The sequence below is a fragment of the Gavia stellata genome, chromosome 2, assembly GCF_030936135.1.
Source record: "Gavia stellata isolate bGavSte3 chromosome 2, bGavSte3.hap2, whole genome shotgun sequence".
Taxonomy (NCBI): domain Eukaryota; kingdom Metazoa; phylum Chordata; class Aves; order Gaviiformes; family Gaviidae; genus Gavia; species Gavia stellata.
The window spans coordinates 63928899-64073077 of NC_082595.1; the positions used below are offsets into that span (position 1 = coordinate 63928899).

At 40.3% G+C, this 144179-nt stretch overlaps 1 protein-coding gene across 1 annotated transcript; it reads left to right on the forward strand.

The window, feature by feature from the left end:
• The first annotated feature begins 430 nt into the window (after positions 1-430).
• Positions 431-111286, forward strand: PREP (prolyl endopeptidase). The gene is made up of 15 exons (XM_059830225.1): positions 431-491; positions 1822-1896; positions 9353-9486; positions 13168-13298; positions 16052-16261; positions 17525-17646; positions 29562-29667; positions 56337-56528; positions 66821-67018; positions 70585-70688; positions 94125-94261; positions 100358-100452; positions 103410-103541; positions 108224-108380; positions 110749-111286. Exons 1-15 carry the CDS (start codon positions 447-449, stop codon positions 111041-111043), a joined length of 2133 nt encoding a protein of 710 aa, XP_059686208.1. The 5' UTR covers positions 431-446; the 3' UTR covers positions 111044-111286.
• The last annotated feature ends 32893 nt before the right edge of the window (positions 111287-144179 follow it).

Below are 144179 nucleotides of genomic sequence, written 5' to 3' on the forward strand. Positions count from 1 at the left end.
TTTTAACGCGTTTACTATGAGGAGGGTGAAACCCGTTGGCCGGGCGGTGAGCGGGAGACAACGCCGCCACCGGCGCAGGGTGCGCCAGGGAAGGCGAGCTGAGAGCAAGGGCGGCACCGCCGCGCGCGGCCTGACCGCACCGCGCCCCGGCCCAGCCCGGCGCCGCCTGCGCGGCTCTCTGCGGCCAGCCGCTGCCTGTGCGGCGGCTCCCTGTAGGGGGCGCGGTACGAGTCTGCTCGCCGCCGGCGGCCCTCTCTTGGCTGGGGTGGACGACGGCTCGTCGGTAGGGGGCGGGCCGTATGGCGGCGCCGCTCCGCCTGGGCCGCGCTGCACGCCTGCTGCCGGCTGCCGCCGCCGCTACGGCCCGAGTATCAGTCCCGTGGCTGTCTCCGCGCCTCGCTTCATCCTCCTTCTCTTCTTCCCGCCTCTCTCCGCCGCCGCCCGCCATGCAGGCCTTCCAGTATCCCGAGGTGTACCGCGACGAGACCGCCGTGAGTACGGCCCTCGCCGGGGCAGCACGCCGGCGCGTGGCGGCCGTCAGGCCCGGCCGCGGGGACAGCCTCTCTCGCCAGCCGCCTCGGTGCTGCAGGGGGCCGCGGGCCGCCTTGAGGGGGTTAGCGGCTTCTCGGCTTTCAGGGCTTTGTTCGGCTTCGGCCGTTGAAAGTCCAACGCGCTCCGTTTAAAGGCTCTCGGGTTTTAACGTCTGTGGGCCGTGGCGGCTGCTGGGGGCTTGTTACAAGCAGGATTTGTGGCCTTTGTGCCGGTGCCTGCGGGCACGTCCCGCGTGTGTGGGGCCAACGCCGCCGCCCGGGGCGGGCTGCTGCCCGGCTGAGGCGGGGGGTGGCTGGCGGGGGCTGCTCTCATGGCCGTGCCGAGTCGGGAGTGCAGATCCCGGAGCTTCTAGTACCGCTGCGTGTTCCTGGGAAATCCAGGCCTCCACCTGGGCTGGAGCAGCATGCAGAGGACCGAGTAGTCTATTTTTATATGATGGCACATCTGCAAGATAGTCCCCTTGTGTTCCAACCGTAACTTGATACACAAGGTTTGCTGTGTAAGTTTGGCTAAAATGGGTTCAGTTTTCATCTCTTTTTGCAAAGGACTGTGCTTTAGGTGCCAGCCCAGGAATTATTTACAAAACTAACATCACTTTTAAAACGAAATGTTTGCCGACATGAGCCAACACTGGACAAACTTAAGTATTTACATTCATAGTTGAGTGAAAGGCTGAACTGTGCAACTCCTAACAGCAGGTATCTAGTCTTATTTTGTATACTGGCAGAAGGAAGCAGATGAATTCAACCACCTGGGTTAGCATTTTGTGGGGTTCTTTTTTTAATTAAATTGTGTGTATACTTTACTCATATGTTAGTGAGCAGCAGTAGTAGGGAGGGCTAAACCAGAGACAGTTAGTTGCATAACCAGAACTACATTTTGGGTGCATCCAGTAATTGGGTTTTATGATTTGATTTGAACATCTGGATTTGGAGGAGGTTTGGGGTTGTCTGGTTGGGTCTTTTTTTGGGGGGGGGTGTTTGTGTTTTTTTGTTTTGGGTTTTTTTTTAATTACTTTCCTTCCACAAGATAGATTAGTAATTTATGTTCATGTTCTGCATTTCTGTGGTGCTCTGTGTTTTTTTCTGAGGACAACTCTGCTACCTTGGAGCCATCACCAAAGAATGGTAATATTAGCAACTCACTTGGGAGCAAGGTGTTGCTTTTCAGCACTGTATGCTTTTGTGAAATTCCAAATACCCTTCATCTTGATGGAAAGAGTTTGCTTGTGTCCATGTCTTTTTAAAGTATTGTATTTTATAAATTCAGGTGTTGGATTACCATGGGTGTAAAATAAGCGACCCATACTGCTGGCTTGAAGATCCCGATAGTGAACAGACAAAGGTAAACTTTCTTTGTACAGGAATGGCTGTTTTGACATGGTTCTCTTCTATAGACTAGGTGCATGGGTACTCTGTCTTTGAAGGACCTGCAATACTTTTTGAAAACTTACATAGTGAATGTAGGTGTAGTTCATGTGATATCTTATGGCGCCAACACCAATGTCATTATTTTGTACCTTTGTGTTAATGGGGGAAAGACTGGAACACTTGGTATAACCTAGATCACAGAATTTGGAAAACTAAGGCCCTGTTTCTCTTGCACCCGTTTTTCTTAAACAATTTGAATGCTCAGGGTGCTGTTGTCACACTGAAGCCAAACACTCTGATTTTAGAGTGCTTTATCCACTGTCCTAAGTACATCTAAAATTGCCATAGTAAAGTAGTTAAGGAAGGGTAGAAAGAAAACTCCTTTGGCTTGCTTTCTTTGTACAGTGACAAAGTGTGTGAATCTTTTTTTTTTTTTTTTACTTTTGGACCCTGTTATTTTTTTACAAAAAAACCTGAAATGTTTTCCTCATGCAATTAGGCTTTGTAGTGGCTTCTATTACAGATTTCAGATGTTAGTGTTTTCAGCGTGCAGTCTGGTATAGCTAGACTGTGCTGCTGGAACTGGCCTTTCGCTGAGAAAGAATCCTGAAAAATAATAAATTATGACTGTAAGCCAGTTCTTCTGATACTCATATCATAAGGAGTTGCAGGGGTGATGGCCAGAAAGTGGTAGGTGGCAGTGTGGAGGGGGTTTCTTCTGTAATGGCTAACAACTTTGTGATAACTGTAGTTCGAGAGCTAAAACACTGGCGTCTATCACGTATGCATGATTGTATCGGAAAGATGATGGAGGGCAGCATCTCCATTTAAAAATATCCTGCCGTGCGATTCCATTAGTGAGATTCCTTCTAGGTTCTCTCATGTATGTGCTTACATAATACATCTTGATGAAGATGGTCGAATAGAACTTGTTGTAACTGTCAAGAGCAAGACAAAATGTGTACAGTTAGGATCCTATTCCCTACTTACAAATCTATCAGCATATATAAAGACTCATAAAGGTTCATTTGGCGTCAGTTTTTACTGAAAAACTCTGCCATGGACATTAACACTGAAAATTAGATATTTAGTAAGTTGGGAGTATTTGATTTTTTGATTCTGGCATCCTTAAGATGTTACGTTTTTCTTTTATAGAGGCCTTACAAATACCTATTAAAGTGGTTTTCAGGATCCTGTGGAAGAGTTGGGATTGAGAAAGTGCCAAGACCTGACTTTTTGTGTCCCTGTGTTCAATATTGTTGCCATACAGTGTGAACAGGTTGCATGAGACCAGTTGGAGGATGGTGAATCTCGTAAACCACAACCTCTGGAGAATATAGGAAGCAAAATAAGGAATGGGGGATTATAACATCCTCAAAAATGCAGCAGCCCAAACACAAGATGTCACACTGGTGAATGAAAATATTGTTAAATCTTACTTGCTTACAGTCTAAAAAACACATGCCTTGGCAGAATTTTGCAGTGCAGTAGTAGTATGATGCAAAGAGTGGAGAGAGTTCCCGTGTGTCTAAGTATATATGTCATCTTTTTCCGAAGTTCCAGGAGTTACTGAATAAAGGGAATTAAAGTATTTTGCTGTTCTACCTCTTTCATAGAAGAGGTCAGAAAAAAATAATCTTGAAGTGCTAAACTCCTTTCATCTGCTTTATCACTTGCTTCTTTGTGCTCTGCAGCAGAGGTTGCTGATGGCCACTCTTTCTTGCTAGCTTTTCTTAATAGTTTTATCTCCAACTTCTTAAGATAGTTTGCAGGACTCCTGCAGAATAGCCATTCTGCACCTGCCAGATCAAAGAATATCCAGGCACTGGTATAGAGGCAATTGAATGACTGTGCGGGCTTCAGAGAGAATTTGGAGCGTGCTTTGTAGACTTTTCAAGGCTTCAGGTCACTGACCTTGAGACCTGTGTCCTTCCCATTCTTCCTCCAAGTCACTTGCTGTCTTTATGCACCCCTGAATATCCCAAACCTCTATTTGCTTTGGGGAGGAGTAAAAATATCCTGTGTACACCTCCAACAATAGGCTACCTTTAATTTTCTACATATTAAATACAGAACTAGAGGAAGAATTCCTTGGGCATCCATGCTCATCTGTAGTGAAAGAGCCCCTATTTGGTTCCTGTTTACAACATGCTTGCTTGATTTGAGTATGTGTAACAGTGAAAATTTTGGTTTGTGCCAAGAGTGACGATTGAACATCATTCAATTATTAAGTTAGGAATCTTTTCTTACATGCAAGCGGTCAAAATTATTTGGTGTGTGCTGTCAAATAGATACACAAATATGTTGGAATTGTACTTTTCTAGACTTAGCAAAAATAGTCACGTCAAGCATTGGTGTGGTCATAGAAAATAAATGGGTAGGCCTTACTTTGTTTCTGTGTTGATGTGAGTCAGTGAAACATCAAATTTATTATTTCTTGAAGCATGGAGCAAGAAGCACAGGCAAGTGAGATTGGTCTTAACTCTGGAATTTTCATGGTAGTTTCACCTGATGTCCACCGTAGGGTTAACAGGACAGGGACTGAAAGAAATTATCCACAACAGCTATGCATATAAAGTATCATACTCATTTTTCCTGTGGCTAGTCCAAATGATCTTGTGGGGTCTGCTAGTTAGCAGCTTACAAACGAGTGAACATAGAAGGGTTGGATTTTTTTTATAACTGCTTTAATCAGGCATTTTTGCAGTGAGAGTAGAGTGCAGATGGTACTGTAACTGATCCGCTGTAGTTTGCAGGTTTCGATTAAGTCAGGTGGTTCTGTAGTTTCTCTCTGCCCTCCCTCCTCCTTCTTGCACTGACCTGAATGTTTCTGTCCCTCCCTTGCATGGGTATAGCCATCACAAGGTGATGTTCTGGAGGGGAAGCCTTTGGTGGATTAGTTTTCTGTTGGCACACATGCTTAATCTAGGTCACCCCAAGACCACATGACAGTTGGATCTAAGATGGTTCAAGTATGGGATCTTTCCTTTTCTAGCAGCCCACAGCCTACTTTTAATTAGGTGAAAGTCAAATAGGTCTAGAAACTTTTCAGCCAGGTTGCCGAGATGATATTATTCCATATGCAGTGTATATATCGGCTGTAAAAAGGAGGTTATTGAAATCTGCAGGTGGCTAAGCAGGACTGTTTCCTGTCAGATGCACAGTCTTAGAGCTGAGTAAGCCAATCATCAAGGCACATCCTCAGTCTCCTGTGGAAAAGCTGTCGTCCAAGAAGTATGTGCTTCCACGTTCATGATCTATGTGCTTTACTATATCACTTTTTTCCCTGCGTGTGCTTGGTTGGAGTAGTCATGTGCAGCTATAAGCAAACAAAACTCCCTCCTCCAGATACGTAAATAAAAACTGAGCCCCTGGTGAGATAGGGAAGTTCCTACCTCACTTTGGAGAGAGGAAGTGTGGAAGTTGGGTTCATGCTCTGCTACTGTTTGGCCATTGACCTTTAAGACAGAGTGAGAAAGCATCCCTGGCATACCTGAAACGTTATGCTATGCTGGCAAAACACTTCTGGTGATGACATAGGCCACAACTGCAAAACCACACTTTTACTGTTGTCTTGGGTTTGGCTTTGTTAGACTTTTCAACTTCTTGGTTTGTTTTTACACTTTGTGGGAAATAAGCTCTTTTTTAGACTGCAGCAAAGTCTTTTGCTACTGTAAGTATGTCAGTCATATACAGTACCTTAACTCACTGACAGTGTAGGCAGTAATGCATAGCTTGTTCCAGACATGAGGGATGGACAAGGGATGAAAGAGCAGGCATCATGTAGCATACACAGCTGAGTTGCGGTATTATGAACAGGTGTATGTTTGGATTAAGACTAGAATTGAAACTCTCAAAACTACAATTAAATGGATTTGTAGTTATAATTGACCAGTGTTTCATTCACATGTTTTGATAAATTTCCAGTTGCACTTTGAATTTTTCTTTGCTAAATACTAAAGTAAATACTAAGAAGCAAGCCACCAGAAATCTGCTTAGTTTTATTTTATAATACTTAAAAAAAGGTATGTATCTTCTTGTAGGAGTTGCACTGAAGTACCTTTTACTGAGAAGATATATATGAAGATTTTGGGGGTAAATATTAAACAAACTGTAAATACTTTACAGATTAATAACAAAGACTGGTAATGTTAAAAAAATTTCTATCCTAAGACTTCTTGGAAAGTATACTGTAAGTGGAAATCATTATCTTGTCAAGAGAATAGCTTAGTGGCATGTAGAAAGCTGATAGGTTGTAACAAAGCATGGTTAAAAAATTTTGTAGCGTGTATTTCTTAGGTGAAATTTAGTTACACTTTTTAAAAAAAAAAAAACAATTGGCCTGCTCAAGTAATGGCCAAACACTTCAGCCTCAAGTAGAATATCTCTACTGTTAGTGCAACACTTTAGAAGTTCTTTTGCTTTTCAAATTACCTTATTTTCTGAGACACCCATAAGCATATGCCTTACTTGGACCCTTATTCTGTCCTTTCTTCTAGCAAATTCTGTCCTGGTTCAAGGCTTGTGATAGATTGTCAGATGCAGATTTCTGCAGGTAAAATAGGAATCTTTCTCTATAGGCTCATGAAGATGTACAGAGAGTTACTGTTAGCGCTGTAGCCTGGGTGGCATCTGTTTAGCCCATTGTGGTGGATGAAGTCGTTTACTGTGAGAGTTTCTGCTGACATCTGTTCCTGTACTTTACCTAGAGCAGTATTTCAATTATGTATTGCTTTTTGAACATGAGTGCAACCTCATGCTCAAAAGTGTAAGAACAAAGAGTTTCCAAACTGGACTGGCTTCTCCTTGGTGGAACTCTTTGAAAAACCTGTAATTCCTACTCCTTTTTTAGATAGCAATGGCATTCCATTTCACAAATAGTCTTGGAATCTTTGGTGCATACTAAGAGGAAATGGGGAAAAATAAATATATTAAGTCCCTGTAAAAGCAAAATTACTAGTGACTCAGTTGTGAGTGCAATAGTATGTAAGCAAGCTCTTGTGCAATGAATGCTTGTAAAGAAAAGTTTGTGTCTCCTCTTTGAATACCAGTAATGAAAGCAGATGTGGTAATATGTGACTGCAGTTAAAAGTGAGTAACACACAGTATACCCTTGCAGCAATGTTACCATTTTGGTCGCATTATTGATAGATGAAACAAAGGTATGTGCCAGTTTCCGTCCACTAAATGCAACTGAAAAATGCTTTTGCCTATCCAGTACAATGGATGGTTTTATACATGTTTTTGTAAGACATCTTTTCTCTGAAAATGTCACAGCACTTTGAGTAGTTAGTTTATTTGTGTAGCATGCGCTGTCTAGATTTTTGTGTATGTGGTCTTTGAAATTCATGTGTTTCCATTTAGAGAAAGCACATAGTTCTTGGGTAGATTTGATTGAGTTCTTTCATCTGATGGGGTGGGGGGGAAACTGTTATAGTGGTGCAATGTGGAGGCTACCACTGGGATGTGCTGTGCTGCTGTGCTGGGTGTTAAAGCTGTCTTTGCCAGTAAGATCCTCAAAGGAAGAATAGAAGCAAAAATTGGCCTTCTCTTGGCAATGCATTCACCTCTTTCCTTCCTTTTTCTCAGGGAATCATTTCCTGACTCGATCCTTGCTGATGCATAGAGTCTAATTTTGAGTAAAGGTCCGGAAGTCATCATTGTTAGCCTTCTGTATCTGTTCCTTTTCGGTGCTGTAGTGCTCACTTTCTTGTGTCATCTTTGAGTGGTGACTTGTGTGTAACCAGCTCGCATGTTCTTAAACTAATATGTTTCAGCACTTAGCAATGCCCTAAGAGCACTTGGCTAATTCTGCACTCACATGTTTAAAGCTTATCAGTTTCTGTATGCTTTGTTAGGCACGAACAAATACCTCTCAAGTGAAGACTGACCGTAATTAATGCACTTTCTCCTTTACCTTTTGGCCTGACAAATCTCTGAAAACACAGCTTGGCATTAATGCAGCTCTTGACTGTGCACTGCTGTGGCAACGAGGCAAATAGGAGGGAGAATGTCTCTACTTGCCCTATGTGCTTACTTCTCACCATGTGAAATGTCTGTAAAATGCTACTGAAAGAGTTTTATGTTCTATTCTTTCCTCTTTTTCACCTGAAGAATTAATACATGAGTAAACATTGATAGCAACTGGTAAATGTGTGCCAGGTACTCTGTACAGCAGCTGGCTTTTCTGAAGAACTATGAAACACAAGTTGTAGAATATGGATTGTAGCCCAGCTGCTCCGGTGGGTCATGCCCAGTGGTGAAGAGTAGCTCAGATGGTATCATGCGTTGATCTGCTTGCTGTGTGACAGATTCAGGACAAGTAGATACAATAGCCTCTTTCAAAGAACTGAGGAAGAGGCCGGTGTAAGCAAGAGATGAGCGGACATCTAGAGGCTCACTTTGGAGATGAGAGGCTGGGGTCCAAGAGTGATACTGCAGCCATCATTGCGACATCTGGCTGTGAATTATAGGCAAACACACTGAGTCCTGTCCTTCCCACTCTGTGTTAGAGACAGAAAAGCCTGCATGTCTGCTTCTTAGCAGCTGTGGTTCACCTTAAGATGCTTAGGTATTAATTTTATGTTAATGTATTGTGCTATATATAGGGATGGTGAAACACCAACAGAGCACCAGTTTTTCCATGTGTGCCATGGGAGTGGAAGCCTCTAAAAATCAGCTGGAGTGGTAATGGTTTTGGCCACTGTCATTAAGTGTTTGTGACTGGGAGGTGCAGTGTTTTGAAGAAACCAGACTCCTCAAAGTTATCTTCTCAGAGATTAGGTATTCTTGCCTTTTGTAACTAAGAACTGATCTGTGGACAGTACTTTAGCCTTTCCAAGAAGTAGTGGCTGGGACTAATCCTGAGTGTTACGTTAACAAAATGTCATGTGCACCATCTGTTGTTCATCCTGTATCATCTTCCAGCCCTTCACAGCTCCTGAAATGATAGTGCTGTCTGTGGGCAAAAGGGTCTCTGTTGTTTATCTGTTTCCTAATTTATTTATCCTAGAGTACTGGAGTAGCATATATTTGTGGTGACGTAAGGGAAGATGGTATTTCCTAGGTATATACTGTAAGTTAGCTTTTCTATGCCATTTAGGCAAATATAAGGAGGGTTTTTAAAAGCAGGAGGTTTGGGGTTTTTTTTTTAAAGGGGAATGGCAGGAATCTGGCTTGTCTTTGGCCAAACCACTGGTTGCTCCAGCATGTGCCCTGGAGAGACGTTATTCAAGATATGAGATCAGTCTTGTTATAGTATTGTGGCATAATGCAAATAAGTATGTAAGACTCTTCAGGTGTGACTCTACACAGCCTATATGAGGGGAAAGATGTCTGTGTTGCATTGCTTCAGAAAATAGTGTTTTCTGTAGGAAATATGCATTTCTGCTTGAGTTCATGTATTTTTTGGGTGGATTGGTTTTTTTCAGGCATTTGTGGAGGCTCAGAACAAGCTTACCGTACCCTTCCTCGAGCAGTGTCCTGTCAGAGGACTGTTCAAAGAACGAATGACTGAACTCTACGATTATCCTAAGTACAGTTGCCACTTCAAGAAAGGAAAAAGGTATGTGAGGAATGTCTTTGTAGGTGGTGATGAACGTGAAGCAAGTCAAAAGCAACTACTAGTTAGGAAAACAAATTATAAATTGTAAGCTCAACATTATAAATTACTAAGCTCAACATAGCCTGGCAATGTGCACTTGCAGCCCAGAAAGCCAGCCATATCCTGGGCTGCATCAAAAGAAGCATGACCAGCAGGTTGAGGGAGGTGATTCACCCCCTCTACTCCGCTCTTGTGAGACCCTACCTGGAGTACTGCGTCCAGCTCTGGGGCCCCCAACATAAGGACATGGACCTGTTGGAGCGAGTCCAGAGGAGGGCCATGAAGATGATCAGAGGGCTGGAGCACCTCTCCTCTGAAGACAGGCTGAGAGAATTGGGGTTGTTCAGCCTGGAGAAGAGAAGGCTCCAGGGAGACCTTCTAGCAGCCTTCCAGTACCTGAAGGGGGCCTACAAGAAAGCTGGAGAGGGACTTTTTACAAGGGCATGTAGTGATGGGACAGGGGGTAATGGGTTTAAGCTGAAAGAGGGTAGATTTAGATTAGATATTAGGAAGAAATTCTTCACCATGAGGGTGGTGAGGCACTGGAACAGGTTGCCCAGAGAAGCTGTGGATGCCCCATCCCTGGAAGTGTTCAAAGCCGGGTTGGATGGGGCTTTGAGCAACCTGGTCTAGTGGAAGGTGTCCCTGCCCATGGCAGGGGGGTTGGAACTAGATGATCTTTCAGGTCCCTTCCAATCCAAACCATTCTATGATTCTAGAGTTATATTTGTATTTATTCCTTTATAGTTGGGAAATAGGAAAAGTAAGCCAATATTAATACATACGGTTGTATGATGCAGAACACAAGATGCCTGACTGTCTCCAATTCCCAGTCATATTATCTTCTTGTGCTTTTGCCCTCTTTTCTTTTTATAGGAAGAACTGTGAGTTTATCAAAACTCGGAAAACTTTGTAGAATAACTGTTGTAAAGTAAAACTTTGAGGAGTTCCTTTCAGGGTTGCTCACTGTCAGTATAGTTAAAAGCCCTTCATCCTGAAAACAGCACAAGTCTGTCATGAACACATTGTTCTAAATATTTACTAAAATACTGCTTTTATGTTGGACATGCTTTGAGCAGCTGGTAGGATTTTTGTTTAGTCATAGCCAGTGAAAAGCAGTGGGAATTCCCTTGTGAAAAACAGTTCCTGTATCTGCAGGGGTTAGGGGAAAAAAAATTTGGAGGACTTAGGGCAACTGATGCAAAAAGATCTGTCTTCTAAGAAATAAAGTAGTCCTGCTATATTCCACTACCTAGTCTACTTGTATCCCTGTTTTAATTCTGTGACTAGGTAAAGAGATGGTGCTTATGTGGCTTACCTAAGGTCTGGAGACTGCAGCTGCTACTCAATTTTATGTGACCTTTTTCAGAAACACTACCAGTCTCCTAGAGAAAGGGAGTAAAGTGGTGAAACTGCTGACTAACTTAGTAATATCTAAAGATTGTTTTAGCAGTTGAAAAAGAGGTAGTGCGAACAACCAGCCGTTCTTAATCATGGGAAACACAAATATACTTTTTCAGTATTTTCAATTTGTTTGATCTGTGGTGAGTGAGCACCCAGATATGCCGGGTATGTTTTCGCTGTCATCCACAGGAAAGAGCAGAAGATGTGTCATTGCCTTAAGATTTCTGCACAGATATTGAGGGAGATCTGCTACTCTTTAGTTACCTGTCCTATGCTGTGAGGAGGGTGTGTATAGGGAAAAGAGGGAAAGTCTGTACTATGTGTTTTTTTAAAAAGTATATTGCGGGGAGTGAACCCAAGCTGATGTTGATTTAAGTTGTCACTGATGTGGCACAGCACGCCAATGTATAGAGGCGCGAGGTTTAAGCCCAGAAGTTTAGGGCAGTGCTGCATCCAGAGAAGTAAGCCTCGTTGAGCGAGTTAGGCAAAGGTTATTAGTTTGTATATGATGCTCATGCAGATGTAGCTATGCTGAATCTGATTCTGGAGCAGACTTGGTCAGCAACTGTTCTGGATTCTCTGACCCATTCTTCCTGTGCGGTGCAAACATGTCTGGGTGTGGTTACCTTCAGTGCTGATAAGGCTTGATGGTGTGGAAGTGCTCATGGCAGTGATGAATATAGTCTCTGCTAGAGATAAAAAGTCTTAATTTGATGCAGCTGACTATCCTCCAGAAAGAACATTTATGCCAGGAGCTTCATGTGCTTTAATTTATGACACTTTACTTTGATTTTAATAGAGGTCTTTTTTTCTGAGTGTTACTCTATTTCTTGGCACGTGCTGAACTGAAATCACAGTGGTTTAAAAATCATACCAAAAACATATATTATGGTGTTTGAGGAGATCAAGAGGGCTCTACCAAGTTAAGTAACACTTAGTAAAGGGCGGGGGGAGGAACCATTCTATTTGAAGAACTATCTGAACTTCCCATGACACTTAGAAATTCTTAAATTTAATTACTCCAGTTTTCTGCCAAAGAACAGCTGCTTAAGGACAGTGTCTGAAGAGCTGTTCTGTAGAATCTGCAGAAATGAAGAGTGTCCAGGGAGGTGCTGTGCCTGTCACATTGTTTGACCTTTGCTTTCCAGCTTATTACCTAGCATTGCAGAGGTGAAATTGGCTAGAAAATGCATGGTCAAATGGAAGATGACATATTTTTTTCTTCTGTTCCTTTGAACCTTTCAATTTTGTCACTCACTGAACATTATTGTTAGTATTTGAACATATTACTTGTTCAGATTGTTAGCCGTGCCTTTGAGTATAGTTCCCCCTTCTGGGTTTACCAGGTTCCCGTGCTTGTATCCAAGTACTGGACAGTTTTAGGGAATGTGTGAACTTTATGTTTAGGTTTGAACATTACCCCATAAATTCCCCCGTGCCCCCAGGTGAAGCTGCTATTTGATTTGTATTAATCACAGGTTTGTCTAGTAAAACTCAGAAGTCTTATGAAGGAAGAAAAGTGTAGTACCTATGAATTGCATAGAATACAGTTATTAATTTCTTTGTGCTCTGTAGTGTCTTCTGATGTGAAGAGTATCCCTCACTAAAGAGAATTCTGTAATTCTCTGTTCCTACAACTTTTTCAAAACTCAGAGTTTTATGGACATTGGGAAATACAGTTGAAAGAATTTCAGTTCTGTTTCATTTGAACATCTGTCTGCCACCCGATACAGATTGAAAGCAGCTATATGAATGACAAAGCTTAGAACATAGGGGATGGAAACCTGCGCCAATACTTTCAACAGGGAAACACTAAGGCTGCCAGAGCTGTTTAATGTAGACAGTTACGTAGCGTTTATAGTATACTTACCTTTGTTTGAAACGCATTGTGACAAATGCAGCTTTTATTTTTACAAGATGTTTTGGATGCATCCTCTAGTCTCCTCTATACAATCTATATCATGATGGGATGAGATTCCTCTCATTTTTAGAGGCGTAGAAATTGGTGTCTGGGCTTCTTCTGTACTAAGGGGGAGGGAAGGGCACCTACAGAGGGTGGTTAAATCCCTGATGGCCACAGGGGAAGCCATGATTCCTACTTTACTGTGAACCTTGTGTTTCCCTTATATATTTATCTTTCTTTTATTCACTTCATGACAATCTCACACAAGTTCTTCTTGCTTGCCTAACTGAAAATCTGAGTTCTTCCTACTTATTTTTACCTCTTGTGTTCTTTAGGTATTTTCACTTCTACAATACAGGACTGCAGAACCAGCGAGTTTTATATGTACAAGACTCTTTGGATGCCGATGCCAAAGTTTTTCTTGATCCAAATAAGCTTTCTGATGATGGCACTGTGGCTTTACGAGGTTAGTGAGACAGCAGTTCCTGCTGAGTAAGTCTTCAGCAGAAGCTGGAAATGGTTCCCAGCTCTTCATCTATACAGGCTAGAATGGCTTGTTTTAATCAAAGTAGTCACAATAGTCATATCTGGATTTGTATAGTGTTTCAGAATAACACTGCTAAATCTACTTTGTATTCATAATTAATTTGGTTCAGTTTCTCAATGTCTTTTTTCACAACTCTGTAACAGGTTTCCGCTGGAATATGAACAGATCTTGAGGCTGTCCATAGCAAGGAAAAAAGTTTATGTATTTATATTGACTAATTCTCTTAAAATTGTATTTTGTATCTTTAACACAAGCCAGCAAGTTGAAGTAAGAGATTGTGAAGGAATGTAATGTTAACTTTTATGAGAATCATAACATTACTTGTGTTCACTAGGGCTTTAACTTGTGTTAGCTGTTCATTTTCCCACTCCCTATTGGCTTATTGGAGAAGCAAGACTCTTGGACCTAGAAGTCCTTTAAGTCTGTTCAAGGCCAGTTAATAAAAACAGGAAAGAATTAGCGGATGAAGTGTGACCTAGTTGAAAAGAACCAATATGGCTTTTTTTAGTGAAAAGTCCTGCCTTAAACTGTGCATGTAAGGAGCTGGGTTCATACAGTCTTTTTGTATTTCTAAAAAGCTTATGACAAAGTCTTTTCTAAATGCACTTAGAGAAATAACAGCCGTGGAACAAGAGGGGAAACTCCTGGTGTTGATAAATAATTGATTTAAAGGCAGGGACAGGAATAACTGATTGGTTCTCAAAGAGGAGATCACTGGTAAAGTTCTGTCAGGGATTATGCTCGGACTTGCACTGTTCAGTATGTTCATATATATTAGAAAAAGGAGTGAGTGGTGAGGTGGCAGAGTTTGGCAACAATTCCAGGTAAAGGCTGAAGAATGAGCGTGAAGAGCTGCAGGAAGATAGTGAGTGGGCAATAAATCAACAGGTAGAAGTCTCTGTGCAGGTAAATTAAGTGACGCATAGGGGACAAACAGTCCTAATGTCATTTGTAGAGGAATGGATGGAATGGACTCTGAGCTGACCATAACTGGGAACAATTCTTAGGCTGTAATACATAGTTCCATGAAAATGTCAGCCTGGTTCTCAGTAGCAGCCAAACCAGTACATCAAATGTCAGAAATAATTAAGAAGGAAATGGGTAACAAAACAGAAAATGCCATTATGTTAGCAACCCGGGGGTTTATACAGTAGCGTTGAATATTAAATATAGTTCCCATCCCCTCAGCTCAAAGGGGGCTCTGAAATACAGTTTAGAGGAGGGCAATAGGAACAATCAAGGGTATGGAGCAAAGGTCAGGAACAATTGAGTGTGCCTAGATCAGTCAGCTTGGCAAAGGGACAATTTAGCAGGGATATAATAGAGGTCTACAGAATCATTTGTGGCATGCAGTAGCATGGACAGAGCGAATAGGGGACAGCTAGTTGACATTTTTGCTATTACAAGTATGAGGGGATATCAAATGAAGGCAGTGGGAGTTGAGTCCAAAGCAAACAAAAGAGGGTGGTGGTTCATACCGTAAGAAGTAGATTTGTAGAACCCCTTACCAACAGATGTTGGTGGTGCAAAAAACTTACTGTGGATTTAAAGGGAAGCTGGACAAGGTCAAGGAAGAGGGAAGCATTGAGGACTACTGATGAACTACTTTATGGAAAAGAAGTCTCCTAAGCTAAAAATGGTCAGAGGTTGTAATAATATTTGAAGGAAATATTACGTGTGCTTGTATTGTTCTTACTGTTGTAGGCATCTCCTTGTGACTACTCCTGAGGACAGCTAGGTAGAATCTTGTTCTGAATCAGAATGGCCACTCATGTTCTTCTGGGGGAGAATATGTTAGGGTGGCACAGTGGTGTCTCTCAAACCTGTGATTTCTATGAAATGCAACATTTTTGTGTGGGGTTTTTTCAGTAGTTACTTTAAAGTCTGTACAGGCCTATGATAATTCAATCTCTACACTTGAGTTGATTTGCAAGAGTGAATTTGATCCTTATCAACTATGATGGAAGCTCTTCTGAATTTTTTTCAGAAACATGTTTTCCTCACAGTTTGGATAGAGCGACATATATATCGGAGGTCTTAGCTGAGAATACTGGTGATTAATCCATTTGCGTGCTAGTGGCAATTTTTTCCAGTTACTTCAGTTTTCATGGCTTTGCAGGGTCTAGTTTTCATTGACTCCTATAGTGAAGCAGTATTTGCTTTATTTCAGGTTGCATTGCTTGCATCTCAATTTCTGTTGACTTCTTTGGTACTGTTTCTCTCTTAAAATCTCACTTTAAGTTCTCTAGCTGTGTGCATTTTCAGTCTCCACCTCTTCCCCTCAAAATCAGGGAAGTAGAAGAATTATTACTCAAATCATAATTCAGATGTTGGGCATAAGTGATGTTACTGAACATACTTACTGAGTATGCATGCCTGAACTCAGATCTGTGAACTACTTGAGAAGTCCACAGAGACTGGAAAAGTGCTGTGAATCCTGAATGATAGCAGATGTAGCTGCTTGCACTGTCTTTTAGCAAATAAGCCCTCTTTTCTTTGTGTTCAGTGAACTCAGTCCTTTTAACTACTTTCCTAATTTCACGTCTCTTTCGTTGGGATTTGGCTAGCGTGTAGTAAATAATAAAAAGCTGTGTGGCAAAATAACACTTTTTTGAAAATATTGATTCCTTGTACTGGTTCTTACTTCATCTTGTTTGGTTCCAATTTCTTAGGTTATGCATTCAGTGAAGACGGTGAATACTTTGCGTATGGCTTGAGTTCTAGCGGCTCTGATTGGGTTACTATCAAGTTTATGAAAGTAGAAGGTCCTGAGGATCTTCCAGATACATTGGAGAGAGTTAAGTTCAGTTGCATGGCATGGACCCATGATGGAAAAGGCATGTTCTATAACTGCTATCCAAAACAAGATGGGAAAAGTGATGGTAAGTATGGCTGTACTAATTGCATGCTATATGGAAGCAAAATTACCTTTTCAGTAAACTGGTGCAACAAATAATTAGCTCTACTAGTTATACTGAAATAACTAGCTATACTAGTTATACTGAAATAACTAGCTATACTAGTTTATACAATTAGATATCAGATTATATCTTGTATGACCAAAGCCTGTACTCAGTTAGTCTGAGTATCCTTTTGACTGCCTGTCCCTGTCTTTCTCTTAAAAGTCTACTCCTTTTTCTCTGCAATGATTTACTTAGCTTTCATACAGGGTGTTACTGGCTGGAATTTGATGCCTGGTGACAGCTTGCTTAGATCTCTTCCCCTTATGCATTTGTGTGGGCATAGGTGAACTGCCTTGGGAGGTTGACCTGATGAATAACAATCTGGGGCACAAGGGTTTTGTTATTCAACCAGATTAATTCATCTGTGGTTCACAGCACAGCAACACAAAATGTTTATGCTAGCAAAACTCAAGGAGCAGCACACAAAGTGGAATAAATTGCTGAGGAGCATCAATAGGGAAGGAATTTAGCAGCTCTTATAATAAGGCAGTGCTACTGAAAAGTTTCTTCTGGAGCTGTGCTCTTTGTTAAACCTTGGAGAGAGCCCGAATTTTGCCTCTGTATTTGCTTTTGCAGCGTATCATTTTGCCAGACTCGCAAATTAGATACCCACCTTGTGTTTTTTACTTTTAAACATGTTTGTAGTTCAGAAGCTGAAGTGTTGGAAAATGTTGCAAGAACAAAATTTAAAAAAATAAATAATCAAGTAACGCCTCATGCAGTGCTTCAAAATACTTTCATTTGCTGAAAATAAAAGTAGTATGAAGGTTTCTCGGAATGTTAACTAGCAATAAATCTCCCTTTAGTTGCCCACGGTGAAATGGGAGCAAAAACATCATTAGAGGGTGGCAGGGATTGTTGTTTTTCTTTGCTTACTTAGTATTTCTAGAAAGCAAAGCTTGAAATGATAAATCTTCACATCTGAAGAATGTATTATCAGCAATAAAAGAAAAGGGTAACTGTTTGAACAGGTTTGCCGTGTGGTTTGAAATTTTATTTTGTTTTGGAGGGGGGTGTTTGTTTGGAGGGGAATGGTTGTAGATTGGAACCATTCCTAGTTCTCTCTGCTGAATTACTATTCTCTTTTATATGCAAAGGGATACAGAAGTTTCTAAGGGTTTTATTTGGTTGTTGTTGGATTTCTTTGAGAATTAATTCGTTTAAATATCTGCAATTCACTAGGCACTGAGACCTCCACTAATCTGCACCAAAAGCTGCATTATCATGTATTAGGAACTAACCAGTCAGAAGATATCCTGTGTGCTGAATTTCCTGATGAACCAAAATGGATGGGTGGAGCTGAGGTATGATAAACACCCTGAAGCTTGTCCTCATTATGTTCAGTTTTTCACATTTTAACAATTGGTAGTAGGTATAAAGTGGAAAACATTCTGTTAATAGAATGCTTTTTATTAGTGTTGCAGAGTTGACCATTGAACTAAGAATCCTTGATTAAGAATTGCTGAAATTAAGACTGTCTAGTTTGCTTTAAATCAGTCCTCAAGCCTGTAATGACACAATCACATACCCTTTTTTCTTCACTGAGGACATTCTATCTGATGTACATTCCAGGACAGAGAAGGATCCTTTGATGGACAATGTGTCACTGTTCTTGTTTCTTCTTAGTCATTGTTGAGCCGCAGCCTTCTCTTTCTGCGCAAAAAGCTTATTCAGTAATTGGCATGTCTGGATATTCCCTACCATCTATTTGTTTTGTTTATATTTATTTTTGTGATGTCTTTCCTGAAAATGAATTAAGTCTATTCTACTTACTTGAAGAATGGAGACATACAGGTTAAAATCTGTTAATACTGTGTGCAGAGTTGGAGACTTAAGTTTCTCTACAACAAGTTTTATCAGCACAAGTATGGTATGGACTGTGATATTGGAGTTGGAACAAGTGGCTGCTGGAATTGATTTCTTAATCTTACTATGTTGAACTACTATTGTGCAAAGTCCCAGTAAACCAAAGGGATAGGTGACCATGTTCTGTTCTTCCATACCTGAATGATTCAAAAGACCCTAAGTTTTGTAATGAATGTGTGTTTTATTCTTCAGATTAGATTTAACAGTTCTTGATTGAGTGCACTGTTCTAAGTGCTGTTGGAATGTAGTGGTGGTTATTCTGTTTATCGTGGAACTGACATTTTTCCGGTGGGTAAAAACCTGTTGTAATTCTTTGCACTCTCCTAGCTACTATGTTTAATCAGTACGTTTTGTTTCTATACAGGGTCTCTTTTGGTCTGACACTTTTGATAAATATGAAATCTTTTATCCCTGATTTGAGGTATTCAGTTCCTAGAACTACTTTTCCCTGAGAGTACCTCTTTTTAAAAATTTGATCGTCAGTCTGTGCTCACTTTTCAACACATCAACCCATGAAAATGTTGGGGGTTTCTTTTCTCTGGCCTGCCAGAAAAGAAAGGTTCTTTCAAAGAATTTGAACAGTGGGATTCAAAATGAGATAGTGAGTGAGAATGGGAAGGGCTCCCCAACAAAGTGACCACACTGAGCTTTCTCTATACAAATCAGACTTATCTGTAGGTTCTGTGAATAAACAGAACCTTTTTTACATAATCTCTTCTATTCATGAAACATACCTTTTAACAACTGACCTGAATATCAGTGTAAATTTGCAAATGGAGCTTTGGAATTTTTTTTACTGTTCAAAAACTAGTCAGTTCTGTTGAGTTTAACTGGCAATAAAATGGAATTTGGAAATCATTATCCTTATTTTTCCCTAGTTCCATAAATAAATGGGCTTTCTGTTGGTGACAGATGTCCTGTAGTGATATATCCACTGATTCACATCAGTGATGCATAGTATTATTATCACTTTGCAGTGTCGTGAGCTAAACTACACATGTTTTTGTGAAGACAAATTCATTTTCGTGGGTGGGGGGGAAGGAAGCTGTTGCAGTCTGATTCATTAGACTATACAGCTTTTTAGGGTAGTGAAAGTTTGCAGTCTCAGATGGTATTAAGTCCCATGGAAATGATATCTTCTATATTAGGTGTAGAGGTACATTTGTCTTATAGGCAGCAAAACCTTCTCTGAGATAATAGCACACTAACAGAGCCTTTTATTATCTAAGTTGAAGAAGCAGGGCTGTAGCATTTTGAGACCAGAAATACAAAACCAAATATGAGGGCGATCATGAAAGAGAATTCATAGTACAGCACTGGTAGTGAGTAGCACAGAGTTTGCCTGGCCACGTGGCAGAGAAGCAGCCAGCCTGCATCTGCTGGCTCTTCTATTATGAAAGAAAAGCTTGATGCAGCCTTAAATGTAAAAGTAGTACCTTTTTTTTCTGATACCAAATGTCACAGGTAATTTTTGTGATTAATGAGAATATATCACCCTTATATTAAATGATCAAAAGGTCTTTGGGGTGAGAAGGAGGGACTGGTAGTAATAACTCTTGCTGTAGAATAGGAACATAATAGAATGTAGTGCAAGTACTAGTTCTGAAGCCACTGGAATTGAAACAGCCCCATAAATATTGGGAAAGTGGGGAGGGTGGTGAATAGAGAAACACCTCAGTACTGTGGGTTCTTGTTTAATAAATCTGTGTGGCTGCTTATGACTGTTTTCTTGACCTCTAGGAGGCATAAACTTCCAGAGATGTTGGTATGTAAGAAAAAATGCTATTTTAAGGAGGACTGGTAAAGCAGAGATCCACCTTGGTAAATAATCATAAGGTTATCTAAGTGAAAGTGCTCCAAAACAGCACAAAACAACTGGGGTTGTGCTGTGAGCTCCAGCTGTAAAATGTGGCTCTATCACGCTGATACTAATAAAAAATGGTCTTTAATGGTCAGGAAAAAACATATTCTGCAATTAAAAAAAAGCCAACAAAACAATGCAATTGCAAAATGTGGTTTAATCCTTGTGCAATAGGTCAAAAATCTTCTTTTCAGGCCTTTCAAACAAGTTTTCTGGTCAATTTTTTTGAAGTATGTGTTTGAGAAAGTGGAAGACCACAAAGTAATGGGGGGGAATTAAAATATCTTTAGTAAAAATCAAATTATGTGGTTTATTGGCACTGTCCTGAATATTCTTACTTGGTGCTTACTCATATGCTGCCAGAGATTTTAAAATACAGCTTTGCACAGCTCAATGTTTTATGAAAGTCTGCTTTCATGCATTCCTGTCAGATTAATAAGCAAATGTTTTTATTTTACAGGGCTTTGCTCGACCAGATAGGTAGAGACATTTGGGTTCTCTTATGTTCTACACAAGCTCCAGTAAAGACAGTTGGATTATGGTGTAGGTGGTCTAGTCTCAACTACCAAACCTTTCTCTATAGCGAGGGCAGAACCTGAACTTCCATACTCAGGTTTACAGCAGAATTTGCAGGTCTCGCAACCGTTGGGTTGAGGGAGAGAAATAACTTACTTGCAAGTGAAAAGCACCTGATAAGGAGATCCTTCGGAGACTGCCAAAGTAATAATGTTGCCATGATGCTTCAAAAAAATTATTAATCTCAGGTGCACTGTAGGGAGTCAGTGTGGTGTGTATTTTCAATGGAGAGAAGAAACTAGGTCACTGATTAGGGCAAAAGAGGGTTGTGTAAAATTTCATCAGCTTAATACATCTATGAGACACCATGCAAGAAAATAGCTTCAGGTTTTTTTCCTCATTACATGTTCAACACCAGCCTCAAGTATGCTTGATATAAACAAAATCTGTGATGCTGAAAATGGTGTTGGCATAGAAATACAGATGCATTTCCAACTCCTCACTTGAATGGATTGCTTGTGAGGGGAAAAAAAATCTGTTCATTGTTAGTCAGATATATAAGTTTTGAAAAAGAGACTATAAAATCTTTTCATTAGTCTAGAAAAAGCATATGTATTTCTGGTACATATTCTAGGGTGGTGGGGGAGTTAGGAAGAGCAGGGGTGGGATTTATTTGAATAACATCCCAGTAGAGGGCAGTCTGGTATGAAGATTTTTAAAACCTTGGCAATGTCTTGGAAAAGAGGAGCTTCACATGCTTCTCTGTTTAAGTGGCATATTCTTGCTTCCTCTCCAGACTCATAAAGCGTATCTCTCACAGCCAAACTGTTATTCTCAAAGTTAAACGATGAGTTATGTAAGAGCCTTTCACAGTTGGTAGTGTTAAAAGTCCCTATGGTACTGGCAGGAAAGTAAACAGGAGAGAAAGGAGGGGGTGGGGGGAACCCTCCTGTCCCAATTCTGCCAGCAGTAAAACAAGTACAATTTTTTGTGTTGTCTAACAAACACATTGTGCAGTCCCTGAATTGACAGTAAAATTTTTTTTTTAATGTTTAGAGCTGTCGGTTAACATTAGTGGTTCTCAACCAGGGAGGTGATCTTGCAAATGAAATTCAGAGCACAGAGGAGTAAGCTGTGTGCCAGATGTGTGCTGGCTGTGTGTTTTCACTGCAGGAACATGGAAGTGCAGCATCCACAGAGGAAGAGTGAGCAGCATGAAGGGGAAGGGCTCAAAACATAGTCAGTTTGCTCAACTGAGACTTGCTGCTGGACTAAACAGGGCTGTGGGAATTTTTCTAAAGCCTTACACTACTATCTTTGTCAAGGCTGAATCTGGAATAGAAGCCTACTATGAGTATCTTTTTTCAGCCCTGACAATAAGTCTTCAGAATTTTACCATTAAGAAACAGGCAGGCAATCTTTCTGGCTGCACATGGGGCTAAGGTAGATGGTAATCTCTTACATAGCCAAGTTCCTGATGCTATGGTGCTTTCATTGCACTCAAAAAGCAAGCTGAAAGCCACAGGAAAAATCATGTGTGATGTTTGTCTGTCACCTCAGAAGGCTACTGATTTTACTCTGTGCTAGATTTAAGAAAGAGAATGCATGTAAACATGCATGTACATATAGCTATGTTCTTCTGAACAAGGCTGTCTCCTGTCCTGTTATAATTGAAACAGTTGTAAACACGATGATCTAGGGTCAAAGTCCCAGTTCTCTGGCTTTGGTCGGTCTCTTTCAACCCCAGGCTTAGCAGAGGCTCAGAAGGATATGGTCAGAATGGAAATGCTCTTTATACCAGCACATTGTATCTGAAATAAAAGAATGAAAACCTGCCTGGAATAAGGAAATTGAATTAACGCCCAAAGAAATTTTTCTAACCTGCGGAATGGATGGAGAGAGCACATTAGCATGTTGTTTACATATGATCAGTCCATGTCCTGCATAGAGTATGTCAGGCCTGTTCCTCAGAATGTAGTAAGTGCTTTCTGTTGGACCTGATCCTGAAATAATACATTCCTGTGATCAGCCATCATTAGGTCTTCAAAATCTAGTTGATTATAAACTGGTATGATGCAGACAGAATACAAACCAAAGCATTTGCAGCGTTAAGAGTACCAGCTTCAGAGGTCTTGGATTGTGCAGACACTCCCAAGAGGTCGCTTAGTGAAAGGGAGTTCTTGCCCCAGTCCTCATCTTCTCTTATCAGACACTGGAACAGGCTGCCCAGGGAGGTGGTTGAGTCACCATCCCTGGAGGTACTTAAAAGACGTGTGGATGAGGCGCTTAGGAACATGGTTTAGTGGTGGACTCAGCAGGGTTAGGTTTATGGTTGGACTTGATGATCTTAAAAGTCTTTTCCAACCTAAATGATTCTATGATTCTAAAAGACTACTAGAACATAAAATGTGATAGGAGCTATATGCAAGCTTCAGTAACTTTCTAGCACCACTGAAAAGACAATGTCAGAACATAGCTTTGTGTTCCTTTCATTACACCTCCTTCCCCCCAAAAAAAACCCTTCAAGATGATTTTACCGTATGAAAAACTGTTCCCTGTTTTAGGAAAGGAAACAGTTTTGCTTGTTCTAAAGGCTGGGAGATTACAGTGGGGGTTCTTGACTTTGTTGTTGTGCAAGCAGAACTTTGTGGCACGGGAGCGTGTGCACATCTATGAGGTTAGAACATTTGAGGCTGTTCAGACAGCGTAAATGCTCTCATCTTTTACTGACCAAATGTTTGGGCAAATTCTACAGGAATTTTTACTTTTTTCTCTGTAGAAGGCTTGTGGTTTTTGTGTTCAGTATTTTACTTAATTGATACGAAGCTTTAAAATACTGATACATCACGCAAGGCAGGTAATTTCTGCATCAATCTGAAATGTCTCTTCCATGTAGATTCTTCTTGGTCAAATCATACTCGGGTTCAGTGGTGTTATGCAAAAATATTCATGCAGGATGTACCTAAAGTTTAGGAAGTAACCGCTGTAATCAGTCTGTTTTATTGTGGTGGCTGGGTACATTCCTAAATGCATATTAAAAAAAAAAAATTCTAGTCAGTCACTCTGGGTAGCTTTAAACTGTTATATACATAGCATATAGTGAAAATTGTAGGAGTTTTAAAATGCAGCTTATTGATGCTATGAGTTTTTAATTCCTAGTTAATTAATGCCACGAATCTATGGTTGCATCTTTATTGCCACCATCTTTCTTTCTCTGGGTGGTTTGATCTTCCCATGACTGGATACACATAGTCTAGTTACTAATTTGACCATTTGGCTCTGTTTGAAAGCCTGGATTCTGTCTGTGATTTTGTGAGCTTTGACTTTTGTATGTGATTCATTTGCTTTGTTTCATTGGAAATGCATTAGATAGCAATGACAGTTGCCTTGTTCCATATGTAAAGGACACTACAAACTACTGCTTTTCATACACTAAAATAATCGCAGGTGCAGATCGAGTTGTAGGTTATGGTAGTGTTAATGTCTGAAGTTAAAGGAGAAGTCAATTTATCTTTTCCTCAACACAGTCATATTATCTAATAACTGAATTTTACTTATTGAATTTTTTAATATCTTGTTATGCAGAAACAAATTATAAAGTGATTAGGTTTTTTCCGCCTTGATAATAAAAGGGGCAAAGGTGGTAAAACTTCCAATTGGTTAGGTTAAAAAGGAATGATGTGTGTATATAGTTGCCTTACTATGCACTCAAAGGGCCCCTATTTGTGAACTAAAAATAGAGCTCTTCCTTATCCTGAATCTTGCAGTGGTGAGTACCCAGCTAGTATTCAAAGAACTAACATTAATATTCGCTGGGTTTGCTGTCATGCACTTTACTTGGAAGCAAAGAGCTTTAATGTCTTTCCTATTGATGTTTTAGTTGAGGAGCAATACATAAAGGCAGGAAGTCTGAAAACCCGACAGCCTTCTCTGTTCTTTCTTTTTCTTTTTTTTTGTTGTTTAATTATGTATGAATTTTTGGTCTGAAGTGTGCTGCTAGTAGACAAAATATTTAACTTCACTTTTGCTGTGGATCCTCATAGGTGGTTACTGCTATTATAAATGCATATAACTCTTTGGGGTTCCTTATATGGCTTGTATGATAAATTAACTATATTTTGTAATGAAAGAAAAATTAAGTAGTTGGAAATCTCCTTTTACTGATTAGGTGTTAAATAATTTTTCTTCTTTTGATATCCGTTGATTTATTGAAGTTACGGGTAAACCACTTAATCTCTTGATGTTTTTCTAAGCAGTGGTTAATTTTGATCAAAATGGAGAGAACAGGTAACATTGAAACAAAATTGCTAGTAAAAAACAAAAAATGCTCCACCATAAACCAAAACTTCTCTATAAAGATTTTACTTCAAAGGGTTTGATTCTTGAAAGACTAAATAGAATAGTACTTGTGGGCACAGCTATCATAATGATACTTTTGGATGTTTGTATGGTGTAAAGATGGTCACAGCAAATATTTCGGAAATAACAGATCTAATAAATGAGTGATTGAATGGCAGCAGTGAAACTACAAACTATACACCAACATCAGCTCTTTGAAATAACCCTTCCTTTACTAGTGCTGAGTTAGGGATTAGTGCTGTGTTATGCAAATAAAATCATTGTTATGCTGAAGGTTTTTAAAAGCTCCAGTTGAAAGGCTAGGGGATTTCTTCTGTCCTATTTTGACAGGACCTAAATGTCATTTTGAGATGTTCAATTGCTTTATAACCTCCTTACCTTTTACCAGTGGGTGTTGTTTGAAATGATAGAAATTATTTTAATTAGAGAAATGTGCACTGACTAGCATTCCAGATGTCTCTCAGAAATTCTTGAGATGTGTTTCCTTTTCAGTGGGAAACCAGGAGGATTTACTTCTGATCCAAGCTGTCAGTTCTGACATTACAGCTGTCTCCCTTATGCTGAACCATAAATATATTCTGAGATTTGAGTGAAATGCTGTTATGAAATTTCAGTTCATAAGTTTGTGCGCCAAGAGCAAGGATTGCAGTTCAGCTCATGAAGATGAAGTAGCAGTGTAGGAATAACCCAAATGATAGTTGGGAAATCCTATTCCCTTTTGTCATTCTGAAACCCAGACTCTCGTCTGTTTACGATATAGAAGAGTCAGTGGCATTCAGGGTGTGATTACACATTTGTCACTCCTGCTGTCTGAGCTGCCTTAAGCAGTCTCTGCCCCTATTCATGTTTCCATCTTCTTGGTGCGGTATGTTAGCTCAGGCATTTGTGCAACTGCACCGTGAACTGACTGAGATACTAATCTAGCAGAGGGACTTTTTCTTTTATTCTTTTTCCTTTTTATTGTGCTTTTTTCTTCCTTTTTTCTTTTTATTGTGTTTTTTTCTTCTTTTTTTCCCTCCTGGGAACTCTCTTTGTTTTGTTTTTTTTCTGGATTTTTTTTTTTCATTTTCCTTTTTTATTTTTATTTTTTTGTTGTTTTTTCTTTCTTTACCGTGCTATTTTTTCAGCTGGATCAGCTCCCCGGTCTGTTTTACCACACAAATGGTAAACGCTTTTACTGGCATGACTATGGGAACGAACTTGCATGGGTACAAGCAACCATAGCAGTAGGAAGAGCTAGAGCTGGAGACTGCATAAGCTCATACTGCTGCCAATATTTGCTCATCAAACTGCAACTTTGCGATGTGGATGACTAAATATGCAATATAATACTAAACATTTTAGCATGCTGCAGTTAAGCGTCTTGTCCTGTTTTTGACAAATTTCTTTGCGTTATAGAACTCACTGATACAAGAATAGCTTTAGTGGTAGAGACAGACCTAATTGGCATCCCACCAGCAATATGCTTTGGGAATTCCTACGTCAAATTAAACATAAACTGCTATCAACTCTTCAGTAGTCCATCTGGGAATGTGGAAGGAAAAACTCATTAGATGTACTCAGATGTGCTGTCATCAGAGGTTCTGAATTGCCCTTGCAACAACGTCATCAGAAATTTGCAAATCAGTTTTCTTTCTTGGGTAAAGTGAGCAGTCTTCTGTAAACTGTTAACTCACAGCATCAAAGAACAAATTTGTGGGGGTTCTGACTATGACTGAAAGAATTTTGTGTGTCGTACTCTTGAGTTTAACTGAAATTTATATTTGTATATAACACTTGCAATTATTTAACATGTTTTATGTGTTGATGAGGAAGAGAAGGAAACTTAGTGCTTTTACAAGTATAAACAGTTGTTTAAGCAGCATAGTCACTAGTTTGATTAAAACTGACACCTGCAGTTAATGTTTGTCTGAAAACACTGAAGATGCTTCTTTCAAAAAAGATCACCTAATCTTGGTTTCTGGCTTTACACCCATCTTGGAAGGAGGAGGCACAATGTCTCAATTTTGCAGGCTGGCCTGTTAAAGGCATCTTAGCTGTTTCATGTAATGTTTTGTTTTGGTCCAGTAGGAATCTTAGGCGTTCTTTTCTATTTGCCTTGTGAGCTTTCAGCTGTATGGACTTTTTTTAGTGGTATAATTAGTTGTTGAAAAAATGCTTGTAAAAAGTACAACTTGGAAACCCTCATTTGGCTTTTTTTTTTTATTTTTTTGAGGAGTGTTTGGTTGTTGGGTTTTTTGTTAGCTTTCATCTACTGAGATTTGGCTCCGTATTCTACTTAGTTCGCTTCTTGTGTTTTCAAAACTGTGGATCTGTTTGAATAGCAGTATAGTTAGGGGCTAATTCTTCTGAAATTTATTTTGTGTAACTAATTCTGCAGATATTTTGCACAACTAATGTTATGAATATTAACCAAAGTAATTTTAAGAAGTAATTACAAAATATGATACCTTTGGAAGCTCATTGGAATAAGGCAGCCAGAAACCCAAAGCTAACCTCTAGCAGTTGGGTAATTTTTTCTCTTGTATGACATACTGTGAATAACAGTATTAAGTAGGTGAGTATTCAGCTTTTTCTTTTAAAAAATTGATTGACAGAGCAGCTATGCAGAACAAGCATGTTTGCCATATGCCAAGTGCCGACTTGGTTTTCACTGTCCTGCCATTGTGAGCAACTAAATTTTGTTTTCCCATTCAAACAACAGGTATTGTTCTGATTAAATTCTACTGCTCTGTACAAAGTACTGTGATGGTCTGTGTAGAGGTGTGCATATGTCAGCAAAATGATCTTACAGGGCTTAATTCACCAAGAGTGTGAATCTAGAGTTGTTTGATGAACCTGGATTTTGGCATATCTAGGATATTCACAGGCTCAAACACAAACCGTGTCGGAATTGCTGGAGAGAGGAAGTATGGTGAGGAGACCTCCTTGTGTAGAGGAGGCAGCATTCCGTTTATGTAGACCTGTAAGATGCACTGAGGGCCCATTTTCAGAAGTTAGTGACAAACTCTTTTCTATAGATTCAGTTTAGCTGGCAGATTACACAGTGAAAAAAGGAGTGCTTACACAGGGATCAAAATAAAGACCTGGCTGAGATAAATGCCTCTCTCACTTGAGTATTAGCAGTTTCAGCAGCACAGTTTTTCCTTTGATTGATGTGCAAGTGCAGTCCTGGTACATCTCTGCATCTCTTAAAATACCTGAATTAATATGTATATCCCAAATTACTGATTTTCGGTGAGATACATGTCCCTGGTCCTTCTCATGTAACTGCTGGGCTCCATTTATTTCCATAGGGTTTGGGGGAGGGGAGGTAAATTTCCTTTTGCATGGAATCAATACCTTGATAAAGGAATTTGGAACTTCAAGTTCAGAAGTTTTGACCTCATCTTCACAAGAAATTCTTAAGTTTTTTTTGGGCAAAAGCCACTGGTTGCTTCATTGTGTCTTTATGAAGTTGGCTAAGTTAGCAAATACTCTTGCACAATTTAATATTGGATTTGAATGCTGACATCGTAGTGACTAGAGAGAAACTGGATACCTACATCACCAGATGTGGCTGCCTTCGTAGTTTTTTTGAGAAATTTCTATTGATCTACATAAAGCTATGTTTTAATTGATGTAGGAGGGTTCTTTTTGAGTACTGTAGTTCAGTAGGACCCTAGCAATCCAGTTGATCACAGGACTAAACAGTGCTTTATATTCAACATAGTGGATTCAGTTAAACTTCTCCATGGTGAAGGCATTGACTGTGGGGTATTTTTAACGTGGCTTGTGTTTTTGGTGGGGTTTTTGTTTGTTTTCTTCTTGCCAGCAGGTTGCAGTTTTAGACTGTTTATACTGAGTCCATTCTTAGTTACTGAAATGTCAGGTTAGTGCTGTACATTAGTTGTTGTCCTGGGTTTATGTGGCAAGGTTTTGGTACCAGGGGGGCTGCAGGGTGGCTTCTGTGAGAAGAGGCCAGGGCTGCCCCCATGCTGGACAGAGCCAATGCCACCGGGCTCCAAGATGGACCCGTCGCTGCCCAAAGCTGAGCCCATCAGTGATGCTGGTAGCGTCTCTGTGATAACGTATTTAAGAAAGGACAAAAAACACTGCACAACAGCTGTGAGAGAACAGTGAGAATATGTGAGAGAAACAACCCTGCAGACACCAAGGTCAGTGAAGGAGAACGGGGAGGAGGTGCTCCAGGTGCTGGAGCAGAGATTCCCCTGCAGCCCATGGAGAAGATCATGGTGAAGCAGGTTGTCCTCCTGCAGCCCATGGAGGTCCACGGTGGAGCAGATATCCACCCTCACTCGTTTAGACACCTTTTTAGCTGGAACACTTTTAATAATCATAAACTTTCCTTTTTTAATTCACGGTGGGAATAAACAGATAATGCTGTTCAGTTTTGATCTCCTGAAATGTCAGCAGACTATACTTACGTTATTTGTTGATGTAAGTGATGAGTGTGGGTTCTCCGTGAGTTCTCGTATTTCATACACGTCTGTTCACTCAACTAACTGTGGCATCAGTTTATTTTTTGCTAGGGGTTTAGGGACTAACTTCTGAAGTTGGATTTTTTTTTTTCCCCAGAGGATGAATTGTCTTTGATTTTTCTGTAACATCTTACAGGTATCGGATGATGGTCGATATGTCTTGCTGTCTATCCGAGAAGGGTGTGATCCAGTGAACAGACTGTGGTACTGTGATCTGCAGACAGAGTCTCAGGGTATAGCAGGTATGTATTTTCTTGCTTTGTTAGTTTTGCTTCATTTTAAGACAATGTAAGATTTGAAATACTTTATTTATGTATAAATATATATTTAAATATGTGTATTGCTTAACTCCTCTCTTTTTCTAATGCAGAGATTATGAAAAAATGTGCACTGTTTCTGCCAGCATTCCGTTTTCTGTTATGTATCAGTAAATGGAAAACTCCATTCTTAGTTCTGTAGTTTCTTTAAAAGGTCAGAAGGAAAAATTGAGATAATATAAGCAGCTTTACCAGTGTATGTTCCATTTTTTTCTGCACCACTAGTATTCTTCCATGTTTAATTTTTTTACTTTTTAAAAATTCCTGTGTCTCCCTTCAAGTGCTGATCTCCTTGTTTTTTTCCTTTAAAAAAAAGTACCTGGTTTAGAGGTAACTTTTTTTTTTCTCCATATAGTACTAGAAACGAACAAAAATCCTCTGATATTTTAGTAATATAACTTTGCTTTTTAGCATCATTATTATTACTACAATAGAAGTATCTACTCATATCTCAAATGCATGTTCATGAACTATTCTTTCCTTGCCTTCTAGTTGGATTAGGCTTTAGCTTTTGTGTATTTGGCTTTTTATCCTCAATATTATGGGCTGAAAGTATGGTACTTTGCTCCATATGGCTATTCTTGATGGTTGGCATAGTTAGTTGTTTTACTGATCGCTGGTTTTGTATTTCCAGAGTACTGGATTACTGAAATCTCTTCCTCAGTAGGTGCTTTGCACAGAACACAACTTAGCTCTTTTTGATTCTTTGTGGCTTCTGTATTCAAAAACTTCAGAACCAGAATAAATACTGCAGTAGCTCCTTGTTAAATATTGGATCTCAAGAAACTTGTTCTCTTGTCCATAAACAGAATATTCGAGGTAGCTCTGCAATACAGGGTGTATAGTTTTGTTTCTCCCTGCCTTTTACTATACTACGTGGTTTTGTGGCCTTCCCTTAGTTCATCAACAAGTCTTAATACAATATTTTGAATTTTAGTGAGTTAAGTGTTAGTGATGATAGTTAACAGTTTTATACTCCTTTACGGGGGATTATTAATTTTGTTTTGTGGGCACGTCACTCTCTCCTTTTATGAAGGATACTTCTGAATTGCTTCTAAACTTGTCTTGGATAGCTGAGTAGTTGTTTAATGTCCTCTTGAATGTAGAAAATGGTAGGCCTAAGCAAAATTATTACAGATGCTTTCCATGCAACTTTATTACAAACATAAAGCTGTGTAGATAAAGCTGTAGTACAGTGAAGTATTTTTTTATAAATTATAAATTGCATTGTCATGCAAGTTGACACTTTCCAGCTAGAGATAGAATACATAAAAAGCATAGCTCTCCTCCCATATTCACCCTCCCATTTATAGATACACTGGACAATCTTGAAGAGAATACTAGCATGGAGCCTTGAAAGACCATGGATGAGATAATGAAGCTTCTATTTTGTACTAGCTGGTATAAGGTAAACCTACAGTTTAACCTTTTCTGGGCTTGGAAGTGCTTTGAAAAAAGTTTTTTCTCTGAACCAGTCTTTGACTTGCCTTCCTATTTGCTTGTTGATGGGTGGGAGTTGTTCCATTGCTCCAAATTCTCCCTTTTTGTGTGTAAAAGGAAAGATCTAGCTGTAATCATTTGCTTGCACAAATTCTCTATTTTATAAACTTAGAAACTCTCCATATCTCTCTTACTAAGTTGCCAAATGTGTTTTCAGTGCAAAGACTCTTGATCTTTACCCCAGTCTTTCTACCTCCATGTTAGTAAGCACAGACCTAACAGTAAACATCTGGGATGTTTCTAGAGTTGATCTTCTGTTCAAATGTAAACACCCTGAATCACTGGTCCTTCAGCCTTTGGTGGCCAGAGGCAATAAAGTTAAGCAACCAGTAATATATGTAAGCTTAATTCTTGACTCTATCAATCTAGACCACAAGAGTTGTAATTTCAGTTCAATTTGTAATTTTCTGGGACAGCAAACGTAGAAGAGTTTGCTTATGAAGCTAGGAGAAATGAATGCCAAATTTCATTATTTAAGCTGTTTCAGACAAGTAAATAAGCAGCTCTAGAATAATTGAGTTTAATGGCAAGTCTATGCTTGACCGAAGACTTGCATTTAACTGCCAATTTGTACAGACTGCTCAGTAGTATCTCAAGGTATGTTCAGAGGGGTTAAGATTAAGCAATGCTTAGAGAATTATGTGTAACAAGCGCATTCTTGACAAAACCATGAGATGCAAAAATACTGGCTGTGGATATGCTGTCTATAGAACGCAATGGTCAGTGCAAAGGTCTATGTAAGTAGCAAACCATACCACTTTTATGAAGTGTTAACAGAATCAAGAGTCTTATAACAGTATCTGTACTTTTAAAAAGCATTACACTATCCTTCTAACTTTTAGAACAGACTTTATTTATGAGTAGACCTCATACCTTTGGTGACATCTAAGATACTTCTTGCCATTTTCCTCCTATTGAATGTTTAATCTGAGCCTTTTTACTTGACCTGTTTACAATGATCTGTTTGTCCAAAAATCAGTTCTAATGTCCAGAATACCTCATCTTAGTTCTGAAAAAAATATAAAGGAAAGAAAAGTAGCATAGCTAGTGGTTTTCCAGTGTCCTAGATGTTACTTGATATAGATAAATAATTAGATTTTCAGACACATTTTTCTCTTCCCTACTTGCTCTTTTAATCCAGGTTGTCCACGAATACACCAGTTCTTTAGAAAATTTTATTTTTATGCTTTAAATCTTTCAAGCCTCAGCCTTCCTTAGACTTATTCAGAGGGCATCAAACACAAAAGGCAATGAGGCCTTTTCGAAAGGTAACACAGTAATATTTTATGTGGCATCCATTACATACACCACGTATTTCTTTGTGAGGAAGTAAAAGCAACTGCTAAGCAAAAGGTACTGGATGAGATTCTAATTTTTATGAAGTTTATGGCAAAACCCTAATTATAGAATGACACACTTCAACGTTTTGTTTTTAAAGCTGCTCTGTAGCATATATTGTTCATAAAATGATGTTTTAGTCATGTAATCATGAATTTCTCTTTTTTAAAATACTTTCTGTCCCGAGGTAAACATACCACTGCATAGTTTGAAATGCTACATGTAAAATCATGAGCTAAGGAATTTTCTGTTACTTAGAATTGTACAAAAATGCAAAGAACGGATTCTCATCTATGACTTACTACCTGAAAAACCTATTTCAAAATGTCATGTTAACTAACTTAGGGGCACCTTTCTTGATTTTGGTTGCGAGCAGTGTATTCTTTTCCGTTGACAGGAGGTAATCAAATTTCTCAGTTGCTTAAACAGTTTTCTTTAGAAAGAACATGTTCTCATAGTCAAGAAATACGACCACCGAAGAGTGAATTTCTTTTGCTTCCGATGTAGTGAGGGCCTTGTGCAGTTAACCATAGTTCTGTTACTATTTCTTAGAGATGGTGGTTACAATGATAAAGGCTGCTTATTTGGCCCACTTGCTAAAAAATGACTGTGAAGAAGTCTTAAAGTTCAGTGTTGCAACCTCAGTACTAACTGCCAAAATGCCAGGTGGTTCTCTGTAGGAGAACTGCAGGGATGTCTGTGAAATGCAGTCCATTATGGCTATAGATCAATAGTTTATTCCCAAGATAGAGAATCTTATCTTTTTACTGGGAGATAAACACCTTATTTCATAATTTAAGAAAAGTAACATGGGATAATTTGATTTTTTAAAAATCAGCACAATTACTTCTTTACTCCTGCATCTATTTTTGGTGGTTCAGAAGCAAAGAAAATGAATTTTGAAAACTAAAAATAAATGCTGTTATTAACACTTTCTGCTTCTGTAAAAGCAGAAATAATTTCTTGGGGAATGTGAGGTGGGAAAGTGTGTCTCATGTTAGGAACTAAAATAGCCAAAAACTAGAAGAAGGGAAGAAAGTCTCCTCTATCTGTAGGTTAGATGTGAATTTGTAGAGGAAGGCGTGGAAATGGCAGGGTATGTTGAATGACTGAGTGTGTGTTACCTAAACAGCCTTCTGTTGTTTTAAAACTGTGGCAAATTTTGCATTGGAAGATTCTGCATAGTGTCTCTTTCAGTGGGAAGGATGTCAGGACAAGATAACAAAACATAACCAAAAAGTTGCATCACACCTAATAAAGAAAAAGTGGCATCAGACCTAGATCCAGTGTGTCCTAATCTACTGTATTGAAAAACTGGTGGTTTATTTCTTATCTAAAATGCATCAGATCTTTTAATAATTGAATCTTTTTGCAGTGTTGATAGTGACTTCTATGTTAGTTTCCTTCAGACTAATATTGTTGAAACCACAAGGGGCCAACTTCTTGCCTGTTTGTTTATTATGGTGTGAGGTATGTTTCACAGCTTTTAAGTTGACTTATTTAGTATCACACTTCAGCATTTAACTGTTACTGTACTGATGATGGTCTTAATTTCTAGACAGAGTTAATGTGGCAGTAATAGTTTTTGTTTGTTAGTTTTTTTAATTTTGATTGTCTTAGGCCTCAGTCCTCAAGATTAAACTTGCTTCAGCGGTACTGAATAAATACGCCAGAGAGTTCACAATCCAAGATCTGCTGAAGCCTTAAATGAGTCAATAGGAATGTGACAAATTGAAAAATGTGATTTCTTGAAAACAATCCAGCCTTACCCAAAAAGAAGCACTAAGTTGCTCTATTCAGTGAAGGCTGTACAAAGAAATTTCTCTTAGCAATAACACATCTGTCATCAGCACCATTCCCTGAATGAAATGAGAATTTTTTTTTCCTTCTCCTAAGCCTGAATGATTATTAATTCTGTAGGGCAGATGAGTATCTTAAATTGATTTTATCCAGATTGAGTTTGATTAGTTAAGAGATGTCTTCATTGCATAGTGTCTACAGTGGTAGAATTTATTAACATTTGTTACTTCATACTTCATCTAATAGTCCGGTTCATTAAAACAGTAAAAAGCCAGTAATTATAGTCTCTTCCAAAGTTGGACCCAAATGATCGGCTTTTTCAGTAGTTAGGGTGTTTTGAAAGTTCATAATTATAATTTGATCTTGTCCAATCCCAAAGTGTCTTCATTCTTGTTTTATAGAAAATGAAAATACAAGCTGAAAACACCACATGTTAGGGAGCAGCAAGAGTACAGAAGAAAATATATATGCCTCTTCAAAGAATAGTGTGGTACGTTGTCATAGTGTGCCTCTTAATCAGTAGTGATCTCCAAAACTGACAAAAATACGACTTCCAGGGCAGTTGGGTTCCAATTATCCTAATAACACTTCTAAATGCAATTACTAAATAGATTATCTGGATAAAGTCTTACAAACAAGCAGCATAATTAATTATTGCTATCCTCACAGGTTAAAAAATGAACTGAAGGCAGCTAAAAGGCAGTTCCCATATTACATCAGTGTATAATCTGTACCTTTTATACTGTATTTCCTGAAAAGGAGAAAATCAGTCTGAGATACTTAGCACCCCTCTGTGAAGGTCCCAGTCAACATACCCTCTGCTACATTTTGCTGTTGCTGAAACAGAGACCTAGCACAGAATTTGCAACCAGTGTGGCCATAGTTTGTATTTATGTTCTTCTCAGTACCACCCTCCTGCTAGAAGTACGGAGCCCTTCAGATCTTCTGGCTGATGGAAGCATGTGTTCAGGCTTCCCACTGCTTCATCACAGGGATGGGATATGCTGCCTGTGTAACTCAGGGGCTATGTCTATACAGTAGCAGGTTAGGCACAGCCTGTACTCTGACACTGAAGCCAAGACGTACATGCCAGCTCACCTCTGTGTGTCAAAGCTCTCGTCCTCCAAGACATCATAACTATGTCCAAGTTACCTGTTGGGAATGATTTTGGCAAATACTGCTCCCCAAACTGTGACCACATACTGTCTGCTAATTGGCACAGACTGAAAATGTGACAGGGGATGTGCTAGCAGTTAAATAGTGTGGTAGTCATGGAGCAGTGCTTCAGGCCTGTGCCACCTCTCTTTTATATACTTAAGTATATATGTATAACCAGGTTGATTTCACACAGCAGCCTGTTTTGTGTCAATTTTTTCTACAGCCAGGGATGTGAATTATTTGGCATGGAGTACAGACTTCTTGTTGTGACATGTTTCCAGCTGAACTATTCAAGAGCTGAAGAGATGGCAATGTTGGGTGATGAATAGAAGTGAGGAAAGGAAGCAATACAGTTGCAATTTGCCTGAATGAAAGTTATGCTCCTTTAAGGAGCGGTGGTTACAAAACAGGAATGGTAGAAGTATTAGTATGATGGTAATGACTGTAATAATTTCTATCAAAAAGTTGTCTTAAGGAAACAGAGAGGTAAACTTAAAAGATGGTCTCCATCTCTCCTTATTTCTCTATGTGCATGTCTTGTATCTTTGACCAAGCACTAATTTGCGAGGTACAGAAGGTTGGAAGGGACCTCTTGAGATCATCTAGTCCACCTCCTTTGCTCAATCAGGGTCAGCTGGAACAGGTTGCCCAGGACCATGTTTGATTGGGTTTTGAATATCTCTGCAGATATTCTCCACAACCTCTCTGAGCACCCGGGTGCCAGTGTTTGACCACCCCACATTAAAAAGTGTTTTCTTGTGTTCAGATTGAATTTTGTGGGGTTTTTGTGCCCATTGCCTCTTGTCCTGTCAGTGTGCACTTCTGAGATGAGTCTGGCTCCCTCTTCTTTATTGCCCCCATCAGGGAGGGAATTGACAAGATCCCCTCTGAGCCTTCTCTTGTCTAGACTGAAAAGTTGGAGCTTCCTCATCTCTTCTCATATATGCTCCAGTCCCTTAATCACTTTTGTGGCCCTGTGCTGGGCTTGCTCCACTAAGTCCGTATCTTTCTTGTACTGGGGAGACTGGAACTGGATACAGCACTCAAGATGTGGCCTCATCAGTGCTGAGTAGAGAGGAGGAATCGCCTCCTTTGACCTGCAGGCAACATTCTTAGTGCAGCACAGGATGCTGTTGGCCTTCTTTGATACAACGGCACATTGGTGGCTCGTGGTCAGCTTGTTGTCCAGAAGGGACTCCAAGATCCTTTTCTGTGGAGCTGCCTTCCAGCTGCTCAGCTCCCAGTGTGTACTTATGCCTGGGGTTATTCTTTCCTAGATGCAGGAGTTCGCTTTTCCTCTTGTTGAACTGCACGAGATTGCTTTCGGCCCAATTCACCAGCCTGTTCTGGTCACTCTGAATGGCACCACAACAGTCTGGTTTTTATCAGCTTCTCCCCCCAGTTTTCTATAGTCTGTAAACTTGCTGAGGGTGCACATTTTCCCAGCATCCAGGTCATTAATGAAGATCTTAAAGAGTATTGGCCCCAGTATCAACCCTGGGGGTACACCACTAGTGACTCATCTCCAGCCAAACTCCAGCTAAAGCTGCCTGCAACTTCCACATGCACAACCAGTTCTTCCTTGTTTGTAAGTATCGTGTCAAGCAGAGCACCTTCCTTTCTTTGGCTTCTTGATCACCTTGGGAAGTTATCATCAAGGCACTATAGAATTCTCCTAGAGTTCTTGAGCCCTGCTGCATTGTCCTTGCAGCAGATATCACCGTGGTTAAAATTTCCACTGTAAGGAGCAAGGCCTGTGAACATGAGGCTTCTTCCAGTTGTCTGAAGAATGCATCATCTACTTATTCTTCCTGATCAGGTCTATAGCATATACCTGCTACAGTGGTACCCATGTTGGTCTGCCTGCTAATCTTGACCCATAAGCTCTTGACTGGCTCCTGACCCGTCCCAAGTCAGACCTCCATGAATTCCAGCTGCTCTTTCTCATAAAGGGCAACTCCCTTCCCAGCCTGTCCTTCCTAAAAAGCCTTCATCCATCACAGCACTCCAGTCCTGCGAGTCTCTGTGAACCCAATGAGGTCATAGCCCAGAAACTGCACACAGGCTTCTAACTCCTCCTGTTTGTTCCCCATGTTCTGTGCATCAGTGTAGAGGCGGTTCAGGCAGGCACCCAAGCATGCTGATTCCCCAGTACAGGTTTGAGAGCTTTCTCCATGAGGCTGTTCTGCAGGCACTTCCTTCTTTACATGCCTACACTTGGAGAGATTCCACTTCAGCTCTGTTCTGTCAATTGCTGTGTCCCTTCTGTTCCTGTTACCCAGGCCCTGGGCTTGCCTACCCTATCCACAACTTCCTTATTTGTTTGTTGAAGAATCTCTTTCTCCTCTGTCGTTTCTAGTTTAAAGCTCTGCTTATTAGATTGGTCAGCCTGCAAGGATGCTTTTGCCCTGCTTAGTCAGGTGGATAACAGTACAGCAGTAGCACAGGATGAGATAAACTAGAATAGCTGCTGAATCATTAGTTTCTCTAATGGATCTGTATGGATGGATGTCTTCTGTTCCTTATTTGCAGCCTGTTCTCTATGGAAATAAAAGATCACAGAATCACTACGGTTGGAAAAGACCTGTAAGATCATCAAGTCCAACCATCAACTAACACCACCATGCCCATTTAAACCATGTCCCACAATGCCTCGTCCACACATTCCTCGAACACCTCCAGGGAGGGTGACTCCACCACTTTCCTGGGCAGCTTATTCCAGTGTCTCACCACTCTCTCAGTAAAGAAATTTTTCCTAATATCCAGCCTGAACCTCCCCTGGTGCAACTTGAGGTAGTTTCCTCTTGTCCTGTCACTAGTCACTTGGGAGAGGAGACCAACACCCACCTCTCTGCAACCCCCTTTCAGGTAGTTGTAGAGAGCGATGAGGTCTCCCCTCAGCCTCCTCTTCTCCAGGCTGAACAACCCCAGTTCCCTCAGCCGTTCCTCATAAGACTTGTGCTCCAGACCCCTCACCATCTTCGTAGCCCTTAATCCAATTAATTCCACCCTTAATCCTTCACCAGTGCTTAATCCCACTTTGTTTTTTGAACCATTGTCTCCCAAATTAAATCAATTTTGATGGAGAGGTAGGAGTCACGATAGTGCAACCCTCACAAGAATGCATGGGAGGTCAAGTGGCCAGGGAGAGGCGAGAACCTGTTAAGTAAGGACTGCAGCATAAGCTTCATCTTGTTATACCTTGAAGATTTACTCAGATGAGCAATATTAGGGATGCCTGAGGTGTGGAGAAGGCTTCAGAAGAAATTTTTGCCTTACTAGACTTAAGACACTTTCAGTCAAGGTTCTCTCCCCTGTGGATTATCCAAGACATGAAAGTCAATGGAAATTTGTCCTTCAGTGGTGACATTCATAACACCTCTCTTCTCTGAATTCTCTGATGAATAGTAAGATGACGCCCTGCTTATGCTGAATCTTAATGTAAATTAAGTTAGAATGTCGACCAACTTTATACACATTTGTACACCAGGCTCCATTAATTCCAGTGCTCAGAGATTTAAGTGTTTCTTCATTGCATACAAGATTCTGATTATACTTTGTAGACTTTTAAGAGGCACCCCTCCTGTGCATTTGTTTACTCAGATTGTTATTGTGTTCAGCAGGGCTTTGTCATCATGGGGGATTGTGGTGACCTGAGATGGCACAGTTTCAGAACCGATCCATGGATTAGAAGGAGCAGTAATAAATACAGCTAGGTTTCTAGAGACCCTCTTTAAACAACCTGTTTTATATTCTGACTTTTCCCAGAGGTGACAACTAAGTCATAGATCAATTCACAGTGTGTTAGACAAGTGTGTTCTCAGAGTTGAAATAAAGTCTAACCACTATAACTGGGAAAATGCACTGGAATATCATAGTAAAGAAGTCTTAGCTGAGGTGGTGGTGTATGCTTTAAAGGATGTATAGGGTGGACAAGTAGGGTGGTTCTGTTTTGTTTTAAATTTGTACGCCCATTTAGTTGAACGGGCTATTAACTGAGATGTAGGTTGGTTATGTAATAACAAGGCTAAGTTGCTCTAAGTCACATGTTCATTAAGCTCATCCAAAAGCTAGTTGCATCACTGTCTGCTGTGAGATCCAAAGTGTGGATGAAATGGTTAATGAATTTTCTTACATTACGCTGTACTGCAGGAATTTGGTCACTGCCAAATTCTGTGTTGGAGGTAAAGTGAGAATCACTTCCAGACACCAGATGTGTTAGAGGAGCTGATGGACTGAATTTACCTGTTTAGACCATTAGCTGAGGTTCCTGTGCTCCCCCTGTAGCTATTAGGCAGAAAGAGTCTGTGTGAGATGAGAGTCCTCAGAATGATTCAGTCCACGTAGAATACAAGTAGCCCTCTGGACAGGTCTGGACCTCTGCTGATTGCAAAGGGTGCCCATGGCTGTTAGCTCACGTGCTCCTAAAATTAGAGGGAGGGAAACAAAAGGGAAAGACCACAAAACTGAAAGCCACTTTCAAAAATTGAAACAGGAACATTCCTCCCGTGGCATTTGAAAAATGTAAAAAGCTGAGGTGAGAGAGAAAATAATCTAAGACATAGGTGTTCATGAAAGAAGATCTCAAAAAAGAGAACTAGTTGCAACACTATTTAAGTGAGTATTAGTTATTTCAGAAATTGTACTGACTGGCAAAGAGGGAATGAGGGAAATTGGAAAATGAGAGAAAATGTTAGGATATTATAGCTGAACTAGGATCTAGCAGATAACACATGATATAGATGCTTCTTGTATGTTTTAAGGACAGAGTGCTTTGACAGTGAAACTCCAATTTAGTGACCTTAAAGAAGAGGTGAAATAACATTAGATTAGAAAGAGGACAGGCTTTGATTATTTCAGTAAAAATGCCTTTACATCCTAGAGATGCTCGCTGAGGAAAGACGTGTACAAATAGTCTGAATTTGCAACTGGAGGCTGAGAAGATTACTGTTGTATTTTTATTCTTTTTTTTTTTAACACCATGTTACGGTGATAGTCACTAAACTGATTACTGGATTGTTGAAGATGATTGAACAAAGAAAGCTTCTGTCAAATATGCCAGAGAGAGGACTATGATTTTGTAATGAGGAAAGAAAAAATAACAGAGCTGGTAATTAAGGGAAAGGACCAAATATATGGAATGCATCTCAAAATTGAAGGGGCATGACTGGTTTTCTGGTATTATAAATGGTCTGGTAGTAATTCTATACTTAAGTTGTCTTTTTTTTTTTTCTCCCTCCCTTTTTTTTCCTTTCTTCTGTAATAGACCCCTGCCACCTTTGTTCCCTATGACACTTCCAGTGTTTGGACCTGTCCTTTAAAATCTGTCAGAGGCAAAATTCTCTGGTTATAGAAGTCTCCTTTATCCTGTTAAATTTCTTTGAGATGCATCAGAACTTAAATACTGTTTGAGCAGTGGGACAAAATAATACATACATGTGCGTGTACTTAAGGACTAAGTTACACTACCACTGTAGATGCTGACATGCTCAATGTACTATATTGCTCCACAGCAGCATCCTGGATGTAGCACCAAGTATGAATAGGCAGATCTGACTTCTCTTGTCTAGATGGAGCAAAACAAAAGGTAGGGCTTCCCTTAACTACAAAGGGATCAGAGTAATAAACTGTTCCTATCCCAGACATTTTATAGGCGTGTTGCATGTTCTTCTTGTACTGAATAGTATTGTTCTGGTTTCTAGGTTGAGGCCCTTGTATTAAGTAAAAGACATTTGTGTTTCTATGAAATGATTCATAGTTTGGATCCCTTTGGTGTGCTGTACAGCTTATTTAGAAATAGTAATTGCTTTCATAATGTTTCTCATTTTAAGGAGGTCTTAAAAAAAATAATGGGAAATTCCATGCAATCTGGCAATATTACACTGGATATACTTAGAGGTTGGGAGGTGGCAGGTTTCATATGAGCATATACAACTTTAAGTCTTCTCTCTCATGTATAGAGATTATGATATAGTTTGTCATTATTACGTTTATCTTTGGCTGTTTGTTTGTTTTAGCTGAACTAGTCTAATTCAGTACTCAGATGGGCAGGAGGGGATTATACTCCTGTGGAATATTTCAAGTCTGGTATCAACTAATTTCCCATAGTTCTGAATTTATTTATATTGTAAAGTCATAGTTTAGAAAGTTACATTGCAGTTTCTCATTGCAGTAGAGTAAATATGCTGTACTTAGTGACGTTTGTTAGAATTAAGGTTCGCTAGCTCATTTGTGGGATTTGTTTCTAACTTAGTGTCTATTAGAAAAGTGGTACAATTTTTTTGAATTTTTTTTTTACCTATATGTTGAGAGACCTGCTTGTTTAGAGTAAAGTTTTACTTTGTTGGTCTGAAAGACCAAAAAAAAAAAATCATTTTCCCTCAAATGGCGCAGTATCGGGTTGAATTATTTTGCTTAAATTTGCAGGGTAGAGTGGAGAAGCAGGGTGGGGGTGGGGAGGGGGGATCCATCTTGGGAAAAGAAAAAAGAAACAGGAATGCAAAATGAAACAGTATGTTTTATGTGTAGAAATGAAAAACACTTATCAAATGTCTGCCTGACAGAACTCAGAAGATGACTGTGAATTCAGGGATGAGTCAGCTACTGTGGGAATTTTTGAGCAACAAAATATAGCCCATAACAGGCTTACAGGAGTTCAGATATGTCTTCCCCCAGCAGATGGAAGGAATGCATAGTCTTCCCTTTTAACTTTTATTTACATGTAGCATGGTTTTATAGCAATAAAAATATTTCCTTTTAATTTCAAATTAAAATCATTAGTTTCTGGCTGTTCTGAAGAGATTAATGTAACAGGATAAGCATATCCAATTGAAAAAACAAAGCTGTAAAACCTTTTTTACCACCTTAAATTGTGACCTTTTTCCATATTTATGCTCAATTACATGCCTGTCCTGTTTTTAGTGAATATCTAGACAGTACAAATAAATAAGTAAATCTGCAGCTTTTCTGTCTTAGAGGCTGAAAGGAAAGATCCAGATTGTCCCACAAGAATTAGCAAGAACTGGAACAGAACAAAATAAGTAGTTCATCCCTTTTTGCTAACAATCTGTAAGCAGTAGGAACAATGCCTTACTTTCCAAAGCAGAAGAATAATATTGTAGCTGTTCCTCTGTCTCTCATCCCAGATGGTGTTGGATTTTTTTGCAGCTCCTTTAATCTTTTCTTTACCCCACTGGTCTTGTTTTCTAAGAGTCTGGCAGGTAGTGATGCTAAATCAAAATACCTTGTTGTTTTGAGGTGCATGACTTAGATTTTAGCTCACTTATCTTTAGTTACCTTGTTGTTTTAAATAATTTCCATTTTTCACAGAATGTGATGCTTCCATTTGCAAGAATGGAAGTCATCTTGCTAGTGAGGAAGGATTACTGTACTGGGCCTTACAAGTAAGGAACATAGTGTATATTTCCATGTTTTGTCCCATATTGGATAGATCTGTAACATGATCTGGACATTACAACACTGAAATATTTCAATACTTATCTTTCAGATTCTTTGCTACCCCATGGAACCTGCAGTCCTGAGCTACATTTTCATTCTCTAGAATTCAAACAGGGACAGGGACCACAGAAAAGATGGCATGATAACCTCCTGCTTACTGAGCTACTGAAATTAGGAAATAGGTAGTGTTGAGGTGAGAGGGACAAGACTGAAACTACATGGGATGTAGACACTCCATGTTCAATAGGTAGCTACCTCTCTGAGGTACCAGAAAATACGCAAGGAGGTGGTGTTTTTCCCGTAATGGCATAGCATGGAGAACACATACTACATTTTTGCTTTGACTGTGGATGTTGTCTCTTGGGATGAGACTCTGTATTCACTCCATACTTTACCTTCAGCTGAGCTTAGATATTATATATATTTTAATCAAATCAGAATCTGAAAAGTGACATTTTAAGTACTTGGGGAAAATCTGTTCCTTGTGGAAATCATCTGCTGGAACCTCTGTCACTTCTGTGCATTTCAATACAGTATTCGAGGTGTCAACCAATCCAAAGTAAATTGCTTTGATATAAAGGAAACCTCTAGCTTAACTTTCTCACAAGTTATCTTTTTATGAAATGTGGTTTGCCCAATATTTGCCATTTCATTATTGCTTTAGTAATCTTGAGTTAATGCTTTTCATTAACTTCCTGCACAGCATGAGTTGTGGCTTCTCTTTGCATGTACTCCCTTTAAATTGTAAGTGAGGAGATAATGATATCATTAAAGACTTTGTGCAAGCATGACAATTGATTGGTTCTGCTGTGCTGAGGGCAGTTGTATCTTGTGCATTCACTGATTCGTGATATGTTTCAGTGGCTGTGGACCAGTGGAAGTTAATTTGCCCTGTGTTGGGCAGAAAATGATCTTGACCCTGAGTGGAGATCACATCTAATAAATGGGAGTAGACTATTTCTAAATGTTTAAGAAATTTAAAGGATTTGACTTGCTTATTTCTACACTTGAAACTTTAACTGTGTCAGACAGCTCTTTCCTCTTTGCTATATGTGATTATTCACGATACTTTTTCAACACCCATAGGTTAATGGAATTTGCAGTGTAATCTTCTGTAATAATCCTTATCAGTTTGTTTTCCCTGGAAGATTATCTACACAGCAGTGTTTCTGTTTCTTTCCATGAACATTACAGGGAGCATCTGAGCATCTTTTCTGCTTCCCAGGTTAGCTAAAATGTTCTTCATGCTTCCCTTCCCCCCTTCACAATCTTTATACTGTATACAGACTGAGTCATTTTCCTTTTCAAATATTCAGGTTGTTTGCTAGGTTTTTAAGTGGGCCCTTGTAAGCTATTTGTGCCAAGAATGCTCCTTTTTAGAATAGAAAATCACAGTGATAAGTAACTTCTGACAAATACATAGCTATTTTTTCAGACTAATGTAAAATTCTCTTAAAAGATAAGAGGTTTGGGGGATATTGTTTCCCCTACTACGACATGCATCTTGTGAATCCCACCAGGTTAACCCAGTTTGCAGCTTAGTTTTTACCACAAAACTCTTCATGTTAGAAATGACTAGGTTTACTAATTGGAATTTTATGTTTACAACTAACTTAACCAAACGCACTTTAAAAAAAGCTTTTATTGTCTCGTATCAAAGTGTTTTGCAAATACTCCATTCCTCAAGACTAAATACCCATGGTCATAATTCATAATATTGTGGCAAGACAATACTGGGAGAAGATACCACTGGGAGAAGATAGCTGGGCTGTTCTTCAAGCTTTTGGGGGAACTCCCTTGCTATACTCTACTTCAAGTAGCTGTGAGTATGCGGGCTTTTCCCTTCATGCTTGCCACTTTTGTTGCTTATGGGGTGGGGTTTAGAGAAATAAGGGAAAATTAAATTGATGGGATTCTTGTCAGGATTTCACCACTCTTTGTCAGCCACTGAACCAACTAATACAGTTTAAATTTGCTTTATGAAATTTCAGTAGCAGAGGTGTAACAGCTGTACATTTTGTCAGGAAGGACAGCACTGTGGGTTCATGTCCAGAAAGTTATCACTCATTCAAGACTCCAGATTTCACGACTTGTTATGCCAAACTGCAAGTAGGATTTTCAAGCCTTGACTCTTATAACATTTTAAAGTGATCTAATGCTAAGTATTTCTTTAAAAACAAACACACACATTTTCCCAGTAGCTGAGCATTATAACGCACAATTTCTAGTAGCTATTTTATTAAACTTGTCTTCCAGAGTACAGATGCCACTCAAGTTTGCTTGTATGTTGAACCAGTCAAACAAGAAAACTTCTCTCATTAATCACTTTGCTTAAGTGTTGTTACTGATATACCTGAAAGTGCCTCATATTAGCCAAACAGCTGGATACACAGTAATCAAGCAATTATATATTAGCAAACCTCGTTGTATACCTTACAAAACAACTACCACCCAAAACCAAACAAAAAACCAGCAGTGCTTTTTCTGTAGCATGTCTCTTACTGTTTCTGTGCCTGGTAATAATTTTGGTTTTCTCTTTTCTTGAGAAACGAGATTGTTTCTTTTTGATTAGATTCTCAGCCTTGATTATTTATTCTTTTGAATGTGTGGTTTGGTGCAGGGAAGAGGGGATTTAGTACAAATCTGTTGGTGTGCAACAAGAAATAAATGAAAGCTCTTTAATCACCCTTGGCTATGAACTTAACCAACATGACATGGCCAATTGGTCATGTTGTTGTTCTTAATATTCACCTTTTTCTTTATTTTGTGTTATGGTAGTGGCTAGGAACCCTGATAAAAATATCAGGATCCTCTTGTAAGCACCATGAGTCACTGACACAGAGCTGTGAGCAGAGCCCCACTTACCTCTTCCTGTGGAAGCTGAAACATGAGAACAGAGGGGAAAAAGGAGGGGGATGTAAGGCAGCATGGGGAGCAGAAGAGGTAGCTCTCGTTGTAACCTCTGGGCACATAGAAACTGTGAAAGGCTGCTGTGAGTTCTGGAATGCAAGAAGTTCAGAGGGATTGCTACTTGGAAAGCACAGCTTGGGTTGTGGAATTGGAAGGGATTGCACTGGCTAGAAGCTAAACACAGGTTTGTAGAAGTTGGAGGTACAAGGAGTGTGGGGAGAGAGGACAGTGGTAGGAGCTCTTATGCTTGGGTACTGGGCTGCTTGGAGATTGGCAGTTTGTGTCCAGTGGGAACAGCGGGAGGTGGTGGGAGGACGGGTATATGGGAAGAGGAGCTAGCGTAAAATATTTTGAGAACCACTGGCTTGGAAAGATGCAATAAAAATTGAGCAAAAACTGAAGTTCACAGCTTGCTGGTTGCTTAGTCATTGTCAGCTGGAACTGCTTTGTACTAGACTGGCAGAAACAGGTTGCAAGAAGGAATTTAAGAGGTGGGTTATTAACCATAAGGATTTTTATTTTGTTCCTTTGTTTAGAAGGTTGTTCTTTTTTTCCCCACACTGTAGAAAGCATATATGTGGCTTGAGGGCAGGTGGAAAAACAAAGGTGATGTTTGTCCACTTCCTGTTGAAAATAGGTTTATCTGGCCTTTTGTATTTTAGTTTAGTCTTGCAATTTATAAGGCGCTCTTAAAAAAAAAAAATTAACAGCGCTATATACAGTAACATAAAAGGGATGAGTCAGTATGTGCTGTGTAGCCTGAAAGAGTGGATCAAAACCTTTGTAATGAACATGAACAAGAGAAGGAGAGTGAGGAGACAGTAGATATCAGCTAGAAAGTGGAATGTGGTGCGAGGTAGAGTACTCTTGTTTTTTTGAAAGACTTTCTGTGATTGAAATAACTTTAAAAAATAAAAAAAACAACTTTCAAAAATCAATATTGAAACAAGGCCATAATACCCTAGTTCCTTAACAAATAGGGAGAAGAAATCAGTTGAGTCTTGGAAAATATGTGGAAGCCTCAACAATAGAGTGTTTAATTTAAGCAAACAGTTTTCATATCCCTTAAATGGCAATTCCAAAGAGTTTTGCTTTCAATGTCATTTTTTTAAATTGGAGGCAAATCATTAGCAATTATGTATTTGTGCTTTTCTTTGTGTATATTAGAGAAACTGTGACATGAGAGAGAGAGATCACCTTTGGTTCCTGTTTTTCTGTTGCTGTGTTCTGCTGCATGAGGACATAAGCTATAACTCTGTCAAAACAAAGCGTATATATTCTCTTTTCCTGTCTTTTGAGTGATCATCCAAATGGAAGTAAAATATAAGTCTTGAAGCTGATGGAGAAATCTGCTCATAAAAGTGCGTGATTTCTTTCTTCTGGGCTAATCTTTGATATATCTTGACATGTCTGAACTTTTTAACTCGAATGAATATTGCCTCCTTACATTTATTTATTTTTTTAAATTGCAAATACGTTAATGTCCCATGATCATTGAGTAGCCATCATCCATCATCTGCAGGATGAGTGGTACCGAGAGCCATCTCAGTACAAACACAACAAGGTTGCATTCCTTTCAGGGACATTGTGTTATCTCCTTTCCAGTATTCACTCCCTCAGACGTTCATAAGTGAAGTCAGGTCCCAAGAGATGAAGACATCTTACTTTCAAAGGGAGTCCACATTGTTGGAAAATATCTCTTGCCTTTGGAGACCAGAGTGATACACTTAATTAAATATTTGTGGCTGTGAAGCAGAAAGAGGTAAAAAATCCCTGAGTTCTTTTGCATAGCTGCCTGGCTCAGTGCGAGACCTTGAGAGCAAGCAGAGTATTGCGTGATTGAAAAAAAAATTAGATTCTGATGTGGAAGTAGATGTCTGAGTGAAGGGCTGTGCTCTGCCATTCATTTCCCAGGATATGTTATGAATGTACCACTGGGGCCCTGAAACAGTCTTTTCCAATCTGAAGCACACTGTGTACCCACTGTGTACCATGAGATTATCTGTCTTCTGTTGAATGTAAAAACTATTGTGGATTAGTATTGTGACAAACTCCAGAGTAAATGCCCAATTTTCAAAATCTCTCATAGAGGATACTTGAAATTTGGAAGCCTTTGAATGTATGGATTTTCAGGGTCTGAGAAGTCTTTTAAATAAGTTTGATGGATCTCACTTGCTTTAGTGAGGCAGTATTCAGCAATGAAAATGTGCTTCTGCATGAAAACTCAAGATGCTTTTTATATGGTGACTGCACCCTCAACCGTGCAACCTTGTGTACTCATACTCAGGTATGAGTAGCAGTGGTGAAAATTAGAAGATTAACCTTCATCTGCCTGTCAGCAGAATTGTTACTTTTACATGCTGTCAGTCAGTATATTCACCACTACCCCCTTGTTTATTTGTGTTTGTTAGTATTCTGGGATACCAGAAAAGGATGATGGCTATAGAAACTGTTGTCATCCTAAATATCTTGTGGTTCCTGTCCTCATAGGTCTTTTCTTCGTGACAAATGATGAGAAATTTTATAGTAGAGGTAAAACTTTTCATATTAGTTTAAAAAAGAAATTCAGCTCTCTTTGGTATCCACAGTAACAAGTGCAGAAATTCTGAGGTTAAAAAAAAAAAGTTTTTGATGTTGGAAGCATCAGAAAAAGTACTGTGTTTTTCCTTAAAAATACATTTTTGTGTCCAACTGTGTGGTATGTTACTGAGTTAGTTACTTGTTAGACTAACTAATTCTTCTCTAGATACCAAATACAGAGAATAAAACGTAGGGAGGAATAGCTAGCTGTTTATACACAAACATGATCTGTCAGCCTCTTATGTTTTGTAGTTGGTTTGGTTGTGGGGGTGTTTTTGGTTTTGTTTGCTTCTTTTTTAAGAAAGCTGCTGGTGGAGCAAAGTCAGAGGTCTCAGAAAGAGTAATGCCTGTAAAACAGGGTAGCTGACTCATAATTTCAGAGTGTTTCTGAAGAAAAGTCTTCAGCAGTTGGAAGGTACAAATCAAGTGAAGATGCACAGTTGATGCAGCTGCTGACAGGGGAAGTAGGAAGCAAGAGATTAACATCAATGTGGTGACTTGGGGTTTGCAGGTGAAATAAAACTATTTCAGTTAGAGATACTCTAGCTGGTAGAAGTCTCCTAAGCACTGAGGTTTTTGGGTACGTTTCTGCTTTCAGGATAGAGTTGTTGAGACAGACTGGAGGGACGGGCACAATGCATCAATGTGTAGCCATGATCTGCTCTTCTCTGCTCCCAGTTCACATAGGAAGGTGCTATACACCTCTATTTGACAGCTCAAATTATTTTAACATACTCTGAAAGATGCCAGCAGCCTAATACTGGATTCTCTGTTGTATCTAAATATCAAGCAGTTATCAGTGTGAGATACAGGATGCTCTCTGATATGATGAGAAATATAGGGAGAATACATTCAGTAAGTACTTGTAGGGAATTATGGCCATGTGACATGCACTAGTTGAATGTTGCCTGTTACAGTGTATAGGGTAAATCCAAGAAATGAAAGGAGAAAACTTAAATGGGAGCCTACTAAAAGGTGATGTGTGTGAGCACTAGACAAAATTTAAACTGCACTATGAGATTTGGGTTGTTGGGTTTTTTTATCCCCTGTGATGAAGGACTTTATGTATCCTGTGATTAAGGTTTGTGGAGATGGGAAGAGTTTGCCAGGTACCTCTAGCAAGTGAAACAAATTTTTGGTTAGTGATTGACAGTCCAAGGGCAAAAGATATTTCTCTGCTGTAGCAAAGGTGTTCAAAACTTGACATGTATAGATGTGTCTGTACACATATAGACAGATATAAATATATATACCCATGTATTATAAATTCTCTCTCTCTCTCTCTGGAATTGCAAACCCAAAATTACACTGGTTTTAAGGCTTTTCTGTGAGCAGATAAGATTTAAAGGCATTTTTGGTTTCATTTGTATATTCATTCTGTTTAAAAAAATCTTCCTTATTGAAATAATTGAGCAAATTATCATCTTTAAGATGAAAGGCAAACTGAATTCCAAAGAACTGATGAACAGCTATCAAAATCAATTCAATTTAGAAAATCATACCTGTAGCTAAGTTGGTTGGTTTGGTTTTTTCCAAATCTTTTTAACATTCCAGTTATGATTCAAAGACAAACACACTATGTGCTTATCTTCCAGTGCCTCCCTGAAAAACCAATTCAGAGTAAAATCTCAGAGTTGAAAAATCATGATCTTTCCTTGAGTAGAAGTTTACCTGCTGAATGCATGTACCACAACAAAATTTGTCATGGCTCTTCCAGGTGGAAAGCTTGTCCCATTGTTATGAGCCAAACCTCTTGGTTCACTTCCTGAGCGTTCTCCCCCGTTTCCAGGAAAACTGTCTGTCTTACAAAAAATATAATTGACAAGTTAGAATGGAATATAAATTTATGGAGGTTAACATTTATATCTTCACCTGATAATTTTGACTGCTGGAGTACATGAAAAAAAGTCAAATGAGAGTGTTTGCCTTGTCCATAAGACTTTTTTCCACAACATTGGATAAAAAAAAAGTGCTATTAGCTGATCACTAAGCCCTGTCTCCCCACCTGGCACAGTTGAGATGTTATTTGCCACAAATGGGTTGTTTGGCCTTTCTATGAAACATGAAATATGGAGGAAGTACTGAGAAACACTGTTCATCAGTTCACTCTATCCTTTCTGTCTGAAAGAGGGTTGATAACAGGCTTTCTGTGATTGTTCTTGCTGTTATAATCAATTTGTTCAAATTAGCTTTCCCTTCTTCTGTAGTTGCCATCATTCAGCTACAAACCTGCTTCATCACACACAGAGAGCTCTCAGCAGACCAGTGAATGTTTTGCTATGTTCAGAGGCCTGTACGAGATTGAGGGCTTAATCTGTGATGCTTACTGATATAATTTCTCTTTTGGTCTTTTATGGATCCAAAAATTTTGTTTAAAAATTCGCTGCTGCTTTTGTCCTAAACATTGCAGAAGACCCAGCTCTGTAGGATTATGATTTTCTGTTGTGTGGCATGGCTTTATTGTCCATCAAATAAAGGTTATAATCCTTTATCTGCAGTTCCTATTGTAATGCAATTATTTGATGATGGATAACTAGCTGGTATAAAGTATGTAGGCAAAAGCATCTATAGCTCTTCTGCAGTGTGTTTTAGTGGAAGGACTGGCAGAGGAAAGGATTAGGTTATAGCAGCAGTATACAGTAAACTGTCAAGATCTTCAAACTCATGCTTTTCCCGTGTATAATAAATCTGTCTCATTGTATGCTTATGTGGATTAAACTGAAGTCTTTGTGGCTCTGGTGTTAAGGATAAGGGAGCCTGGACTACAAATGTCACTTCTCAATGGCTCTCCTCAAAGACAGACGTTCTCAGAGGGCTGCTGGTTAAACCTGCAAATCTCAGATCCAGTTCTTCACCTCCTCCCTCCCCTCCCTTCTTTTAGAGAAGAATGAACTGAGTGCCGATCCTTTGCCTTGTTTTTGGAGGACTTATAGATACTGTTCTTTTTGTTACTGAGAGGCTATTTGTTCTGAGTTTGAGACTGAAGCAAGAATCCTTCACCTGCCTCTAGATTATGGTAACCAACCTCCCATTCATGGGCCTTGGTGCCCTTTCTGCTGGAGTGCTTCAGACATGAGGAGGAACTGGTTTGCTTGAATTGTTTGGGGTCAACAGACCATTCCTTGTTTCTGAGATCGTAGTGCCTGTCATGTTTCGATAACTGGATAGATGCATGCACGCTACATGACACCGTGCGCACATTGACTTTTGCTCTCATGTGTAACCAGCAAGTGAGTATCCATCCAGTCGTATGACGGGATGTGTGCATGTACCTCAGACCATTTGGTAAGAATGGATGTGCTGATCACATGAGTTTTCAGTCATGTGATGGAGAACTGGCTGTGGTCTGTGACCTGTCTAGGACCAGCATCCTTGCTCTGCAGAAGGTCTGAGCACCACAGCTCCTAATCATTCATTGTTTTATATACTTTATCATGCATCTTTTTCTAATGTAAGGCATAAAGTATTTTCATAGGTCTTTTTATATGAAAACTATGTTTTAGGCCTTTTATCATTACTTCTGGTCTGTTTTGAACCTCTGTTTCCTGCATCTTGTCTAGCTCCTGGGAAGACTGTCAGTTATCCATCCCTGCAGAGCCCTTTCCAGATGCCTGTTGTCTTAGTGGAGCCACGTAGTTCATCTCTCTATTTCCTTAGCTATATGCACTTAAGTAAGGCATCTGCTTTTTTTAACAATGGCTGTATATTCGTCAGTACCTTCACTGGCTTTCTTGGGTCCCTTGGGAACTGGTACATGTGACTTAGTGTTGCAACAAGTTACTTGGGTGGCTTTTTGTTATCCCATCTAGATTGTGTGTAGATATCTTTATTATTCTTCCAAAAGTTACAATGTGGATCCTCAAGCACACTTTCCCATATCTGCACTGCATGCTAAACTGCTTTTTTGCTTACTTCTGATCACTGGAACATCCTCTTCTGAGGCTTAGATAACAGCTCTCTGCCTGGCTCATTCAGCTTCTGTAAGAGTGTGCTCTGTTGCACATGTGCAGAGAACATGCTGCAAGTACGTGAGCACTGCTGAGGGCCTCAAGTACATAGTTCACCATGCTTTTGAATGTGTAACCAGTTACTGCAGAATCATCCGTCCTAAATTCAGGCCAGGTGAAAGCTGCATGCAGATACCTTCCATAGTACTCAGTCACACATGTAAACAAAAGGCAGACATGAAGGAACAGAAGAGTTGTGCTTAATCTACTTGCACAGAGTTTGAATTGGAAATGCATGTCTGTGTCGCTATCTAGACAGACTTGTAGATGTATTCCTGGCACTTCCAGGAGGACAGAATCTTTGACAAGGTATGCTTTACGCTTCAAATTGTGTTCATTCAAGCAAACTCTCCTCCTGGTGTAATGTGCTGTCTTTAGTAAAAATCTGCCTTGTCCATTCCCCTGGGCATTTTGGGTACGGGAGGGAGCAGTTTGAGATGAGTAGAGCCCAGACTAAGCAGTTGCTGCCATCGAAAGGAAAGATGTCCCATCTATCTTCTCATGCTCCCGGACTACCTAACACTGTCCCCTCCTGTTGAGTCAGTCAGCATCTTCACTTGTCTGACCCTATGGTTAGATGATTGTACTCACTAACCTGTCATGGGGGAAAAAAAAAACCTGTAAAATAGAGAGAGACTAGTTTTCTTCTAGGTTAGCTGATTTAATCAGCTTTACTAGTTACTTGGGCAAATGCCAAACCAAGCACGAAGGTGGAGACATGCTGATGGAGGAGGAGGGAAAAATGAAAGGTTGCAGTTTTGCTGTAGTCAAACTTATCTTATGGCTCATTGCTAATTAAAAACGTTGTTACTCCTCTTCAGCCTCTCTCTCTGCCACTGCTTTGCATGTAGTGGCTGCCTTGTACGTAGTGGCACTCCTCTGCCCGAGCAGTGAGCTGGTTCAGCAGCGAAAGAGAAAACTTTATTTTGCAGCACTTTTTTTTTTTTTTTTTTTGTTAGCTATTTAACTCGTTGAACCAGCTCACTACTAGGGCAGATAAGCAAAACAGAAGCAGCAGGCTATGAGTAACGTGATGAAGAACAAACTTTTCTTTGGCGATGATGAGGTGTTAGCTCAACTCAGCAGCAAGGCCAGAGTGTTTGGCAGGGGGGCAGTGTCATGCTAGTAAGCTGCATGGGCCTGCCCCTCCCTTGTGCTGCCACTGGCGTGACCTGGGGATCAATGATTCAGTCCCTATCAGTTTTCAGCCATATTAGCACCCAGTGAACTGGCCATGTTGGTCACCAGTTTGTTATTCCTAGCCCAAAGGAGAGAGCTAAGTAGGGTGATCTAAGGCAATGCTAGAACATCCCTTTCGGTCGTGGGCCACAACTGGATCAGCTAAAACCAGCCATAAAGACGCATCCTCTTATGTCTGATATCTATCTCATTGCAAAGAGTTTCTTCATTTCACTGGGAAACTATAGCACATACTCCGTACAGTAGCGACTGTACCTGATGTAATGGTCTCTTTCAGCTGCCTGTAATTGCCTCATTACCGCCTCATTACTTAGACTAGATATTGGCCTATTTAACCACTTCAGTGAGGCAATGGTTTAGAGGTAATTCATCTGCAATATTTGTCTTCTAAGGACTATATAATATCCACTTTAACAAGATGAATGCTCTTGATTTTGTAATAATAACTTAGTGTCCCTGTAGAATATGAACCCTCTCGCTTTTTTACTAGCTGTTCATTTGGGAGTGGATGAATGAGTTGCAGGGCAGCAATGTAAATCCCTAATGTCACATTATTGTCCTTTTTCTTTACGGAATCCAACTTCTGTTGCAATCATGGAGACTACAGTTATTGTGCACATTTACCATTAAAAAAGTGGGGTTTTTCAACAGTCTGGGGATTCCTTTTTATGAAGTCTTGTTGTTCTTTTAAATGGAGGGTTTCATTCTGTCAGATACTAAAATACAAATGTTCCAGTATTGTTGTGGTGATATTGGTGTTATATATGGTGCAGTTAAGTTTTTATTTACTACAACGTTTGTGCATGTGACTTGAGATCTTAAAACAGTTTCACTGGTGTGTATCAGTAGGTTCACTGTAGGCTGGATTTTTTTTGTTTTACTGGGCATCAAAGCAGGTTTTCTCTATAGAACTCTGAGGAACAGAAGGGACTTAGCAGGATTTTCCTTCAACATGAAATCTCTTGAGAAGGATAAAACTGTGGACCTCAGTTAAAATCAAGGTTTAACATGCAATTGGTTCACTCAGAGACAGGATGCTAAGTTGACTGGATTGTCTGGGAAGTTTGTATTACAGTGGTATGAAAAGCAGAATTTAATGGGCTAATGTATCACTTTGCATGAAAAGACAGGGAAGTTTTCCTTAACCAAAATGGCAATTAAAAGATAGAAGCTTTATGAACGTACTAGGCCTGGCTATAGTCTCTTATTACACTTAATGGGTTTAAAACGATCTTAGCCATCTCACTGTTTCCTCAATTATTATTTTCTTTTTTTTTAAACTTACAGTAATTACAGCTCAGCTATGATCTACTTCTGTTATTCTGCTCAGCTTTTTAATATTTATAAAATAAGCTGATGTGCTGTTTTATTGATGCAAGCATTGTATTATAGAGTTTCATGAACAGATTTATGCACAATTTATTTGTTTATATTTAAAAGTAAAGACCCAACCTTTAGTTTTAGGAAAGAGGCAGAGAGTGCTCCAAATGTTGGTTTAAGATATAAAAGCTTTAATTTCATGTATCAATAAGGATGCTGATTTTTCAGCATAGCTAATGTATGATGCTTATAATAGTAAGTTTGGTTGGTAGGTTGAGTTGTAGATATAACAAGCATATTACGTATCTGATCTACCCTTGTTGCTTTTTCTTTCTACTAGTCTCTAAACCTATTGCAAAACAGTAAAATGTGAATAAAAAGTAGTGGAGTTTTTCAGTCCCCCTCCAGGACTGAGGTACAGAGGGAGTAAACTGAGGCAATTAACGTTTGAGAGAAGTGCACTTCTGTTAGTGACTGTGGTATTCTAGCAGGTTGATAGCGAAAATGCAGTTTCATTCTTTGCAAACCCAGAAGTTAACATTTTAGCTAACTGTCTGTAGTTGTCCTTTGGTGGTGACAAGCTTTTGCAGAACAACACTTCAGGAATGTTGTTTCTGAATTGACATGGACATTCCTGGTATTGAAGTTTATTGTACTCATTCAAATAGCATCATTTCTATTCTGTGGGAAGTTCTGGGCTTTTAAGGAAGATGGAAAACTTTCCACTTTAAGAAAAAGTAACTTCTTTTGCAGAAAGAAAAAAAGAAGAGTAATTTATTGTATAATTAAGCAGTAAATTTAAAAAGCTAATAAAAATAAAATTGAACTTGAAAGTTTAGTGCAGGGTCTTTTGACTCAGCTGCGACTCCCCATTCCAAGAAGTCTGTAGAAGTGGGGGCTTGTGAGCTCCATTGGCAAGAACCTGATGTACTTGGTGGCGTTGGCTCCATGGCTGTCAGTGTGGTAGAAGCACATCTGTAGCAAACATTTGAGCTTTCCAGCAGCCCCTGAGGAAAGCTGGTGAAACACTAGCCATAGTTCTGTCAGTATTCTGCGTGTATTTTGCTAGAAGTTCCTCAAAACCAGTATGTTAACATGTCTGTGAATGGGCATTTTTCCACTGCAGCTTATTAATCTGGAGAATTCTTTGTAAGTTCTTAATATTTAGTACATATTCAGTCCTTTCCATAGCTGTACCTTTTCTGGTCACTGTTGTTGTTCAAGAAAGAGCCTACAGCAATTGTCAGGAAGACCTTGCCCTCAGGTATTAAAAGGTTTTGTTTCAGGAGGTGAAGAATTTACATTGTATGTTTGATCTTGCAGGAATTCTTCAATGGGTGAAGCTGATAGATAACTTTGAGGCTGAGTATGAGTATGTCACCAACGAAGGAACAGTGTTCACTTTCAAGACAAACCGCCATTCTCCAAATTACCGGTTAATCAACATTGACTTCAGTGACCCAGAGGAATCCAAATGGAAAGTTCTTGTCCCTGAACATGAAAGAGATGTTCTAGGTAAGAGCTCATGTCAAGCAACAGACTTCTTATTCTTCTTTTTTCAAATTAATTCAGTAATTAGTCTATTGCATGATCTTGTACAGACCTTCTTACTTTTTTCCTGTGTTTAAACTTTGTTTAGGATTTGTGATTAAAAGACTTGCTGAGGCTTGAGAGATCCAGGATCCATTTCTCTTTCTCTCTCTCTCTCACGTCCTGTGTGGCCATAGTGAAGTTGCTTCATCTGTCCTTGTTTTAATTGTGTGTTTGTAGGAAATGAGGGGAAAGTATTTTCCTGCTTCATGTCAGTGTAGTAAACATTTACTAGACAGTCAGGGATTACAGCAAGAGGGACTTTGTAAGCAGAAAGAAGGGAAAGAGCAAACCTGGCAGTAGTGCAGCACACTATGAACAGAGGTGGTCAGAGTTTGAGACAGGATTTTCTGTTGTTCCTGGGATAAGGCGAGTAGATAACATTTGAAAAAAGCCTCAGGAAAGTTGAAGGGCATGGAATTCTCTAAGTATAAAAGAGTGTTCAAAACATCAATAGTTGGTTTTGATATAATTAAAATAAAGGTGTATTTTTTTAATCCCATCATTTTGGGGAAAGTTCTATTAAAAGTTAGAATTAGTTTCAGATCATACAGAAAAACCTACTCTGAGCTGTTTTTTTGACAGATGCTTTGTGTACATTTCTGTAGTCTGTTCTCCATACAGTACAAGATACAATTATGATTTATCTGACTAGCATAATTGTAGCTATTCAAAGACACTCTGTTTTTTTATTAATCCATCTTTATACAAATTCATTCATGTTTGCTACTTTTCCAGTGAAGAGCTGCTTTGTAGAATGAGTAGAATTCTCTGTATGTGTGTAATCTGATAGGTGTATATACAGTAACTTCTGTCTTTCCTCTCTAAGACAGACCCATTTCACTACTATTTCAAATTCCTTTTAAGATCTTGCTTTTCAAGACACCTAAAAAAAAAAAAAAATCGTAATTTCTGTCTGCATTTCACAATGTGTCCTGCATTATTTCTGCCACAGTCTAGACAAGGTATGTCCCCAGTGTGACATAAATGGTGATTCTGAGCACACCTAAAATTGTAGTGACGTTGCAAATGGCTGAGGTCTAGAATCTTGCGAGAATTTTGGTAAACACAAAAGTAGCAAATTCGAGCTTGGTGAGACACAAATCTTAAGACTGTGAGCTCTTTGAATCAGGAACCACCTGCATCTTGAAGTACCTTTCAGGTCCTAAGCAGAGAATAAATAATAAGTCTAAGTGAAAAATTGCTTCGAAGTCTAATTTCTGATTTGTGTTTTCTGAATTTGCTGACAGTCTGTGAAGCCATGCTTAAGTTACGAGGAACAGCAGTTTATAAAGTGGGACAAAGTTGAAGAATTGACTTAGGGATGGTGAGTGTCCAAATAGAATGGAACAGAAACATGCAATTGACATGAAATGTGGTTACCATGTGTGGATTTACCTGAGATGTGGTCTAGGCAGCCAAAGGACCTTTGACCAGTGGCTATATAGGCACTGGCTATATATTCCTTCCCAGTAAGATAAAGGCTACATCTGCTCTTCAGTACACTGCAGTATTTAGCTCAACTCCATTTTGGTTTCATTCTAAAGGGAAAGTCGTGCTGAGTTCATGTTTGTGCACATGCAAAAAAAAAAATTTTAATGCGTGCAACACTCGTTTAATGCCTTATACATGACAGCCTTGACTATACAAACATAACAAGAACTGCATTTAGAAAACTGGAAGTTCAGATATATGCGTTTGCTGAGGGCGCTGGCCTTCAGCCTGTAAACACAACAGGCATTCAGCTCTTAAACACTTGAAGGCAAACATAATCTGTCATATAAAACCATCAGAGTGACTTTCAGGAATCTGTTGTATGTCATTAGCGTGTCCATAGAAAGGCTATGAAGCTGGTGAGGGGTCTGGAGCACAAGTCTTTGAGGAGCGGCTGAGGGAGCTGGGGTTGTTCAGCCTGGAGAAGAGGAGGCTGAGGGGAGACCTCATCGCTCTCTACAATTACCTGAAAGGAGGTTGCAGAGAGGTGGGTGTTGGCCTCTTCTCCCAAGTGACAAGTGGTAGGACAAGAGGAAATGGCCTCAAGTTGCACCAGGGGAGGTTCAGGCTGGATATTGGGGGAAATTTCTTTACTGAGAGAGTGGTGAGACACTGGAATAACCTGCCCAGGAAAGTGGTGGAGTCACCCTCCCTGGAGGTGTTCAAGAAACGTGTGGACGAGGCATTGTGGGACATGGTTTAATCGGCATGGTGGTGTTTGGTTGATGGTTGGACTTAATGATCTTACAGGTCTTTTCCAACCTTAGTGAATCTGTGATTAGCCAGCTGAATATGAGCCAGCAGTGTGCCCAGGTGGCCAAGGCGGCCAAGGGCATCCTGACTTGTATCAGAAACAGTGTGGCCAGCAAGGGCTAAGGAAATGATTGTACCCTTGTACTCTGCACTGGTGAGGCCGCACCTCGAATACTGTGTTCAGTTTTGGGCCCCTTACGACAAGAAAGATATTGAGGTGCTGGAGCATGTCCCGAGAAGGTCAACAAAGCTGGTGAGGGGTCTGGAGCACAAGTCTTATGAGGGGCAGCTGAGGGTACTGGGGTTGTTTAGCCTAGAGAAGAGGCAGCTCAGGGGAGAGACCTTAGTGCTCTCTACAACTACCTAGAAGGAGGTTGTAGAGAGGTGGGTGCTGGTCTCTTTTCCCAAGTGACAAGTGATAGAACAAGAGGAAATGGCCTCAAGTTGCTCCAGGGGAGGTTTAGATTGGGTATTAGGAAAAACTTCTTCACTGAAAGGGTTATCAGGCATTAGAACAGGCTGCCCAGGGAGGTGGTTGCATCACCATCCCTGGAGGTATTGAAGAGACCTGTGGATGAGATGCTTAGGGACATGGTTTAGTGGTAAACTTAGCAGTGTTAGGTTAACAGTTGGACTTGATGATCTTAAAGGTCTTTTTCAACCAGAATGATTCTATGATTCTGTTCTATGATTAAGCTTCTACTGGTTTTGGATGTGAAGCCAGAGCAGGCAAGCCTATGTCCACTTCTCTCTCTAGCTTATTGGAGCAGTATGTAAAGGAATTGGATTAAATTAACAAATGAAAGTGTCTCCATAAGAAGATGAGTCATAAGCAGATCTTAGCACTACAGTAAAGTAAGGTTGAATTGTTCAGTTGCATCTTTGTGGCTGACACTTGCAAATTAGTGTTGTATCCTAAGCACCAAGATAAGGGAGTTTTGTCACATTCAGGAGGTTGTAGCCCTGAAAATAAATTAAAAAAACCCAGTCCTTCACTTGATGAAGCCAGTAAGGAAGCCAGTCTCTATGTCATGTTGTTTTAATCATTCGAAGATTTGGTTTAGAAAGACATAATTATAGCAGAAGGCAGTTAATAATTCATTGTCTTGAAAACCTTGCTGTCAAGTGAATTTGATTTTGTGTGATCCAGAGATGACAATGTAATGAAACACCTTCTGCAAAAGGTAGGACAGCAGTGATTCAAAGGGTAAATGAGTATTGCTGCTTGTCCAATTTTACATATGTGTGGGAGTGACTCTTTACCAAGATGTAATTAGCTGTATTAGAATTTATTTAGAAACGTTATAGTTAGTGATGGTCTAGATCACAAATGTGTTTTACTGGGATATATAGATACTCGGCCTAAAAGTCTCCTACTCTGATCTGATCTGCATGGTAGCCATAGCCTTCTTCATTTCTATATGTTAACTTAGATTCAGTTTCATAAAAGCTGCACCATGCACATACAGAAATATATTTATTTATGAATAATAAATTCAGGATTAAGAATTACGGCGCTCTGCCAGCGTCCATCAATGGCAAAAAGAGAAATTCCACAAAGTATCATAATGCATTCTTAGGGAAGATGGTAGACCTAATATAATCTAACCAAGAAATAAACACACATGCCTCCAAGGTGTTGTGAATGTCATTTGATTTCTTCAACATATTCTTCAAGATAGACTTTTTTCATTGGCTTTGACCTTTTTGTTTTCAGAACTGTTTATACATGAGCTTATTTGGGAAATACAGGGAAAAAACCAAGCATATTCCTGCAATGAGTTTGTACACACACCTCATTTTACAACTCTCAGCAGGACTTTCACACAGAGTTGAGATAAATTTAGATCTTTACTCTGTGAGCTGAGGGGAAAAAATAAATGACAGCTATTTTACAATGAAATTTAAGGGGAGCCTCAGAACATATTGGAGTGTGATGAGACTAATTTCCTCCCCTTTGGAGTTTGTTTATAAAGTGTTACTTTTAATTTTCAGGGAGTCTGAAATAGAACCATAGGAGAGATTCATGTCTAATGTTGAACTAGTGCTTTAAATGACCACATAGCTGCAGGTAGGTGCGCTGAATTAGTTAAAATGCAGCTATGAAACCGTAAATGCAGACTGATCGTTACAGTCACTGCAACCCTAGGTCTAAGGCGTAGGACAAACCTGCTGTCTTTAAAAGGTTAAATAATTAATTCTGAGAACTGTGCCCCCCTCAGAAGTGCCCAATACTGGTAGAGCAGGGCAACTTGAGAGTAGCAGTTATATCCAGCCCTGTACTTGTGACAATGAAAAGAAAAACAGAATAGATCTCCCGAGTAAGGAGGACTGAGAAATAAGACATATTGCTGAATGTGTCATAGACGAGGTGAGTGATCTTGAAGAGTTCCTTGAATCTCAGTTGGCCATTTAACAAGCAGGGGCAAAGCTAGCAATGCTCCTCTACCTTGTACACATCTGCACACCTAAACTCAGTGCATGTAAAATGCTTCCCTTCCCTCAGCTAGAATGTGCACTCCAAGTGAAAAATAGTATTTTTCTTCATACCTTTAGCCTGCTAGCTAATTCATAAATGCTTAAGAGTTTGGGGAGGGGAGTTGGGGATGCAACTGACATGTATCTTTTGGCACTGTAGTGAAACCAGGAGGGAAAGTCTGGAATGAGTACCATAAAATTGTTGATCCTGAATGACAAGGATGTGCATGGGTGTGAGTAATCCCTCATGTTCATCTCAGCTGTCAGGAAGCTTGTGCGCTCCATTACCCTGTGGTGTTTTTCAGAGTACCCATAGCTTTACATGCTTGCGAGTTTTGCTTGCAAAGCGGGTGCATGAAGGATTGTGTGACTGTTCTGAGGAGCAGTTGTGTGACCTTTTGTGTATAGCCCAGGGGAAGCACCCTGCGGAGATGGCTACTGCAGAAGTGTGGCATAGAGGAGGAAATTGGCTGCAACGCAAATGACCAGATTGATAAGCTGCTACTGTGAAATGTGGGGGAAAAAAAAAACACCAAAAACCAAACCAGCTGGCATGTGGCTTAGCTCCAGTGTTTCCCAGCAACAAAAAGCACCCCCTAAGATTGGGCTAAGCCAGATAGAGTCCCTCAGACACTGAGGACATGGGGAAAGGATGTCATTTAGATGGATGTCCCTGGATGAAAGTTTTATTCTACTCTTTATTCTGTGTTTTTGCGGCTCAGTTTAACTCTGTTTACCGTGGAAAACCTCAATCAGTCACAGATGACTAAAGCCTGTAGGTTAGTTAAGGAAGCATTTCTCCTGATGTTTGCAGCTTCAGAAGAGCTTTGCCCCACCCCTTCCCCCCCCCATTTATGTGTTCTCATACTGAGAGGATGTGGGGTATAAAATCCTTGTCTTGTTGAAATTGGTTGGAGCTTTTCCATTAACTTAAACATGGCAGGCCGTCACTGAGGATGGTGTCTCAGAGAGAAGACATACGCCTTTTCATATGTTGTGAGGGCTCACCAACATTTATTCAGATGCTTTGGAATGATTCATGTTTTATTCTGTAAATTGCTTAAGCTTTGCTTCCAAGTCTACCCATTAGTGGACTTGAGTGATGGTTACGGGTCATTTTAATAGAGATCAGCGTGGATACCTGTTAATCTGCAGAGACACTGAAGGTTATGGTCGCTGTCTGTGATGACCAAAGAAACCAAAATGAGGGTCTATTTTCCAGGTCTATTTTCCAGCTAAAGCTTTGACAGTCCATTAAATTATAATCATTATTTGTTGAGTGGATGCACAAGCACATTGTACAGCAAGTAACTCAGTAGTTTCTGCTGAAGACTTATGGGTAGCTCTAGCTCTTCTACCTTGGCATGTTTTTCTCCATCAGCATTTCAGCCTGCATCTGTCAAAGCATGTTTGTACAGTTGGACACTTAACATGCTGTAGCTACTGCTGCAGAAATGAAAGGTTAGAACTGTCATAAGTAATTAAGGTTAGTGGCACAGATGTCTGGTGTGAGGATTCAACCTTTTATTTCCTGAAACTGTTTCAGGAGTTGTTCATAGCAATGTTGCAGGTGCCGAGTTAATGGCATGCCTTTGCTAGGAATGAAAGCTGTCAAAATGAAAGACTTTTTATGAAAGTAGCAGTATATGAATTTCTTAAAGGTTGAACTAGATCTTCTAGAGGTGGTTGAGCTCAGTTTCCTAGGCCTTGTTAAGAAGTATAATTCCTCTAGCCCAAATTTAGCTATTGAAGAATTGTGTGTAACTATTGTAGTCATCAAGGTGATGACTGTCATCTTCCAAGAGAAATGGGCAGTACCAAGGATAATTCTTCACACCTGCTTTCAGTACCTACAATTGCCTCCAAGTGTGTCCATCTCTCTGTGATGCCTGAGCCAAGAGGTTGGAAAAGGCAACCTCTATATGTTTATTGTTTAGTAAAATAAATCCTTTGCCTAATGGGTATTGTAAGTAGGTGGATTGTAAATGTGCTGGAGAACAATTGATAAATTTAGCTGTAACTATGAGAATAACTGCTCTGTTCATTGGTATTAACTGAAAATAAACTGACCCTATATATTGGAGAGGTCTCAGATGGTTAGCTTTTTAAAAAAAACACTTGTGTGAATGAAACTGCTCAGCATGCAATTCACAGTATCCTGGAACAAGATATCCAAAATAATTAGGTGAACTGCATTCCAAAGGTGCTTATGTCTGTCCGTTGTCTGTAAAGGGAGCCTACAGCAATGGTGTCAGGCTTAGCTTTTAGACATGTGAATTTTGCAAGCACACAATCTTAAAAGCTTCCAGGAAGTACAGAGGCATGCGGGATGTGTTCTGCAAAGCATGAGCAAAACCAAGGAGGCTGACTGCTAATGCAACAAACTCGACAGTATCTGCAGTTCTCAGTGCTGAGCATGGGAGTAACAGAGACTCAACTTGTAGCTTGCAGTCAAAAAATAGCTCTTGTTAATAATTCAGCATTGTTTTAGCTTGCTATATATATAAGTGTTCGTTCTTAGTGTCTTTTTTTTTCTTCTGCTCTTTCAAGTCTGCTTCAATCTTTTGCTCTGGTTTGATTTTTGCATTTCTTTGTAGTTTCCGTTACTGTAAGTTTTGGAGGCAGTTAGCAATGCACCAAAACCAGTTATTATACAGGTATTAGACACAGAAGCTGTGTTCCTAAATCTCATGGAATGTTCTAAAAACATTTTGCATTGTTTTCTCATCTGTTATCTTCACCTTGCTGAGAACATCTAATTTGTAAACCAAAGAGGTGATGGAGAGTTAATGTTGCTGTTTCCTAGGCAAGTTCTTCAATAGCAGGAATCCTCACATAAGCCAGCAGCCTTACCCCTAGGCAATTGATTTTTTTTTTAATAAAAGAGCAATATCTCTTTGTAATACGTAAGTTGAAGTCATAATGTATTTGGACTTTTCATGAAAACATCCATTAAACTGCAATGCTTCATCAAATGGTTAGTGAGGAATTAAGGGTTATCACAATTTAATTTTAAAATAAAGATTGCTTAAGTAGTATTTTTGCTGAAGCAAAACTACATATTATATACATTTGAAGTTGATCTGAGGGTGTCTATAATCCATTTTGTGAAACTTTGTCAGGAGATTTTGAGTAAAACTGGACATTTTAGTTACAGATGTTACTGAGAATACCAATGGAGTTCATGGGATCTCCTACTTACTGCAGAGCAGTTAATTCTGCAGGCAAAAATGGTGTGTTACTGTAGGGATGCTATTTTTTAAATACACATTGTGTTCATAAACCAGTTGTATATGTGAATGTTGGCAGATTTGTGCAATGACAATGTAGTAAATATTTTGAATTACTGCATATTCTCCTTTTTCATATAACCAGGAATGATTGTATATTTCAAAATATGTAATTGGATATAACAATTAAACTTAGAAAGTTTATTCTGTTTTCCAGCCTCACTTAAGAAATTTAAGTCACTCCAGAGCTAAAATTACACATCAGTTACTAATTTATAAACAGTGTTATGTTGTGCTGTATCTTATTGTTTCAGGTTATGGCTTCATGGGTGAAATTTCAATTAGTGTTGTACTCTGGGGTTTTGGTTAGAAAATTTCCAGATTTAGGCTAGAAGCTCATGAGGGAGTTAGAAAGTCTGGGGATAAAAAAATATCAGTGGTGGTCTTCAGGAAGAGGGCAGTAGTAAAGCTTTATTTTGGTGATTATGTAACATAAATTCATATGGCTAGAAAGTCATACTAGTGTTCAATTGCATTGGTCCTTCAGGAACAAGCTAAAAGGGAAGTAGACTCTATTGAACTATTGGAATTTGAAGTTCTTCGAGCTCTAGTGGGTCATGACATGTGAACTGTATATGAAAGCAGGGACTGTTAAAGCAGCTAATTGTTACAGAATAATGAGTTTTGACCTTCAATTCAGAAAGAGCTTGTTACCCTTAATGGAAGAGGCACATGATACAACTCTGAACTTTTGTTCTGGAACCTGAACATGCAAAGAGAAGGCATTGTCCAATGCTGGTACCTTGCCCATGATTTAGGTTTCCAGTCTGACTTGTCAGGGGAGAAGTTCCACATACACAGTTGGAAGAGGACAAGAACCACCACCTCACCTAGTCCTACAAACAAAAAAAAGTCCCTCATTCCCTCCTTCCAGATATTTTTTTCTTGACTTTTAACCTTGTTTGTATTTTGTCTTGTTTGTAGTTGATTTGTGAATTAATGAGAAGAAGTTGAAATACTTTTGTTGCAAAGTAGGGTAACCAGTTTCTTAAATGACAGAAGTACTAAGAGAGATTAAGAGGTTTCAATCTTTTTCCTGTCTGCATGAGTAAATAAACAGATTTGTCACTAAAGATCTAAAGCCAATGGCACGGCAGACAGAGAGAATGTTACATGATGTATTCTGGATGAACTGGAGCCCTGAAGAGTTTCTACTCTTCACAGGATATAAAGATGGGGATTGAAGTGAGATGGTCAGTAGAACTGCAGGGGGTTTTGTAGAATTTGCCAGCCCATACTTTTTTTTTTTTACATCAGTTTGGATTTTCCAAAGTCCAATTAAAAAAATTAGTATTCCATGAAAAAGTTCACATATTTCTGGTAATTCTTCTGAGGAACAAATTCAGAATGTGAAAGGTTCTGTGAAGCAGAAGCTCTTATTCCTGCACAGCTGAGGGGGGGCAGCTCTGCAGGGGCCAGGACTGCTGGGAAAGGCATAAAGGAAATGAACCTCTGCAGAGCGCTTTGTTCCTGGGTCCTTTTGCCAGATTGAGTTCACTGTGCCACATCCTGTTCCTGCTACCTTACAGTCTCAAGAATGCTGTTTAACAACATCAGCTTCTTGAATAAACATGCTTTTTTGAAAATGGCATGTTGAGGATATCACCTCAGAATAGGCCTTTTCTTACTTCTGGTAGAGCCTGCTTACAAGAATAGCCTCCTGAATACTTAGGCAATAAAACCAAGATGAATAGTAACATCTAGGTTCTATACTTTATCGTGCAATACAGGATCACATGTCTTTTTACACTTATTAGTTTAGCTTGAGTCTAAATCATACTGATTGTTTTGATTTTCATGCATTTCCGTAAGCATTGCTGGCAAAGATCAATGTTTTGCTTGGGTTTTGTGTTGAAATATGTGATGTGTAAAAGCAGTATTGATCTATAAATACCCCAACTGCATAAGCATCGTGGTTAAGCTATTCTTTATTCCTGTGTCTGCATAAATTACTTCAAGCAGCATGGTTAGTGCGTTTCCAAAGAATGTCAGCCTTTAATTTTGGGTTCACTTTTTTGTTTCAGAAGGCAGGTGACTTCTAAAGATTTGAGACTTAAATTCAACACATATCAGAAATTTTGGTGGCTGTATTTATGTATGCTAAAGAATTTTAGAATCAGAATATATCTGACTGTTTTCCTTCTTGAATTTTTTTTTTACTGTATATTCTGTGGCTTTGTTTTTCTTTTCCACACTCTGCAGAATGGGTTGCTTGTGTGAGGTCCAACTTCCTGGTTTTGTGCTATCTGCACGACGTGAAGAATATCCTGCAACTTCATGACCTAGCTACTGGTGCACATCTCAAGACTTTCCCCTTAGAGGTTGGCAGTATTGTGGGATATAGTGGCCAAAAGAAGGACACCGAAATATTTTATCAGTTTACTTCCTTTTTATCTCCAGGTAAGATTGTCTTTTTCCCTTAGTTATTGTTCCTTTTCCTGGGAAGAGTATCCTTCTCGTTTTCTGTTGTTTATTAGTTACTAGGTATGTCTAAGATGCAAATAAAACTGCTTCCCTCCATGTAGTAAGTAGTGATTGCGCACTTCATAATTTACTAGTCCTTGATCCATGAAACTTAAATAATATGCCTACTAATATTTGAGAGACCTGCATTGAGAAATTACTCAAGACTGGCTTGTACTAGAGATGAGATTGTGGCAGCACTTGCTTCATACAGCAAGATACAAGTTTACAAATTCTGTTGAATTCTGTTGATTTTCATCACAATTTTGAAGAACCTTAATAAGTCACAAAAATTCTTTTTCTGACAGCTTTGTGATTCATTTATGCATAGCCTCATTAGAGCATCCTTACTATCTGTCCTTATAACACTTGGTGTTGTTGGATTGCTGTAGGAATCCTCTTTGTACAATCCTGCAAAGCCAGAGCTGTCCAAAGCATTATATGTGTGGCACACCAATAAGTATTCCAGGATTTTGAATAGGAAGGGAGTTTCAACACAATTGTCAAGCTAGTGTATGACAAGAAAACATATTTGCTGTTCTCTTCCCCCCCACCCCCCCCTTTCTTTCTTTCTGGCCCAAACAATCAATAGCTAATACAGGACATGATTCCAATATGGAGAGGGGAGATAGACTCCAGAATCTTTATCTTCTTCCAGGGTTATGAGTGATCATGAATCATAAGATGATCAAAAATGTTCTTATAGCATCTGACGTATATTTTTGCTGTGTTTCAGTTAGAGCACAGCCACATTGCAAAATGTCTGTATAATAGTTTTGATAGGTTTGCTGGTTTTGCTAGAAAGGATGGTGTCAAATTATCAAAATTATGTTTCAAGCTTAGCAGATAAGTATGATGAATTTCCTATTATTATCTTACTGTTTACATAACCAGAAATAAGATATAGTATGTTTCCAGTTCCTCTTTTAAACAAAATTCAGATCATTGCAGCCATTGCAACTGGATGGAGAGGAGCTTGAGGACACTCTTGCATTTACCTCTAACTTCATCCCAACTTGATGGTTCAGATAGTTCACTTACATCCCGCTTCGTGGGCCAGAAGTTGCCAGTCTTACAAGCCTGCACTGTTCATCTCAGCTGAGCCAGTGGAGTCTCTGCAGCTGCTAAACATGTGGAGGGGAAGAACCCGGAGATCTGTTTTAGCCCGTGGCTTGCCAGTCAGCCAGCAATACCTGCTCTTACTGCCTGCTGGTTCCGTAGGCAGATTTTTTTTTTTCTCCTTTTCATCCACACGCTTAGCATCTACAGAGAATTTGCCGTGGCGTAGCTCTGTTAACTGGGGCAGAGCGACCTGGAGTCTAGAAGAAAGAGGAAGGGAAGAAATGGAGGTAGACTGTATGGGAATAAGGAAAGGGTGAGGAAAGCAGACCAGAGAGGTAATTTTTAGGTAGGTATGTGGATATTTTTTAATTTGCATGCAACTGCCATTTGTCCTATCAGTGGAATAACCAGACAAAAGGTATGGGGCTGGTCCTTGATTAACCTAGATCTTCCTATATTAGATACCAATATAATTTGCACTTGTATTAAGTTGCACTATTTTTTTTCTAATTGGAAACAAATTAACATACTGGTGTTTAATACCTACAACAAAAGTAATAGTAAACATATATATAAAATAAAGAATAAAGCAGTTCTAAAACCATAGATGCTGACACCATAAAAATAATTTTTGGTATTCCCTGAAAAATATGGTTATCCCTGCTGTCCGCTCCAGTCAGACACTTAGGTGAGCACTCACTCTAGTGTTTTGCATTTATTTAGCACCCAGCAAAAGAGTGCAGGACCCAACATTACTATGTTTTTGGATATTAACTGCCATGCTGCTAAAAATATAATAGGAGATGCAGTACCAGGGGTTCAATTACATGTTAGTGTAACATTAGGTTGATTGACTCCTGAAATGTAGTCTATGACTGTGCTTGTACTTCATCATGTGGTTTCCTAATATGCAGCTATTCTGCCTCCTCTGCGTGTAATGTTTGCCAATACGTTATCCAGCTTGGGCAGCTGTATATATGTCAAATGACTGCTCTGCCGGTGACCACCTGGTGTGCTTTCACATCCCTTTCTGGATCATAATCTTTAAGGGAAATGCTACTTTACTGCTTATTTGTACCTGTCACCCTGCATTAGGCTTGCTAGTCACTTTGTGACAAATGAAGAAAAAAAACTCCCAGCAGATTAGAGTAGTCCTGCTTTTATTCCCCTACTAATTGACCATTGTGGAAAGAGGCTTTGTCAGTTATTAGAAATGTTGGGTTTCATCTGTGTTCCTGTGCCAATCTGTATCTTTGATTTTCCACAGTCTATAAAAGTGATTTAATGAGGTAATTCCCTTGTATCAGATATGTTTCCTCATTATTTCATACTTCAATATAATTTTTATAGCTATAACCTCTATAATAATTACTTCTGGTTTCCTGAAAGTATCTGAAATATACACAATACAGCAGTATTTCAATCAAGTCCTGTCCACCTTGGTTAATTTTATTACATTGAGAATCCCTGTAGAGGGCTTGTTGCCTTAAATTTAGTGTTCCTTTCCCTGATACACATTTAAAATTCTACAGAGACCAGCTTGTTGTAAAGCAGAAAAACAAAGAAAAATTAACACTGAGGTTAGTTTTATGTACCATATGTATCTGTAGTACATCCATGAATATTAGGATTTTGTAGTGTGCTAACTAGTGTGCAAACACAACAATAGTCACACTGTATGGCACATGCTGAAACATTACTAGGGTTGAATGACAGGAAACGTGATTTAAAGTCTAAATGCAAAATTCATCTTGGCCAATTACACATCTATGTAGTGTCTAGATTGCTACAGCCTCTGTGATTCTGCCTCTGCTGCAGCCTATAAGTTTTATACTGCTTATAGACATAAATTTTCTCATGTGAGCAATCATTTGGAAATCATAGGTGCAACTCAAGCAAGTGAAGTTGCCTTCAAACCTGCAGGATCAGGATGTAAAATAAATTATACAAGACCAAATTCTGTTCAGTTACATAGGTAACCTGTGCTAGTCTGCCACACTATCAAGTGGATGCTCAGCTCTTTCCATTACCTGGGGGTCCATTTGAATTATGATTTCAAAATATTTTATCATAAAGAGAAAAATATTGACCCAAGTGGAATTCTTGGTATATTTATTCTCAGTCTGGTGGCTCTAGAAAGTGCTATGTAACTTTATGAAAACAGATCTTTTTTCCATTTTGCTTAACCCACTTTGGGTACCTGGCTTTGTTATCAGCGGTGAGAATTATTCTTTCTGTACAGAAAGCCTTTGCACCCTTCCTAGATGAAGTGCATATATGTATGTGTTAAATTATATATTAACTGAAAGAATGTGTCTGGAGCTACTGTTTTTCACTCTGCTGAGCTACCTTTGCCATTCATCACTCCATCACAGTGCCTAAACCGGTATCCTTTTAATGATGGACATACACGAAGCTGACAAACTTGCACTCTGTTTTAGGTATTATATATCACTGTGATCTGACCAAAGAGGAACTGGAGCCAAGAGTTTTCCGGGAAGTGACTGTGAAAGGATTTGATCCTTCAGTTTACCAGACAATTCAGGTAATAAACATGAATTCTGCTATCTTGCTATAATCACTTATGCAAGAGTTTAACAAAATTGCACTTGGCTAAAGGTGAGATTGCAAGTCTGTGTGCGGTCTGAAGGAATTCCACCAAGTCTTGTTAGAGAGATTGGAAGATGCCACTGCAAGTAACGGGGCAGACTCAATCCTTGGTTGTCTTACATTATGAGGCAATATGGTCTCTGATTTCCACCCCGCCCCCCCATAAGTTACAGTATTCTTTGATATTTGTTTTAACATCAAGTTGCTACTTTTCCATGTTTATGTATTTCTTCCACCAGGGCAGCTTGGCGTGGCTTCAGTAGGCAAGTGTGTGCGTCCTGGTTTTGGCTGGGATGGAGTTAATTTTCTTCCTAGTAGCTGGTATAGTACTGTGTTTTGGATTTAAGATGAGAATAATGTTGATAACACACTGATGTTTTAGTTGTTGCTGAGCAGTGCTTACAGAAGTCAAGGACTTTTCAGCTTCTCACACTGCCCTGCCAGGTGCACAAGAAGCTGGGAGGGGACACAGCCAGGACAGCTGACCCAAACTGGCCAAAGGGATATTCCATACCATATGATGTCATGCTGAACAAAAAAAAAAAAGGGGGGGGGGGCAGGGCCACCACTCGAACTGGCTGGTCATCAGTCAGCAGGTGGTGAACAATTGCATTGTGCATCACTTGTTCTGTATATTCTTTTATCATTATTATTTTCTTCCTTTTCTGTCCTATTAAATTATTTTTATCTCAACCCACGAGTTGTACCTTTTGTTTGATTCTGTCCTCCGTCCCACTGTGGGGGAGTGAGCGAGCAGCTGTGTGGTGCTTAATTGCTGGCTGAGGTTAAACCATGGCAGTGTGATAGGGCAGTGCTTAAGAGGCAGTGGAGAAACAGAGGAAACCTGGAACAGCCAGTTGTCTTCCCAGCACTTCCACAGTATTCCAGGGCCCACCATGGGAATTGGCAACAATAGATAAAATACTTCTGTCCCCACTACTCTTATATAGAAACAGTGATGATTTTTGCCACAAGTTCATACTGTGGATCTCTATTAAGACCTCAAAAAGAAATTGGGAATAAAGAGGAAATGCATTGATTCATTTGTAGCTGGCATCAAATGTGAAATCTGCCATAGAACTATGAAAGGTCTTAATCATGATTATTTGGGAGGAAAGCAGGAAAATATATAGTGATGTGAACAGAAAAAACATGTTCATTCATGCTGTGTAAGAATTTCCCATTCTGTCATTCTGTCCACCTTTCTAAGAAGTGCTATAGTATATTGTGTTCATTAATGCATCAGTGCAGTTATACTTGGAGCGACTCACTTTGATTTTCATAAGAGCAGTATTAGACCCTTTGCTTGCAGTGCTGGAACAACTAGAACAAAGAGCAAAAGATAAAAGCAGTTTACAGTGCATACATATCTGTCATTAACATTTCTAATCTAAAACCCCATGAAGCAATTATTGTACAAGTCTAACAACTTTTAGTATTAGATGTTTAAACGATGTGGGACAGGGACCCTTCCATTCTATCTGTACGTTACCTAGTATGATAGGATCTGGGTCTGTGGGATATTGCTTCAGTATTTAATAAATAGTAGGTTACCACTGCATTAATTCTGTTTTAAGTGTTTCCCAAGGTTCTAATGATACATTGGGACTCCATGGATAAAGAATTAAAAGACAAACATATTTGTCTATGTAGTATGGTTTCATGAGTTGGTGTTGTCAAATATGCCTCCTGTCTCTTGAGATGGCAAGATTGCATGAATGGTTTATAAAGCCATCAAAGGCTCAAATTTCCTAAGAGGCTTTTTGCCTTGATAAAACAAAGGCCCCTGGATTTAAAAGTTTGGACAAGTGGAGTTAAAATTACAGACATGGATGATCTACAAACTGGTTCTGTGAGACGTGAACCTGAAGAGAAATGAGCAAGGTCTTTCCTGGCAAGTTCTAATGCTGTTCAGTAAATTCCTCAGGAATCTAGAGAATAAAATCTTTGCTGATAAAGTATTTGGAGCCAGCAAAGATTGGCAGATAACAAAGTAAGAAGGACAGCAGGTTTCTGGTTTATAACAATGTGAACCACTTGTTAAATGGTCCCATTATGATAATCTGCATTTCAGTATAGCCAAATGAGGGTAAGACATCTGGGAACGAGGAAGGGATTTATCCTACTTCAAAATCTGAAATCAGGTAGGTTATGTCAGCTGGACTCCCAGAGCTCCCTTTGCAATCCCTGGAAGGCCATAAGCTGCATCTACAGTAACAAGCAGTGTGGCATAATAATCACAGGAGTGAAATGGCTTGTGCTGAGGATCCAATGTCTGTTTTGAGAGTTTTACTTTGGACTAGCTGTAGTCCTTTCCCGGGAACTGAATTTCCATTATGGGTTGAAGTACTTTTGGTGCACTCCTGGAGTGTATCTGCTACTTGAGTTTTGTCCAGAAGGAATCCACTCAGCATACACTGAAAGCTCTCTGCTGTGGGAGAGTGAGAGTGGTGAGGAGACTTGCTTTAGAACCACACTTCTGTTTTGAACTGAAATGCTATTGTAGGTGCACCAAAGGTTCAGACAGGTACCTCAGTTTAGTAGCATGGAGACTCCTTTGGAGGTGCCTATTTCTCACACATAAGTGAAGGCGTATAAGAATTAGCTAAGTTTAAGGCTTGTAAAGTTAAGAGACATTATTCCTATGGAAAACAGTGTAAGCTACAGATGATATAGAACAGGTTCAGGAAAATACAGGACTCTCTAGACAACTGCTTTGACCTCACAACAAGTATTGTGACTAAAAAGATTATGCAAAATGTACATTTTAAGTAGTAAGTGATCTTTCCACTAAACACAGCTTTGGCAAGCCCCTGATAAAATACTGGTCAGGACTTTAAGGAAGTTAAGGAACTTCTAGAGAGGGTTCATAGAGTTTGTTGAAATCATACAATCATTTAGGTTGGAAAAGACCTTTAAGATCATTGAGTCCAATCATAAACCTAACACTGCTAAGTCCACCACTAAACCATGTCCTTAAGCGCCTCATCCACACGTCTTTTAAATACCTCCAGGGATGGTGATTCAACCAAAATAATTTGGGATCTAGAAAACCAGTCATTATATTGTGATGCTTAGTGTATTTAATACCTGTAATTTATAGAAGAAATATTGGTGGGTGGATTAATTATTTTTATATATAGGATTTTGCATCTGTAGAGTAAGAGTAGAACAGAGATTTTTTTTCTTTCTGTAGGCAAAGGTATAACAAGATCCAGTGCCAAAAGTGGAACTTAAATAAGCTTAGCCTGGAGAAAGGTGAAATTACCTAGGAGGTAAAGTTAAGCAACAGTAGGACTGCATGGCTTAGAGTCTTCGAAAGGAGATTAGATATTTTTCTTAATCTCTTAAATTGTGCCTCTGGCACGTACACAGGGCAGATTCTCTAAAAGCATGAGGACAGTAGTGTGTGTGCATGAGGTGGTTGTAAACAGCCCCATCTGTTTGTCTGTGCATCTCCAGACAGAAATAAGAGTGTTGTAGAGGACAGTTTGCTCAGAGAGAATGCGTTTTTACTGCTGCACTCAAATTCATTACAGGACTTCCTCAGGATAACTTCAGGGCATAGTGAGCTGAAAAAGAGAAAGAAAACATCATTCTCTTTAGGAAAGAACTTGGTACAATTATAATACTGCCATCAAACTCAGAAGGATAATAATGGAACACAAATACCCGTGTAATTAAAAAGGGTTTAGAAGGGGTTGCCATAAATTAGCAATAATGTATTTTTCTAGTAAATCAAATTTTATGAAATAAATGTCTGGAAAAACAAAATCTCATTTTACATTTAAATCAATTACATGCTAAATTAAGGTAAAGTAGAACAGTAATACAAATAATTTCAAGGAGGAAGCATGCTGTTTGCTATGCCCTTGGAAACCTTCACTTTGTAAATCACTGTCAGAGCTTCACTACTAGGCTGTAACAGGGTGGAAGTCAATATCACTGTTTCTGGTTTTCTCCTTACTCACTCCTGCTCAGTACCGGCTCTAGGGAAATGTGACCTGTGTAGTTACACTGGGATCAGTGCTTATAAAGAGCGCTCTGGCTCACCACTCATCCATTTTTGCCTTTTATCAACAAATGAGCTCAGTGTGGCAACGTCTTGGAAGTTAGTTACCATATCGTTCAGATCCGTGGAGAAATCTCAGCTGAGCTGTGAAAGACGCTGTTTGTCAGGGCTGGGGCTGGGACTGCCTGGTCACCTTTGTAGTAACTAAGCCTGCCAGTGCTACGCATTTCTACCAGACTCCAGTCCTCATTTCCATTTGTGGGATCCCACTTGGACCCTTGATGATTCTTCTGCTTGAGGAGGGAAAGGGAGATGGCAGTTTATCAAAGCAGTTTATAAATGGCAGTCAACCTAGATGAAAGCCTTGCATAGCCATTGCAAAACTCAGGCAACATTGTAGGGAATTGTGAAAGAAACTCAAAATTAAGAATGCAAGATATATACTGAGAATAGGCAAAGATTGCTGATGACAGGAGAATGAACAACACTGCAGAATTTATGTCATAATTTTAATTTCCATCAGAATTACTAAGTAGTAAAGAAAAATGTCACTTGCTCTGTCCTGATCCATGTCCTTAATGAAAGGCAGGTCTCCTGCCAAGGTTCTTCCTTTATTCTCATGTACCTGAAGAAATACCCATTAAGACTAGCAATCTTCCTAGCTTTGTCTGTATAGCATATATGAAACTTTAATGAGTTGTTCTTTAGCAGTCTTTGAACATAACTGAGTTAAGAAGATTTGAACTGAAGTGTAAGGTGTCATGTGTATATGAAACCTGAATTAATGGCAATTGGAAAATGCCACAGTGCCTGTTTTTTCCTCTTTTGGATCCAGTTTACAGTGTTTCATAGATGCTATGCAGTGCAAGTGTGGACCAGTGATAAAGCTTACTACAGTAAGTAAATTTATTGTAGAGCAGGTGCTTTGTAGTACCTGAGGTTAAATTCTTACCTTTGTCAGCCCAAAGTAAGAACAAATTAGCCAACTTATCTTGCACTGAAGGGAGAGCTCTTTCAGTGTACCTGACATTTACACCAGGGTGAGAGCATGCCTGTAGGTTGTTGGTTTTATGTGACACCCTACAAGTACATAGTCTAACTTACTGTGCAGTAGCTTGTGCATATGCCCTTACCTTGAAAGACTCTGTGTGAGCTTCGTGAAAAAGTCAAAATGATTAAAATGCTTGCCACAAATCAAAAATGTATCCTGGCTGCTTTTGTTAAATGATATATCAAGTTGCGTTGATAACTTTTCCTCTGCCAAACACTTCTTGAAATTTGTCTTTGCTTCCTTGCACACTTCCATCCATCACAATGACAGACTTTTTCAGGAAATAGCTTGGGGTGGGTTTTACAGGAGGAAAAAACACTTTTGCAGGAACTTACAAACAGCAGTTGCTGAAAGCCGTTTACTGCATAAATAACTCAACTGCTGCTTTAAATAAAAAGCCTTTATTTTATCTTTACAAAGTTGCCAACTAAGTTCTTGTATGCCTCTCCATATTAACACCTCACAGTGACACTTAATCATGGATAAACAGTCTTCTGGCCTGGCTCACAGCTCGTCCACTTTTAGTCTGATATGCAGGATTATAAGTGTTGAAATTGTAACAATAAAAATGTTGTTTGGCTCCTTTTGCCATTCTTTGAATACCTTCCAGTACTGTCCTTAAAATAGTTTGAGATAAACCAGAAATAGGTGTTGCTATTGACAGATGCACTTTGGATTAGCTCTTGCAGAAGAATGGTGGAATTCATAACACAACTTAGTTTTACAACTTAGTTTGATTTAAAAGCAGCTGCTGTTTAGATACTGTTGCAGAGTTGAAAGGACAAGTCTTGACAAGGGTATTTCTTTTCTTGGGGCTGGGGTGAATTTCCTCCTCTTTCTTTTGCAGAAATTATTTTTATAGATGAAGGAATTTTCATGAGAAGTTTATTGTTTTATTCTTCAGTCTTTCACCCCCATCTTCAAGCCCTTACGGCACTGATTTCAAGTTAGGAGTCATTGATAGGGAAAATTTGTCTACAGTCATTCTAATTCCTAGCGGAACTTTACACTGTACAGTTTGGCACAGCGGTTAACCTCTGTTACAGGAAAATACAACGCTGAGAGAAGATGAGTCAGGCTTGAGGTTGATTGGCAGAGTTGTGGGAGAAAATCATGCACAGCACCTGCCCACGCTATTCCTGGATCTCGGCATTGCTATTGGTGTCATTCCATGAGCATTAGATTCCCTCATGAAAATAAAAAGTAACAGAGGGCAGCAGAGGAAAGCAGTGTCCTGTGAAAGCTGTAGTAAGCTCAACCTGCTTAGCAATGCAAGAGCTGATATTATCCCTGTTTTTTCAGTGTGGATGTAGAGATGGTCTTACTGTTGTTTCTTTCCCTCATCTAAGTATATATGAATAGATCGCTGGAGTTTGGAGAGAAATTCAGTAGCTCTGAATTTATGTCTGTTGAGAAAAAGCACTCTCATACCAGAGAAGAGAGCCATGTACTTTTTACATTGATTCTGAGCTGAGACGAAGAATTCTCCCCTTTTCTTCAGGGGAATAAGTTGTTTTGGCATCCTTTTTTCCCCCCTCCTGAGAATCCAGCAGAACCAAAAGGGGATTGATTTTTGAGGAGCTGGACTTTCTTGCTTCTAACAGTATTTGGGGTTTGAATCCTACCTCAGTCTGAGGGGATGGGAGGATAGAATTAATACTTGGGGGAAACAAGTTGCTTATTTTTTTGTTGTTTCTATTTTATTCCTTTTATTTCCTTGTTGGTCCACATTGCAGTGAGAAAGAAATTGAAGAAATATCCAGGGGGGGAGGGCAGAATGTGAAGAAATGCACCAGTTTTAGTGCTTGCCACAGCATGGCAGACACCTGCCCTCTTGCAGGGGGGCAAATGAGCTTTGAGCTGCGTGCGTCAGAGCTCCCAGGAAGAAGACTGAAGCCTTCAGCTCTGATCTCTGCCAGTGTTTTGGCAATGGCTGTGGTTTTGGCACCAAGACAACAGTCTCACTCTGGAGGACATCAACAAAATCACAGTGACAACTGTGGCAGTGTTGGCTGTTTGCCAACATGAATTTAGTATCTTACACCCTTGGCATGTGGTTGTTACAAACACCACTTTAATCTGCTGTTACCGCTTCTAATTGCAGGTCGGTGAAGAAATGCTAACTGAAAATGTAGTCCTCTGGTTTTAGGGCCCTGTATTTCTTAAAAGCCAAGAGATTGTGTATTAAATATGTTACATATTTGCATCCACAGTACACTTCATTTTAAGGGGAGAAATTGTCAGTGTGGAGCACTTTATGTCTGGAAGAGTATCAAGTGAAGCATTTCCCATAACGACCTTACGTGCTCCTGAACTTTGAAAACCTTATGCCTGAGCAGAGGAGTAGCAGTTGGCTCTACGGCCGTTATATTTAAGCAGCCCCATCCCGTGCACTTCAGATAATTCACACCAGTAATTTTGGCAGACTATGATATTCCCTGAGTGTCTGAAGTAGGAACCAGACCTCCGTATTCCAAGTAAGAGGATGAAGTGATAGAATTTTGCATTGCTTGCTTCACTGATCCAGTTCAAATCTTGCTTTAAGGTCTAAATGTCTGGGGTTGCTTTATCCCCTTCTTACATACCACAGAGGATTGCTCCACAGTTTAGGATGTTGGGAACTTTTGTTCAACAGAATGCAGAACAATGGAAATGTGGTTTGGGATGGAGGAGTACAGAACTGCTCTTAGGAAGAATTAACACAATACCAGACCACACAGTGTGGGGGATAATACTAAAATACCAGTCTTTGTGTTCATTTGGATCATCGTATAGGCTTTGTGATTCACTAGTTCCAAGCTTTTAATATTAGATTGTTTATTTTTCTGCTAAGTGTGCAGGGAATTGAAGGGCTTCTTAAAATGTTAGAGTCTATAGAACCTTCATGCTCAAGGCATTATAAAAGCATTCGTTTTAAGCCTACAAGAGAAGTGATTGCTTAGTAATTAACTAAAATGCAGTGTGAAATATTCTTCTTATACCTTGCTCACTAGAACTTTTGTTTGAATTCGCAGTGGTTTGTTTTCCACTTTTCTGGTGAGCGGAGCTGTTAGTTGGCATACTTGATCCCAAGCTGCATTCTGTGCTCCGTTTCTTTCTCAGAATTCCTTAAAACACAAGGTAAAATAACATGGATTAAAACAGAGCTGTAACCGTTGAACATAGTGTAAAGAATCCCTTTTTACACACAGGAGTTTTAAACGGGAGTTCAAGCAATTGTGATGGAGCTTAAAGGATCATTTTACAGCCTCCCATGTCTTAAATGATTGTGTTGTTAATTGTGAATAAAAAATAGCTTTGATTTTTACAATAAATGACAAAATACATTTTGCCATCAGGAAAAATATTTTAAAAAATCATTCACTTGGACACATTAAATGAACATGTGTGTTAAAGCCTTTCAGGAATCTCAGCTGGCAGATTCTTTGCTGATATAGAGAGATTAAAATGAGAATGTTGTTGTAGTGAAAATGCTTGTTTCTTGTCCTCTTTCGAAACAAATTACTGAAGATTTCTTCCCTTCTCTTTTTCCTCCAGCTTTCATATTCACTCCCGTGATTGATCTCACCTCTGGTAATTAACCATGAACACATTACTATTTTAATTAACTCCCTTACTCAGAAGATAAGTAAGAATTCTATTTAGTGATTCTCAGCAGGAATCTTCTTTCAACTTTTCTTCTCCCTTTTGTATAAGCATATCAGTGTTAATTCTCAAAGGTAGGGAGTGTCATTAGCTTCATTCTACAGGAACAGAAACACTCAGAATGAAATTTGTCTGTGGTTGCACATTGATGAGGTGTTGCACTGGGGATATGTTATGATGGTTTGCTGTTCTAATGGCAGTGGTTTGCTACTCCTCTTTTTGCTGATCCTCAGAGTTGAGTCTTCAGATGTGGTTTGAAAACTTAAGCAAGCCAGTTGTTAGTCTTACACAAGTAGCAGTTCTTAGAACTTCAGCGTCAATAAAAAGCCCCCACTCTCGATATCTCTAATAGTATTAAATACCGACAAAACACTGTCTTTTGATCAGCATGGTGTTTGTGTGTCTTGTAGAGCGCAGATTGAACGGCCAATTCCATCAGTGGTGGAGAATCAAACACACAGGATGCTTCCACAAAAAAGTGCTCCAAAACTTCTTTGTGGCTGTTCGATTCTTGCTCAGACCAAGCAGTCATAAAAATGGAAAATTTCAGCACACTAAGGACAAGGGCTGCATGTATAGTCCTCTGCTGAAAGAAAAAAGTGGTAGCTACCACTTTTCTTTTCTCTGTCCCTTTTTTGAGGCTAAACGTCAAACTTTGGCCTGCCAGCATTGTTCAGAGTGAGAGTGCTCCTCTGCAAGTGTGGGAATTTTTCTAACCATCTGCCCACCCATTACTTTGCCTCATGGAGCCTACCCAGGAGGGTGTTAAATTGTAATGATAATGCTGCATTGAGGACAGATTGCTCTGGGACCACAATCATTGGTTTGATTCACACAGCTGGCAAAAGATCATTAGATGATTGCAGTTTCAGTCATCACTGGTGTGGGCCAGCATTCGAGCCATTGATCTAGTAGGGAAACGCATTGAATTCCTTTACCAGGCCACTGAGACAACCAGACTCTTCTGGTTGTCTTTTTCAGTATTGTGCTAGCAGTGTCATGTAAGTCTCTTGAGTAGTCATTAGGTTGCCAAAGAAGGGGACTTACATTTAGTAAGAGTTACATACACAGCTATATATCTGTGTCTGCCATGTGATGTTTTTTAAATTCAAGCAGATTTGCAGAACAGTAGTGATTACAGTTGTTTACTTGTTAGCGAAGCCCATGCTACTTGAGAATAAAATATTGTACACTCCGTTTACAGATGTTTACACATCTGTAATATATATGGTCAAGTTTTAAAAGATTTTATTTATTTTTAATTTTAACATTTATGCTTTTAATATTTAAATATTTAAACCATTTTCTGAAATTTAACTAGTACAAATTCTTAATGCAAGTGGTGGATTTTTGAATGTATCTCTATTCTCACCAGTTGTTCCTGTAAATTTTATTATATATGTAAACTCACTGGATGGCCTTCACATCTCTCAAATAATCATGGTTTTGTGAAAGGTAGAAGGCAGGGAGAAGGGACGCACTTGTTCTCTTTCAGTACTTTTGTCTTCTTTGATTCTACTTTTGAAGCCTCTCTTCTTGAAATCATATAAAACATGGGTAAAAGCAATCTCGAAAGATCATCTAATCCATTGCAGTCCAAGAGGTAGGACACTGGCTTTTCCTGCAAGAAGAGAGGAACCAGCTGTTACTGCCCAGCAGGTGATGTTGCAGTTGTGAACAGAAAAACACGTGGCAGAGCTGTTATAATAACTAAGGGACAGAGAAACTGAAAGGGAAGAAACTACAGTGCCTGAATGTGGTTGAGGTGGTGGCAACATGGGCATGTGCCCATGTCCCAAAGCTGGCCAGCCATCATGGCTACCAAGACTAAAGCATGCTGATCTGTCCTGAGCTCTGCAGCAGGTCACTTCTGTCTGTGCCATTGCCACCTGGCTTTTAAAAGCCTTCAGTCTCCCTAGGCAATCTGTCCCAGTGTCTCACTGTTATTTACTGTTAGAAAGCTTTTGCAGGGGGTAGGGGGTCCACCACAAGGTCTGACCTAAATTCCCTTGCCACAGTTGAAATGCATTGCTTTCTGGCCCTCACAGACATGGAAGACAGGTAATTCTCTTTCTCGTTACAGCAAACTTATGCATGTTTAGAGACACTCACTATGTGTCCCTGCAATTTTCTTTTTCTTTAGACTGAAAAAAACCCCACTTGCACTCTGTTCAGTTTTTCTAGCAGATCGTATTTTCTGAGCCTCCTGTCACTCTTCTTTCTTTCCCCGGCATCTCTTTAGATGGCCGGCATATGATGTGCCATGTTTTAAACGGAACACAGCACTCTAGCTGAGGCTTTGCAAATGTTGAATACAGCAGAAAGCATTACTTCATACGTCTTGCGGGTGAGACTTCAGCTTATATGTCCCAGTATAGGGTTTGCCTTTTTCCTAACAATTCATTGTTCAAGTTCAGTTTGGTGCTTACTTTAACTCCAAGATACTTTTCAGAATTATTTTTTTGTCAGTTGTTCCCTATTCTGTAGGTGACTGTGCCTGTCAGAGTATAGTATGTTGCATTTCTGGCCTTACTGGATTGCATTTTACTTTATCAGGTAGTTTTGCCTTCTGTTTGTTACTCCTTCCAAAAAGCACTCCCTTGTCCCCTCTTTTCTACAGTGTCACCCTGTTTTCTGTTAGCAATTAAGCTTCCCCGCAGCTCCCTATTCCATTTAAATACTTCACAGTGGTGGCATCTCTCATTCTGAATGGTGTCCCTGTAGGCTACTAGGGAACTAAGCTGTTTTCAGAGTAGAAATGACTCTGGCAGAGCTGGGAGGCTTGCGTTACAGAACTGCAGGCCTCCAAGCACACACAAGTTGGTAATAGTTTATGCAGTCATTTATTAGGCTTGGCGTACAACTGATACAAAGAGGTTTAAGGTAGTAGAGCAGCACTTTGGAGTGCATTCATCAGTGGGGTGGATGGCATACAAATGCGGGCCGTTACAGGGCCCTTACCAACCACAGCTTGAAAGCAGGATGGAGAACTAAATTATACGTTTGGAAGAGTAATAATGATAACTATGCATCAATCACATATAAGAGACAAAAACAAATTAGAATTGGTAATATTTAAAACTAATGAAAAATGCAGATAAGCTTCTAATATATATCACAGCAGCCGGAAAAAAAAATCTACTTGCTCTCTTCACCCAGGTCCAAAACTGCTTGGTGGATGAGGATTTTTGTTGTTGTTGTTGATTAACATTCATCCCCATGGTGGAAAACAGATTAATAGAGTTGAGAGTGGAAAACAGCAATTTCAAATGTTGGTGAGATCTTACATAGACCTGATTCAGACTTAGTGTAACTAACTTGTCTATAACCTGGGAGCCTCTGCAAAGTAAATGAGGCTGTGTGGCCACTGTTTGGAGCAGGCTCTGCAATTTAAAGGAACAAAAGGAAAGCAAATGATAGTATATCTTGTAAAATAAAGCTACGACTCTTGCTTTCACTATGAACATGATTACCTTAGAAAAGGATGCATATTAACCAAGATGGTCATATAATAGTTATGAGCAGTTCAGTTTGTACTGAGAAAATAATTTTTACTAAATAGACATGAGGAGGTTTTGGAGAACCTCTCAAAGGTTCATCTTTTATCAGTGTTTGGTGGCATAGTCAAACCTCTTAATAATATGTTGGTGTTACTGGACACTTTCAAATAGCATAGTCTCCATTTATACCAAACACATAAAAAATTTGCACTAATAACATGTAAGGCAGAGCTAAAAAAGCTTCTTAGTCAACAGCTTTATATCTAGACAGGTTTGGCATTGTTTTTTTTTTCCTGAAATTGTCATTCACTGGTGAAGAGATAGGATAAATTAAACACAAAGTGCTTCGATAAGTATCCAGAGATGCAGTTGTCAACTTGTGTATGTGGTACACTCATATGAGTGGGATCGTTCAGGAGACTTCTCTCTTGTCTGTCAATATAAGATCAGAAGTAGTAAAAACTTAAAAATTATGAAAGGTTGGGGCATTCTGAAAGAATGTTTTTTCCGAGGTAAAGGAAAGGAGGCAGCAGTTCAATTTCCACCTGGAAACAGTTCAGTCACTAATTATGTGAGGCTTTTTCTGTGGGCTTTTGTCTGCCTATGATCCAGTACAAATTCATCAGTGCGCAATTTTATTAAGGGTAATCTAGTTTGCATCTTCATTTAGCAGTTGATTTGATTTTATCGACACTGCCCAGAGGTACTGATAGAATATCATCTTTCCTTAGATTAATTATTTCTGCTCTGTCCTTGACACATTTCCCAGGCAATTTATGGGACAAGGGAAGCCTCCTAGAGATATTATTATTCATAGTAACTAGTTTTTCAATTGTGTAGATGAATGATATCGAGAAATATATGATTTTCTTAGTTCTGGCTTGCTGTTCTCACAGAGAGGGAAAAACTGATACATATATTCTCCCTGACAGCTCCCTGAACTGCTTGCTTTTCAGCCAATTTGTCAATTATTTTTGAAAGTAATAGTGCACAGTGATCACTGCTAACGGCTGAAAATAGACAAGATGCAGAAAAGCTGCAAAGCATAATGGTAGAATGCCTAAAATCAGGGAATCTTTCACCAATAGGAACATCCCTGAATTTTTCCTTCTACTTACTGGCGTTTTTTGAACTGTTAGCACTCACTGAAGTTGACTTGACATCATTAGACATTTGATCTGTTGATTTTTTAGTAGTTGATTATTAGTAGTTGAATTCCTTATGACTGATATAAGTTTGTTGGATTTTGCTGTCTTGTTCACATTTTGCCCCAAAAAGAAAAGATTGCTGCAAGCTGTCCTTAGTCTTACGGCTTTAAAAAAAGGCATTCCTCTTTTGTTGTTCATATTTCTCCTCCTTGTTCAACAGTATTATAGGGATGCATCAGCACATTTCTTGGTGTTCCTGTTACGAAGGACCTTAAAGTCTTGGTTATGATGTCTGTCTAGAAAATGATGCTGTCAAGTGAAATTTTTGCTGTGTTGCTTTATACTAGTTTTGGTTTAATTTTTTCCCTAAGTATCGTTACAACAGTGTTGCAAGAACTCATTCTCATAATTCTCTTCTACTTCTTGCTACTCACTGTGTAATTTTTCTTCATTGTACAATGAGTACTGCAAATCTGAAAACAATAGATGAGCCTGAAGTACTGTCTCCACAGCAAGGAGCTGGTCACCAAGACACAGCTGTTGAAATCAATAGCATCTGATCCTTAGAATTATTTTCTTCTAAGCTAGTACCCCAAGTATTTTCTAGGACTTTAGTTTATCCTTGCCCATTCCTGAGGGATTTTTTTTTCTTCTGCTGCCATCTTAGGTTTTTTAATCATGTAGGGGCACAAATGGGTAACTTTAAATTCAAGCTTAAATCTCAGAAATTAAATTATTTGTAGCTATAATTTGAGTGAGGAAGCACACATGGAAGTGCTTCACAATACTTTTAAGTGACCTGATTATTTCACTAAGATCTTCAGAATAAATATTCACAGGATAAGTAATCTGGGACTGATTTTGAAGCATGCGTTGTCCAGTAGCGACGATCTCTATTTCTTTTCAAACCAAAAAGTAGGAATGAAGAGTATCAGCTATTTTTTCAGTATTGTACTAACCACATGCAGAATTTTTGTAGGTGTTTAGTGATTTATAGCACCTCTGGTTTTGGGTAGCCAGCTTGACATCTATAAAGAAGATATGATTCTCTAAGGAAGAGAGAGCAGAGCGCTCTGAAACTATCCAGCTATTGAAAGTCCTAAATAAAGCGTCTTGGCAATGTAAGTGGAATATGTGGGTCCTGTTAGGGCTTTGACACAAGCTGGGCGCTTGACATCACCAGTGTCAAGATTGAATTTGTTCTGTGCAAGAATTTTTGGATATTGGTTTGCAGGTGAAATTTGAGCACCCTGAACAGTGTAGATGCCCCTGCATTAGGGAGAAAAAGCAACAGGGATTATGTCATCTTTCTGAAGCTTGTAAAAGCTCAACAGCAAGGCTGTGTTGACATAACCAAGCAAGTTTTGAGCAAGATGGAGTCAGAAACAGAAAAGCTGAATTAGCCAGTTACTGTTTGAGTGAATATATCTCTTTCTCAGCATGTTGAATTAGATGCGTGCACCTACCATACCACAAAAGCATAAATAAGAATAGTTATTGTGGAGTAGCTTGGATAAGGTAAATTCTCCCCCTTGCTTACCCCATGGTAAGTTGCTCTACATTTTTATTCTTAAAGTGTTTATCATTACAACTTGAAGTGATTTCCAGCATGGTAAAGATGAGTGGTGTTTCCTTTCTAATGCCTACACACTATTACAGTGAGTTGTCTCGTGTCAGAGCAGTTTTCTCAGTGAAGTAAAGCTTGACTTAATAAAAGAAATTGCATTAGCCAGCAGCTGTTACTTAAATTTTTATTTATAACAGTGCGCTATTTCCATTGAGACAGCCCTTTGCTTACCTCATGGTATACTACTTCATAGTAATCTATTTCTTGAATGTGTAAGCACACAGGTAATTCAAGAAAGAGACTGTAACTTTGTCCCTGGGACTTTTTTGTTTAACATGACTACAATGTATATTTAACTCAAAAGGTAGATGTTACCTATTTGATATCTATCTGTCTCTACACTGTACAGTAAGTTTTCTTTAAGGCAAATTGATGAAAGAAAAGGAATAACTGTACATGGCAGATGCTAATTATTCTGCTGCAGAAAGCTCTGAGATCACACTGAAAGGGGCAGATGATAAACATTTAGAGAAGAGACAAGAAGTTTTTCAGGTTGAAAAAGCAGAGTAGAGGGGTCTCGTTGGATCCCATTTACCACTAAGGCTTTATGTAAAGGAAATGCTGCCTTTGAACTAATCTAGAAAAGTGTGATTTAAAAGCAATTTCTGCCATGCCGGTCCTGCAGGATTTCTGAACTTCAGCTGTATTTTTCTCTTGCGTTCACCTCCCTCCTCCCACCACCCTGTGAGATACCTCCCTGTAGTCATCTGCAGCTCAGCAGCTGGACTTAGCAAGGAGGCATTTCTTCTAAAAGACCTGGCACTTCGCCTCTGTCAGCATGAGGCTGCTTTTTATCCCGGTGGGCGGGTGGTGAAACAATTTGTTCTAAAAGGTTTCTTGATTATTTTCATAGTGCTTTTGCAAATGTCTGTAGTGGGTGTTCTTCTTTCTGGGTTTTACCTGCATGAATTTGTACTGCACTGAGTTATTTTGGCCCCTGCCCAGTTCTGTATTAAGCAAGCTTTGCAACCCCCACAGAATTACTTTGAAGCTAATTTTAAGAGGCTTAAAGAAGATTGATGAGGATTCCCCTCTGAAGAAAGGAAACCTCAGATCCCGTGGATTTGCTGTGTAGTGGTAATAGTTCTCTATTACTTCTGCTGACTTCTGGTTCCTCCTGTATATAGGAATACAAAAACTGGTGGTTAGTAAGAGTTGCTCCTACAAGTGGCCATTGGCTGGCGGCCAGAGCCGTCCATGGGGCCACTGGTGGTCTTATACTTGGGTCCATGCCACTGCTGCAATAAATAAGGCATTTTGCTTGTGATATGCTATATAGTTTTTAGCCCCAGACTAGTATCAGGTTTTTTGTAAGGTCAGTGTCAATGAGGGATTGAACAGGCTGTGAGGAGGTGGTGTGCACAGCAGTGCATGATTCTGTTTAAATTGATGAGATGTCTGCCCTGGCATCTCAAGGAGAGGATTTCTCCCTGCCTGCCAATGCTGAAGTGTTCAGACTTGCTGGTGTGAAGGCAGGGTCTTTGTGACTTGTCTTTCTGAAGCACTGAGTAGCAGCTATTAGGATTTGTCAGTGGGAGGTGTTCAGCCTCAGACACCATCATCTCTGTACCCTAAATACAGGTTTGAACACCCTGATGCCACCAACTGTGTAAGAAAACTTTCTCCAGGGACTACTCCCTGAAGTTTACTCTTCCAGTCATCTTTCAAAGATAGTTATGTGGGATGTTTAAACTGGTGAGCCTTTCACAAAGCATTTGTGAAGTTTGGGAAAACATGAGCGACATTAAGTAATTTGCTATGAATTCCTTATGCTTTTCTTCCCCAAATCTCAAAACACAAAGGTTGGTGTAAGTGTGATGAGAAATCTTCATTTCACACTTAATGAAGGAAATACTTTGTGTGAAAAAGGATGCTTGAAATGCAGTTCCAGGAAATAAAAACTGAAGTAGTCATTCCATTTGATCGACTGCTCAACAGAGCCATGCGTGCTTCATTTGTAACTGTGTCTGCTGGGACTCAATGGGATACTGTGCTTCTCTAGTGCTGCCTGTAACGTTGTGGTGGCTGCTAGTGGAATCACAGCAGCCATGTGTGAGGGCACCCACTCTTATCCAGAAGCAGAAAACAATTGTTAAATTTCACAAGACTGCTACATCCTGTATTTGTTTGAAATTAACAGGAATTATCTCAGTAAAACTACATAGAAGACATTGGAACAAAACTAATTTTAAAGGCATTGTCATGGTGTTATTAAACCTAAATTATTGAACATGCATTTTTAATAAGGAGTATTCCAGCATGATTTATATACCTTTTTAGCTGCTCTTTGTAAAATTCTTTGGCATTTCACACAATGGATGTCAATCCATGACAAGTGTAACTCTTACCTGGTTTTGATCAAGCACACGAAGACATGGAAAGAATTGATATCTCCGGTATGTAGTACCTAATCTTGAAAGAGAGGTTGAGAGAAACATTTTTAGACTCACTGGTGGCTTTCTAAGAATAATTAGCCTACTGTGACTTAGGGCATGTTTTCAAGTCCCAGAAGTCAAAGTTTCTTTTCATATGTAAAATTCATGTATTATCTGCAGGAAATAATTCTTTCTCCAAAGCCAAACTAAGCACTTTTTAATTGGATTTTCATTGTCTTTGCCATTAATGAGCGAGTCAGAAAAATTATAAAAGGTTTCTAGACAGTCGGATATTGTTCACAGCTTAAAAATACATGCATTGGACCTGTTTGGATAAGATTATTTTTTATTTGTGTTTTACAACAGTATTTCAAAACCTGTGTTGAATCTTACCTTTAATAAGGTTAATTTTAAATCTGTATAAGTTTGGGGTTGGTTTTTGCATAGAAGGATTTTTGGGTTTGTAAAAGTAAGATGATTTCAGGTGTACATGCACTTCTTTCCCTGAACAATTGTAATTACATATGTCTTTTAATCTCTCCATTATATAAACAGAGAAAACATTTCTGAAAGAGAGAAAAAGTGAAACTGAATACTCACAAATTGCTGAGTTTTTAAATTTTTAAAAATTGAAGTTTCTGTTCAATTTCAGTAGTTTTAGATATTTTTAATTATATGGTACAATGTGAGTATTCAGGCAGATTAGTTTTATTTCTTTATTTGTTGTGATGATTGTATCACTTCCTTTAATACTCAAAGATACTGATTTCATATTTACTCACAAGAGAAGTACATAGTGGATGATTGCCAAAATTACTTTTAGTTCTGTGTGTAAGTCTCAATGTCTGGCTATATTATCTCCACATAAATGAAAGCAAAACTTTGTCTTCAGCCTCTCTCTTTCAAATCCTCTTAGCTTTTCAAAGCTAAAATACTTAGTTTTGCCTCTTGGTGACTTGATACGGAGAGGACACTTCTTGTCACTGCAGAGGCAGAATTGGATACACTTAGTGTCTTTCTGAATTTGGGTCTGTGTCTACAATACTGGCTGATTGTTCCCTTCTTCCTTAAGTGGAGATTCACCTAACATAAATACTGCACATTTAAAGCAAATAGTAATTAGGAGGACAAGATCTCCCCAGGAGTGAATGTACAGAACTTTTCTATCCTGCTTAACACCTAAGTAAATTTACAAATCCTATCACACAGCTATTAACTGTATTTACTTGTAAAACTTACTGTGTAAACTGTCTTGGAAGTAAGCTTCCATTGTCTTTTTTAGGTGAAAATGGAGTGTAAATTGCTTTCAAATGCTAATTAAAAAAAAATCACTCTAAATATATATATGTATACGCTAAAGAAGAGTGACTAAGATTGTTGTTTGTGTAGCTTATATAGCTTAATCTTCACATAGTTTATGGTAATGAGTAATTGTGCAAACAGTGTTGCTTTCTGCCTGGGTCATAATAAGAAGAATAGGGTCTATAAATTTATGCCACAGGTTCTGGCATCTGAATTGAAAGTGATTCTTTCTGGCACTGAGACCCCTTTGATGTATGACAGGTAGGGACATTAGTGTGAACCGAAGTTAGCTCTAACTATTTCAGGGCTGCTGTACTGCTACAGCGGTATGCTTCTAGAATAGCATAAAGGGTTGCATGCAGCAGGAGTGCCCTGTCAACTACACAGCATTGCTCGTGCATTCCTAGAGGCTGAAAATATTTATTTTTAGCATGTCCCTCCTTGAATGGTGAGTTTCAGCATTCATAATAATGTGTCTGAAGCATTGTTCTCCATCCTTTTCCCTCCAAAATCACTTTGCTAATTTGTCCTCCTCATATATGTGCTAATGGCTGTAGTGACATGAGTCTTTATTTGAAAATACATGAGCAATGAGTAATATAATGTGATTAGTACAAGTGGATCACTCCTATCTGTGATAAAGCAGGAAACAGTAGTTCCCTTTTATGAGCATTTACTCCTGTAAAAGCTGACAGCTTCTAAAATTAGGCATGAAATACCATCTTGGGAAATTCTTTTTTTTAGGGCTTGCCCTTTCCAGTTTACCTTAATCTTTGAGATAGAAGCACGTCCTTTTATTGGTTACATGAATAAACCATTGGACTTGCTTCAGAGATAACACCTAATTAAAGGTGAGATTGAATCAGGTGTTGAAAATAGTCTATTTGGAGAAGCTTAAATAGCTTCACGTATCTCAGTGTCTCACTGAATTGATTTCCACACCCCTCCCAATTGTTCATCTTGGAGGGAGAGGTAATCATTATTTTAGCAAAGATAGGAGTGAAAACTCTTAAATTGCAAATGTCACCTTCACATACATCTTTTTTTGTTTTCATTTAATGGTACGTTATTTAATCTTAACTGATGATTATAAAAGCCCTACTGAAGTCAGTTTTCAGAGAGTTGTTTAAAAACAAAGCACCCTTGTTCAGAAAGAATCAGTAAAATTAGTGGCATCCTTTAATCATCAGGAAAGGACTGGACAACAGCAGTAAGTTGCTGGAAACATAGGAGGGCCAGGTGCTCACTTTGTGTGAATTGCCAGCAGCAACTGGAGTTGATGGATGGCAGTTTAGAGAGGAGTCTCTGGAACTCCTCATCACCAGCCTCAGCAGTTCTCCTATCCACTGGATATTTTATTTGTTTATAGTGTTCAGCTAAATACTTAAAATGAAAATCCTTTGTATTCTATTGCAGTGAGTTCTCTACTTTGTCAGTAAAGATACAGTTGTGGCAGTAGTTGGAAACAGTGATTTCATCTGTGTAAAAATGCCTTCAGGCTTTTGTTCTGAATTTTTCCATCTGCTGGGAACTGTGAAATACTGAATTTTATCTGGAATATGTCTATAGGTTTTGGTGAAGTCTTCAGAGGTAGATGTGGTTTCATTTGAAATTTCTCACGTTTTCTTAGAAATGATTAAACTAAAATTAAATGTGATTATTTTGTTTTCAACATGCCATGTGGATTTACATGTTTCACATTACGGGCAATGCTCAGAATAAATGTGTTGCACAGGTTCATATTACTGTTGGGCTTCATGTGTTATAAAAATAGATCCTGTTGATCGTGTGCTTTATAAAATGTGGTAGGTCTATTTCCTTTAAAAGCACAGAGATTGTAAACATGCAACAAAATGATAAGAATGTCATTCTTCCTTTAATTCTTCTTTGTTCTAATTAGACTAGAAGATGCAAATAATGATGCTAAAATCAAAGCAATGAAAAGTAGTCAACCAGAACTTTATGACAAGTGGTAAACTGCATTCACACCAACATGTTTTGCTTAACTGTCAAAATAAGACACACTGGATCCTAAATTAGAGTATGCCTGCAGATACATGCATCAAAACAACAAGATAAGGGAACTGTGTTAAGCAGTTGCAGTCTATGTTTGTGTATATGGAATTTCGCTTTTAAGTTCATACAGTGCTGTGGCAGTAATAGAAAGACGTATGAAAGCATGTGCTGTGTGACTACTTGGTGTTTTGGGAGCTGATTTCCTGAAAGCCAGTGGGTAGTTCAGTTGTCTTGCTGGATGGGTTTGGGGGTTCTGCAGCCTTAGGACTCCTGGTTCTAGCTGCTAGGTAATGCCTGAAAATGCACCAAGTGCTACAAAACTTTCTGTCATGGCTTATGTTACCACCCTGATGAGGTGAAGTGGTCGTTGAGACAACCTGGAAAGACTGGCCAATGCGTAGTCCACTTTTGCTGCATACAGACTTGCTTTGGTGAATTCATGCTGCATGTACAAGTGTTGAGTAGTCAGGTTTTTGATGTTTTTACAAGGCTTAGTAAGAAACAGTGTCTTCAGCTATTCAGAGTTTACTCTTTTGATTTGAATCTGGTCAGCCTGACCTCGGTGCCGGAGAAGATTATTGAGGGCTCTCACAGGGCATGTGCAGGACAACCAAGGGATCAGGCCCAGCCAGCACCAGTTCATGAAAAGCAGGCCCTGCTTGACCAACCTCATCTCCTTCTATGACCAAGTGGATGAGGGATGTGGATGAGGGAAAAGCCTAGTCGATGAGGGGAAAAGCTGTGGATGTTGTCTAGCTGGACTTTAGTAAAGCCTTTGACACCATTTCCCACAGCATTCTCCTGGAGAAACTGACTGCTCATGTCTTGGATGGGTGTACTCTTCGCTGGGTAAAAAACTGGCTGGATGGCCAGACCCAAAGGGTTGTGGTGAATGGAGTGAAATCCAGTTGGCGGCCGGTCACAGGCGGTGTCCCCCAGGGCTCAGTTTTGGGGTCGGTCTTGTTTAATATCTTTATTGATGATCTGGATGAGGGGATTGAATGGTCCCTCAGTAAATTTGCAGACGACACCAAGTTGGGCGGAAGTGTTGATCTGCTCGAGGGTGGGAAGGCTCTGCAGAGGGATCTGGACAGGCTGGATCGATGGGCCGATGTCAGTTAGATGAGGTTCAACAAGGCCAAGTGCCGGGTTCTGCACTTGGGTCACAACAACCCCACGCAACGCTACAGGCTTGGGGACGAGTGGCTGGAAAAGCTGCCTGGCGGAAAAGGACCTGGGGGTGCTGGTCGACAGACGGCTGAATATGAGCCAGCAGTGTGCCCAGATGGCCATGAAGGCCAACGGCATCCTGGCCTGTATCAGAAATAATGTGGCCAGCAGCAGTAGGGAGGTGATTGTCCCCCTGTACGCGGCACTGGTGAGGCCGCACCTCGAATCCTGTGTTCAGCTTTGGGCCCCTCACTACAAGAAGGACATTGAGGTGCTGGAGCGTGTCCAGAGAAGGGCGACGAAGCTGGTGAGGGGTCTGGAGCACAAGTCTTATGAGGAGTGGCTGAGGGAACCGGGGTTGCTCAGTCGGGAGAAGAGGAGGCTGAGGTGAGACCTCATCACTCTCTACGATTACCTGAAAGGGGGTTGCAGAGAGGTGGGTGTTGGTCTCTTCTCCCAAGGGACTAGTGACAGGACTAGAGGAAATGGCCTCAAGTTGCGCCAGGGGAGGTTCAGCCTGGATATTAGGAAAAATTTCTTTACTGAGAGAGTGGTCAAGCATTGGAACAGGCTGCCCAGGGAGGTGGTGGAGTCACCATCACTGGAGGTGTTCAAAGAACATGTAGACATGGCATTGTGGGACATGGTTTAATGGGCATGGTGGTGTTGGGTTGATGGTTGGACTTGATGATCTTACAGGTCTTTTCCAACCTTAATGATTCTGTGATTCTGTGGTGTGTGGAGTGACTCTGCAGAGAAATGTTGTTAATGCCTATGTATTAATACTAAAACCAAAATACTGTGACTTTTAAAATATCTTTGGCCTTCTGCTTGTGATTAAATTTATGTTTTTACAAGCAAAGACTGCTGCATCAACTGATGTAAAGGAATTCTCTGTGATTTCATTGGTACAAGACCAGATCTTCAGAGAGTTTTACATATTTATTTGGTAGTAACATAGCTCTGTTATCCAAAACAATGTAATGTTTAGTGGTGTCTCACTAAGTCACCACCCTACCATGAGTTTCTTTCTTCTCTGTCCACTGTTCTCTAGTGTCTGAAATTTTGATTTTTAAAAAGGAGAAATTTTTAGAAATTATAATTTTAGATTGGAAATCTGATTTTATTTCTGTTCATTCTCCTTGCCAGCTCTTTGCTGCTTTAATATATGATGGACCATGCAGTTCTTGTGTTCTCACAATGCCAGTCTTCCCTTTCAGAGAACTGCATTGTTTTTGTAGCATTTTCTTAAAACCCCTTGTATGTAGAATCGATGGATAAGGTATGTAAAAATGATACTGTCATACCCTTTGTATTGTCTCATTTTGATACATTTTCCAGAGCTATTAAGCAACCAAGCGGGTGATGGCCATTACTGAACCTGACCCGGGCAATTGGTGCAGATTGCTCGGAAAGTTTTACCCATTGGACGCCATGGAAGTGATGGCCTCTGATTCTTGTTAACAGCAGTTGTGGAGAGTTACGAGAATATCAGCATTTCAGCTTGCTTTCTCTCTTGTCTTAGGTTTTCTACCCTAGCAAAGATGGTACTAAGATCCCAATGTTTATTATTCACAAGAAAGGAATTAAATTGGATGGTTCTCATCCTGCCTTCTTGTATGGATATGGAGGCTTCAACATATCAATTACACCAAGCTACAGGTAAGCAAGATAATTTATACCTTCTTCTGAAGTATCAACAACTGTCACAGACTGAGGGCAGGGTGGACTATAGATCTGATAGAGTAATGCATTTCAGGTCCCTGAGAAGCAAGGTGGGGGCCATAAGGACTGCACATGAGTGTCCAGGCATCATTTGTCTGCTTTGTTAGTTCTGAATTCAAGAGTTTTGCCCAGGGTCACAGAAGAAATCTATGTCAGAGCAGAGAAATGCTGTGCTCTTCTGAGGTTTACAGCAGGCACGCTGCGCTTTGGATTACACCTTAACCTCTTCCTGCTCTGTCACTGAGCTCAACAGAAAAGCATATGGACATATATTAAGCAACTATTTGAGCAGTTTGCTGAACTAATTACATAGAAGTTTTCCTTTTTCCAAGTTATACAATTACCTATGTCTAAATATTATAGAAAATCAAATATTTGTTTAAATGAATGTAAATAATTAAAATTTGGCTGTATTTTCATATTATACTTTTGAGGAGATTACATCAGAAGCAAAATCCTACTGTGTTCCTATATGATCAAGAAAGAGGAAAGATGATTCTGTCTTAAGATGCACATGATATGAGCTCTGCATATGCAGAGCAATGCATTGTAAACCAAAAATGCTGTGTGCCAAACAGGATTTGTAGCCCTCAAAAGCCATAAGCTTTATTGAATAAATGATTTCTTTAAAGAAAAGGCTTATTTCCTCAGCAAGGGACTTTAAGTAAACTTACCAACAGGCAGTGATTGTCTGTAATATGTAAGAAATGCTCCTAGGCAAGGCAGGGAAAAACAGAAATGCAAAGGACTGAATGGAGAGCAATTTTTCAGATAGTAGAAGAGCAGCTCACCAACACAAAAATAATCTATCATGAAACCATCCTATTAAGTTTAGGTGCTACCAGTTTTGCTTTCGAGTCAGCACATTTCAAGAAATCCTTTGTAGTGCTTGCTTTTCCAGGTCACTGTGATTGTATTTCTAAAGAGCATTTACAGTTTCTCCTCCTTTCTAGCAAATACCTTGTCTAACAATAGACCTCCCATCTTGTGTTCTATGATTATTTCAATGCTTTTTATCTGCCTTGTAAAGCTACATTTTTAATTTCCTGGTGGTTTTTGAGAGACACAATTATATAACCAGAATAGTTTTTCAATTCCTTTTTAGATTAGGCTCAAGCACTGATTTATTACAGTTTATTGTAGATGCTGAAAACTGTGATAAAACTTACCATGTTTTCTTTTTTAAAGTAAATTTTATGTATCTATTGATTTAAGGTAAAATTTCATGTACAGCAGAGCTGACATGAGCTGGCTGCTGGCAGAAGGTGAAGGTATCTCACAGTACCTCCTTCCACCTCCCATCCTTTGGCCCTGGTGCTTGCTGGAACCTTTGCTAAACTTATTTACCTTGCAAGAATGGCAGAAAACTATCCCAGCAAAAGGGAGTGGGTGGTTTTCTGTCATTTTGGCAAGTTAAAAATTGACTCTTGTAGGAGTCCAGCAAACAGCAGCAAGAGGGTGCAGCTGACAGTCAGAAGAGAGGAAGGGGGGAGGAGTGACCTATGTCTTCCTGAACCCTATGAAGCCTTTATTATACAGCTCATAAAATAAGAATATGAATCTGTAACAGTCCCTTAAAAGTAAATGCACAGCGAACTATCAGTCACCTCCAAATCAAAATACATTATCCCACTGACAACGTAAATAAAACACGATTGGCCACACCTCCCTCCTCATTCTCTCCCTGTAATATCAACATATCCCTTCTCAGCCTTTCTCTTTGTAAAAGAAAAATAAGAAAAGCCAGAGCCTTCAAATGCATCTTTATGGTTAATAATCTGAGAATTGAGTACTCGGTGAAGAAGTCTGTTCCAAAAGTAGGCAGGCAAGATCAGGGAAAGGAAATTGTAATAGAGAATTTATGCCAGAAAGGGAGGATGTCCGGTTCTTCCTTTACCTGGCAGATTCAAGTAATGTTTGACTACGTCCCTGTTACTGTATACTGCAGTATTCCACAAGGAGTTCCCAGGTCCAAGTGCTATTCCAGCCACAGCCCAACACCACGATTCAGTCATTTTTTTGTAGGTGATCACAGGCACGAGTGCTAGAAAGCAGCCACAGGATGGTCAAGGCTGAGGCTTGCCACATCGTTCACCTGATCCTGAGCTGAGACGTAGCTATGGAAATAGAACTGAGTAGTACCCTGCTTACCTTTAAAAAAAAAACAAACAAAAAGTTTCCTGGATAAATATTCCTGATTTTTTTATTTGAACTTAAGGCTCTTACAGCTTTTCACAAAGCACTCCACCTTCTGCTTTCCAGTGGTTTGTTTCTGTCCTGTATTTCTTCAAGCCAGTACAATGTTTTCTCACTGGTATTTCACACCCATTAACATGAGCCAGCTCTGGCTTGGGGAGCTTATTTCTGCTTAATTCAGAAACTGATGTTGCTTTTTTTTTTTCTCCCACACAAAAAATGAAAATAAAATCTTTTTCACTGAAAGCAATAGAAACAAAGCAACAGGTTAGAGGATCTGGAAATAACTATGAGAATTATAGGCAAAAGTCATTAAGTTAGTTACAGTAGTGGTTTATTTTTGAGTGCAAGCATGCATCTTTTATATGCTCCTCTGGACTGAAGAGCTGCATTTGGTAGCATTTCAAGTATGGTGCCTGCTAGAGCACTGTCATGAACTATACAGCCTGCATAGCGAGTGCAAATGAAAGCTGATGGAACCAACACCAGTGGCTTGGCAGAGCTGCTGGGGAAACGCCATCACAAACCCACCACTAATGCCTCAGATTCAGCCAATTACCCTGCAGGGACCAACGTGTTTCCCTTCACCGTTCTGTATGTGCCTGTGTGGGTACAGGAGAAGCGATTTCTAATGCATCCCGGAATACAGCTGATTGTGAAGCAGACTGTGAAATTGGATTTCACTGCTACAGGGCCAGGTTGTACCGAGCCCTTAAGCAAAGACGTGGTGTAGGGAGAGACTGTAAGCCCACAGAAAGGTCAAGTAACATAGCAGCTACAGGCGCAGAGCGCAAGATTCTCTTCTCAGTTACTTTGTTAACACTCCCTCCTCCTTCACAAAAGCCAAGAAAGCAACCAAGCCCAGTGGCTCAGGACTTTTTCCCCATCACCAGTGCACTAGCCTGCCTTTCTCTGTCAGCTCTAATACTTGACAGCAGATCAGCAATTCTGGGAAAGCATTCTTACTCCTTGAAGCACAGCTCCTCACATTCTATACTGTAAAAAACAATACCTGTTTTCTTATTTTTTGTGTTATGCTCCTCGAGAGTGATAGGGTCTGGAAGGATTTCTCCAGGGAAGTAACTATATTCTACTCCCTCCACTGGCTCCTTCCTGACCCTGTCACCCTTTCCTTTACTCTTTTTCCCTACCCTGCTCCCAGGAGAGAAGGAAAAACAGGGATAATGAGGAAAAGGCTGTAGAGACTGTTGGGAAGAGCAGGGAGCCAGACTTTCCTCTGCAGAGTCATTTCCTAGGCATCCAGGGCAACTGGGCAGTTTGCTGTGACTCAGACACCAAGTTGACTTGAAATCAAATCTGGAAGCAAGAGCCCACTTGGAAGAACACAGGAGGCAGTAGCAGGGTTGTGTATGAAACTTGAATTTTGTGGTGTCTGAGCACTTGGAATTTTCACTTTTTAAAAAAATTAATGAGTCCTGATTATATACTTATAAAACCTGATTCCTTGAACTTAAAAGTCACTTTGAGAAAGCTTGTTATAAGCTCCAGGCACATCTACCTCAAAGTATTGGTCAAGTTAGGGTCCTGATTCACTTTACTGCTGACCATACCGGAGTGGGTATTAATTAATAGTCATTGACAACGACGTTACAAGATGTATATGTTGGGTTATATGGCGTAATGTTTTCTGAAGTGTCTAAATCCCAGTAGTATGGCTGAGAGCGAGCACAGATATACTAAACCTTACTTATAATCTGGGCAATATAATGATTGTTACCAAACTCTGGACTTTATCCCATTCAGGGGCTGTGCAACAGAAAAATTGTTTGCTTGTGGAAATAGGGACTATCTTCCTATAATAAGAGTACTGCATATCCTATGAGATTGTAAGTCACTTAGACCCCTCCAAAAATTATCATCAAGGTACCATCTCTGTTAGAGGAGTTCGTGGACAGGATAGGATGCACTCAATACTTTGGGTTTGCATTGCTCACAGGTTCTTTGCCAGTTAAATATGCTGATCCCTCAGACAGGCACAGTTTCTTTCAGCAGATGGAAAAGGATGGACTCTGTTCTGGAATTTTTTATTTTTAAAATATTCTTAGGCTATATATTTGGGTAGCCAGCTCTTACCTTACCTGCAATTCCTATACTTGCTACCTTTGATTACTAGGAGATCAAGTAAGTTTGGACCAAAACGTTTCTATTGATTTTTGTTTAGGACAGAGACAGGGAAAAGAAGTGCAGAATATTCTGGGAGGTTTCGTGGCTCTAACATACCAAAAATTAAGGAGGCATAATCTCATGAGGCAACCTACTGTTGGACTACTCCACATTAGCTGTGTAGCAAGCTGTCGAAATTAGGCATCCTGGAGTTTGACAGAATAATGCTCTCTGAGCTTTGCACAGTGTGCTTATAGAATATCAATCTTGCATCTGGTCAGCATGTCACAGCAATCTAAGGAAAATACAGTTCACAGTGATGGACTTCAGAATTGATTTTAGAGAAGGAGAGATGATTCATGCCTCCTGAGCCATCTGATGGCCACAGATAACCAGCCTGGGTGGAAAGTTTTTCCTTTGATGGATTATGAAAATACAGAAATCTCTTATCAGTTATCCTTCTGCTTTTCTTTTTGTTTCCTTAATTCTTGGTATATACTCTCAAGAACAAGTGCCAGTACATAGATAATTGCTTTGGGAAGTACGAAGAATTTACCTGTTTTGATACTACATCTACGAGACACACTGTAGGACTGCCGTCTTTCAAGACATTTCTCATAAGCAGTAGAGGGACTTAAAGGTTAAAAGGCCCAATCCTTGCTCTTGTGATTGAATAGGATTAATTTCTGCAGGCAGTGGTTTCTTGCATAAGCAAAGATTTCAAGTAAATAAGAAATTTAAACCTACTAGAGGAAAAAACCCAACTTGTTGGGATTGAATTTTAATATTTTACTGGTCTCCTTGATATACGTGTGGTTTGCCATCTGCAGCTCTGCTATGTTAAGCTATTGCCTCAACAGATCAGAGGTATGTTTCTCTTCTTAATTGTTAAATATAATTTAAAGTACTTCAGTCCCTTTAAAAAAATATATCAATAGCTTTGATACTTTGCAATTTGGCATTTAAAAAAAATGATGCTACTTTAGCTTTCAGCCAGGTTCTAGAGATACTAGGAAAGGCAGAACTTGTAATTTTATTTTTTACCGTTTGTTTTGTATGTAGCAATGCAAGTGGAAGATAAATAAGAAGGGGATTGGCCAGAACATGACTGCAGACCCTGGCACAAAACAATGATAGAAGCAGAGTTTTTCTTTGCAAACACAGTTTTATAAAGGTCCAAAAAAAAGTACATTAAGCAGAAGTTGAAAATACCTGGTCATAAACAAAGATGAAGTGCTGATCTTAAGTCTTAATTCTTTGCTTTCTTCATTTGGGCTAAGCTTTCCTTTCCTCTCTGAAAAAGTGGAGGACCCATGGAAGAGGAACAGTTAAGAAAGCTGTAGGGGTCCAGTGGTACTGCATAGTTCTAGTCCCCACACTAAAGGCTTTTAAGATAATTTTAAAAATGGTGACATGTCCTGGGGGTCTTCTGTTAGGCAGAACCACTGGCCACTGTCCTCTGAAGTGCAGAACTAAAGGAGGAAGAATGGACCAGCACTGGTTCCTTCCTCTCCTAAGGCTGCAAAGGGTTTCATTTCCATGGATAACCATTGAAAAAAGCCTGGCTACTCAGGTTTGCCAGCAAGGGGGACTTCCTTCACTTTTTCATCATTGATTTTGGGAGAGATCTTTCCCTCAAAGTATTTTTGTAAAAGTGATAGGGATATAAAAATCGGAAATTAAAAATAATCCTCTATCTGTTTGCTTTTTCAGTGTGTCAAGACTTATTTTTGTGCGACACCTAGGGGGTGTTCTAGCGGTGGCAAATATCAGGGGTGGTGGTGAATATGGAGAGACCTGGCACAAAGGTAAATCAGTCCAAGTAGACTAACAAAACTGCAGGCTTAGCAATGAAAATTACATTTTCTCTTCATTCCCTCTTCCATACTCGCATCTCCTTTTGCTTTTTACTTATTCTGTAGAAAAGTAAATTTTTTCCTTACTCATATGTTAGATCTGTAGGTTGTCCAGTGTCATCTGATGGTTTTTGTTAGATTGTTTTAATTTTTGCAACCTACGTAAAAATAGTTTTACACAAACACAATATTTTCCAAGAAAATTATTGTGTTCTTTTAAGCAAGATCAAGTTCCCTAGACTTAAGGATTTGAAAATGCAGCTATTTATCTTGAACTGATTTTCCAAAAAATGTCTGTCTGTATTGCAGGAGACCTGGCTTGCTTTCACATACCTTTTTCATTATTTGCAGGTGCACATGGCCCCACAGTTCTAGATCCCCAAGACAACAGTGCTGACTATTTAGACTCTCTTGGTATCACACAAAAAAAACCAAAAAACAAAAAACATTTGCAGAACCATACAGAAGGTGTGAACTTTTGCGTTCAGAATGTAACTCTTCCAGATCGTTTTTGCACAATTTATGAAGAGACCCTGTTTTTGCACGATTTACGAAGAGACCTTTTTTTATATTTAGTGAATATGATTGAAGTTCATATGAGAACAGTCAGCTCCACAAGTGCAGTGGCATGTCATCCCCTCCACACTCTTGTTAGTCCGACTTCTTGTAGGCAGGCATTTGACCTGTTTGGGTTTTTTTAAGCTGACTTTTATGCTGCAGGGAAGCAAAGTCACTCACTACAAGTGAGTCGATCTTCTTTTCCCCTTTTCTTAATACCTTTGGTATATTTCTCTCCATGTTTTTCCCATCCAATCCTTGTCTTAATCCTTTGATTGTCCCCTTGCCTTATTGTTGACAATCTTCTGCATCCCTTCACCAGAGGAAGAAGCTGGAAAAAGTCCTACTGATCTTTGTAACATACCCATCATTATTTAATTGTGACACCTTATTCATATCCCAAAAATCTGGTGGGTAAGTTGCTGGAGATGTTGTCAGCAAGGCAAATGCACCAAAACAGTAGTGTTTATGATGCAGCAATTTGCCATGGAAGTAATCCATAATAACTTTTTGCCAAACAAAATGGTATTCCCAGATCATTACATCGTGTTTTTACTATTTCATCTGCGGTAACTTTTTGTCTGGGTCATTTCCTCACAATTGAGTTAAATATGTAATAGTTTCATAAATAGAAGCTATATATGCTTGCAGATACAGGATATTATTGCTAAAGATGAATTATCTTTCATTAATTTTAATTTGCTGATTGGTTTGTAATAGGTTTTAATAAAATTTATCTTAATATGATCATGCTTCTTTGGTCCACCTATTTCCTGCTTAATTTTGACCCAAGTCTTTTATTGCAGTTGCATAATAAGATATGTATCTGTTCTTTGTTAATTCCAGAAGCAATTACAGAAGTCTGTTTACTTAGGTTTAATTGTATAGGTAGGATTCTGACCTTACGCTAAACCAGAACTTTGAGCAAAGAGTAAGATTTATTTCGCCTTTATTGCCACCCATTTGAAGACTTCTTCGTTGTCCCAGTATGTCTTTCTTCAGTGGTCTTATTAATGTGAGAATGATGTGTGCTTGTTTAAAAAAAAAAAAAAATTAAAAATTTACTGGTCCCGGTTCTACAAAATCTGTATGACTAAATGTCAGAGTTATCTTACCAAAATTTTGCAACATAGAAATGAAGCATTCAGTGTAAACTGGATGTCTAGGATCACTGGAAGGACAGTGAAGATAAAGAGACACCTCCAGATTATAGCTCATCTTACTTATTTTAGGGTTGAATTAATTGTCCTGGAGGTTCCTGGACCATAGTGGGAACCTTAGGCAATTAGCTTAGAATAAACATCCAGCTTTTAAACAAAGTAGAAGGAACTGGAGTTCCACTTCTGCATCCACTGAGCCCCTCTTACCTGGCTAGAGCACAGCCTTTGCTACAGGAATAGGAGGATTTTCTTCCTAGTTCCCATTTCTTACTAGCATTTAATTGCCTGAGAAAGAACATACCAGGGCTTGAGGTAGGATAACCTTTGAGAAGAAGCCAGTTCTTGTCTCTTGCCAAACAAGCATCTAAAGCGGGAAGATTATGAAATTTGGTCAACTCTGAGTTCTTCAGGTTACTATTATTCTGCTCAAATAGTTGAAAGATTGTAGGGCAAAACCGTCCTTTTCCTTCCCTATCCCACCCTGCAAAATGTTACTGTTTTAAGAACTGGAATTCTTACCAATGAGTCATCTGGACCTACATTTTCAGTCATGACTTATTCTTCATACATCTGATCACATTTGGAATTTTGTTCAACAGGATGGCAGCATCTTAAGCATTTCCATATTGATAGTTAATAAAATTTCAAACCAAGATGCAACTCTGAAGTCCCTTTTTGACCATAGCTATATATCATCCAATTTGAAAACAACTAATAGGAAAAAAAAGTAAATTACCAGCCACATATTCTATGTCCAGGAAATTAGAAGTGCTTATTTTGTAAATTGAAGCTTTATTGCCTTAAGAAACTGTCACTGAGTTTAATGCTGTTAAAGTCCCATTAGATCAAACCTCAAGTGGATTGTATGTGGTCATTTTGGATATATTTTGCAATGCAAAGCTTTTAGCTTTAATTTTACTGGTTAGGAACATTACCTGGCACTCACTCCACAGTATAGGTATGTATTATTCAGAGGTTCTGAAAGCAGTAGAGTTATTGACAGAACCATCTTATACCCTCTCTGTGTTGAAAGAATCTTTAATTTTTGCTGTCTTTCTGAGCTGCATCAATTATTAAAACGTTCATGAAACTGGAATTGTGCCCAGGTATTTTTGCACACATGTTTTTCTGAAGAGATGGTATCAAATGGATTTTTATGGCATCAACTGATTTGTTTTATTTGTGTGCTAGGTGGTATCTTGGCCAACAAACAGAATTGCTTTGATGACTTTCAGTGTGCTGCCAAATACCTCATCAAGGAAGGCTACACATCCCCAAAGAAGTTGACTATTAATGGAGGCTCAAATGGGGGCCTCTTAGTTGGTAAGAACTGCTTGTGTATTTCCTGGGTTTGGTGCTGGATTTATCAAAGCAACCAGACAAAAATTTCTGAGATCCTCTTTTCAAAAGTTGCCAGAATGTCAATGCATTAATATATACTTGGTGTTAAATACATACAATTGTACTTCATTTGCTGTTTGCATAGGACATTGGGATTCTGCAGTCTCTAGCAAAGGCTGACTGTTAAAAGACATACTTATAATCATTGTCTCGTGTGGTAGAGCTAATGCTGTGGTAGAATCACACAGTAAGTAAGAATGCTTTAAAAAACATTTGGTTTTTGATTTTTCTTTTTTAAGGCTGACCATCACAAAATAATTACTGAATAATCAGAAATCTGTTGTGTAGCATCGGGAAACTTTGTGTGGTCTGTAGCGTAAGCAAGAATCCCATGTCCTGCAATCCTTCATCCAAGTTTCTCGTTCACTCTTTCTGTAGTCTTGCATTCTTGTTCTTAGAGGGCAAATGAAAACATGACAGTTCTGCATTTAAAGCCTTTGTACAGAGATACATAACAATTTGACTCTACTTTCATTGTGTAGTTAAAACATGAGCACAAATAAAATCGTTGAATGTCTCTGGTGAGAAACGTAAAATACAAGTACAGCTACTTGAAAAAGCTATGAGCTTTTGCGGGACTGTGTAAATGTAGCACTTTGTTACAAATGGATCTTGTTCACATATAATTCACTGCTGTGTTCTTAAATTCAAGGAAACTAATAGCCTCCTCTTAAATAGAAAAGCTTGTCACAAAAACGTCTTATAGTCTGAGCAGTATTTAAAGAGCTACAAAATTTATTTCTGATTAAATCCCTGTATCTGAAAGTAGTAGAAGAAAAAGGGAGGTCATGTTGTTCAATTCTGAAAGGAGAAGGAAACACACATGAGTAATATTGGGGTTTGTTTGTATTTTTTTTAAACGGCATGAAAGGCATGTGACAGTATGACAGGGTTGAGCTACTCATGTGAGAAGGAAAAAAAAGAAGCATTTCAAGTTCATAAACCACTGATTTATAGAAAATTATCAGATTTACTAGGCCCACTCTTTGCTTGCTCTTCTTTTTGTACTACTCCCTATTTATCTGCTGTTCTGTTGATTTTATTTTATTTTTCAGTGAACTAGCATCCAGCGTAAGAAATAGGATCTGGAGTTATACAGATCTTTGTTCTAAGCCATCTTCCCTATTCCTGCATTCTTATTTTTACAAAGCAATTGTTTTAAAGATAAATAACAAGTACATATAAAGTTGTATTTTTGCTTTCTGCTTATATGCTTCTTGGTTACAGGTGGCAGGAGGTGTTTGTGCATTGTAAATAAGAGCACCAATAGAAATGGGTGAATAGGGTAAAGAATTAAAGGGTTTGCACACCATTGGGAGTGCAAGCATTGCACAAGTCAATTTTATTTGAGCGTAAATATATATTTGGAAATGCAGTTAAACTTTCAACATGTTACATAGCTTCTGAAAATACTATTTTAAGGTAACATGGACTTCAGTTGCAGTCAGGATGCGAATCATCCTACCCAGCTTTAGTCATCAAAAAACCTGTGTTTCTGGCTGCACAAGTCAGCTGGGCTCCTTGTTTAGGTAAGGGGAAGTGAGTGACACCTGCAGAGCGTACATCATTCCAGCAGGAGACAGGTATTAGGAATCTAGACCTCCCTGCTCTGAAAAATCTGGTTTTAGAAACCTTTCCTTGCACTTGCAGATGGATTACAATCCAGCTGGATTTCCGTGGTCTTGATGAGCCAGATAGGGATTTTCCTTGACTGGGTAGAATTAGGTGAATTTAGGAAATTCTTGTAAGTGCTTTTTCATCAAAGCAGAACTAAGTTTTGCAATAGTTGTTCATGCAACACTAGAGAGTATAACTCATACTTTAGGTGCAAGGTCCCACTGCCAGATTTTCTCAGTTCTCATTTATTGAAGAAAAAACTGACAAGGAAGAGTACTGTCACTTTTCCAAAATACTGTTTCCTTTTAGTCTGACTAACAGGAGGTGTCTCTGAGGAGTGCAGAGCCCTGAGCTCTTGCCTCATTCAACTGCGAAACAAGACTTCCTTGTCCTGCAGTGTGATCCCAAAGCTGAGTAGAGCAGCACAGCTGTGAGCTGAAAACCTCCTTCATGCAAATGCAGTGTTTGACCTCTCATGTTTGCTTAGACAAACACTTCTGAGGTTTTGAAATCTTACTTTGGTACTGAATTTTAAAGCTCAAAGTATGTGTAGAGAAGTAAAATTAATGAGTAAATTTTTGTTCCAGGTTACAGTTTATTAATGCATATGATTAAGTATTATAGCTAATTAAAGGAGTGCAGTGGGAATGGATAAGTGTCTCCATAAGTGATTTCTTGCTGAAGTAATTATTTAGGGAACTAGAACCAGCAATTTTTTATAAAATCCTGAGCAACACAGTGCTTCAAGAGACACTCTGCAATAAAGAGTACTGGAATTAAATGTTATGATAGTTGATTTGGCCTTTTTTCCTACCAGAATATAATTTATGTTCATAAAAGGAAATAACATGAAGGGGAGGGATGTGATCAAAAGCTTCAGTTAAAAGGATAAAGAGCTTTTACGTGGTAGCTATTTAAGGCACTATATATATACCTTATGAAAATGCCTTAGAAAGGACCCAGGAAGAGTTGGAATAGTTACATATCAGAGATGACCAGAAGTAAAATTGCATCCTTCAGAAAATAGAAGTCACGTTCAAATGAAGACAATAGGGTAGAAGATAAACTCTGTCAGGGACTGACAGACCACAGGAGACTGATGAGCAAATGAAGAAAATAGGGTAGAGGATAAACTCTGTCAGGGACTGACAGACCACAGGAGACTGATGAGCAAATTGCTTCCAATATAAAGATGAGCAATGAAGACTTTCTATGCACCTCAGAAGCAGGAAGCTGGCCAGAGGATCTCTGGGACTTGCAAGTTAGAGAGGTGTAAAAGGAGCACTGAAGAAAGGTAATGGCAGAGCAGAACAACTAAATGGTCTATTCTGTATTGATGTTTCCTCCTGAGGAGCGTGGGGAGTTCCCTGCACCAGAGTCTCTCTTCATGGGGAATACTCTGAGGAGCTGACTCAAGCTGAAGCATCAGCAGAAGAGGTTTTGGAATAAATCAATCAAATGAAAAGTAGTGTGTTGCCAGGACCAGATGGTGCACACGCAAGATCCTAAGTGAACTCCGCTATGAAATTGCAGGCTACTAAGCCTGAATATCTGAGGAACAGAAGGGGGCAAGTGTAATGCCAATTTTTAAATTGTTCATGGTGATCCACAAGCTGCATATGAGTAAATCTGACTTCTCTAATGGGCAAACCAAATGAAACCAATAAATAATAGCTGACATATACGGAAGAATTTTGCAGGCTGAAGTTACAACTTGCAAATCTGTTAGAGCTATCTGAAGGAGTCAGGCAGCCTATGGTGCTTATAACAGTGATCTAGGTGAGGAGTTATTCTTGGATTTTCAAAAGCTTTTGGCAAGGTCCCTCGCGTAAGGCTATGCAAGAAGGTTCTTACTGAGCTGGAATTGAGGTCGTGTCATAGCAATATCCTGGTTAGCAGGAGGCAAAGAATGGGAATAAATGATCCATTTTCACAATGGACAAAAATGAGGAGGTGCAAGAATTTGGGAAAGAGTATACCTATGTGTGGATGCACAGTGATTAGCTCTGAATTAAGAAAGGGATTCTGGGATCCATTGTAATAGTTGTGTGACAATCTCAGTGCTCTTATTGCTTAAAATTAAAAAAAAAGCAGGGGTATTTGTAAAATCACCAGGCAACAGATTTAAATCAAGCAACAGAAAATTGAACTGAAGAACTTACTGCTACAGGATATGGTGAACATTAGATGAATAAACATTAAGAAAGGAAATAGATGTATTTACGGAGGGTATGTGTTTTGATGGCTGTTTAACAGGATGACTGGAGATAACTCCAACTCAGGGAAAACCTAAACAACTAGTTCAAAAGCTGATAATATACAGGAAATATCTCCCAGTGTTTGCTTAACGCCTTTTCCCAGAGCATCTGCCAGTTGCCACTCTTACAAATTGAACACTGATCTAGATGGGCCTACTGTGGTTATTTTTAAAATATATGAGGCAAGCATTATTCTTAAAGAAATTCTCCCTTCCAGTAGTAGGAAGATGGAAATCATAAAAAAAGAAAATACAACAGTAATTTGCTTTATTAAAATGAGGTTGTTCCTCTGATTTTGTAGTAGTCTGCTTTTATCAAAACTCTTTCCATATGGGTTTACACAGTAATTATGGAAGAAAACTTTCATCAATAAATGGAGGGCTTTTGCTCCTTAATGCCTTTTTCTTTGTTGATAATAATATTAAAAATTTAGACAGTGAATGGTTTAGGAAACTTCAGTTCAGTAGTCCAAAAGCTCACATATTTTAAAATTGCATTTCTCCCTTAAAACCAGTTTGCTAGTTTGGAAGGCAGTTTTCAAAGAACAGCATGTTTGGTGCCTGAAGAACAGGGAAATAGCTCTTAAGCTCTTTTGAACATACCAAACTTTGTGTTTATAAAAGACAGCTTTTTGGAAGTTGGTCTTCCGTGAACCTGGCAGTGGAACTTTCACTGCTGAGCTTAATTCTTTAAGGTGTGAATACTAATGGAGTTGTTTTCCTGTCAAAGCTGCCTGTGCTAATCAGCGCCCTGACCTATTTGGTTGTGCTATTGCCCAAGTGGGAGTGATGGACATGCTCAAGTTCCACAAGTACACCATTGGCCATGCTTGGACCACTGACTACGGTTGCTCCGACTGTAAAGAACAGTTTGAATGGCTGTGCAAGTAAGTACCTTTAAATACTTCTGTGGTTGTTAAAATGCATAGTCTCCTCAACAGTTTCAGGTTGTCATGATCAATATCTATTCTAAGAACTATTTTGTCCTTTCCCACACTGGATTTCGGGAGTTCAGCATTTCCTTACAAGTCAGTTTTGCATGAAACACTATCTTCAAAGCCCTGTTGAGTCAACTGGTCATATTTTCAAAGACCTTGTTCTACTAGCAGCTTTAAGTATGGTTTTCTTTCTGAATAACGACTCCTTTAGGCTGTCATAACAAGATATTCTCAAGTGAACCACTATATAAATTGTATTTTTTGTGATGGGGGAGAGACAATCACTATTGTGAATTATATTATACAATGTGGATAGGATTTATTTGTAGGAATTGAATGGCAGTAGATCATAACAGGTTATTAATTCATTTCTTAACTCCTTGCTGAGAGGTCTGGAAAGATTATTTTAAAATAAATAAAAAAAAGACAAGAGAGACAGCAGAAATGATCTGCACATTGGATATGGCCAATAATGAGTGTGTTAGAATAAGTGCCATCATTTAAAAATACTTTTCTGGAACCTTGTCTTCTGTTACTGCATTTCTGTTCCTCAATAATGAAGGTTGACATTCCAGGAGAATGCTTCAGACACACTAAACAATTTGGCTGGTCTGAAATTTAATAGAGTGTTTAGATATTAAAAAGTACATGAGCTACAAGTACACTGAGATCTAATTTGATCTAAAGCATTTATTAAAAAAAAATAAATCAGTGTCAAGTCCAAATACTAGATGATCAGTTTGGCCCATTGTAATTAGATTGCTTCAAAACCTCCAGCTGTCTAATTTAAGCTTTCGGTGGCAAACACTTTTTTGTAAATAATAGTGCACAAAACAATTAACAAATTTCATAGTTCATCATTTATCAACAGATAACTTAGGTAATAGATAAAAGAATAACTGTTACAAAAATGATCCAAATAATCTTCATGATTTTGGACACTGAAACTTGCCTGCACATCTGTGAATTCAGATATTCTGAAGAGGTAAAGTGGAAGCAAAGTTTTAAATTCATTCTGTGATTAGGAGAAATGCATCTATAGGAAGGTGTCACTCCATGCCTGCTTACACACATGCTTACTCACAAAATCTCAATGCACAATTTTAGAAACATATTAAATGGCAACAGCTGAAATATTTATTTGCCTCCTTTTCAACACCTGGCAATTGCTTATCAAATGTAGGAAGATACATATGTAATGTTGCTTAGATATTGCTTTTACAGGTACCTCAAAAATACGTAAGGCAAATAGAGTGGCATGTACTGACTATCATTTAACTTCTTGTCAAAACAAATCATAATCTGCAAATTCACTTACATTGTTCCTTAGATGAAAATGAGGAACCCAGGAATCTGTTAGGTTAGACATTCAAATACTGTCATGTGTTCTTAAAAATAATTGGGGTTACTTAATGGGTACTCTTCCCAGTGGGACATTCATTCAAAAATAAAGCAAAATTTCCTTCTGTATTTCCCATCATGAAATACGGGGAAAAAATAGTATCCTACTCTTGATTTAAGGAATGTAACATTCTTCCTCGGTGTAGCTTTGTCTAAATGAAGTATGAAATGGTTAGATGGAATTCTTTGTGACTTACTATTATGTTTCATTTCTAATGCTAGAGAGTACTTTGTGTTGAGATGTGTAGAGACACCTTTTACATTATGTTACAGTAGCTAAAAGGAGTAAATTCTCCTGCAAAGACAGCAAATTTTGAAAGTTAGGTTATTAATTGCTCAAAAAATAGGAATCAAGGTCATGCATCGAAAGCAGGAAAACTTACAGTTCTCCTTTCAGTTTCCTGTATGGTGTTCCCTCAGAGTATGTGCATGTTCAAAGGTGGCCTAAATATTGGAGGGAGCAAATTTAATAACTATACAGCACTTGTGGCTTACTATCAGAGACTGTTTCCAAATTTGCAAGGGAAGAAGCCATCCACATGCAGACCTGGACTATATATGTATCCCGGGAAAAAGTCTCGATTTCCCTGTTTGCCAGCAGGATGGATCCTGCTATGGACTTGACAGCTTTTGCTGCAGTTTCCTCATTGCCCGTTCCTGATATTTTTGGCATTTCTGTGAGACAGATTCATATGCCTCTCTGAAATGAAAGACATGTACTTGCTTCACATTGGAGAGCCAGAGATCTGTGGCCACTACCACGTGTCAGTTGCCAGTAGTGCAATTCTGATTCATGCAACTGAGAACTGTAGTATCCTGAGTGCTATCAAATGCCACTGTGATGATTTCAGTATGAGAGGACCTTCTTGTTGGGTCTTGAGGAAAAAATATGTAAACATTTGTGTGTTCTTCTCAGGTACTCCCCACTTCACAATATCAAACTACCAGAAGAAGATGGCATCCAGTATCCCTCTACACTGCTTCTCACAGCAGACCATGATGATCGTGTGGTCCCTCTACATTCACTGAAGTTTATCGCTACTTTGCAATATGTTGTGGGACGAAGCCGTAAACAAACCAATCCACTTCTCATCCATGTTGACACCAAGGCTGGGCATGGAGCAGGAAAGCCAACTGCTAAAGTTATAGAAGAAGTGTCAGATATGTTTGCTTTTATAGCAAGGTGCCTAAATCTTGATTGGATTGAATAGGCAAAAATGCTTATTACTGTCTCCTTTAGAAAACAAGGGCTTTAACACCATTTAAGACCAACCAGACTACTACTTGGTGTAGTACTTACATTTAAGAACTGCAGTTTAATATTTTATTGCTCCAACCTGCTATGGAGTTTTGATCTTCTGTTCTTCCCTCTTTTTGGCATTTCTTTGCATTTCTTTTCTACTGTGTTCCAAAGTACATTTTGAAAAGCATGTTCAAATAAATAGCTGAGCTACTGTTGGTGCTGTTGTGAACATTTAGATTCCAGAGTTAGTGCTAGTTGAGCTTATTTCCTGTAAACAATTTTAATGTATTTTGCACCTATAAACATATCCAGATCATCTGTAATTAAATGTAAGTACTGTCCACATACAAGAACTCTAAGCATACTTTATTTACACAGTAACTTATTTAAGAATGTAAATTGAAGGTGTTCACTGATAACCATGAAATACTGAAGAGACAGTAATCTGGGTAATTAAGTCAAATATTATTAAAAAGCTTATATTACATGCTGTTCATAAGTGTGGTACAGTCTGTAATAATGATGTTGCTAAATTGTTCTTTCTTTCCAAAGAGACTTCAAAATGTCACCAGTTTTCTCTTCTGTCATTTATTTCCACATAGAAGAGAAAATTGGAGGCTGGAAAACTTGAAGAATTCTTAGAGTCTCACTGTAATCTCAGTGAAGCTATACAGATACTCTTCAACAACCCATCTGCTGTTAGCTCTTTAACTGTTTCTGAAGAGTAAACCAGACACTGGTTTAAAAAAAAACAGCAAAAAAACAAACAAAACCCAAACACCAACCCAAAACCACAGCTTTGTCCAGATTGTTCAAGTTCAGTTTTTCCTGATGCCTTTGACAGAACTTTCTCTAACAAGCCCAATTCTGAACATAGGTATATGACCTAGTTCTGGCTGCAGAACAACAAGAGCTCATAGTCAGACTCCCTAATGATTTGACACAGGCACAGTATTTGAACTGCCATTTCATATCTTTCCCATCTAGGGTGCAGAGCTATAAAGTAGATGTGAGTATTTGCCTATTAGCTGTCTAAACTCTGATGCACTGCAGCAATTGTGATTGATTTTGCAGAGCAAAGAAGTATTCTACCAGTTATTATTAGACTTGTCGCCCCTCCAGAAAACACTGCTGCTTCTCAGTTTTAGATAAAATGATACATTCTTCCAGAATCATGCTTGTCGTTATATTCATACCTAGACCCTAAGGCCTGTATTTTAACTCTGGCCTCAGGAGTTTCATCTCTAAGCAAACAGTGTCTCAGCCCAGGAAGAGGAGGGAGTGGTATTTAAAAGAGGAGTAGGCTGATGTAAAGAGCAGCAAAATTAAAAATAAATTTGCACCAGTTTCACTCTGTTTCTCTCATGCTCTGAGACTTCTGCTGATTCCCTCTGCAATCCAGGAAGGATCATCCTTCCCAGGCCCTTATTATGCATAATTTAATTTTAGGAGGGAAAAAAAGGATTTCTGCTTTCCTATGAAATTCCACACCTAAAACCTGTATGTGATCTGGGGTTTATTTGTGATCCATGGGCATTATGGTTTTACCAGATGCAATATGGACTGATGCATTCTGATCACAGCATTGAATTAAACAATCAGAATAGGGAGTTGAAGAAGGGTTGGGTTTTTTTTTTCCTCCAGGCTGTGAAAATAGGGTTCAGCAGCCCCCTTTTCCCAGAGGTGTGTGAACTGCTTTCTATGATTTTCTGGGAATTTTCAACAGCTTCCCTGCATGGCAGAAACAAAGCACATAAAGCAGTGCCATCTCCACCTCACAGTTGCGGCATCTGGCCTTTTATTGAATGTGACAGTATCATCAAGAGGGCAGAGTTTCACCTCTGAGATGAGAGCTTTGCAGGATAGGGTGTGTGGAAAACATGGTCCTCAGGCATTCGTGAAATAGAGCTGAACTGGGTCAGTGCATTGAATTGCAAAGGCTTGAGCACAGCCACCTCGATCATCTCTTCAGGTCTTTGTTCCTAAAAATGCTTTTCCTTGTTCTCCAGCTGCTTAAACACAAAGCTTCTGGCACAGGTTAAAAATCATTCGTTTTCCTTCTGAAGCTTTCTGCTGAAGCTCAGTTCCCTGAATGGCTCAGTATTGGGGCAGAAGACCCATAATGTGGGGAGTTTGGAAACAAACATTTCTCTTTGAGTGGCAATCAATGGTATTGAAGGTAGAGATGGCTTGCTGGAGACACCACTCACAAAAAAAGAAGTGTTCAAGAGTGTCCCTTGTAGAATGCTGGTATCTCTATTGGGAAGGCGTTGTTTTTCTGTAATAGAGTCTTAATGTCAACATTTTAATTGATCTTAATCAGGTATGCCAAGTCCCAGATTCAGGTGCCAAAAAAGTGAGGTTGCAGAGCTGTCCTATTAGCTGAGTTGCTCCTTTCAGTGCAGAAAGGGTCATGCTCCAACTGGAATCTGTACTTAAATCTGAGCAAGTAATGCTCTTGTAATATAGTGGGATTTAAACCTTCAGGGTTTGGATTAAATAGACCTGGAGCCAAACCATTCCTGCTGTATAAAACCTGATGAAATCTCTGTTAGTCTGGTTTCAAGGTTAACTACTTTTCTCTACAGTGGAAATGCTATTTTATGAAGAGGCTCTGTATTTTGTGGGTTTTGTTTCCAGTACATGAAGCAAAATTCACTAGCTGGGCAAGGTAACCTCCTCACAACTGTCTGCTTTTTCAAAATCATGTTTCTTAGAAAAATAGATACCAATGTTTTGTGCCAAGATTAAAACCAGAAAAATCTTTGAAGTCCTGTAAGAGGCTTATGCTGCATGAACCAAAATTTGTTTTTAAGTGGAAATAAATTAACTTTTAACATATTGCTCCTTCTGATACTCTTCACAACTAACATAAAGAAGAAGAAGAAGGTCCAGAGAAGGGCGATGAAGCTGGTGAGGGGTCTGGAACACAAGTCTTATGAGGAGCGGCTGAGGGAGCTGGGGTTGTTTAGCCTGGAGAAGAGGAGGCTGAGGGGAGACCTTATTGCTCTCTACAACTACCTGAAAGGAGGTTGCAGAGAGGTGGGTGTTGGTCTCTTCTCCCAAGTGACTAGTGACAGGACAAGAGGAAATGGCCTCAAGTTGTGCCAGGGGAGGTTCAGGCTGGATATTAGGAAAAAGTTCTTTACTGAGAGAGTAGTGAAACATTGGAATAGGCTGCCCAGGGAGATGGTAGAGTCACCCTCCCTGGAGGTATTCAAGGAGCACGTGGATGTGGCATTGTGGGATGTGGCTTGATGGGCATAGTGCTGTGTGGTGTTGGGTGGGCTGGTTTTTGGTGTGTTGTGGTTTGTTTTTTTGTGGGGTTTTTTTGGTTTTTTTTTTTTTTTTTTTTTTTTTTTTTTTAAGGTTGGACTTGATGATCTTACAGGTCTTTTCCAACCTTAGTGATTCTGTGATTCTGTAAAGATATCTTAGTTGTCTTTGCTCCCATGAGAATACATTTGTATTGGAGTTGATTTATGTGAAAAAGGTCAGAAGTATTTTTAAAAGCTGAGAGTCTTCATATTCTTCACAGAAAGAGATACTTGAATTCCTTTGCATCAGAGTTAATTTACATTTTGGTAGCTGCAAAAAAAAAAAAAAGGTACTGACTTTAGATAGGTGCTGCGCCCTCCCCAGCAATATAACCACCAAGATCTGAGGGTGGAAGAAGGGCTGCTGGCCTGTGGATATGTAAGAATAAAGGATGCTCAAGACGGAGTTTGGAGCACCTGTTCCTGGCACCTAGGACTTCTGCTGTTTCACCAGGATTTTCTTGACTTGGCTCTACTTTGCCATCTGTCTGTAGGAAGGCAGAAACATGAGCAGCAGTACTTTTGGATTCGATACGTCAGGCAACAGCTTTCAGACATCTATGTTTTCAGGCCATTTATTTATTTTTAGCTTGAGGTAGCCCCTCAGGATTGCCTAAAGATCTGCTTATAGACTCTTCCTGACAGCCTCTCCTGTGAAAGGGGTTTTCCAAGCTGAGTACACTTTAGATGGGAGGGCCAGGGGAGGGACTTGGAAGCCAAGCTAATAAACAACCACCCAATTTTTTGCCAGGTTCTTCTACTTTGAATATCTTTAGTAGACAGCTTTTGTGCAATTGCCTCTTTGTGCAGACCTCTCAGGATTTGGATAGTCCATGTTGTTTGAACAGCCAGGTTTAGCAACTTTGTTCATTTCTCCGTATGTTCTTTTAATTACTTCTGCCTTACTATACTGCATGCCAGGAAAAGAAAAGGCATTCCTCTGGCTTTTTTTTTCCTTTGCCCTTGCGGGAGGGGGAGGTGGGGTAACTTTCCAATTCTCACGTCTCTGAAGATAACCAAGGTGTGTCCTCAAGATAACATTATTCCTGAATAGCTATTTCTGAATAAACCCATGTCTTCAGTTTATTCATGGCAGAGAAATCCCAGTGGTGAAGTCCCTCAGTGGAAGCTGGACTAGCTACTGGCATCTGCAGAAAGAAACTGAAATTCTGGACTAGGACTGTGATCTGGCCATTTCTCCTAATTTTCCATAAGAAGATTAACTAAAAATTCAACATTTAAAACCAAAACTGAGCAATAATATGTCAGTGAGCATCTCTGTTCTGTAGACATCCCTCTGCCTTGTTAGCAGGAGTAACAGAGGCAAGGAGCAAACTTGGTGCTCATGCTGTTACCCATAGCAGGGTAAGTTTAATGCTGAAAGTCTGAATGGCAAGAGTCAGTTTGTGGTGATTTTCACTAAACGTTTCTAGCTTCTGCAGCAGATGCAGCACAAGAGCTGGAGTCAACGGATGGATGATGTCTCTGCAAACGTGACATTTCTAGCCTGCCACATGCTGTTCAGAAGACTACCATTTGTGCATGTGCACTACTTTCAATGCCTCTCAGGCCTTCTATGCAAAAAGGAAGGAGACATTATTCTTGAACCCCTTAAAGTGGGGGGACGCATGCTATTTTAAATAACATGCGTATTAGGTAGGTATCTGCTAGTGCTACCTGAAACATTAAATGAGATATTTGTCTATAACCTAAACAGGGCAATATTAGGCCCAAAATATTATCTATAATTTTCATCTTAGCATCACTGTCAAAATACGGGGGAAATAATCAGGAGAAAAGCAATAGAAAGGGCTTGATTTTATATTATTCATATTAATTTGACCCTTTCAGTACTTCAAGAGACCGGATGAACATTCACTCTGTGGGTTTCAAAACAAGCATTCTCCCAAACATGGAGGGGGGTGGAATTTCCTGGTTTTAGGAAACAAGGTTGTATTACAGGTACAAGATTGCACACAGTGAAGCTACACACCAGCTGTAGGTTGAGCTGCAGGAAATACCTTAATTCAGCAGGGGCACCTGGACTCATAGGTGGTAATTCCATTTAGTTCTTAGCACCATCGTTTTCATGCTGCTTTTCTTCCCCTGCGAAGAGCTGTACTTAACCTCTGACATCTCCTCAGAAGAAGAACAGATGAACATTAAGATATATTGCATCTCAGTGATGCCATCGAATATATTCTCTTCTCCTGTGGGACTTTGAAAATGTCAGAAGACAAGAGGAACAGCGAAAAAATTAATGTTTGCTTTGCCACCTAGCAGTCATTGAACAACCGTGAGCATACTAAATAACAGAGAATTCAATAATTCATTAGTTAGTTATACACCAGTTAATGCAATTTTTTAGAAGTTTGGATGAGAATACTTAGTGGGTGAAAAACTGCTTTCTGTGCTGCTTTATGCTTTTAGGCTGTTTCTGGTGTGCAACAACAGCATGTCATTTTGACAGCAAGTGACAAAAGTGTGGAATGTGGACTGTTGTTTGCTTCCTGGGAAAGAAACTGGATAAAGGGCTTGGGCATTTCACTATTCAGAATCCTTTGGAACTGCAACAGAGAGCAGATAAACAATACTTAGTGTATTCTGATTGTTTCAAATGAAACAGTGTCATTTCTCCACAGAATATGATGTTTTCTGGTAGCGTTATATTTCAGAGGAAGCTCTGCTGTAGTAGAACAAGCTTTGAAATGTAGGTATATGCAGGTATCTATTTCAGTAGCTGGGCAGCTGTTAAATCCTTCCTACTTCATATATTTTGTGTTAATAATTAACATTCTGCTACTGAAATTGTTTTTTGGTTTAGTTTAAAGCTTCTCACTATGAAAAATGTGTTTTCATCATGAATGGCATAAAGCTGTAGACCTAAGACTGTTCATAGGGACCCAAGCTTCAGCTCTTGTATGGCTTACCTTTCATCTTGCGTTTCACTAGGTAGACACAGGTACTAGGAGAACTTTACATTACAGTAAAAAAGTGAAATAAACATTCATGATTGCTGCTGGTAGATTGCAGAGCTTGGGAAACTATCATTGACTGTGCATAAACACACTTCCAGCTGTATTTTGAAATTAAAGGGATTGCTTTTCCTGATTAGAGATGCTCAGACCTCCTTGAGCTTCGAGGAAGCACAGGTCCAAATATGACCTTTGCAAGAGCAGCCATCACTCAAAATGCCTAAAAGCGAAAGCAGAAGTTCTTGAAACTCCCTGTAGTCGCAGCGTGGTTATCCTTTAGCACTAGCTTGCAGAGCTTTGGCTGCCAAGGACAAACTGGAAAACATCCTCCTCTCACAGATGACAGTCACTCACACAACAACCCAGTCATTAAACAGTTTGCTGCCATGGGCCTGCTGCCCATTCCTCCTGCCTGGTGGAGCCTTCCAGGGCCTTTGCGCTTGCCAGAGGAAGTCGATTGAGGGGGAGGGGGATCAAAGTTAAAGAATCGCTTCCAGCTGATGAATTAGAAACCTTATTGAGACCATTTCATTAGAGGTTTTAGACAGCTTTCATTATTTTCGATGCTTGTTCCCTTTGGTGAGAATCAGGCAGCCTGTTCTGCCAACTGGGGACAGCAACGCTGGGTCAGAGGAAAGAGTCACCACCATGGCGGATATCACCGGGAGAGGCATTCTGGAGAACATGCTTTCTGTTCATCGGGGTCTAACACCAATGTGCACTGACCAATGTGCTTTACGGATCTAATTAGGTTCAAGGAATACCCATCAGAGCATTAACTGCAGAGGCATGTTGTGGCCTCTTCAGTCCTTCAGAGTGGCTGTGGGGGACAAGACACCTATTGCAGCAGGACCTGTCAGAAACACGGGGAGCAGTCAACAGCCAAATGTAGATGTGTCACGTCTCTCAGTGGATGGCAGGATAAGAATTGTGTACCTTTGTTTTCGGATTCACGGGCCTGCAGAGCTCCTGCTTACGGAGCAGACGGAAGAGCCGTTCCCCTCAGCCGTCAGAGGCTGGTTTTGAGACATGTTGGCTGTAGCTCATCCCAAGATCCTACACCAGCCCTCGGGCTGGTCCTTGGCTCTAGACACCAAACCATGAAAGTTCTCTATTTGGCTGTTATTTTGGGAGCCGAGGATGATGTACCAGTGACTTGAAGAGGGATGTGATAGATTGAATCATTTAACCGCTCAGCCACTTCACCCTGCTCTGCAGGCCTTGGTGCAGACAGGCTTTTTGGGTTGCCTGCGGGCCAGAGTGCCACAGGGTGGTCTCCACTGGTGGCTGAGGGTAGCCGAGTTGAAATGGAGGGCAGATTTTGGTCAGAAGAGTTGGCCCTCTCTAGCCAGCTGGAAAGGCATGGCAGCCTCTAGGTGAGCCTCCCTTTTGGCCACCACCAAATGGCTGACAGGGATCTAAGCCCCTGCCATAGGTGAATCCTCCAAGATGGTGACAGTGCCCTGGTGCCACCCCATCTGGGGCTCCCCTGAGGGTTGTAGGTCCTCTGTTTAGCAGCTCTCTTGTCCTAGCTGTCATCTGCAGCCTGTGCCCGGTGATGTGGTCACCAAGGCTAAGTCCCTCTGGACAGCCCAGTTTCCCTCTGTGGCAGCTAGCAGTGGCCTCAGCTGTCAGCTGAGGGAGCTGGGATCGAGGGGGACACCAGCACAGACCATGCCCTCACCGATGGGTGCAGTCCCACAGGGTTGGACCATACTGGGCAGATCTGAGGGCTGGTAATGGGGCCCATCAACAGCCCCTGACATGGCAAGCAATGTACCAGGTCCAGAATCTGGCCATGGGCTCCAGACAGGAGCAAAAGGAGATGTGACCAGAGACAGAGCTGGAGAGAAGCTATAGTGCCCATCCAAGGGGTCACACAGAATCACAGAATCACAGGGGCTGGAAGGGACCTCGAGATCACCTATTCCAACCCCCTGCCAGAGCAGGTTCACCTAGAGCAGATTGCACAGGAATGCGTCCCGGCGAGTTTTGAATATCTCCAGAGAAGGAGACTCCACAGCCTCTCTGCGCAGCTTCTTCCAGTGCTCTGCCACCCTCAAAGTAACGAAGTTCCTCCTCGTGTTTAGGTGGAACTTCCTATGATCAAGTTTGTGCCCGTTACCTCTGTCCATGCAGGAGACAGGCTACCCACAGCACACATACAGTAACAGGGGCTACCCAGCACCTGAGATGAACGCTTACTTGCAGGGTTAGTTTTAGAAATAAAACTGAGATTTATTTCCCAGTCACTGGATAAATAGAGGTCCTTCCTTTCCAGGAGCAGACATTGGACCCTCTCCCAGTGAGAGAACAGGGTATTCAGACATCCCCGTAGATGGTGGTGTCGGTGCCCTGGGTGCTGCAGTACTTGAGACCCCCAGGTGCCTCCCATGCCCAGTTCGTACCTCCTGTGACTTAATGCTTAACCTAAGAGCTACTGTGAATCCCGTTTTGAGATCTAGGTTTACTTTCCCCCTGCTCTTGTAGAGGCCTGGCAGACACTTTGCAGAATCTTGACATCTCTTTTGGAAAGCCTAACTCCTAAAATTAGGTATTGATGCACTCAACTTAACTGGCATTTAAATCCCACACCAGAGTTAGCCGGAGGCATCTCCATTTGACTGCATAATCCTCTGGGGGCTTTTAGTAAAGCCTCTGTCTGGGCTCAGTTTACTCAATTCAGATAACTCAGTACCTCACTTGGGGCCAGGTACTAGCTGTTTGCTCTGGTTCAGTATTTTGGGGGATGTGATTCAACAGCCATTTTCAGAGCATGTTTAACAAACAATCTGCCAGGACAGAGCTCCCTGTGAATCACAGCTTTCCCCTCTTTCCCTTTTCAAACACAGCAGCAGCCTCATGGCTGGGACCCTTCCCACGGAGAGGAGTTTGGGGTTGAGTGACCCTGTAGCCCTCCCTGGCTCAGCGACACCAAGCTGCAATGATAAATGCAGGAGTCACGCCCCAGGCAGTGCACCACAGCAGCTTACCCCCCCATAGGGATGTCCTGGGCCCTGGTGCCAGCATCCAAAACTGTTTCAGTGTTTTATCCCATGATGTAAATAGAAAATACCAATATGGGCTAAGGCAAATTCCAGGGATCTCCCATTTCCTGGTAAATACTAAACTACAGAGTCGGGGTCAATCTTTTTTTTTTTTTTTTTTCTAATCATTCCGGGTCCTGAAATCCTTCACTTGTCTCAGACCAGAGGCAACTGCTTCTTTGAGTAATGGGGAAGGAGGGGGGATCTGCTCAGGCTGCAAACACACACATGTCGGCGAGTGCTCAGCCAGGCAGCTAAACGTTGTGCCTTACAGCTCCTGACTTGGGACTGTCTTTAGCAAATGTGACCCATTGTGAAAAGTTTTGTACCTCTTTCAATAAATAAATCCCTCTTCCTCAAGTCAGCTTCCAGCATTGCAGACATCTGGTCAGACTCGAAACAGCTGGTGATAAACCATTCTGGAAAAAAAAAAATTCATTTCTTCCTCTACTTTGTGCCCAGATATGATATTCTTCCGGCTGACACCAGCCTCAAGGCAGAAGTCCAGCATTAATCATTCTTGCCTGGCTGCCACGGTAAAATTCAGAGGGTCTTACAGAAGCAGGGGTGCACAGCCCCACAGGAGCACGACGTGTGCCCTCCCTGCAGCAGGCAGCCTGGTGACACTGCGCCGGCAAACCTCGGAACAGGTGAAAACACCACGCGAGGTGGAAGCGCGAGGAGGCTCGTGCCTGCCTTTGCAACGCAGAGCCCGAGGAGGACTCCTCGGAGAAGGGCTGCCGGCGCTGCGGCCCTGTCTGCCAAGGCTGGAAGGACAGCTGCTGCTGCTGGTGTATTTAATACCTCTGCCGTCGTCCAGACTAATGCGCTGGCTCGCGGAAAGGCTGTGCTGTTTGTACACGTGCCAGAGCAATGCTGACGCTTGTCGTGGGTCTTGGCTGCAGAGGAAAACAGGCTTACACGGGAACTTGGGAAATATTTTCAGAGCGTGAGGTCTCTAGGACACCTGCCCTGCCTCAGCAGTGGGCCTGAATGCTATCAAATTGCAGGGGCGACCTTTCTTTTCCTTTAAGTATAAACATCTCCTGCACTCAAAGTTATTTTTTTCCAAGTTTTTTAGCATACTCATCTCATTTGTGGGTTCTGTCCACTGTTCAGAATGACAGCAAATGTCTAGGAAAGTTAATCGCTTCTATGTTCAAGCCCTAGAAGGCTGTGCAAGCCTTTTGGGAGAGCACGTCATCCTTATCTCCAGCACAAATTTTGTTGAAAATGCCAGTTTAGCCTAGAAGCCAGCTTCCCAGGAGTCTTCCTCTTTACAACCAAAACATGGAGCTAACCTCCTTGGCTTGCCAATCTAAGTGTGGCACAGACCTATAGATAACTGAAGGGAGATGCGTCGAGGAAGGAGAGCCCTTGAATAAGCAATGGCAGCCAAGGAGAGGCAGCTGGGGACCCCAAACCTCTCCAGGACTTACCAAAATCCTACCGCCAGCTCGTTTGTGTGAGCTGTCCTGCTGTGCTGTAAAGCATGAGGCTGGCAGGAGAAAAGGCACGCAGGAGCCTGACCCTGCCATTGAATAACCAAGGCCTGTCATTCAGTGCAAAGGAGAAGTCCAGCTCAGGTCAGGGCTTGGACACAATGGAGACTTTTAGCTACCAAGGGAGCTTTCTGGCCTGCATGAGAGACATTTCTGGAGGGAAGCAATGAATTGACAGGGTTTTCTGAACCACAGTTTCGGACTTAAATGCCTAGAGCCTGTCTGACATAAATTCTCCTGTTGACTCTGAGCCCATACTTTACAGCTGCAGCAGCATCCTTCTCATGCTCCCATTCCATTCTCTCTGCACTGTATTACACAAGAATATCTTGGTTTCTGTACCTGCTCTGAGCTCCACAAGGTGTTCTCATCTTTCCTAATCACATTATGCCTGCTCATTTTTCATTCTTCGACCTTCTTGCTGTTTTAACCTTGTCTACTTCTTGAATTACCTAGAGCTTCAGCATACAGAAGTCACTAAAAAGCTTATGGCAAAACCAAACAAGCTGCAGGCTCACACACACACACACACGTATATGCAGAGACCTTTCCTTGGGGCTTTGCTTGATTTTCTCTCTGCTTTGTACCAGATCACTTATTAGAAATTCAGAAAGCCCTCGAGTCAGTTTCCGAAGACTAGCTGTTCTCCTTGGGTGACATATGGTTCCCACATACGCGGCCCTCCAAAGAACTATGCTTCACTCAAGTCTTATTTCTGGGATGCAGCGGGGACTTGAGACAGCATGCTTATTTTCCACGGACGACTGAATCTCACCCATCAGGAATGTTTGGTACCAGCGTTACAATTCCCGTTCCGCCCTCTGGTTTTAATCCCTACTTTCACTGCGCTGTCACCATCTGCTGCTAACTCCAGCTGTCGTCTTTTAAAGAAACACTTTTTAAACATTTGTCATTGCTCTGACAAACCTCTCCAGGTGCTTCTGCGAGAATTGGATGTCCCTGGTTAACAAACAGTCAGCACCACCCAACACCCAAGATGTACCACTGCTCTGAACGTCACCCTGGTCTGTTTAATTAGCTCCTCTAGTTGCAACTAGCTGTGGTTTAGCTTCTGTTGTTATTTCCCTTCCTTCGTTATTTCACCAGTGCAAGCTGTCCCTACAGACTGCTGCCACCTCTTGTGCATCTCCTTCATCTTGTTCCTTGAAGTTGCCAACAAAAGCATTTTGTAGAAGTTTTGCTTTCCACGCTGGCAGACATGCATCTCGCAGAACTTTCAGCCTGATGGTGGTTTCGCCTCTGCAGCAGCCACTTGTCCCAGTAATTGTCTCAGAGGCACAGGCCCCCCAAGATGATGTGGTCTTCTCCTCCTGCAAACTCCGTACTGTTTTCATCACTGCCTCTTAGGCAGAAACACAAGTAATATGTCTGGCACTACGTTTCCCTATTCTTATTTCAGGTATACACAGCCAGCAAGGTCCAAATCAAACAAATTCCACCAGAATGGACAAGTTCGGGGATGCCTCAAAGTGAACCACCATCCCCCCACCCCAAGGTTTTCAGTACTGGAAGCCAAAAACTGACTGGCAGCAGAAGGCAGTCCTCATCCAAAACACAACAATCGGTGTGAATCTTCCCATTTGGGCAATGAACTTTCAGATCAGACCCAAAAATGGCAGGGAACTTTTTTCATACAAATGTAATTTTGAAGTTGCAGCGTAGACGGTGCAAAAGGACTCTCAAATACCTTTTGAGATCTTTCATAATACCTTACTAGGGCAGTTCTGCCACTGCTAATTCTGTGCCTTTATTTAACCGAGTCTTTGAACAATGCTGGGAACTGCAGGTCATTAATTATTACAGCCAACCTCGGCAATGGGGCAGGGGAGAACACGTTAGGGGATGGCCGGAGGAGTGTCTGCACTGTGGGGAGGAGGCCGGGGAGATGTGACCTGTCCCAGGGATGCTTCCCGGCTGGCCCCATACCAGCAGCTTGCCCTAGGGAGTCCTGCGGGCTTTCCAAAAACAGTGGCTCCCTCTCAGCCCTGCCCCTGGGGGAGGCTCAACGTTAGAAAAGTGGCAGTCTGACGCCCTGCTGCATGTCCTCAGTTCAGGCCCTGGAAAGTCCTAACCTGACCTATGCACTATCCAGTAAAAACATATCTGTGAATACAATTAGAATGAAACAAACAAATAAACAAATAAACAATCCAAGTGTCCCCCCCCCCCCCCCCAAACTCCAGCACTGATAGGGAAGAGGAGGGACACTGAAAATATTAAGCCTCCTCTGCAATTTGGCATTGAACTGCTTTGGTTCTACATTGAAAAGATGGAGCAAAAGTAGGAAAGCACCTGTGAAAAACAGTCAGTCGGATGTTAGGAGAGACTGAAAAATTAGGAATTTTTCATTCAGAGAAAAGTGAAACAGGAGGGTATGAAAGATATATTGACAAGAGACGCTGCAGAGATGGTAAATTTGATACCAAAATCTGCACTTTCTCTAGAAACAAAAAGACATTAGAAGAAAATAAAGAGGCAGAGAATTTACAAACAGTGAAGAGGAACAGTTTTACACAACACATTAATTTGCAGCACTGCCTGCCACAAGATGCGTGTCCAGAGAAGGGCGACGAAGCTGGTGAGGGGTCTGGAGCACAAGTCTTATGAGGAGCGGCTGAGGGAGCTGGGGTTGTTCAGTCTGGAGAAGAGGAGGCTGAGGGGAGACCTCATCGCTCTCTACAACTACCTGAAAGGGGGTTGCAGAGAGGTGGGTGTTGGTCTCTTCTCCCAAGTGAGTAGTGACAGGACAAGAGGAAATGGCCTCAATTTGTGCCAGGGGAGGTTCAGACTGGATATTAGGAAAAATTTCTTTACTGAGAGAGTGGTGAGACACTGGAATAAGCTGCCCAGGGAAGTGATGGAGTCACCCTCTCTGGAGGTGTTCAAGAAACGTGTGGACGAGGTATTGTGGGACATGGTTTAATGGGCATGGTGGTATTAGTTGATGGTTGGACTTGACTTACAGGTCTTTTCAAACCTTAGTGATTCTGTGATTCTGTGAAGATGTTATTGGAGTTGAGTGCTTAGTAGAATTTTTTTTAAAAAAAAGGCATATTGCATGCTAATAAAAACGTGCAATCGTCTGTGATAGCTCAAACTTAGGGAAAAAAATCTGCAGAATTTGTAGAAGAAAGCACAGAAGGTAGATGACAGTGCATGGGTCCATGGAGGTTAACTCTTACCACAAAAGTGTGAACAACCTCCTCTGAACTGGAGCAGACCAGTTTTATATACAATTTACTGTTGAAATAGAAAGAAAGAAAAAAAAAAGCATGAGTCTCAAGTCTCCTTGATGCATCCTGAGGATTATTCAGGATAGAGAGATGGTGTAAGAAAAGTGAGGAAGAGGTTGTAAAAAGGAAACACTTTGCTTCATTCTTAAAACCCTTTTCAGCCCTTGCGGTCTCTTCCAGATAGAAAAGCCATAGCAGAAAATGACTGAAGCCATTTAACATTTAAAATGGAATAAGATTATAAGGAGTAAGCTCAAGTTTTCTTTGAATGTGATTCCTCACCACTGATGAGATTTTTCAACCAAAGGAATGCATTTCTATGCTCATTCCTTGTGTTTCTTCATCCCCTGTGATGATCTGAGGTAGTTTTGCCGGCCTGTGGGAAGGCTAAGAAGCACAGTGTTTTGAAAGAGAGAAACAGGTAAAATGCTCAGAGATGCTTTTATGCAAAGGGCGATGTAAATACATATGCATTATTGCTGTCTTACCGCTTGGATTCATGCAAGGCTCTATCAAGGAGTTTCCCGAGCTCTTTGCTTTCTGAACAAGACAGAACTAAGCTTTTGATGCCTGCTCTTAGTACTAGAAATGCCTTTAAACACCTACACCTCTTTTGCTCTACTCACACTTAATTATGAGTTCGTTTGACAACTGACACTTAATTAACCTGATGTCCTTTCATTCTTTTTCCTCCTCTCTCCTAACTTAATTGACTGTGCTATAGATGCTAACATTGATGCCAGTGCAGTCTTAGTCTCTGCCTTTTAACTCCCATTTTCCATTCCTGCTACTTGTGCAAAACATGGATTTCAGTTTTCTTGCCAAACTCAGAAATAATGTGTTCAACATCTCTTTTTTTTTTCCCTCACTGAAACGCATGTCCCAAAATTAATTTTTAATTGAAGAAAATGTGTCATTTGTCCAGGAAAAAAAATAATTAAGCACATCTATCCCAAAAGAGAAGCAATTTGAAAATGAAATTACTTGACTTTGCCCACATTTTGTGAGACTCTTTTCCAACAATTCACTGAATTTGTCATGAACACATCACTGTGTGGTCCTAAAATATGGGGTCCTGTTTGCTCCTATTGTTGCTCTTCACAGTCCTTCGTGCACTGAACAATTCTACATTACCATAAGACTTCCAAGATTTTTCTAAAGCATTTGTAAGCTTGTGAGAGATTTTTTGGTACGTTTCCCCCTTTACTTTTGTAAAGCTTCCTCAAAGAATAGGTCTGCTTCTGGTCCTCTGGTTTTTCCTACTGGATTGCTGCTAAAAAAATATAGGCTCTCAACAGGAGCTAGCGCACAATATCATTAATCAGTGTCACCCACCAAATTCTTGTCAGTATGTCAGAGTAGCACTTGGGGAAATATTTCTCAGCCTCCATTCATAATCAGTTACCTCTTGCTTATTATTTTTACTGCGGTGACAGTTTTGCTGGATCAAGAGTCCTCTGCTGAATTTGCAGCAATTGAATTTTAGCCTGCCTAAACTCATATTTGGCTGCAAGTTTCTTCCCTGTTGTAAGTCTCCTTTTCAAATGCTTCTGCCCAGTGGATGAAAACTGGTTTTGACCCCTCTCCAGCTACTTTGTGCAATAGGTCTGCATCACAGGAGCAGCAGGCTTTCTTTTCCCCCTTCTGCATGCTTTGGCTTCCCTTTCCCTTACGGTCTCAGACAGAGGCAGCAGGTAAAACTCCGATCTTCAAGGAGTCATCTGCAACGGTAGTGAGAAATCATAGGTTTCAGCCTCCCTCATCATTTTTGTTGTTCAGAAAACAAAACCTGACTCACAGCTACGCAGCGGCAGGGGCGCAGGAGCCACCAGCCTCCCAGGGCTCCGCAGTCCCACCACGGCAGCTGAGCCCTGCCGTCCTTAGGCATCGTGTCCAGGGCCTGCGTATGTCACCTCCCACTGGTGACACTTTCCACCAGTGGCCACCCGACCCCATTAAGGAAGGGCCACCTTTCCTATCTGAAAGTGCTGTGATGCTGCGGGTGCCACGGGCATGCGGGGAAAGGCAGGAATAATTCCAGCAGTAAATTGGGTTGCTGTTACCACCACGCTGCATTTCCCAGTAACATTACTGGAAGCCATGTGTGCACCAAGCTCGGTTTAAAGAGGCTCAGGACAAAGTTATGAGGAGCCTACTGGAAGATTTCTCTTAAGCCTTTCAGACAATTCAGTTTATACCATCCCATTTTTAGTTCATTCTTGCCCACTTACCATACTGCTACAATGAATCTCATGGACACATCTTCAGAGGGAAATGGAAAATATCTTTCAGTTTGCCAGCAGCAAAAAAAAAAAGTTAAGATTAACTGCTGTTGTCAGCTCTGTTAACAATGTCTTCTGCAGATTTGTCCAATCTTTGTTAGTATTGTTTTCATGCATAGTGAAGTATTAGCTGCTATATCTGTCATAAGCAAAAAAATCCATTTCTTTAGCAATGTGCTAAAACCTGAAAAAGAAGAATTGTCCTTCATAATTCCTGACAAGATTCCATTATACTGAAAGGGAAAAGTGATCTTGTATTTTACGTACCCAAAAAATGATGTCTTAAAGGCTGTGATGCCTCTGTTACACAAAGAATATTTTTCCACATCAGTGTAGTTACTCTTAGACAACACATCCATTACTCCCCTCCAAGTCTTTATTTTATACAATACGGGAATGTGTTCTGTGGAAGCCACACAATGACTTTCATGTCACAGAAGAATTAATCAAAATATCACAAAGAAAATACATTTTTTTTCTCAAAATCTTTAAACCTAATAAATTCTCAACAGTAATCTGTGGTTTATAATAAACAGATAATTCTTAACTGTCTGAATAAACTACATGATACTGTTTCAGCATATAGTTTTGCACCTCTGGGGTATTACAGCAAAGAGAGCTGGAGGAATCTATGACAGCTGCAGATGAAAAGACAAAAATCCTTCCCTAATATAAATTCTCCTAACTTCATCAAATTCAAGCAAGCTACAACGATTTACACTTCTCCGGAGTGTTTTCAGCACAGTTTCTTTCATAAATAGAAGGGTGAAAGTGGGAATAGGAAAAGGTGGAATTATGGATAAATAAAACAGAGAATGGAGACTGCATGACATCTGCTAGAGATCACTGTTCAAAGGTAATTCAACTAGGAAGTGCGTGCACTTTATAGCTCTGTGTTGTACAGAAAAAATAAAGATACATTTTTAAAAGTTCTTTAGAAAAGTAACCTATTATGTCCCGCACAGCCCCTGTGTCAGATGAGCTCATCTGTGTTTGCTAAGAAACACCAGTTCAATCGTGTGTTGTTAGGTGAGCAGTTCAGTTGCCTACACACAGATGTCTAGTGACATTTGAGATGCTCTCGGGCATCCTCTCAGCCTCCAGATGCTCTCCCAAAGGGTGCAGATTTCCCAGGTCTTGGGTGGTATGTGCCAGCCCTGCACAGGCATTGCAGACACCCTTGGGTATCTCAAATTGAACAACCTTCTTACGTCTGGGCACCTGAAACCTGCCCCTGGCAGGGAGCCAGCTCTAGATTAAGGCACCTAAATTTAGATGCCTACATGTAAGCTGTCTGAGATGCCCGGGGGTGTCTGAGGGTCCACACAGGACTGGTGGGTATGACCCAGGCTCTGCAAGAGACCCACAGCCCACTGGAGAGGCAGCTGGAGCTGGCCAGGATACTCCTGGGCACCTCAAATGGCCATAGGTGCCCACCTTTGGGCACTTGGATGCAGCCCAAGGTCTCTGCTGACCGTAATGGGAGCCTGACTTCAGCTCGTATAATGTATGCCCACAACATGGACAGTAAGACTGAAAAACTTCTGCAAGGAAAGCCTTGAGTCGCCTGAGTATTAGCCGCCCCAAAAAAAGCTTAGCTATTTTTACCTCCTTTGCCAGAGCAGGGCTTGAAAGTGGATGCCCAGTCACACCTCTGCCACCCAATATCCCTGTTCTGAGGAGATTACTCATAACTTTACAATCCAAGTGTTTAAATATGTTTTGATACTACCCTGCTGCCACAAATACAGAATTTATACTCTTGTCACTCCCTTGGCTTCAAAAATAGAAACTGTCCAGCAACTACAAATATAAATATAGTCTTTATCAGATGGCATTTTGTTATTTTCAAATGTTTTTTTGTCCTGAGATGACAATGAATTAAGCTTGGATACCAAGTTAACTCTTTTCAAGGGTGAGGTCTCAGCAGCTTAAGCTTTGTAGTGCAAAGCTTTCTCGTTACTGATGTGAGTATGGACTTCAGGGTGGTTTTGGATTTACTTCAAAGATTGGCAGCTTAGTTCATCCATTCAAACGCTGACTCTTTGGTGTCGGAGTTTATTTTATATGCCTATTTTTCAGTACAAACAATTTATGAATGCTCTGAAGACCCGAAAAGTGAAGTTGTTGTATATTGGCTTCCAAGTGATACTGGCTTGGGTTTTTTGAACTCACGTTTTCTGCATTCACCTGTTCGATAAAGAAAATATTTTCCACTGGTTCAGAAGAAGTGGAGATCTCATCCTACGTGTGGTTAAAAGTCTCCTGCACTCACTCTACACCTGCTCTGATGTGCCCCAAACAGAGAAAGATGCAAATAGGATTTGGGCACCAAGCTATCACTGCCTTGTCTCTGCAGACCCCTAAGTCCAATGCTTAGACATAGACTCTGGAAATTTTTTCTTGGATAATTTCCAATTCTGTCATACAAGCATCTAGACTTAAGTGCCTAAATTTCTTAAATGGCATCTTTTGGACATGCAAATACATGTTCTGACTGAGTTTAGCAATTAGGTACCCAGCCCATACCTAAACTTCATTGGGCCTTACAAGCAGGACACTACATAGCTTGCCTGTAAAACCCATCTGGGACATGCTACCAGAGCACACACCCACCCCATCCCAGGTGTAACATGGGTGAAGGCAGCAATGCCTTCCTTCCAAGTACTCCCTGAGAAGGGCTGAGGTGGTGTCTCTGCCCTGCTGATACCAGAGTAAGCAACAGACTAAAAAGCTGTGGTCACTTGCTCACCACTCCAATAAATAACAGTCTTGTCTTCAGCTGGAGAAAAGGTGGGCCACACCTCTTCTTCCTACAGGCTACCCCAAAGTCTGTGAGTGAAGGAAGGATTGAATTCATGTCCAGCCATATCGCACAAGGGCAGGCGAACAAGGGCCAGTGGGTAAGAAGAGGACCGATGCCACCTCCTTACTTGGCTGTGAGGCAAATGACCCCGTTATGAGAAGGGTCAAGCTCTGGTGCTTATCACCTCATGGCAAGGTAACCCAGCCACAGTCAGTTGCCTTTTTGGAGCCCTAAATCCGTCTAGGTCCCAGGGAAGAACGTGGCATTTCTGTTAGTATTTCTTAAACAGCTCAGACAGGTTCCCAGGCAGCGTGCTGGGCTTCGCCGATGACTTTCCCTGGCGTCTGTAACAGACAATTGGGACCCACAAAGTCAATTCCAGTCCCAGAAAGAGCTGAAAAGTCACAAGCCTTGGTGGTTTGCTATTTGGGATTGCTGCCCTATATAGTTATTCTTCTGTTGGTATATGCGACAGTGATATAAATGAAGGCTTTTTATCTATTTTCTAAGAGATTATTTCACAGAGGAATGATCGGTCTACTTAACAAACAGTGCAAAGAGCATCTGGTCTATACAGAAAAAACCCCAAGCTAATTATAAAAAATTCTGTCTATATCTTGTATTCCATATTTTTTTAATTGCTTCTCTGATTTAATTTCATTTTAGTATTGTTTCAGGGAGATAAGATCTTTTGCTTCAAGACTTCATCTGCTTTTGCCTGTCATCATTTAGAAGCTAATAATCCTCCTCATGACATCACACACACTGACTGAAACCCATTATGCCAAGGACAAAGTATGACAGTCTCAGGCATGGGGAATAAGAACAACAGATGAGAGACAGCAACAGATGCAAATTAACTGCTAAAGACAAAGAATTATATTGTCCCTTTCCACAACAAAACTCCGTGAGGAAGGCAAACAGCCCCGCAGTGCTGTCTGTACCCCGGGATGCTTTCTAAAATCCCTCGCTCATTGTTAGCAGCAATGGAATTGATCAGGCCAAAGCTTCTCTTCTTCGCAAAGGAAATGTAGCGGGCTAACAAATGGCAGCTAAAACACGGTGTTAAACACAGCCTAGCACTTAGTGTAACCAACTCATGGTTAGCCTTAGGTTGCTTTTAGTGCTAAGTCAAAGCATGGCTTTATTCCAAATCATAGTGTTACCTGTTTTTCCATGCAGTTTGAAATTATGTTCAGTATTTTTTAAACAATTGTATCTTCTTTGATCATTTCTAAAGGATAGATAGCGCCGTGAGGTGAGCTGGGTAGGAGTGTTAAAAATGGTTGGGATGTTTTGATAGCCCCCATGCTTATTCAGTTTCATGTTTAATGTGGTTTTGGCCAAAGGAGTCCAGTGTTTACTAAAAAACCTAATGCTGTTAATAACATTGCATTGTACTACAGTTGAGTGGTGGAAACATGGTCAGAGACTGTGGTAGTCACAAACACGGCTTTTACTCAAACAAGGGGTTCCCCGTGAGTGCTCTCAGCTGGGAGAGACAAGGAAGGCAGGCGGGTTGGAAGGGTGCAACACCAGGCTCAAATGTAAAGGGTCAAATAGCATGTCTGCCTTTTCACTGTAGGTTTCTGTTTCCAAATTGCAGATCAGGAACCACTTATCATTGGCCAAAAAAAAGTTCTGCCTTTCTTTTTTTTTTAAAGTTTAAAACTGCTTTTTAAACAATAAGAGCAAAAAGGTTCTTTAAGGTGGTGCCTTGTCTCCAGCAGTGACTGCAAGTGGGTGTACTCCAGCGGAGACTACAAGAACATGGCAAACACGCATGGTCCTGCTACCAAGTATATTCATGTCTTCCTGTAACCCTCAGCACAGCTCTTTTCCACAAGCTTGTCCTGTCCCCCTTGAGTCCACGCAAACTTTGAGCATCCATGCTGTCTGTGAGCAGGAGTTCACAGCCCAAGGACACCCTGAGGGTGGAACAACCTCCTCAGCTGGACCTGCCACCTACTACTTTCATCTGCCGGTGCTCCATTCCTCTACCAGAAGGAGTATGCTGTGGATCCCCTCTTTCAATGCCTTTCATGATTTCATAAATTTCTCTGAAGCACCCCCTGCCCTTAGTTGTCTCTTTTTCAGACTGTTTTGTTCCCTCTCTCGTTGTTCCTCATACAGAAGCAGTTTCATACTTTTGATCATCCTTGTTGCCCTTTTCTGAAACTGTTTCAGCCTTTCTACAACTTTTTGAGAAAGAAAGACCAGAACTGTTTGCAGAATTGAAGGGATGAGCAAGTCATGGACTTATATAGTGGCATGATGATGACGTCCAGTTTTCTCTTTCTTTCCTGGCAATTGTTAATACTTGCTTTGCCTCAGATTGCGAACTGATAATAAGCACAAATAGTTTTCGTTGAGCTATCTATCATAACCCAGAGCTTTTGCTGCTGAGGGAAGTAATCAGCCCATCTTTTTATATATGAAATTAGGATTGTTTTTCCCCCACCTTCATATTTGTCTACATCAATTTTCATCTGTCATTTTATTGCCCACTCAATGTAGCAAGCTCCTTCTGCAACTCTGCACAATCATCTTTTTGTATCATCAGCAAACCTCACTCCTCCCCCTTTTTCCATGTCATATATGATGGTGTTGAACAGCACAAGTCACAGTATAGATTTTCTTGCAGGACTCCCCTTACAATCTCACTTCACCATAAAGAATGACCATTTGCTCCCACCCTCTTGTTCCTTTCTTTTCATAAATTATTTATCCACGCACGCACCTTCCCTCTTGCTGTATGGCTTTTGCTTCCTTAAAAGCTTTTGGTGAGGGACCTTGCTGAAAGCCTTTTGGAAATTCAAGTAGACAGCATAGTCAGCTTTTTCTTGTTCAATTGCTGTTGACATTTCAAAGAACTGAAGGTCTGAGAAGGTGATGTTCATCTATAAAAGCTATAATGATTATTCCCTAGCAAAAGGGATTGCTGTTACTCCAGCCAGGAAAATTTCCTCAATGAAATGACAGTGCAGGGAATCCGGCACTGATAAAAGGGATAATTTTGCATATGACATATTACACAGCATGCATTTAGTGAGGAAATCACCCAGGTCAAGAAGTCAGCAGGATTCAAAAGAAGGTTGGGCAACCACAATCAGAGTTCTCCTGGCTTGTTTTCCACTAGTGTAGGAAGGGATATTGAAACTCATGAATCAGGGTTTAATAGATTGTCTCAATATAAAAGATCAGGATTAAATCTAATGAAGCTTAGTAGACAATCCCCTTATTTTCTGAATACTCCTTCATTTGAACCTGATCTGACAAAAAGAGGCATAAAACTCAAAGTGTACATTAGCAGGAGAACCAGACATGGAGCTGTAGGTTACAGAACTGGTCAGAGGAGCTGCCTTCCTGCTGATCACCAGCTGCAGCAGCACTTGCTTGGCCTGCACATGAGGATAAAGACTAAGACTAAATTATCTGTGAAGCTTTTCAACAGCTTATTGATCTTCATTTTAATGCTGGCAGTTGGAATATAATATAAGCTATCCAAGATCTCAAAATCTTAAATAACAAAATATCCCTTTTATTATCCTCATAAAATAACTGGTAGCACTCTAAACCCAGTCTAATGTTTGTGCTTGGTATGTTTCTCATATTGGTTTGCCCTTCCCTTCCCTTCCCTTCCCTTCCCTTCCCTTCCCTTCCCTTCCCTTCCCTTCCCTTCCCTTCCCTTCCCTTCCCTTCCCTTCCCTTCCCTTCCCTTCCCTTCCCTTCCCTTCCCTTCCCTTCCCTTCCCTTCCCTTCCCTTCCCTGCAATTTGCAGCAAGATGGGATTCTCAGACTGTTCAAGCTGGATCTTGTGATATTCGGTGTATTACAGCCCGTGCTACAGCATTTCTTAATGATCAACATAAGAGCTGATCAGCACATTGGGAAATACTTTGGAGCTCTGCAGTCCTAACAACTCTCTTGTTTTTTTTTTCTTCCTTGTTCCTTTACTCCACAGACCATATGGTAAAAGGTAGTATGGTAAATTATGTTTACACTTTTTTTCTGTGTAATACTTTGTATTGGGTGCAAATAATAACCAAAAGTAAAATATTAACCCTCTAGGTTCCACCTTGCTTCTCAAAAACTTCTGGTCCTGATTTCTAGTGTATCTACATGCCTCCAGGACTGAGCTAGCACAGACAGCTCTGAATTAGCTTCACATGAACTGGATACGTTCACTTTACAACTGTTGCATAGAAATACCCTAGCACAGTAAATTAGCATGCTCAGAGGGCTGTGATTTGAAAATTAGCTTGGATAGGTCTCTGATATGTATATGTCCACATGTGTTTACTTCAGAAAGGTATCTACTCTTTAGCACAGAAGCAGGATAAAAAAAAAATTAGCACAAGGTACTTTTTATTTACTCCCCTTTGATTTCCATATGCAGCCCATCACAGTAGTATCTGAACATGTCATCCATGTTCAGATACTCCAGGCATAATTTTGTGTGCATGTAATAAATGCAAAAGCAGTGCAATTTTCATTATCATTTATTCATTATTTGTGTGCAGTGATACATAGTCTATTGGCATTATGGCAGGTAATCTACATTAATAAGCAGAATGACCTTCCCAAATTTCCAATCTTCAAGAACACAATTCAATTGTCATTTTCATAAACGCTTCCAAACAGCTTCATTTTTGAGAGCAATCCCATTGAGGCTACATTTTAGCCTATGTGCCTGCAATTAGATCTGTCTGTGTTACCCTTCTGGCTGAATGTGTTTAGCCAAAACATACACTGCAAATTGTAAAGATAATGCCAGAAAAGACAAAAGAAAAAAAATATTCTCAGTTGCTATATATAAGTGCAGGCAAACATGCTTGAAAACAGATTGTGAAAAGAGTAATTGAGGTACTCTTTTAAAGTAATTAAGCAACTAGGAGAGTTAACTCAATTGCAAGACAATATCCTTATTAAGGGAGAACAAGGCAAAGGGATATGTTGAAGCGGATAACACTTTCCAGAAAGAATAAGCTATTTCTGAAGTCCCTAAATTGAATTTCGATTGTTATCCATTTTCTTACCTAAGCTTGTGTATGTGTGCCCAGCATGAGTACATGTATTCAGAACTCCATCCTCCCTTAATGTATTGATTTTCCCTCCCACTGGGCTGGCTCGGTAATATATTTGTACTGCTAATATACAGCAAAGGTGCCTCACGTACATGCTGTTCAGCGAGAACAGCATCATGTTCCTGTTTGGGGAAAAGAAGTCCGCAAGCCCTGGCATACCAATACTTGCTAGTCTTTCATATTTTGTTGCGTTTGCACCCTCCTGCTGATTTCCATGGCATAGAAATATGCTTTGGTAGTCCCAGCGGAGCTCATTAACCCAGTAATTGCTTCTTTGCTGGCTGTTTCCCTCGGTCGGTCTGGTCCTGCATATGGGCAGAGTCTGGGTGAGCATCTGGAGGTGAGGAGGAGGGAGCGACCTGATGGGACGGTTCAGAAAGCAGATGCTCTCTGGTGCCAGGGAAGCCCCAGGTGAGGATTTTGGCGGAAAAGGCAGCCATCCTGATTCTTCACCACCCAGCCAGTGCACTAGCACTCCGTTGCTTATACTTTTTCCATCAGTACCTGTATGAGTGAGGAAGGCAGAAGTGAATTCACATGTCAGGAAGCTGGTCACGGCTGCTACTTCAGGCTAATGAGCCTGGCTAGCCAGAGGATTCTTGGCAGTAACAGGGAAAAACGGATTTTGCTGAAAGTGACTGAGCAGCTTTCACAAGGACCGCTCTGCCCAAGCAGCCCGGGGAGCTGGTGCCAAGTCAGGACCTGGCTCCGGGAGGAGATGGTCACCTCTCTGCAGCCAGCACCTCTGCCCTCCCTCGCATGGGCTCAGGGAGAGCAGCTGTACCCAGCTCTGCTCAGACCTGCTGACTCTGGCAGCCTGCAAGGAGGCAGCGAGGGAGGTCACAGTCTCCCTGGGAGCCTTTTCTTGGGTTTTTCCTCCCTCCCTGCCATGCAGCCCATGGGAACTGCTCCCCCTTCACATGGCAGGACTTGGAGGCACTCATCGTCCTGGACTACATCTGTCTGCCACCCGTGACAAGTGCCTGCCTCATCCCGGCCGACCAGGCTATGGGACCTCACGGCTGAATGTCGCAAAGTCAGTGCAACAGCCAGGACGCGGGGTTTTGCCCCATGTGAGGATTTTCAACAGTAGGACCTACCCCAAATCCTTCCTCATCCAGAGCTACACCTAAGCTCCCCTGAACTCAAGGAGAGTCTCCTTTTCGGTAATGGATTTGGAGATGGCCCTCCCAGAGGGCCACTGACTAAATGTGGTGAGCTGCATGTGTGAAAACAAAGGCAGGTTTGAACCAAGGAAGAGGCATATTACTAGGTGAAGGAAATTGTGTTCTCTTTGCTGGTTTTTTTTTTAAATGTCATTCTTCCCACATGTAAATGTTGCACTTTTAAGAAAAAGAGCACTATCAAATGCAGCCAGCTGTGGTTCAGGCGCTCTGCCTTTTCTTTGTTATCCAAAACACTTACAAAATATTAACATTTTAAACTCCCTTACTTTCCTCTTCTCCAAGTTACTGATTTTGTTTTGCCACAGCCTACATACGAGATAACTCTATGCCTTTTTACTAAACCTTCACTCAAATATTTTTAATACAGAGAGTATTAAAACAGTCTGGATGTTCTTCATAATGGATTAACTGTATTTTGCTCTTTCCTTTAACTTTCATCGGCTGTGGCTAAACTGTACACCCTGAAGGCATTGCGTCTGACAGCCAGGTGTGGTACGTTCCTACTGACTTCTACTCCTCCTTGTTTCCCATCACTGTAAATTGGTTGCTTCACATTATGCAAGATAAACCATGCTACACTAATTCTCCAGTGCTTCTTTCTTCCTATGTAAATGCACATGCTGATTTACTAGATTAAAGTAATCTGCTTACTGACACCTAAGTAGTTGAGTATATGGACCAACATCATTAATTATCTGACATGAACATGGCAGCTCTTCAAGACATGAAACCCGTCAGTGGCAAGGACAGGTGGCAGTCAACATTTTCTGTGTGTCTTGTGCTAGGATGCCAAAAAGGAATACCTAAGCTCAGGATTTACTTATTTAAATTCAGTGCGAAAGCATTTTTCTCTGCCCGTGAACACTTTCATTAAATCAGTCCTAATCTTTCAACAATGATGTGAATGCCATTATGCAAATAAGCAACTGCTTTTCAGCCTTGCAGAAATGATGACACCTATGCAAAGGTTTCTGAGGCTCTTTAATAGTGGCAGTCGCTGAACTTCATAAAAACCGATTTGTAAGTATTGCATTTGGTGATAATGATTCTTTTTCTGTGAGGCTGGTCACTTTTAAAGCCATATCTCAAAGCTGAGAACCAATGAAATGTTTAATATTCTGGAATAATTCACCTCTGTGCATCAGAATGTTGTAAAAAGGCTCCCATCTGATGACGCCTGTAACTGGCACGGTACGCTCTGCATTTATCACAGTGCTCCAGATAATATTAGTATTTAATGACTGTGCACTGATAAGCTGAAACTGGATGAATAGACTGTCTTCCATCTCATTCTGCTTAAGGTGACATGAACTTTCATTTATGTCACAGCCACTTGCAGCTGTTCAGATGATGCACTCTAAAAATGCTGAAAGGAATACTCTATCAATCCACAACTGAATGAATGACCACAAGAATGAGTCTGTTGTCTTACTGTCTTTGGATTGCTTTTATAAAAGCATTTGTATTCCAGGAAGGAAGCAAGAATATAATTAATCATTGACACAACTGAATAGGCACATTGTCTAAGTGATTCATTAGGAAGCAATTTCAAGAATATTTATTTTGATGATATACATTTTATAATTCATTAGCAACATAATAAAGTGAACACTCAAAAGAATCCATTTCCTATTTTTATACCTTTGAATTAAATATAGCTGCATCCTTGCTAGCTGCGACTCTCTTTGCAAAGCTTTGTGTCTGAAGCAAAACGCAAGACCAGTGATCGTGACAGATATAGTTAGTAATACTGAGAACCTGTATTTACAGGGCTGAAGTCCTTTTTGTATTGATAACCACTACTCAAAACAGAAATATGATACACATGGTGAAATTCAGCCCCACAATTTCCTGATAACAACCTCAGCAGATAAGTCTCGAACTAAACGAGTGCAACTACGTGCAAGAATCATTTGCAATGATTTTTTCCATACTCCAGGTGCACTTCGGTGTGTGCAGAGTATGTGCAGAAGGTGAGAAACAGCAATGCAGAATTCCTCACACCGCCATGCCACTCTTCTGTACCTACATGGAGCTAGGGCTATACTATAGAGGCTTGGTATGCTATGTGATTTTTCTCTCTTTGAATGCTTCAAGAGAAAAAGTTTGAAGAGGAGGCTTTTTTGACAAATATTTGATTAGTATGTCTTAAATTCCATAAGCCTTCATGGCAAGTCTGCCCACTAGGGCTTACCTTGGTTCTGTTCACTGCTAGGGCTTGATGACATACGTTACCCATAGTTTCCACCTGCAATTAATCTAACACTTTTCTGTAGATGCATCTTCCTAACACCGAGAATGAGAGCTACAGTGGATGAAACAAAAGTTAAACAGTATGATATGTGGGTCATCTGAAACTGGTGCAACTCTGAACTAGTCCAAAACTTGTTTTTAACAAGAAGATGGGCTCCCCCAGCCAAACAGACCTCTTGCATTGGCCAGCACATCTGGTCATCTGGATCTTTCTAAGCAAAGGTAATAATTTATTTAAAAGATCTTTATCTATTCTTAATGACAATGCTTGTGAAAATAGCTTGATTGGTAAGAACTGAGACAGAATGCTTCTGGAAAGAGATGAAGGGAGAGCTGGAAGAAGACGAAAAAGCAAAATAAGCAGTGAGAGTATAGAGTTAAAAATAAGGAGTGTAAATCTAAAAACTATTGAAAACATGATGTAACTACTAAGATATTTGACATGAAAGCCTAGGCAGGGAATTACAGGTTTCCTTCCTTTTTTCTAACAACTTCTAGTAGGAGGTTGATGACAACTCAGAACTTCAGCAAGAGAGAGCATCAGATAGTGATATCAGAAACCATTTCCATGCCTGAAGACTCTTTAAACATTTGTGATGGAAAGCATCTGCTTTATTCGCCTGACTATAACATAACCTTTTCATTTTCACAGTTGATGTCTTCCATAGTTACATAATGCTTTGAGGAGCTTTTAGGTTTACACTCTGTATTTTCAACTATATTCTCATTCCTGAGCAGACACCTTGCTTGAGGGATGGACTGAACTACGGCTCTGCAGTGATGGAGAAGTCAGCCCAGTGAAGCACCTCGTCTCACAGAGCCATGTTTCAGCTGCATCCCTCCCCCGTGCAGGCAGCCTACCTTGTACCTAACAGTCTCGTGGTTAAAGCACCCATCCGAGAAGCTGGAAGTCTAGAACAATTCAAATCTACATCTCTTTTTTTGCCATACAAGTGTTTACCATGCTATATTTGCCAGCTTCTGAACACCTGGAGATAGTCAGCATCAGCAGGGTGTATCTGAAAGAGGCAGCTATGCCATGGGGCAGTGGTTTTGGCACACAGTCCAGCTTTAGTGCTAGTTTCCAGATTTGTTTCTGTACTTGGCATTAAACTGTATTTAGCTGCAAAGTGGAAATAGTCTTGAGAAAATGCAGGTCTTTCCTCTCCCACACTGAGTGCCCTAAGCACTGGGCTTTCAACCCACATGGGTTTTGCACCCCTCTTCTTGGCACACAGAAATCTTGGACCATTCTCTGGTTCGTATATTTGACAGCAGCTGAACTTTGTGCGGGGCTCAAACCTTTGAGGATGAGAGAAGCAGGCTCTAAGCCTGTCCTTGGCTCTGCCACGGTCAGGGACAGTGACCGAGCTTAGCAATGGCTGTGGCAAGTGCTCTGAGCAGAGCGACTCTGGCCACATGCAGAAACCGCAGAGGGGGTCCCTCTACAAACCTAAAGCCAGGAAAGTACTCACTGAGTGGATTTAAACATGTCCTCCAGTAGCAGCCACAGACTGGGATTCACATATTTTTGTTACAGCTAACTCCTACATTGGGTACTTCTTCCACCACTTCTTCCACCTCTTCCACCTGGTGTCTGAAATGAGCTCAGGTTGGGAAGAGCCAGTTTCCAGAAGGAGAAGTCTCCTTCTCTGTGGTCAGGCTGCTTCAGGGTGTGAAGTCACTTGGTCAGGGAACTACATCCCCCACACTCTTGCTTATGGAACCCTGGGTGGAGAAGCAGCTGAGGGGCTGCACCTTAACTGCAGCTGAGGATACTCAAAACCAAGTCTATTATATGAAAGCCTTTAAAAGTGAAAAGATAAAAACTTAAATGCACTATTTAGCATTTTGTTTGACTGATGCATAAAAAAGCACCTTTTGCCTAAATTAAAACTATTTTATCTGTACCTGACAGGGAATGCTGTTAATTGAATGACATTTTTTAAAAGGTTTCCAATTTGAATTTTGCTCAGTTCTGCAGGCTGCATATGAGCTGAACTACAGGATTATATTGTGTTATGACACGACTTTGTTGATGTCTTGCTTGTAAAAGGTAGCAATAAAAACTAGTTTACTGCCTGAACGCAATCCTGATTCTTCTTACTTCAGTTGTACCCACAAATAAAGGGAGGAGGGGTTTCTGTAGAACTCAGCTGTACAAAAGTCTGCTAAAACCTTTTCAAAGCACATCAAGAGTTTAATTCTCATTCCAAAATGACTAAGAGCTCCTGTACAAGAGCCCTCTTGTGACTACCTGGGAAGTACAATATTACATCCATAGAGGAAAAGCACATCGCTTCTTAAAGAGATAATTCATCATGTCACCTGCTACCATATCCCCCTGCTTCATAACTTATTTTTATTGGCCAAGGACAATGCAGGGAAAGAAAAATGCAGTAGAGATTTATTAAACATTAAAAAAGTCTAAGAAAATATAAAAAATCTCCCCCTTAAACACAGTTATTGATAACTTCTCCTCCTAGAGTACAGCATGATGTAAGAAACACCATTACTTCAGTTCAGAGATAATGGGAAGGCAACCATCTGATGTAAGTCAGTCCCTCCTTAAGAGGTTACTGAGGAAATAGATGGGGCTGTTTTCTGGACAGTGAAATCATACACTGAGCTTTTTTCTTCCTCTGTCTGGGGGAAGACATCAGCACACCCGGGGGAAGGTCTGGTGCCAGCACTCTGGGGACACTTTTGGGTGCCTGCTCGGGTAGCCCTGCCTTGACTGCAGCAACACTCTGAGCGGCATCTGGAGGCAGGGCTGTCGAGAACCTGACAGCAAGGCAATCTGCACATTTTACGGAGCTGTCAAACTTCTCGTAAGATGGATTGTGCCCAGAGATAGGTGCATCTAAGGTACTCCCATAAATCTAATAGCAGGTATGAGAAGAGAGCTGTTTACAACCAGCCAGAAACTCATGCCATCCAGTGGGACTGGCCCAAAGACGCCAGTTCAGGTGTTCAGGTTCCTCTCCAGCCCCGCTGGAACAAATCTTGCACTTTCTGCTGGCCCTTGCTGGCTCCTTGGCCAGGTGCCTTCCCACCCTCAGCGCAGAGCATTTGCCACAGCTGAGCCTCTCCCTTGACCCCGGGCCACAAAGTTTCCTACAGCTTTTTAGGTTTGATACTGGATTTTGGAGTCTCACCGCAGGCTCTCCTGTAAGCCTGCCTTTAAGTATGACCTTTATATCTTGCCATACTGCTGCAAAGAATAATATTGGTTATAATTTGGGTTTACATTTATTATATTATTTGACCTTTTAAAAATAGTAATTTTATGTAAGTACCACAAGCGGTTTGAAATATATCAAAGAGTAGTCCGATCACGCGAGTGGCTGGTTCAAAGCACACTGGGCAGTGCTCCTCTCTCCTCAGCACGTGGTGGCTTTGCCGTTTTATTATTGCCTCCCTTGCATCTCTCACCCAGGCCTGATTTTCAAGGCTAGATTGAGAAGGTCATTTGTAGTCTCAGTCTTATAGTGCTAGAGAATATTTGATGTGGAGTTGATTGAATTAAAATAAAAATAATTATAGTAGAACTGTTACAGATATGCCATCAAAATTTTCTTGCTTCTTTTATGATGATTGGGAGGAACATGCTTTAATTGATATAATAGTGATTTATTAGAATAATGTAATCTCAGTAGATAAGTAGATCAAATAACAAACTTTAGCATCCTTCTTTCATTACGTATTTCCCCATCCCTTTGCAATCATCCCAATGAAGAGCAAACATAGTGGGTAAATTTATGCCTAATGCAACTGGGGATGAATCTGAATAAGTGGTTGGGTGCTTTCAACTCCACGCAAGTACAAAGAACAAAAAGGGGAAAAAAAAAAAGTAAATCAGCACTGCCTCAGGTTTGCCAGTATAGAAATCTATCAAACAATACTGCTAAAATTAAACAAGTTGTAAAATATCATATGCAAAGCATGTCTGAAAGGTATTTGGAGCTACACTGCAAAACCCTTTAAATGTTGAATTAACTACAAGAACCTTAATAGATACTTGATTAGATTTATAAAAAGACTTTTTTCTCTCAAAAATAATAAATATAAAACTAAGTTCTGCAATCAGATAATGAAGTTTTGAATATATGTAATTCAGGATAGCTTTGGGTTAAACTGTTAGGGCACTTTGTTTTCTCAAGTTTTAGGAGAATCGATTATTCAAAAAAATTATGCATCTTCTTCCCTGGTAAATATGGAGCTGAAAATCTTTGAAAATAAAGAACCCCCTTGGGAAAGCAAGTTGCACAAAGGTGTTAAGAAAAGCCCTAATCCCTCTATCCAGAGCACGACAGGTAGCTCTGTCCTCTTCATCTGGAGAATTTCATGTCAGTGCATTGCCCTGCATCGTCCTGCTGTACGATGAGCGTGTCAGCCTACTGTGGGCCCTCAGAGCTGGCCACCGGCAAGCACACGAGGTTCTCCACGCTTACTATTTAAAAGATATTATTGCTCATGCCCCAGTTACTGAGAAATAGCTTCTGTAGTAACAGGAGCTGCGCATCTAATGTGCTGTGATTTTTTGCATATTAACAACTTGTAAGTCTGTCTCCTTCCACCAACAAATTCTCTCTCCCCGAGACACAAAGTGATCACCAGAACAAATGCATGGCTAGTACACTGAAGGGCTTGCGTATTGACACTGTACCAACACTTTTAACTGTATTCTTGTTCTGACACGAAGTAACTGGAGATTGTGTGTAAATAGATGCACTAGTCACATAATGAAGGCAACCCTGAAGGCATCTATTTCCCTTCTGAAGAAACATGCTGCAGGGGTGAGTAGGTGAAAGAGCAGAAAACGGTATTTTTATTTATTCCAAAGCAATAGTTCCAGACAACTGAACCCGAGGCAGCAGAACCAAAGGAGACGTCTTTCTCTGTGCGCCTCAAAAGCCGCGGGTTTTGCCTGCAAGTCCCAGCCAAGCACCCGGGCTGCAGCCGCAACGGGTTTTAAGGCGCCCAAGTGTAGCGGGCGGCACCGCCGCGGGCTCTGCCGTCCCTGAGGGGTCTCCGCAGGCAGCGGCGCCGCCTCCGCCCTCCCCTGCCCGCCCCGTCGACGCCTTCGGCGCCCACCGCCAGCGCGGGGCGGCGGGGGAGTCCCGCGACGGGACCGGCTGCCGGGGAGGGGGGAGCGCGGCCGCCGCTCCCCGCCGCAGGAGAGGCGCGGCGGGACGGGCGGCAGCTCCCGCCGCCTCGGCTGCCCCCGGCTCGGCCGGCGCAGCGCGCCTCCTCTCGCCTCGGGTGGCCCCGCAGCCCCCCGGGGCCGGCGGCAGGCGCCTGCGCGCTGCGGCCGCCCGGTGCCGGCCCCGGAGCTGGCGCCGCCCGCAGCCTCCCGCCGGCTGCTGCCTATTTTAGACACAGCGGCGGCTC

Coding starts and splice junctions, on each gene's coding strand:
- PREP (XM_059830225.1), top strand. CDS start 447: ATGCAGGCCTTCCAGTATCCCGAGGTGTACCGCGACGAGACCGCC. Junction 13,299..16,051: donor TGGCACTGTGGCTTTACGAG/GTTAGTGAGACA, acceptor CCAATTTCTTAG/GTTATGCATTCAGTGAAGAC. Junction 16,262..17,524: donor ACAAGATGGGAAAAGTGATG/GTAAGTATGGCT, acceptor GCAATTCACTAG/GCACTGAGACCTCCACTAAT.